This window comes from Parambassis ranga, chromosome 20 (assembly GCF_900634625.1).
Source record: "Parambassis ranga chromosome 20, fParRan2.1, whole genome shotgun sequence".
Taxonomy (NCBI): Eukaryota; Metazoa; Chordata; class Actinopteri; family Ambassidae; genus Parambassis; species Parambassis ranga.
The window spans coordinates 16,885,396-16,999,677 of NC_041040.1; the positions used below are offsets into that span (position 1 = coordinate 16,885,396).

Below are 114,282 nucleotides of genomic sequence, written 5' to 3' on the forward strand. Positions count from 1 at the left end.
ATTCTATTTACTGAATTTATTTTGATGTTGATGAATGTTGATTGAACAGCAGAATCTCACCTTCTCTATCTTGTCTTTGAGCCACTTAGAAGCTGGATCGATGCACTGTTTCCCCCTCTTCCCTGTAATCCTAGAAGCAGAAACACATCTTTATTCATCTTTATTTGGCTGATGTTTATTTTTTTAAACAAAAGACACAACATAGATGTGTTACACTGAGGATTCCTAATCAGCAAAGTCTTATTTCACACGTTCCCCTGTGCAGTCTTATTAGACCTAACACAAAGTACGATATTCTTTCACGCCCACAAAGGGCAAAATTAGGAGATGCTTACACTATTTACTAAGTAGATGTGAATGATGTTGTGCTTACAGGAAGGCGTGGACGTTGCAGCCCTCTCGTGGTTTCTGTTCAAAACACTCCTTGATTTTGAAAATCTTCCTGGTGCTGACGTTGCGACAGCAGGGTAGACGTACAACTGGAACAAAGGAGTCCACTGCACCAAGACCATAACACAAACACACTGTTATTATTCATTTCATGGCTGATTCTTTCAGCAATACAGACCTGGGAGCATTCCTTTAAATAACAGTTCTCTCCACTGCATTAACGTTATCATTGTGTCAAAACTCATTTTTATTTTTTTAATTACTTAAATTGTGAATTATGAGAACAAATAAATCAGCTCTATTGACACGTCTATTGAGATATCTTCTTCATATTGTGCAGACAACAAGTTTTCACTTTAAACATAACAGATATATATAATCAATGATATATATGCACCCATCAATATATTACTGTTACAGGAAGGCATAGACACTCTTCTCCATGTGGTATTCTGTTTGCAAAAGAAGATGACACTCAGAAGTTTAGTGTTACCTTGTGAAACTGAGAAGAACATAACCACAGCCAGGCTGAGCAGGAAAATCCAACTCCTGACAGAAAGACCGGTCCACATCTTCAGGCGCTGCACGGAAAACTGAAACCCTTCAACTCTGGACCTCAGCTGTAAAGGTTTATTCAGTTATTAAGAGCAGAACTTTTCTATGATGGGTGAGCAAAGGAAGGATGGTCTTTTATACTGTAGGTTCACACAGAAAGAGGAACTGTTGTAGTCTTGCACAACAGCTAAGATGGAAATAATCATGCTGCAGGAATGACGAGACAGGCAGACAACACAGACCACACACATCAGTCATGGCCATATACAGTATGTTCAGGATCTTTCCCTGATGGGAGTTCACTCTGTTACCTGACGTGCTGCGATTAGTTCACAGATGGTTATATTTCTGTTACTACAGTCATTATTACAGCAGTATTTTCATAACACTGATGATATAAAACTAACACGTATTCCTAATATGCAACGTCTGTAGTTTGATAACAGAAAAACGAAAATATGTAAATGACTACAGCAATATAGGGATGTACTAAACTAAGGAAAAGCTATGAGATGTAAGACCAGACTGCAAAAACTGCACATCCACAGCTGACAGTTTTACAAAATCATGCAGTGAGTGATGAATTATATCAATGGACAGGACTCAAGTTATTCTTAGCTCCATGTGTGAGAAACAGGAGGGGAATCACCTGAATCAGGCTAAGAGGCACACTAAGAATAGCCATCAGTGTCTGACCAACCCGAATATTTTTGGTGTTCACTGTTACTATAATAACTACAAGAAACAGTCAGTGGCATGAGGCATGCTTAACCACCATAAAAAGAGGAATTACTCACATACATGGAATGTGTGTGTGCATGGAAACGTGTCAAAGGAAGATTCAATATTTTCCACAACTTACAGTCTTGTGAATGGAGCTCACAGTGACAATAGACTTGACATATTTTGATTTTTGATTTATAGTGGAATACCACCTGTTTGTTTTTGTGGACTGCAATGTGTTATAGAACCACATAAAATCACGTTATTTAAACCCACATCTTGATAAAAGTTAGAGCCTATATTTAAGTCTATTCTACAAATCAATGTGAAATCCACTGTGTTAGGGAACAAAATCAGTCCCTTCTTAGGTTTAAAAAGGAGAACTTTTTGTGTATTTCTGTTTTTGTGTTTTTTTTCTGAAAATATCTGTTAAAAATGGATGGATGGATGAGCTTACTGTTGCACCTCATATTAAACACATTTTTTATCTTTAACTCTGTGGAAAGTCCCAGCTGGTCAGCAACGTGCAGCAGGATGGAAAAACATCCTTTAAAGGGCGGGGCAAGTGTGTAAACACACACATATTTATCAGTGGGTGTGGGTTTGAAGCTATCTTTTACAGATGAGTCCTCTCTGTCTGTTTTTTCTTTCTTACTATGGTAATACTATTCTTACTATGGTACTGTGTTAAGTTTTAATTTAAGCAGTCATAGCTGGGAGAGCTGTTTATATTTTATTTTATCTTTATTTTGCATGTTTTAATTAAAAAATATCACATTGAATATTTTGTTTTTAACCAGACAGGTTTGTAAAGTTCTTATACATCTCTGTTGTGAAACTGTAATCTGGCAAATTGTATGATGCACAGTACATATAATCATACTTAACAATGCATTAATACATTAATGTTTACTTATACTCCAAAATCAATGTATATTGGCTGATATTCTGAATAGAAGGCTCCTACACCTCCTCACGTCTTTGTTTTTCAAATCGACCGCGTCTCCTGTGTTCTCGCGAGATCTGGACAACAGCGCCCCCTTATTTGTGTGTGGAAAAGCAACGGGAGGTATGAGGAATACTCCGCGGCTAACGATAGCCAGGTACACAATTAGGGAAATATTTTGCTTTCGGTGGTCGCTGACTCTCCGGGGGTCTGCCAGAAGCTGCGGGGGGACATATTTTCTGCTAACTCGTTGGTTTCCCTGCACTTTCCCTCCTAGGTGAGCACAGGCAGCGACAGACTGCCGCTAATCCCGTGAAGTGGGAAGCGGCCTGCTTTTTGTAGCCGGCTTTCCGGTGCAGCTCAGGCGGATAGCACCGTCACCAGAGCCCGGTGCTTCCACTGGCTGGTTTTTCTTTACACCGTCAGGAGCTTTGGAGTTCAAACGTATGTTGATTTTATTACCCACGGCTTCTTTTTAACTCATTTCCTCTTCAATCGACGTGCAGCTGTCGGCGTCTGTCGCCAAAAAGGACCATTTAAAGCAGGGGCGGCCTGTTTTGTTTTCGAGCCGCCATGAATCTCTGCGAACAATAACACAACCATAACGAGCCTGCTGGGGCTGCACTGCCTACTGAAAGAGAGCCACGGATGTCCCGGGTGGGATAATTAATGCATCGTGTGATACCAGCTCAGGACCGACGTGAAAACCCGGGACCAGCATCTGTGCGGACTATGGAATTATCCCGGGAAACCGTTGCAAACCGTTGCCACGAAAGCCCCTGTTTGAATTCGGGCTCCGCTGCTGCTGCTGCTAGCTAACCAGCTGCAAGGGACGCTAACAGGCCAGCGGCGGAGGAAGGAGCGCCGCCTCGTTTATCGCCACTCACGCGTGGTATGGAAACGAACCGAACCGCTGTGGGTGAAGCGACATTTCTATGCATGGTCAGCCTGCCTGTGACTGCTTTTAACATCTCCGATCAACGGCTGCGTTGCTTTCCGAGCAGGGGCTTTACACTGAGGATGGATCGGCTGTGACTGGGGATGTGTAACCGGGAGTCCTCTGCACGCAGGCTGCTCTACATGTTGGATTTACCGGCGGGGAATTGAAGCCGTTCTCTCCATCTATGCTCTCTTCAAAGCCACCGTGTCAGACACAGTCGTTTTACCTCGCTGAACACGGAGGTGCGGGTCTGCTGCCTCCTCATTCGGTTGGTTTTTGTGCATTTCTGTGTGACTTTTTAACGTATTAATACACCTTTACTGGATCCCCGGGCCAGGCAGCTGAGATGAACCCGGTGAATGCGACCTCTCTCTACGTGTCCGCGAGCCGTTCGGTGCTGCAGTGCGATCCCCGAGACCCCCGGGCCCTTGCGGAGCTCTGCAAGCTGCTGCCGTTTTTCCGCCAGTCCCTGTCCTGCCTGGTGTGCGGTGAGTGTGTGTGGTTCTGCTCTTTATTTAATGAAACACCTGTTTGGATGTGTTTTCAGAGGTTTTCAGTAACGTGCCTTGTTTTCGCTGTGCAGAGGGAGCCAACCTTTAAATAGTGATGCATTCACGAACGGTCGGAAATATCAGATCTAGCTCTAAGAGTCCACCATCGTCTACTAGTAAACAAGTTTACGAGTTCATGTTGCTGCTACTACAGTTAACTGTGCTGTGTATGAAATATAAACATGAATATTGCGGCGACTCCTTATTGCTGGTACATGTCATGTACATTTAATGTATGTAATCAATAATAAGAGGCTGTAATACACGAGGAACGCCTTTACTTTGGATACTCGGATTGTTTTTAGGTCCAAACCTCTCTTCACACACATTAAGTTAAACAAATTGTGAGACTTTGCAAGGGTCCTTTTGCTTTTTGGTGATTTAAACAGTTAAACTATGTTTATGAAACCTAAAAATGTAAATTACGAGGTGCCATGAACGCATCATCATCCTCAGCAACACCCATCATGACACACCCCCCTGTGTGAGCTGTTCGGCAGCATCGGGGCGTTTCTCTGTTTATCGTGTTGAATAACAGTTCCTTCACATTCTGGATGTGAAGCACTTAATCTTTCGTCTTCCTCAAAACGTAAAATCTATGGTCAGAAAGGTAAAGCCAGGTAGATACTTGAGGAAAAAATCTTGTATACAGTATTTAAATATTTATGGATAATACAGTTCAAAATTGTCTTTCATTCTGGCAAGGAGCCATGTAGCTGGTCTGCTTGCAAGTAAACTTTTATTTATTTTAAATGTATATATAATGGATGGTTTTCACTGTTCATACATAATGCAGGGGTTTTCTTTTAGCCCTCCCGAGTGGACACACTGCTGCTGTGTTTCATGTCCAAATAGAGGAGAAACTGGTTGGCCTTTTTATGCTCTCAGAGAGTGGATGGATACATGGGTTATTTATAAATTGCTGGTGTATTTTTTTTATATTTTAGTGAGGGGTAAAGGTGATGTTTGTGTTGCTGTCAGAGGCATCATCATCCATCATCACGGTGTAAATAATACATAATGTTATCCACTCGCTGTATGCCGTTATGTGGGATTGATCTGCAGGCAGTGCGGAGCATGTAGCATTAGTTGTTTCTTATGAATGGACCTTCATCCTTTTTTCCTATCTGCAGCTGCACTCTCTAGCGGCCAGCGTTGCTAAGGAAGCCCCTCTCAAAGAGCAGCTGTCATTCAGTGTGGCAGCTTGCCAAGCACCGTTTAGGTTTCCAAATACACATCAGCTTAAGGCTGTCTAAACACGAAAAAAGGAACTTTGGGTCTGTAGATAAAGCCATGGGCCATAATTTAACAGATAAGAGGTTGACTTGCACACTCACTGTGGCATATTTGTTGGTTAGATAAGGATTTTATGGCCATGCCTGTGCGGATGTTAAACTGTGATGCTGTTTTGACATCCTGTGAATCCTGAATTAATCATTAGTGTGAACTGTTTTGCACTGTGATATGTGTGATTTATTGACGTATTCTATATTTGTTTTCTTCTCCTGATATGTTCAGGCAACCTGTTACAGGACCCGGTCGCTCCCACCAACTCATCATGTCAGCATTATGTCTGTCGAGGCTGTAAGGGTCAGAGGATGCAGCTGAGGCAGTCCTGTAGCTGGTGTAAGGACTATTCCCGCTTTGAGGAAAATAAGCAACTGTCTTTGCTCATCCACTGTTACAGGAAGCTCTGTGTCTATATCACCCAGTCCCCACTTGCTCCACACATAGCCAACGCTGCCAGTGACTCACCAGACCTACAGGCTATCCTCAATGAGGGCCTCACGTTAGCTGAGAGCGAGCCTGAGCCAGAGGACGTTTCAGGTTCAGCTGCACTGTCACAGACACCATCCACCTCAGAGGTGGTTCAGCCTGATGAAGCTCTACCTTTGAAGGAGCTAAAGAGGGAGGAGCCCAGCCCCATGAGCATTAATGGACTGCATGATTGTAACGGCCTTGTCAGTTCAGACTCTCTGCAGCCCATCACCATAGAAACAGGTGGAGGTGTTGCGAAGCAGGAGAGCTTTTCAGAGGAGATCCCGGTGTGTGTGAGCGTCACAGAGACCGGGGAAGCAGGCCTTTGTGACATCAGCGCCTTTGGTGATGAACTGAAACATGGTGGGGGCCCTTTATTGTTGAGTGTTGAGGAGGTGCTTAGGACTCTGGAGACAGACACTGACCCTGACCCCTCACCTGAGCACAACCCCCAGCCAGACTGCCACCCTTCTGCACCCCAGTCCAGCCTCAACGGGCCTCACTGTCCATCTGGCCCGGACTCCTCCTGCCTCATTCCTTCCCTTCCCAGCCCTCACCCCCTCCAGCCTCACCCACAGCCCTCCCTGCAACCTTGCCCTCACCCTTCTATGGTCATCCCCTTTGTACCTCCTCGGTGCTACCGCAAGCGCTCCCGCTCGGAAAGTGACAGCGAGAAGGTGCAACCCCTACCCATTTCCAGCCTGCTACGAGGGCCCCCAGTAGGTGCCAACTGCTCCCCCCTCCACCCTAACCCTGGTGCCACCACCAAACAGGAGCCTAAGTTCCCTGCAGCCACGCCTCACCCCCACCTTGCCCCGGTGCCTAATGGCGGCCCCCCAAAGGTGGGCAAGACGGTGCTGGTGTCCAATAAGGCGCTGAAAAAGACTGTTGAGCACCACGGGGTCTCCAAGAAGGCTTACACGAAGGCCAGGCAAGGGGCCCCTAAGCCCCGTGCACAGCCCCGTGACAGAGTACCCCCACACCCTCACGCACACCCCCTGGCACACCCACCCAGCCCCTCGAAGCCACTGTATAAAAAGCCTGTGGAAAAGAAGGGCTGCAAGTGTGGCCGCGCTACACAGAACCCCTCGGTATTGACCTGTAGGGGGCAGCGCTGCCCCTGCTACTCCAATCGCAAGGTGAGAGCAGCACTGGAGCTAAACCTGGACTTAATAGCACAAAGGATAATTTCATTATATTTAACACTTTGTTTGCATTTCTGTATAACTTGAAGTTGTCCTATAAACTTTTAATGGAGCTGTAGACATTTCTCTATCAAAGGTTTATCCACTGTGCTTAATTTAACCTCTTTGTAGGCACCCACCCATCCTATGAACGAGTGCATCATTTGTTATTATAAATAAACCTTGTTGTTATTATGGTCGTTTGTGTTTTCAGGCTTGTCTGGACTGTATCTGCCGTGGCTGCCAGAACTCCTATATGGCCAACGGAGAGAAGAAGCTGGAGGCCTTCGCCGTGCCAGAGAAAGCTTTGGAACAGACACGACTCACACTGGGCATCAACCTCACCAGTATCACTGCAGCAGCCCTCCGTAGCCCTGCGACTAGCTCCCCCGGCAGCACTCTTCTTAACGTCACCGCGGGTACTGGGGCGCCAGTCACAGCCACCTTCCTGTCGGGGGCGGGGCATGACAACCGGGGCTTTGACGATTCACTGGAGATGCGGTTTGACTGTTGAGGTCCTGCCCCTGTCGTCATGCACATTCCCCGCCCCGCTTACTGGGCGTCATCCATCGGGTCGTGTCGGGGACCTGCAGTGGTGGAGCCAGAACAAGGCAGCTACAGTGACAAGCGGTAGTGAGGGTTACCAGCAGAAGCTGAGGAGTCGCCCTCCGTCCAGTGCCCGAAACTGCACCATGCTTGTGGTCTTGCATATAGAGAAGAAGAAGAAGAAGAAAGGCGATGTAGCGTTACTGTATGTGCAGAGATTTCATTTCAGTGGGGATAGTTTTTTTTTCTTCTCTGCTAAGGGTAAATGTGTAGAGCATGTTGTGTAGCCAAGTCGGGAGTGCTGACCATGGTCACGCCTCTGTGTGTGTGTGTGTGTGTGTGTGTGTGTGTGTGTGTGTGTGTGTGTGTGTGTGCATGTGAGAGTGTGTGTGTATGAGGGTAGTAAGGGTTTGGTTTGGAGATGAACCTTATTAGCAGGACTGGAGACATCATCATCAGAGACTGGTGTAATTTATATAAATGAAAGAACTTTTTGTACATGGATCAGTTTCCATTTAAGAGGACATTTTATGATATATTTTATAAGTTACGGTAAAACCAATGGAAGCCAGTGCAGGGGCAGATCTGCTTTCAACCAGAACATTTTCACACTGGTAAAAGATGGTATTTTAGAAACTCTATAAAATAATATGAACCTAAACTCTCCGAAGAAATAAAGAAATAATAACTTTCTGATATAAGCTGAAGACCTGGGATGTGAATTTAACCACCACCCATATTTGATTTTGTTGAATGTTTATACACTACCAAACATTATCACAACATGTTGTACACATGTAAACATGTATTGAACTGGCCAAATGGTCCACTTTGGACGGGCTGGGAGATGACGCTTCTTTTCCTGGCTGGATGTTTGATGTCAGGAGTTACTCTGTTTATCATCTGTGTACTCTTGTGTTAAGCATTTTTTTTACACTGGCCACACACAGCTTCAAACCACCACTTCTCCGATCTGTTATTACTGGTGTTAAAACCTCTGGTTGACTGCAGGCCCGCCGCACTGTTTTTCACAAATACTTTGGTTTCTGGAAGCTACACACCTGCTGCTAAAGACTACAAATGACTCAAAGAAGGAGAGCATACCTGTTTTCCTCGTCCTTTGTTTTGTTTTCCCCCTGTTCTGTTCTTGTCAATGACTTGGGTTAACAACATTTGCAGTATTTATTGGACGTCTCCTAACATAGGTTACATGTTGGGCATCAGTTTTGCCAGCTCCGCCTGTTGTCGATCCGATCTGGACTGTTCTGTGTTGGTTAAGTTGCCGTCTTCTTAGTGTTAGTTTCTGGTGTCTCCAAACAGATTTTGTTCTCCCTCTGGGCATTTAAATACCTGTAATATAACTGTAACATATTTCCACAAAAAAGAAAGAAAATCAAAAACTTTACAAGTGTTGTGTGATTTTTGTTTGGATGCATCACTGATTTCAGCCTGGTTTGATCCTGACTGCAGTGCAGCAGTTTGGTACTAGAGGGCAGCGCAGGACTTGATGTTGTAGGATTTATTACACTCAACAAAAATATAAACGCAACACTTTTGTTTTTGCTCCCATGTTTCATGAGATGGACTTGAAGATCTAAACTTCATTCCAGATACACAATATTACCATTCCTCTCAAACATTGTTCACAAATCTGTCTAAATGTGTGATAGTGAGCACTTCTGCTTTGCTGAGATAATCCATCCCACCTCACAGGTGTGCCACATCAAGATGCTGATCTGACATCATGATTAGTGCACAGGTGTACCTTAAACTGCCCACAATAAAAGGCCACCCTGAAATGTGCAGTTTTGTCTCACAGCAAAATGCCACAGATGCCACAAGCATTGAGGGAGCGTGCAATTGGCATGCTGACAGCAGGAATGTCAACCAGATCTGTTGCTCGTGCATTGAATGTTCATTTCTCCACCATAAGCCGTCTCCAAAGGCGTTTCAGAGAATATGGCAGTACATCCAACCGGCCTCACAACCGCAGACCACGAGTAACCACACCAGCCCAGGACCTCCACATCCAGCAGGTTCACCTCCGAGATCGTCTGAGACCAGCCACTCAGACAGCTGCTGAAACAATTGGTTTGCATAACCAAACAATTTCTGCACAAACTGTCAGAAACCGTCTCAGGGAAGCTCAACTGCATGCTCGTCGTCCTCATCGGGGTCTTAACCTGACTCCAGATCGTCGCCGTAACAGACTTGAGTGGGCAAATGCTCACATTCGATGGCGTCTAGCACGTTGGAGAGGTGTTCTCTTCACGGATGAATCTCGGTTTACATTGTTCAGATGTGTGTGCAGATGGCAGACAGCGTGTGTGGCGTCGTGTGGGTGAGCGCTTTGCTGATGTCAATGTTGTGGATCGAGTGGCCCATGGTGGTGGTGGGGTCATGGTATGGGCAGGCATCTGTTATGGACGAAGAACACAGGTGCATTTTATTGATGGCATTTTGAATGCACAGAGATACCGGGATGAGATCCTGAGGCCCATTGTTGTGCCATACATCCATGAACATCACCTCATGTTTCAGCAAGATAATGCACGGCCCCATGTTGCAAGGATCTGTACACAATTCTTGGAAGCTGAAAATGTCCCAGTTCTTGCATGGCCAGCATACTCACCGGACATGTCACCCATTGAACATGTTTGGGATGTGCTTGACCAGCGTATACGACAGCGTGCACCAGTTCCCACTAATATCCAGCAACTTCACACAGCCATTGAAGAGGAGTGGACCAACATTCCACAGGCCACAATAGACAATCTGATAAACTCTATGCGAAGAAGATGTGTTGCACTGCATGAGGCAAATGGTGGTCACACCAGATACTGACTGGTTCTGAGTCCCCAGACCGCCAATAAAGCAGAAACAAAATGCACATTTCAGGGTGGCCTTTTATTGTGGGCAGTTTGAGGTACACCTGTGCACTAATCATGATGTCAGATCAGCATCTTGATGTGGCACACCTGTGAGGTGGGATGGATTATCTCAGCAAAGCAGAAGTGCTCACTATCACACATTTAGACAGATTTGTGAACAATGTTTGAGAGGAATGGTAATATTGTGTATCTGGAATGAAGTTTAGATCTTCAAGTCCTTCTCATGAAACATGGGAGCAAAAACAAAAGTGTTGCGTTTATATTTTTGTTGAGTGTATGTATCATCAGGAGTTATAACACACCTTGAAATATCCTGTTTTTCATGGCTTTACATGTGCTTTTATTACTTTTTGCAACCACACTTAAGTTTCAGGTTGACATCGAAATACCGTTTATTTGCCAGAATTTAAAGGTTTTAGAGCCAGAAGGGAATCGTGATCAGACTACAGCATGTTTTCTGGTTCTAAAACTTTTGTATTAACTAAATATAACTAAATATTTTTGTTTTATTTATGTTTTGTTGGTAATAACTACTGTTACAAACTTATGTAGAAGAATAGCTTTAAAAGCTGCACAGAACTCCTTGCCGTTGGCCTGCAGGGGGCGGTGCTGTCAATGCCTCTGATAGGTATGTGACTGTTTAATTTGCCTCAGTATTAAGTGTAGTCCAAATAACGTCCATATTCTGCACAAAAAAGGCAGAAGCTGCAGTTTTACAGTGAATTTATTTCACATATTTACACAAACACTTATTTACATTCACATTTTGTTATAATTTGTCTGATGAATGGATTTTGTTTGTTACACATCCTGATTGTAGTTGTATCCCTCAGGTGTTCCAACTCCAGCAGACAAAGACTGGCAGACTGTGGAGCCTAAGGTAATTCACATGAGACTGTTTTCTCCTATCACTTAAGTAAATTTAGTTTTTTTAAATATTTGCACATTCATCTTAAATTTAGCACAAGGTGCGTTTAAAGACGTTCTGCAGTGAATGTTGTGTTCATGTCATGTTGGAAAAGCCTTGTTTTTGTATTATTTGCTGCAGTGTTCACTACAACAGCTCAAACAACATGTGGGAAACAACAGGGCTGAAAGCAGCATTTTTCTGCTGTGTGGATGCAGACCTGAGCGATTGTTCTCAAAGTCTGAGAGTCACATCTGCAGTTGATCCAACATAACATGAATACCAACCGTTTGGGAGTGTTTAATGCACCACTTGGATAAAATGTTACAGTGGAGGAGCCAACATCTTGGAAGACTGACAGCAGAAGGAGAGACTGTGGTGCCGCCGCCAACAAAAGCACACCACAAAGTCTGATATGTAAGCAACAGTCTTCCAAAGTTACTGTTAAACTCATGAAATAATGAACTATTTCTTTTTAAAATATGGTTGACAACAGGAAGTGTGATGAAAAGGTGTCCACAATCAGTAATTGTCTTGTTTTTTTAAGTTTATGCTACTGCTGTCTGACAGCAGGAACATGAAGAGCTCCAGAATCCATGTTTAAAGGCTTGTTAGAAAAATAAAATACACAAATTATAGAACAATATTTACATCTTTGAAGCAAACATATATCCAGAGATTTACTTTAGAACATTTAGTTATCACTTATCTGGACTGAAATTACCAAGTTTTGTACAAAAAAAGTAGTGTTGTATCTGAAATTGTAAACTGCTAATCCTCATGTCTCCACTAGAGGGCAGAAATCGTGTGTGTTGTAGCCTACAATGTTTGAACAGCATAGAAAATGTCAATTTGAATGATCTAAAAGGATTTTTCATCCGAACTGAATGAAATGATAATTTGATGCTACATGCTATGCTACGTATAATAGCTGTCATTCAAACGTACACAGTTTAGCAAAGAATTGCTTCGTATATGTTGTGTTTAGGCACCCTACGAGGCTGATGAGGTCGAAAATGGCAGTTCCTCACACGGCCACTTGAGGATGGATACAAATGTGAGTCGGTCCTCAAAGACCTCTATACTAAAATGTCTGACTTTACAGCAGAAATTAAATTAGATTAGGGTTTATAGTGATGCAGAATTAAGGGGCGGGGCTACTCTTGAGTGACAGTTGGCTCGAGTCTAGGTCAGCTTGTAAGCCTATCCTGGAAGCAGCTGAGACACAACACAGTAGAGAAAATCAAATCAGGTATGTACATCTACACACTCGGATCGAACATCTGTTGAATTTCAATTGGTCACGCACATACACATCAGTCTCTCCTCTACATACAAAACCAGTGTTGTCAAACTTTGTGGAAAAAAAGGAAAGAATTCCACATGAGTCGCTGTCGCAGTCTTTCACTCTGCCCACCTGCTGAGCCTCTAGCTGATGAGAAAGGCCCCGAAGAAGCTGCTCTTCTCGTCCATGTCCACAGCAGAGGCGTTGGTCACGGTGACAAACAGGCGGTCGCCCGTGCTGAGCGGGAACAGCCCTCCCTGGTGGGCGGAGTGCAGCGAGAACTGGGAGCCGCGAGACCAGCAGGAGGTGCGGCTCGTCTTCATCAGCAGGATGGGAACCGGGTAGGAGCTCACCTGGTGGGGGAAAAGGAGGTGTTTAGTCAACCTTTGATGGTCAGCTGTATTTTTCTGATATCTGAGATGCTGTGACGGACACGGCACACACTCACTGTCTGGATTCACATTAGAGTGGAGACTCAGAGGCCACTAACACACTCTCCTGTGAGTCATCAGTCTGTGCTGTTCAGTGCAAACTAAAAACATAAGTTTGCTGAAAAGTTGTGCCAAGCAATTTTTCTTCTGACGCTGGAGCTTTGTTGTGTTGAATCCGTGCCAAAACAAAATCTTACTCAAGCCAAAGCAAAGTGGAAGAAAATGGAAGACCGGTCAAACCAAACACACAGACTGAAAGCGTCTCTCACCTTTTTATAGACGTACTGCAGCAGGGGTCTCCCCCTGTCCTCGGCCTCCTCTCCGTCCTCACCCTCCTCTTCCAGGGAGTGGGTGTGTCTGAAGTACGTCTGGGCGTAGACGTAGTAGAGACCGGCCTGAGGCACCACCAGCTCCCCGTCCACCAGCTGGACGTCCTGGAGAAAGGCCAGTCCCTTCTGCCCCTCCCACCATGAGATTTTCTGGCCTTGAACTCGTCGACCAGCAGAGACTGGAGCTGAGGCAAATAAATAGAAAACATTTCAAAATAAAGTCCAAAGTCAAATCAGGTTTTTTTTAAAATAGAGGATCAATTAGACTTCAGTTTCACCTCCACCGTCTCGCTCCGGTTTGGGCACAAAGCTGCCGGTGACGTGAGCTGCGACTTTAGGGCGAGGGGAACCCTTGTCCTCCATCACAAGAGAGGGCAGTACGCGGGAGACTTCATCTAACATGGAGGAAGACGGATGACATTAACGCACATTACTAGCTGTAAAGGTCCGTGTGTGTGTGTGTGTGTGTTTTCTTACCTCTCACTGCTGATGAAATCTGCCTCTGGTAACGCTGAGACAGAGACTGCAGAGAAAACAGCAAAAACACACTAATTCAGGAACTCATCAGTGACCCACAGACCCTGGAAATGTGCTGACATCAGGATCAGGGAGTTTGCTCCAGTGAATAAAAAGGAGCCTTCATGTTCAGGCTGGTAACAGATCCTCCCCTGAAAATCAACCCCTCTTCCCCTTCTACGTGTTTTACGTTCCTTTGTACAATTAAATGTTGACCACTGCCAAAATGATTTTGTAGACTTGGATTCAAGACGTTTAAGAGGGGCTCTGTAAGGCATCCACACACGGAGACGAGACTTTTCCCCCACACGATATCATCAGCTAATAACGGGTACAGGTAAAGTTGTGTAGCAGGAGTTTCAGCAGTGTTGTTGCAGTTCTGTTGGGTCGCCAGCAGAGGTTGCAGAGGTTAATGATTTTTCTGTCTGAAAATATTTTTACAGCTTCAGCAATAACTTGGGGGGCCAGTAAAAGAAAACATATGCATGAAGTGAATTTACCTGCATGCAGTCTGTGTGAGCACCATGACTCATGAGGTGTTCTAAGAGCGGAGGAAGGACTTTAACTACAGTCTCCCAGACAGTTCCATTAAACGCTACAGTAAATCTATCTGCATCAGGTCTCCCACTGGTGATACACAAGAAACTCAGATTGAGTCCGTCTGGTCAGATCTTTTTTGGCGGTTATTGCATGTTTAGAAGCAGATGAGTGGCTCATCAGCAGTAAGGTTTATCTGAGCTCTCTTTTATTTGGGTCTTGATGATCAATTTAGAAGTGATTCCAGGACTTTCTCCACCAGAACCACCTTGCAAACAATCACGTCCCCCTGGCAATGGATCCTAGTACCTGCGTGAAGCCTTAAAATACGCATGTCAAACTGTACATGTTGCTGTGGTTTACACAGCTGCAAACTGAATGATGTCACAATCAGCCTTAGCGTAAATCGTAGCCTGCTAACATGCTAAATTAAAAGTGAGCTTGACCAAACACTGAGTGTGCCTAGCCTTTTTATGTGAAAATACAGACAGCACTCTGTGGTCGGCGCTGGTATTGCAAGCCCTCTGCTGCCACCTAGTGTCAGCCCAGACTTATCAATGAAACCTGTAGCATCAGCTGCGATCCAGACAGGATCAGAAAGCCTCTTGCTACGACCACCAAGAGCCTCATGGGTGAGGTTAGCATTAAAGCTAGCAGCATGTCTGCATACGATATTCTTTTGTTTCTATACCTGCTTGGTAAATGCATTTGTACTAGTAACTGAAGTAGTAAAGGGTCATTTTTGTTAGTGGACCTGCAGCTATATATATTCACTGTGCATCCTGGGCACAAACCAAACACTGGGCCAAGCTGTGCCAGAAATTTGTTTTTATTCTGAACTAAATTTAAGCAACCAGCCAAGTCAAGAGAGAAGGGAACAAAAAACAAACAACACACACAAATAGCAGGGAAATGAAAATGAATGCATTTGGTGTGTGTGTGTGTGTGTGTGTGTGTGTGTGTGAGGGAGAGAGAGAGAGAGAGAGAGAGAGCGAGCATGCACAGGGCAGCAGGTGAATGCATTCCTGTGCTGATTAAACCACGCAGGATCACATCACATCTTCAGCTATGAAGGAGCTCATTGTGCGTCTGCAGACAGTGATCTGGATCATTTCAGCATGTTTCTGGTCACAGGAAGCCCGCATAATAATAATAATGATGATGATGATAATGATGACTTCAGCCAACCTCTAGCATTATTCTATATCCATCTCACGGAGAACAGATCTCCATGAAAACAAAATAATAATTTATATTATTAACATAATTAATCATTAATTGGAGCTTTAGCCTAAACAGCATGGATTTTATTTCACCAACAAAAAAATAAATGTTCCTCATCATGGGGGGGGGGGGGGGGGGGGGGGTGGTTACATAAGAGACACAATAATAAAAAATAACCATAAAACTTCGGTAACATTTTCTTTGTCGGCATTGTGTTAGCCTCTGCAGCTGAAGTGTAGGGGGATTAGTAATGTCTCCAACATCCAGTGGGTGGGGGAGTTTTGATGCAGAGCAGGCCAGGAAAAGTTAGTTCCTGATCTCTCAGCAGCAGCAGGCCCAACCAATTCAATTCTGATCAGCCAAAAAAAACTGTGCGTGCATTTGTCATTCAGACTTGAGTGGATACGTTCTGATGCTGTACCTTCTCAATGAGCAGGTGAAGCTGCTGAGTGACCTGCCAGCACGGGTCCCCCCGCACGGCCGTGATGCTCTGCAGGTCAGCGCCCGTCAGACAGGAAACACTGCTCCTGGCGAAGGTCTCCTTCATCTGTGCGAGAAGTGCATGAAGCAAACTCTTCAGTCTCCTCAGCAAACATTCCCAACAAAGGTAATTCATCTCCTGCACTCTTGTTGTTTGGATAATCATACACTTTTGGGAGAAAAATGTCAACACACTCTTGGCATGTGTCTGTTTAGATTTCTATTTCCCACATATTGCTGCTTCATGTTATCTGAGTTAATGATTGATTACTGTAAACACAGACTGAGAGTGGAACTGGACCCAATCCAGGTAAGCAAAGGACTCACACACACACACACACACACACACACACACACAGCTCTGTGAAACTCTTCCTGATAACCAGTGCATCATAAAGAATAGCTGCAGACACCTTTGCTTTTCTTTACTTCCTACTGAACAGTAATGTGTGTGTGTGTGTCTGTGTGTGTTTGCACTGAGTTGCATTGTGCAGAACTGATTGACTGTAACATGAAGCAGCTTACAGTGTGTGGCCTGCATTACTTTGTGCAACAACAACACACACACACAAAAACACATTAGTCTACTTGTGCTCTGGAGCGCAGCAGCAGATCAACATCACAAACTGTCAGCATCACATTTAAGATGTGTGATAACTACACTGATGACGTCAAAGTCAACATCAAGAGTAACCCTGGCGTGTCTGCTGCGCGCCCTCCTCGCGGTGCGCAACGCATGGCGATGCGTAAAAAGCCTCCGCGCGCGCGTCTCCACTCCTTCAAGGCCAAACTTTTTTTGACTTTTTTTTTTCCTTACCGAGTTTAAAGCCGTGGTGAAGTGCAGCACGGTGATGGTGACGACCACAGTCTGCAGCAGAACCGCCACCAGCAGCAAGACCCCGAGCTTCGGACCGGAGCCCGTCATAACGACAGACCGCCGTCCGGTATACCCCAGCAGCGTGTCCCGTCCCGTGGCCCAACTTCCAAGAAGAACAATGGCAGAGAGCTGACTCCTTAACTTCTACCCTCCGTCCCCTGCAAGCAGGGGGAGGAGGAGGAGGAGGAAGAGGGGGCGGGGCCGGCCTAAGAACAAGAGCTTTTTCACTCTTTGAATTTCTGCTGCAGATTATTGTTTCGTTCATGCGCTGAACAAACACAGATAGCCTTCTAGTTTATTGTGAGCTCATATCTGTGCTGCACATCTGTTTTCCACGCGTCACCGTGAGAAACAACTAACACCTCGGACACCAGCTCAGCCTCTAAAACCTGCTCACAGGACCTTTATTAAACTGATGTGGAGACATCATTGTTTCCCCTGCAGTGAATGGCTTTCTCAGGGAAAACATAAACCGGCTCCAGAGGTTCCATGTGCTCTCTGAGACCACATCATACACTTTTTAGAATAAAGGACATTCCTGCTGTGTCTTTATAAACTGCTTTATCCAGACTTACATACTGTGGTATAGGGACATTAGAGGACACACTGATACATGTGTTTCTATGGGCAGATATCTGACCTGTATGATTCTTGGAAGCTGGCTTCATGGAGCCTCGTCTTTATCAGGCTGCATAACCAAAGCATGACGTTCCTCATCACTCATCATGGCTGCATCCATACAGGAGGCCAAAGAATGCTACTTCATGTCCTTCTGCCCCGCTCGGTGCAGTATGCTTTAAAAACCGAGCCCTGCTTTGATATATTCTCTGAAACAATCAATCAAAAGAGACTGAATGTTCCTAGACCATGAATGTAATATGTGTACATATATTGAAGGTCCAAAATATATATGATCATACACATGTGCATTTATTAACCCTTTCATATATTCATATTTACATCTGGGTCACATATCTATGTTTCTGTGTCTATATATATATATAAAATGTATGGCAATTTCTCTCTGTATATAGATGGACATATGTTATATATTAGATTTCTGTACAGGGTGGGATCAGGAGTCTGTGCCAAAGCAGGGATTTTCAGATTATATTGCTCTTATTTAATCCAGCAGTTATGGAGCAAATTATAATGTCTGTGTAAAAACTGGCACCTTGGACCCCCAGGAAGTGGTCTACAGCAGCCATGATATCAAAATGATGATCCTTTTCTATCTGAGGTGGAGAATTTCACTTATATATGATGTCAGCGTGGTCGTCTTTACAAAGTATTAAAGGCTGAAGGATGAAGGGTTAATACAAAGGGAGCAGTCAAGCATGGCCGTCAGTTCTGTCCTGTTACTATCAATATGCTGCTGTGCATTGAGGCTGGCTGAGCCTATAAATGGATCCTCGTCCTGTTGGGTTGTTCCTGCATCTGCAACATCTGGCCTCAATCTGGCTTGTACGCCCGCCATCCCCCGGGAGGCTCGCTCCCTGCTTAGGTTACACTCCAACGCTATACGCCTCTGCAGGGCCTGCTGGGGGTAACAGAGTGAGCAGCAGAAAATGTTCAGAGCATCTCCAACTACAGGCTACAGAGCCAGATGTGAATAATCTGTCGCACGCCCACTTGGTTTCATCACCTACATTCAGTCATTCAGGAGATGCACCCGGTGGGGCGACACGTCTCACCCCAACAAGGAGGCATCTCTCACCCTGGAATAAATCTTTACCATGAGATCGAGCTTTAACTCCACATAATGTGTCTTTAGACCTCCCTTTGTGATGAATACAGGCTCTAACAGACAGCCTGAGTGTATTTCTGAATGGCAGCCAAGTTTTGATAGGGATACGAAGGGGAGAGCTGACCGACTCCCACGCGAAGTCAACTCCCTCCTGCCTCAGTCGCCTTCCAAACTCCCCTCAGCCTTCACTGCCTCTCTCACTCTCTTTGTCCAAAGTTCTTTCTTTCTTAAAAGTCTTTTCCTCCACTGTCTCACTCCATCAGATTTTTGTAAAATTCACCACCTTTAAAAAAAAATCCCTAATATGTAATTTGTGCAAACAGCCCATAGTCCTGCTTTACTGTTACATGACCCCCTTGGTGGTTTTATAACAATAGAAACTAGCTCTACTTTAATGACTGGGCTGTTCAAGGTTTACAAGCTGCACACAATAAATCAGAGTTAAAGGATGAAACAAATATCGCTTCGGCTGCGTTATGGGTTTCTAAAGGAAAATCTAAAGTCTTGTGTGTTACTGTGCTTTGTGGAAGTGTTGTCTGGCTGATGTGCAGCCTGTGAGAGCTGGACCGAGTAACTCTTTGGATCCTGTCACAGCCATGTGTTCCTGTGTTATTTTGGGTTTTTATTTTATTTTATTTTATTCTGGGTATAATTTCGTTTAATGGAGAACTTTTCCACATTTACAGTAAAACTCTGATTTAGGTCAGAGAAGGTCTGAATTTTACAAGTTAACATTATTGAATAAACCCTGTGTGGCTGAGATACAACCGGCTGGCTAATCCTGTCTTTTTTTTTTCAATAATTTTTTTTATTAAGCATTGCCACAGTGTCCATGTAAAGTGCATCAGAATACAGACAGTACATTGGCAACCGTGAGGTAAAAAATAACATGTACCATAATAATATATTTGGCATCTACAAGTTCACATTTTATAACAATCATTGAACCAAAACCCCTGGGACAGTGGACAAGACGGAGGGTGGTGGCCAGCCACAAATTTACCTGCACTATATGGAATTTAAAAATAAAAAAACAATGATACAGCAAAAGAAGAAGAAAGAAAAAAAACACCAGATTAGGTTCATATCAGTCAGGGGCAGTTGTTGGTGCTAATCCTATCTTGATCTCTCATTAATGTTATCAGTAGCAAAACACATTTGGAGCTAGCAGACCACGACCAGGTGTAGTGAGGTCTGATCCTGGTGCTGTGCTGCTAGCTTGATGTTATCACTTGCAAAATACAAGAGTGGATTTGCTTCTTTAACAAGTTAATATGATCCATGATATAATCCCATGCAGTATGGATTTTACCCAACAGTAAATGATGCAACAGTAGCACATGTGCATCATATCGATACCTTACTTCCTGTCTTAGCCCCTTGATGTTACGCTGTTGTTAGCTTGGAATGTGAAAATGACAAACCTAGATGACTTTCAGCCAGATCTGAAAGCTGGGAGTACGGTCATATTAGCCAGCATGCTTAGCTTAGCCAGCTCAGCTGCAGCAGAGGCTGGTTTGGAGGCACTGTAATGACAAAGAATGCAACTCAACAGTAATAAATGAGTTGAATCTACACATAAATGGACTCTAGTTTAAAAAATAAATGACCACCATCCCTGTCTCATGTAAAGCATAGATTATATTTCTTCACTAGTTTGCTGTATGTTTCCATCCCATTCAACCATTTTTTTTTATTTTAGATATTGTATTAATCCCAGAGGGAAAGGCACGCCACAGGCTAGGGTGAAGTGTCTTGCGCCAAGAACACACAACAGTGACTAGGGAGGAGTTGGGATCGAACCACCAACCTTCCGGTTACTAGACAACCCTGCTCTACCACTGCGCCACTGCTGTCCCCTGTACACTTTTCTTCGTTAACCACTGGCTCAGATCTGCTGGCAAACAAGTTCAGTCAATTTTGGACAGAGAGGAGTTGCTTCTCACCAGAATCCTCTGACTGTTAGGTTTGCAGGAAATGAGTGTGAGTCGATGAATCCTCCTCCTTTGTGATGAAAATAAATGTGTGTGAACTTCATTCTAAAGTTTGTGGAAACAGGTCATTGATATAAACATACATATTATTTATGAAAACAATAACTGTGAACCTTGACACATAAGCCTCTCTCTCTCTCTCTCCCTCTCTCTTTCTGAGTGGTTGCCAAGACAAACACCCTTCACACACAGACACACACATGCTGGTACACACTGTATTCATTTTATCTTTGGTATTAGAGCACAGAGCTGAACAATGTCACAGATTTCACACAATCACAGTGAGAGCAGGACAGCTGAAGCTGCCAATGGGCATTCTGGAAACCTGAGTACTGACCAATGAGCAAACAGGAAACTTTTGGGGACTTTCCAAAGATTCCAAACTTTTTTTTTTTTGCTCCACTGTTATTTTTTACATTGATGTGTGTACTGTTCTCACTCTCTTAATTTATGTAGGTGTATAGGCCTCCTCCTTTGCGATGTATGAAAGGTCGAGGCTGCTCTCTCACTGCATCATTTCATTTCAGGAATCAGGAGTTCTGAGGAAAGCGGGCGACCGAGGAGGTCGACACTCCCTAGAGAGAGTGAGACAGAGAGAGAGAGAGAGAGAGAGAGAGAGAGAGAGAGGAGGGCCCCCTTCACATACAGTACAATTACCCAGGTGTGTACACTGATAGTACCCATGTTGTGAGGCAACCTGTGAGGATGAAGGAGGCTTCACCAGTTAGGAGTTACATTTACGGTTATGTAAGTAAGTCTCCAGGAAATGACAGTAAATGCAGTGTGTGTGTGCAAAGCACTTACCTGCATGTGTTAAGTGTGTGTGTAGATTTACGTCCAGGTCAGTGTGTGCTTGTGTATAGTGTGTGTGTGTGTCACAGACAACATGACATGGCCAAAAGTATTTGGACACCCTGATGCATCGTTCATTTTAGCAGCCTTATTTTCTTAGTGTGGTCACAGGCCAAAGGAACATTAGAATCGTGGGGCAGGTAATACAAAGATGAGAGGAACAGTTGGAAGATCTCCAGACATGCTTTATTAGCATAAAGATGAAATTATAGAGCAAAAGCCAAATAATAATAATAATAATAATAAACCCAAGAAAGTGGAGGAACTTTAAACAAACTGAAGGCCTGCTGAAGGATCCATGGAGAGGACACAGTCTACAGAGAGACAGGGCTAAATACACACAAATCACACAGGAAAGTAACCAAAATAAAACAGGAACCAGGAACCCCAACCATAAGACAAACTCCTCTCTCATCATCCATGGACATGGAGTCAGTCATATCATGCCTCCGCTGGTCTGTTTGCTTTGCTCTTTGTTGTCTCAAAGGGTTGAAGCGAGTGTTGTTTCAAAGGTGGAAGTGAATGAACCTCCATAAGTTGGATATAATGCAACACATGGAGGTGTCCACATACTTTTGGCGACATACAGTGTGTCTGCACGCTGTGTCCTTGTGCAGTTTGAGGCCCACTTTGTGGTTTTCTATTCCTCCCTACCAATCTTTCTCTGTCCTCCCTCCCCCTGTCTCTCGCACTCTCTCTCTTTTTCTGCAGTCTCACCCTCCCTCGCTCACCCCCTCCCTCCACGTCATGCCAAATTGCCTTACACTCCCTGTTCTCTCTCTCTCTCTCTGCCTGTCAGGAAGAAATGAACAATATGACCTTTAGTCGCAGCGATAACATTCTCCCTCATGAATTCCCCGCCGCTCCGGCTTTCCTTTCACATTCTCACCAGTTTGTTTTTGCTCCCGGTGGCTCTGTTTTTCTTAGAAATGATCATTTCTGCACCTGGTGATTAACGAGCAGCACCAGGGGACTGAACATGCACTAAATATATGTTCACGCTGCAGCTCAGGGTTTCTCACTTCTGTTTGTATCTTCTCGTATGTGTCGCAGTCATACCTGTGGTGTTTTTTTAGATTAGTGTGAACACTGAAAAGCTGCAGGATCGACGGTGGGAATCACACCCAGAGGTTTCCCCACTCTTTTCCCTCTGTCGCTTTAAAGTAACCATCAAGTACAGCAGACGGAGCTGACTAAACAGATCTTTATTTATAGTTTGTCTGGAGTCTGACATCTCTGACATCAACATTGATGCCCTGGTCTGTGAGCCAGATCAGATTCAGAGAGACACCTGGATCTCCTGGTTTCTTGCAATACAGCATTATGGTTATGTGATGCTAGAGACCATTTCTCTAAAAACTGCGCCTGGCAGTACCAGGGAGAGGCCCAGATCTCCATCAGCTTCCCCCTATTCTTCTTCATGGGAATCCCAAGCTCCACTTGGGGGCTTCATTGTTTCCAAAGAGTACAAATGTGACCTTCCACATTATCAAAGCAGCCTATTGCAGCTCCTCCCAGGGGATCCCCGGCTGCTGATGTTTAGGTGAGTAAGTAGAAATTGTGAGTCATCATGCCAGACCCACTCCTCATTGTGAGGGTGAAGATCAGTTCTCTAAGTGACGTAGTCCATCAGGTTTTGTGACAGCATCAGAAGGAGATACCCAGACCTCCAGATCTCCAGCCACAAGAGCTGGTGGACCTTCTCTTCTCGCCCCATTATCATGTCTGATCACGTCCTCATTGTGACTGTGTGAACTTAAGAATGTTGTGGTTGCAGGAGGTGGAACTGTGACACTTCTGCAGCTCCTCCTGGGGGATCCCCAGCTGACAGATGGGAAATAGTACCCCAACAGGGGAAGTCAACCTTGTGACTCCTTGCATGGTAGACCTCCAAAGGAAGCCGTGCAAATCACAAGAACTGGGTTGTCCCAGTGCAGGGGGGGCAGCTGTGGGTAGTGACCAAAAGAACAAGATTGCAGATACAAGCAGCTTTCAGGGTGGCAGGACTCTCCCTTATAGACAGTCCTTCAGAATACAGTGGTTGCTCTTCTGCAATGAGAGGAGCCAGTTGAGGTGGTCTGGGCTCCCTTGGGCGCCTCCCTGGTGAGGCCTATAGGGTATGTCCAACCAGAAAGAGGTCCTGGAGCAGCCCAAAGACATGCTGAAGTGGTTATATACCTAGCCTTGGTATTCGCACAGAGGAACTGGAGGAAGTGGCTGGTGAAAGGGAAGTCTGGACTTCCCAGGCTGGACTTCAACCACAAACCAACCCTGGATAAGTGGAACATGTATGTATGGATGGATGGATGGATGGATGGATGGATGGATGGATGGATGGATGGCTGGATGGATGGATGGATGCCATCCTTTGAATCATAACCTCAGATTGTGAACCATTCAAGTGAACACTGAAGGCCAGAAGGACAAAAATCGTCCACAAAGGTTTGACCTCTCAAGCACCTCAAAATCCTTAAAAGACGGGTGCAGTCCCAGTCTGTAGTGTGCTTTAATAGTTGAGTTTTGACTTATTTAGGTTTGCATTAAGAACTTTAAAGGACTTGACCTGCGAGGGCAAAGTGCATGCTGGGATAAGCGCTCGGCTCCTCAGTGACTCCATGAAATTAAGTGGTTATGGAAAAAAACACTGCTTCAGTGAATACTCATGCAGAACTTGCATCGACTCGTGCAGCCTGTTTGGCAGCAGGCTGTAGTTTTGCCGGCTGGCTGTTGTTTCACTGAACCACACACACACACACACACACACACACACACATTTGGGTAATGAAGTCCTGATGGGCAATCGCACTCTAATCAAGTGTGCTTGATCTGAGTCGACAAACACTGAGCATGCCCGGAGGCACTCCAAATGCAGGTCTGAGGATGCTGGTTTGGCTGCTAATAACACACACACACAGACCTGTCTATCAAGAGCGGCAACTTTTCACTGCCACATGACCTAACAGGCATGTTACATTCTGTCACGCACACAGCCGATGCTTTCTGCTTCTCTGCAGGCTTTGACTTGAAGTGTGATTGCCAGAAGGATGAACCCAACGAGCAGAAAGTCAAAGGATTTCTCGGATATCCAGTGAGAGGTGAGCTGAGAGTAAAACCAGTTTTTCACGGGGATGACAGATGGAGGAGGTTTGGCACAGGCCTGTCGCTCTGGACGTGTTTTTATTACTCTGCAATAATCCAGGAGACATCTGATCAGGACATAACTCAAAGATACACTCAAGCTCTGAGATTAAAAAAAAAGTCCAACAAAGTCTTGATGTGTAAATCTATCACAGGAACGCCTTTAACTTTTACAATGTTCATAAAACCTTCAGATAAGTACAAGAAGAAAAGAACACGAATGAAACACAGATGATTCATGAGATGAATAATATCAACACATATTTTTAACGGCTGATTTACAGGATGGAGGCTCATGTCTAGAGGTGGATTTGGCGCCATCTCCTGTCAGGTTTTTTTATTGTGAAATTTGACACTGTCCTGCAAACGACTCCTACAAAAACAATAGGTTATTTAAAGTGATAATAAACACACAGTCACTGTGTGTCACTTTCTAGGTTCCCTGTATTTTTCCAGATAAAAGTGACACAATAAACCAAGAAACAGCACGTTAAACCTAGAACAAACAAATGGATTAAATCTGATTTGTAATGACTTTACTATGAAAAGATCTACAGTTTTAATAAGCACAACATCAAAATGTATAATTAAATAATAAATTAAATTAAATATAAAAATAAATAAATATAAATATAATATAAAAAATATTTAAAATTAGTTAATAAAACTACTGAAGAGCTAAACTGAAGTAACTTAACTTAGCTTAAATATAATTTTATTAAATTATATCTTTTACATATATAATTCTATTATATATTACTACATAATATATATTGCTACATAAAAATATATACAAAAAAACTAAAATTTTTATTTATTTATGCTATAATAACATGAAGCTATTTTTATCAAAAAGAGAAAAAATATTAACTCATTCATCCCTGTTTTAAACAAATAAACAGACACAATGTTGTAATGTAATTATGTCAAGTCAAAAAATAACAGGAGATAGACTACTAGTTCAAATGAGCTGTTTTTACAGACTTTATTATGGGGATTAATGTCAACAACAAAACATGATGTTTGGACAACCAGTGCATCACTGATGCACATTTAGTACATTAGATTCTTAATGGGTCTGTATGTGTAGATGAACCAGAGAGACGTAATATAATATTTTTTTTCTAATCATTTTTTTCAATCTAAAACACACACACAGTAAAACCAATGCCAAGGAATTTCATAGCTTTAACACAAGGACGAAAAAACCCCACATAAGATAATAACCGAAGGACCGACAATGAAAAACAACACACACCAAAAACTTAACTAAATCATCACGTCCAGTACCAGGTCTGGGTGGGATTTATGGGCCCTGCAGGAGTACATGTGAGCCTTTGTGTATTATCTTGGCTGAAACAACCTCTTGTATAACTCAACTTATATTAAAACCTTATTTATACAATATGAAACAATTTAATGCGTAATTTCACATCAGGAATTAAAATAACAGCGCTCGCTCAGAGCCCCGTTCTCTGACATGGTGTTTCTAACTCACACAAACCTGCATGTTAGGAATAAGCTGTCTGGACTCATTTCCCCTCACAGTGTCCTGATACTCAGTGTTACACTTTCATGAATAAGCTGAGGCGCTGCAATGACCACACTCAGTGTTTCTGCTGCCTTCTCCTTGGCTCGCCCTGTTTCGGGCCAAAAGCCAAAGACTGACGCTCGCTGCCGTCCGTTTTATTACATTCAGTCCGGGGCCAGCGGCGGTGTGGGAGGGAAACACGATAGTCCACTTGGGATCTCTTGTCTCGTTGTGATACAGTATGTCTCGCATTCATTTCACAGCCATCCTCATCACCGTCACATCAGTGCATTGGCCCTGCAGTACAGTGGTCGTTTGAGAGTGAACATGCAGAGAGAGTGAGACACGCTTTCGGACACCCAATATTGCACAATCCAGTGAGAATACACAGCTGTGAACTCTGGCATACTTTTACACACACACACACACACACACACACACACACACACACACACACAGAGTAGCTTGTCTTATGTGTGTAAGCAGACTGTTTCAGTGCATCATAAAAGCTTATTTCTCAGTGACTCTGAGCTTTAAAACCTGTCAGGCAGTATAATAAAGGCCCATCATTTCTAAGGGGTTTCAACTGAAACTTTTATCTCTGCTCTTCCTCCTCAAATCATCAGAAAGTTGTGATTCTTGCTGCAGGGTTGTGTCTGTGACAAATGTTACAACCTGTTATCACACTAAAGTAAATAACAGGCGGAATGCTTCTCGGAGTGAGTCACACCACAGTGTGTAGATCATGTGTGTGTGTGATGAAAATAAATGAAGCAGCATCTGTAGCTTAATATTCTCCGGCCTGCAGATTCGCATCAGTGAACCAGAACCAGTGTATACTTAGCGAGGCTTTAATGGACTCTCTCCAGACTACAGTGTGTTTTAACCTGATGTAGATGTAGTTCATTTCTGTAGAAGGGGGGGGCGCTGTTGATACTTGAAACTACTTTAATCCTCTAATAACACATGTGTCTTTACTAACTTAAAGGTAGACATTCAACTACTAATGTTATATCATCATCCGAAGCAGAAACAAGACCGGTGGAGATGATCCACCGCTCCACCAGTGAGAACAAGTAGAAACTAGCACTGAGTTGAGGTAAAGGCAGCAGCCGCCACTGTGAGCCGTACTGCACAGACCAACAGCACTGACTCTGACCCTACTTCTCGACGCTACGCTAGGTTATGTAGTGGTCCAAGCTGGTTAGCATGCCTACGTTTACACATGGACATCAAGTTAAATTGCCATTAAATTAGATTTTTTTTATTTATGTTTGTGTGACTAGATTTTCTTTTTTTTAAAACAAATAAATAAATAAAAGCGGAAAATAACGAGCCTTTTTGTATACTGCTAAATGATTGTTCTGTGCAAGCCTCTCTTTCTTTGGTCAGAATTATCAAGATGTTTTGGTTTTAGAGAGCTTAACTCCAGTGGTTTTACATTTTTAGAGGCTTTTTTTTTTAGAAGCAGCATCGACACTCTGCCCTCACACAGATCATGTTCTGGACCTTCAGCCTCCGTCTGCAGACTCAACGAGGAGCTCCAAAGTGCTCAGAACATCTTTGGTGTCACAGAGTGAAGAACGGTTCTGGAGCAGCCTACAGATTCTGGTCCAGCCAGCGGATGTAGTTGTTCATGCTCCTCTGTCCAACACTTGACATCATGGGCAGGAAGGCAAACACCATGCAGGCGTGGAAACCGTCCTCATAGTGGTCGCTGGTCACAGAGACACCGGCGTCCTGCAGGCGCCTGGCGTACATCAGCCCGTCATCTCTCAACACGTCAAACTCACAAGTCATCACGTATGCTTTAGGTGTCCTACCCAGAACCCCCTGCTCTGCAAGCAGCGGTGCCGCCCTCACGTCCAAAAGCCCCGGCACTTTCTTAACCACACCCGGTGACCCCGTTTTTTTAACAACCGGCTGGAAGTGCTTCCTGTGCTTAGCCGGCAGCAGAGCGGTCCAGTTCAGCTTGGAGCGGATCTCAGCGCTGAGGGAGGACTCTTCCAGACAGCTGTGGTTGTTCGCAAGGAGGACGGGCTCCAGGGAGGAGTCAGCTCCCAGATACTGCAGCCAGAAACGGGCCATGATGGGCCTGTAGAGGATGGGCACTGCCTGGTTCTGCTGGTAGGACGGGGTGTGGAAATCAAGCGCCTGCATCACGGGATAGATCAGCGCCTGGGCCTTAAACTTCACTCTCATAGTGTCCTCTAAGGCGAACTGCAGAGACAGGCGAGGTGAGAGGGGACACAGCATTCAAACAGTAAACAGGAACTTTAAAATTCTGGGACCCAACACTTGAACACTTGAGTGAACATGGATGTCACGTGTTTGTGTTACTACCTTCTGTGTCACAGCGGCAGCCAGGTTTGCCCCCGCGCTGTCTCCGGACACACACACCCTCTCTGGATCGATGCTGTAGCGCTCTAAAACCTGATCGGACAGGAAGGCTCGCGAAGCCGCTAAAGCATCATAGTACTGCTCAGGGAACACCGCCCACGGAGCAAGACGGTAACTATAGCAACAGAAAATGACTGGATGTCAACATGACTGTACACAAACACATAATCTGATCTTTGAGTGCAAATAGGGAAACAAAAAAGTCAGATATCAGGAGATTTATAACAACAATTGCTAACCCTTTTTTAAACAAATTTTTCTACTAAAGATTCATTTTTTAACCCTTTTTTTTTTTTTTTACACCATTTTCTTCTTAGCTTCCTGCCTTAAAAGCGCGACCGGCTCCGGTAGAGAACAGATTGAAGTACATGGTTACATGACGAACGCCCATTTAAAAAGTATTGTTATTATCCTGCTACAGTGGACCATTGTCTGCAGTATGATGTCTGCATACAGCTAAACTGTAACAGACAGAATGAAGAGTCAGCTGGAGCTCAGCTTTAGAAAGAGAGGAGAGTGAGGCACTGAGGAAGAGAGGTGAGGAAGATGAGAGAAGAGATACTGTAGCTGCATTAGAAACGTGTCAAAGAAAACAAATATATATCTCAGATAGATAAGTGAGGAGCGACAGGGCAAACAGGGAACTGAAGAGTGCTGTATGAACTTTGACTCTTCATTATGGATTTCTGACAGGCTGTCATGTTGGCTTGTTTGTCCATAATTTGAATGATTACTATCAGTACATTATTATTTTTTATATAACTGTTCATTATACAAGGTCCAAATGCAGTTCAGGATGACATGTGATTATTAAGCCCGTTCATATAAAAATGTACTGATTTGTACAGAAATATATGGACAGTGATTAAGAACAAACCAGTGTTGGTCTAGAGCCCTGGTCGGTGTTGAATAATCAAACAGAGGATCTGGAGGTCATACATTGCAATATTTGTGAAACTTACTCAACAGACACGATGACGGCATCCAGATCTTCTGCCATTTTCCGAAACAGGAGGTCATAAGAGCGCATCCCTGTAAAGCCGACAAACTCGAGTCAATGACATTGAAATCATATTCATACAAACTGAATACCCTGACATGTTTGTATTTATTTATTTTTTAGCCAACTCTTTATTTCCAGCTTCGACTATAGGTAAGTGGCTCATACTGCAGGGGCCTACCAGCCATCAACGCGGAAAACTATTCGTGTAATAGGCTAATAAGTTCACAGTGTGGATTAAGAAGAGTTTAACAACCTTAAAGCCGATTGCAGGACAAGCAGCTTTGTTCATGCACTCACGTCCACTGCAGAGAGCCCAGCCTCCACCATGGAAATAAATGACTCCTCTCTTCAGCTTCTTCCCTCCCTTCGGCTGAAACACCCGTGTGGGCACGCCTCCTAGCGTGGAGTCTGTCACATGCACGGCGGGGCAGGAGCGAGCCTCGATCACCTCCACCCAGGACACCACCTGGCTCAACAGGTGGATGCGGTGGCACACACCCAGGGCGTGAGCTATGTCACTCTGCAAATGCAAACAGGGTGGGGGTGGTACTGAATGGGTTTTACAGCTGGACATGTTTTCCTGTATGTTCATTGGACAGCTGGACATGAAGCGTATTCATGAAAAAACTAAGGCAGCAGTGCTGGAGGGAAAGGCGGCACAGCCCTGTACGCTGCATGAGATTATAAGATTTGTATGTGTGAGCAGCTTAGGTTGAAACCAGTATGTTGCAAAAGACTTCCACTCCCATGTGCAGTAGAACAGGTTGAAGGCCTTTCAGGAGGAGCGGGGTCAAAGGTCACTGTCATGCTATAGCACCAAAGTATGTGTCACCTGTAACTGTCAGACTTCCAACTACAGCCAAATGCAGTCTTATAATTTGTCTTTAAACTCTAAACTCTGACCTCTTTAGTATGAATGTATATCCAGTACAGGCTGTTCGTGCTGACATAATACATGTTTTATAGTTTTACATGTTTATATTTCAGATATCTGTCTCCGTTTGTTACATCAGCTGTCAGTGCATCACTCACCGCCTGCATGCAGCTCCGGAAGAGCGCGTCCAGCAGCATCAGCTTCCACGGCTCGCTCACCCCGCTCGGTAACGGCAGGTAGACGTAGTAAGCGACCGCCGAAAGCAGCACGGCTCCTGCCAAACGGAGCCTCATCGTGGCGGCGGCGGACTGTACCTGCCTGGAGGTTACTGTTTACACGGGTACACCCTCATCCGCGGAACCAGGCGGTCGGTGGCTGCGCCACAGATCGACGAAACGCGGAGGAATGACCCCGATTTCACAATAAAAGCCCACGATGTAGTTTGAATCGATTTTTAGACGACACCGGAAATGATTTGTGTTTTATTTTGAAATGTATATTTAGGAAGTAGTTTTAAGGCTTGTGTAACGTTGCTTTTCGAGGGAAATGTAGTCCTTTAAGTCTGTAATCATTAACTAACGTTGAGCAAAATAAAGCATTTATTTCATTAAAGCATATTTTGTATTTATTTATTTATATTTTTATTTTAAAACAGAAAATAATTTCTCATATATAACTTTCGGACACTAAAATTAGTCAATGTGTTTTATTAATTAAAAAAAGGCAAAATGTTTGCACATTCTATTCAGATAAAAGTGTGTTGAAGTATATTTTGTAGAAATAAACATACATACAAACTTAAAATATCAATCAATGAAATGATCAGAGAATTAATGTTAAATGTTTAAAGCAACATTTGATAATGTGGATACTTATATACTACTGATATAAATATTTTAAGCTTTAAATAAAAATGGTTAAAACAACAGCCTCTATTAGCTATTTTTTCCATAAATAATATTTTTAAAAACTCATCCCCTCCCTTCTCTGGTTCTAATAACAGTGGGCCATGTCTGCTGGTTATTAGATGTCTGCCCTCATGTTCACAGCTGTGTCCACTTGATTAACAAGCTGAGAGAGGGAGTTTTTAAAAGGTGTCAGTGTTACCTTGATTCACTGTTCTTTGACAGAGTTTGTGGTTTACTGTGGCTGTAGCCATGGTCTGTTTGCTAAGGTTAGTTTTTTTTAAGTGTTTTAAATGACATCAAGCAATTTGATAATAAAATGTGTTACTGAAGTGTGCTGTAACTTATATCTTGTCTAGATGGTTGGTGCTGTTCTTACTAGCTGTTGGAAGACATCAGGCAAATGGTAAACTTTCTTACATCGTTGCTAATTGAAGTGGTTGTATGCAGGGACTAAAATGTTTTCTCAACAGCTCAGCCCAGTGACTATCAACCTGATTCCAATGGCTATAGCACTGGAGGGGTACCTGCATGGGGCACTGGTAGTGAGGATACAACTGAAAATCAGGCAAGTGGCTACTACACGCTGTATTTGAATATCACACTTTTGCTGAAATAAGGGAACAAATGAGAACTCTGCCAGAATTTAATCTTGATCCATTTATCCTCCACAGCTACCAGTAGAGGAATCTGGGTATCCAGAGATCCCCCAGCAACCCAGCTATTCACTCCAGCAGCCTCAGGTGTTGAATCCTAACTACCCCCAGCAGGCTGTCATCCAGCCCCAGCCACCCCAGGTGCCCCAGCAGTCCGGCTGCCCACTTCCCCACACCGTAAATCCCATATCGCCCCAGTTCACCCATGTATCTTATCAGCCTCAGTGGCCTCAGATGGTGCGGTGGCCTCAGGTGACTCAGCATACTAGTAACCCAACTCGCCAGATGCAACAGTATAGTTATGTGCTCCAGCAACCCAGCTACCCACTGCATCAGCCCCAGGCCCCCCAGCAGACTGGGTTCTGGGCCCAGCAGCCCCAGGTGCCCCAGCAGCAACCTGGCTTGCGACCACTGCTGCCCCTGCAGCCCCAGCAGCAACCTGGCTTGCTGCCCCCGCGGCCCCAGCAGCCCCTTCAGCCCCAGGCGCCCCAGGAGCAACCTGGCTTGCTGCCCCAGCAGCCCCTTCAGCCCCAGGCGCCCCAGGAGCAACCTGGTTTGCTGCCCCTTCAGCCCCAGCCCCTGCAGCCCCAGCAGCAACCTGGCTTGTGGCCCCTGCAGCCCCAGGCGCCCCAGCAGCAACCTGGCTTCCGTCCCCTGCAGCCCCTGCAGCCTCAGCAGCCCCAGGCGCCCCAGCAGCAACCTGGCTTCCAGCCCCTGCTGCCCCTTCGGCCCCAGCTGGAACCTGGCTTGCAGCCCCAGGCACCCCTGCAGCCCCAGGCGCCCCTGCAGCCCCAGGCACCCCTGCAGCCCCAGGCACCCCTGCAGCCCCAACAGCAACCTGGCCTGCTGCCACTGCAGCCCCAGCAGCCCCAGCCCCAGCCGCAACTTGACTTCTGGCCCCTAAAGCCCCTGCAGCCTCAGCAGCCCCAGCAGCAACCTGGCTTGCGGCCCCTGCGGCCCTTGCAGCCTCAGCAGCCACAGCAGCAACCTGGCTTGCGGCCCCTGCAGCCTCAGCAGCCCCAACAGCAACCTGGCTTGCAGCCCCTGCAGCCTCAGCAGCCCCAACAGCAACCTGGCTTGCGGCCCCTGCAGCCTCAGCAGCAACCTGGCTTGCGGCCCCTGCAGCCTCAGCAGCAACCTGGCTTGCGGCCCCTGCAGCCCCTGCAGCCTCAGCAGCCCCAGCAGCCTCAGCAGCCCCAGCAGCAACCTGGCTTGCGGCCCCTGCAGCCTCAGCAGCCCCAGCTGCCCCTTAAGCCCCAGCTGCAACCTGGCCTGCTGCCCCTGCGGCCCCTTCAGCCTCAGCAGCAACCTGGCTTGCAGCCCCTGCAGCCTCAGCAGCCCCTGCAGCCCCTGCAGCCCCAGCAGCCTCAGCAGCCCCTGCAGCCCCTTCAGCCTCAGCAGCAACCTGGCTTGCCACCCCCGCAGCCACAGCAGCCCCAGGCACCCCTGCAGCCCCAACGGCAACCTGACTTCTGGCCCCTGCAGCCCCAGGCGCCCCAGCAGCAACCTGGCTTGCGGCCTCTAAAGCCCCTGCAGCCCTTGCGGCCCCTGCAGCCCTTGCGGCCCCTGCAGCCTCAGGCACCCCTGCAGCCCCTGCGGCCTCAGCAGCAACCTGGCTTCCGGCCCCTGCTGCCCCTTCGGCCCCAGCTGCAACCTGGCTTGCAGCCCCAGGCACCCCCGCAGCCCCAGGCGCCCCAGCAGCAACCTGGCTTGCGGCCCCTGCAGCCTCAGCAGCAACCTGGCTTCCGGCCCCCGCTGCCCCTTCAGCCCCAGCTGCAACCTGGCTTGCGGCCCCTGCAGCCCCTGCAGCAACCTGACTTCCGGCCCCCGCTGCCCCTTCAGCCCCAGCTGCAACCTGGCTTGCTGCCCCCGCAGCCCCAGCAGCCCCAGGCACCCCTGCAGCCCCAGGAGCAACCTGGCTTGCGGCCCCTGCAGCCTCAGCAGCCCCTGCAGCCTCAGCAGCCCCTTCAGCCCCAGCTGCAACCTGGCCTGCTGCCCCTGCGGCCCCTTCAGCCTCAGCAGCAACCTGGCTTGCTGCCCCCGCGGCCCCTGCTGCCCCAGCAGCAACCTGACTTCCGGCCCCCGCTGCCCCTTCAGCCCCAGCAGCAACCTGACTTCTGTCCCCCGCAGCCCTTGCGGCCCCTGCAGCCTCAGCAGCCCCTGCAGCCTCAGCAGCCCCTGCAGCCTCAGCAGCCCTTGCAGCCTCAGCAGCCCCAGCAGCCCCAGCAGCAACCTGGCTTGCGGCCCCCGTGGCCCCTGCCGCCCCAGCAGCAACCTGACTTCCGGCCCCTGCTGCCCCTTCAGCCCCAGCTGCAACCTGGCTTGCTGCCCCCGCAGCCGCAGCAGCCCCAGCAGCCCCAGCAGCAACCTGACTTCTGGCCCCTGCAGCCCCAGGCGCCCCAGCAGCAACCTGGCTTGTGGCCCCAGCAGCCCCTGCAGCCCTTGCGGCCCCAGCAGCCCCTGCAGCCCCTGCAGCCTCAGCAGCCCCAGCAGCCCCAGCAGCAACCTGGCTTGCGGCCCCTGCAGCCTCAGCAGCCTCAGCAGCCCCAGCAGCAACCTGGCTTGCGGCCCCTGCAGCTTCAGCAGCCTCAGCAGCCCCAGCAGCAACCTGGCTTGCGGCCCCTGCAGCCTCAGCAGCCCCAGCAGCAACCTGGCTTGCGGCCCCTGCAGCCTCAGCAGCCTCAGCAGCCCCAGCAGCAACCTGGCTTGCGGCCCCTGCAGCCTCAGCAGCCCCAGCAGCAACCTGGCTTGCGGCCCCTGCAGCCTCAGCAGCCCCAGCAGCAACCTGGCTTGCGGCCCCTGCAGCCTCAGCAGCCTCAGCAGCCCCAGCAGCAACCTGGCTTCCGGCCCCTGCTGCCCCTTCAGCCCCAGCTGCAACCTGGCTTGCTGCCCCCACAGCCACAGCAGCCTCAGCAGCCCCAGCAGCCCCAGCAGCAACCTGGCTTGCGGCCCCTGCAGCCTCAGCAGCCTCAGCAGCCCCAGCAGCAACCTGGCTTCCGGCCCCTGCTGCCCCTTCAGCCCCAGCTGCAACCTGGCTTGCTGCCCCCGCAGCCACAGCAGCCTCAGCAGCCTCAGCAGCCCCAGCAGCAACCTGGCTTGTGGCCCCTGCAGCCTCAGCAGCCCCAGCAGCAACCTGGCTTGCGGCCCCTGCAGCCTCAGCAGCCTCAGCAGCCCCAGCAGCAACCTGGCTTGCGGCCCCTGCAGCCTCAGCAGCCTCAGCAGCCCCAGCAGCAACCTGGCTTGCGGCCCCTGCAGCCTCAGCAGCCTCAGCATCCCCAGCAGCAACCTGGCTTGCGGCCCCTGCAGCCTCAGCAGCCTCAGCAGCCCCAGCAGCAACCTGGCTTGCGGCCCCTGCAGCCTCAGCAGCCTCAGCAGCCCCAGCAGCAACCTGGCTTGCGGCCCCTGCAGCCTCAGCAGCCTCAGCAGCCCCAGCAGCAACCTGGCTTCCGGCCCCTGCTGCCCCTTCAGCCCCAGCTGCAACCTGGCTTGCTGCCCCTGCAGCCACAGCAGCCCCAGCAGCCCCAGGCACCCCTGCAGCCCCAACGGCAACCTGGCCTGCAGCCCCAACGGCAACCTGGCCTGCAGCCCCAACGGCAACCTGGCCTGCTGCCCCTGCGGCCCCTTCAGCCCCAGCAGCAACCTGACTTCTGGCCCCTGCAGCCCCAGGCGCCCCAGCAGCAACCTGGCTTGTGGCCCCAGCAGCCCCTGCAGCCCTTGCGGCCCCAGCAGCCCCAGCAGCAACCTGGCTTGCGGCCCCAGCAGCAACCTGGCTTGCGGCCCCTGCAGCCTCAGCAGCCTCAGCAGCCCCAGCAGCAACCTGGCTTGCGGCCCCTGCAGCCCCAGCAGCCTCAGCAGCCCCAGCAGCAACCTGGCTTGCGGCCCCTGCAGCCTCAGCAGCCTCAGCAGCCCCAGCAGCAACCTGGCTTCCGGCCCCTGCTGCCCCTTCAGCCCCAGCTGCAACCTGGCTTGCTGCCCCCGCAGCCACAGCAGCCTCAGCAGCCCCAGCAGCCCCAGCAGCAACCTGGCTTGCGGCCCCTGCAGCCTCAGCAGCCTCAGCAGCCCCAGCAGCAACCTGGCTTCCGGCCCCTGCAGCCTCAGCAGCAACCTGGCTTCCGGCCCCTGCTGCCCCTTCAGCCCCAGCTGCAACCTGGCTTGCTGCCCCCGCAGCCACAGCAGCCTCAGCAGCCCCAGCAGCCCCAGCAGCAACCTGGCTTCCGGCCCCTGCTGCCTCTTCAGCCCCAGCTGCAACCTGGCTTGCTGCCCCCGCAGCCACAGCAGCCTCAGCAGCCCCAGCAGCCCCAGCAGCAACCTGGCTTGCGGCCCCTGCAGCCTCAGCAGCCTCAGCAGCCCCAGCAGCAACCTGGCTTGCGGCCCCTGCAGCCTCAGCAGCCCCAGCAGCAACCTGGCTTGCGGCCCCTGCAGCCTCAGCAGCCTCAGCAGCCCCAGCAGCAACCTGGCTTGCGGCCCCTGCAGCCTCAGCAGCCCCAGCAGCAACCTGGCTTGCGGCCCCTGCAGCCTCAGCAGCCCCAGCAGCAACCTGGCTTGCGGCCTCAGCAGCCTCAGCAGCCTCAGCAGCCTCAGCAGCCTCAGCAGCCCCAGCAGCAACCTGGCTTCCGGCCCCTGCTGCCACAGCAACCTCAGCAGCCCCAGCAGCCCCAGCAGCAACCTGGCTTGCGGCCCCTGCAGCCTCAGCAGCCCCAGCAGCAACCTGGCTTCCGGCCCCTGCAGCCTCAGCAGCCTCAGCAGCCCCAGCAGCAACCTGGCTTCCGGCCCCTGCAGCCACAGCAGCCTCAGCAGCCCCAGCAGCCCCAGCAGCAACCTGGCTTGCGGCCCCTGCAGCCTCAGCAGCCCCAGCAGCAACCTGGCTTGCGGCCCCTGCAGCCTCAGCAGCCTCAGCAGCCTCAGCAGCCTCAGCAGCCCCAGCAGCAACCTGGCTTGCGGCCCCTGCAGCCTCAGCAGCCTCAGCGGCCCCAGCAGCAACCTGGCTTCCGGCCCCTGCTGCCACAGCAGCCTCAGCAGCCCCAGCAGCAACCTGGCTTCCGGCCCCTGCTGCCACAGCAGCCTCAGCAGCCCCAGCAGCCCCAGCAGCAACCTGGCTTGCGGCCCCTGCAGCCTCAGCAGCCTCAGCAGCCCCAGCAGCAACCTGGCTTCCGGCCCCTGCAGCCTCAGCAGCCTCAGCAGCCCCAGCAGCAACCTGGCTTCCGGCCCCTGCAGCCACAGCAGCCTCAGCAGCCCCAGCAGCCCCAGCAGCAACCTGGCTTGCGGCCCCTGCAGCCTCAGCAGCCCCAGCAGCAACCTGGCTTCCGGCCCCAGCAGCCCCAGCAGCCTCAGCAGCAACCTGGCTCGCTGCCCCCGCAGCCCCAGCAGCCCCTTCGGCCCCTGCAGCCTCAGCAGCCCCAGCTGCAACCTGGCTTGCAGCCCCTTCGGCCCCTGCAGCCCCAGCAGCAACCTGGCTTGCGGCCCCTGCAGCCTCAGCAGCCTCAGCAGCCCCAGCAGCAACCTGGCTTGCGGCCCCTGCAGCCTCAGCAGCCTCAGCAGCCCCAGCAGCAACCTGGCTTGCGGCCCCTGCAGCCTGAGCAGCCTCAGCAGCCCCAGCAGCAACCTGGCTTCCGGCCCCTGCTGCCACAGCAGCCTCAGCAGCCCCAGCAGCCCCAGCAGCAACCTGGCTTCCGGCCCCTGCAGCCTCAGCAGCCTCAGCAGCCCCAGCAGCAACCTGGCTTCCGGCCCCTGCAGCCTCAGCAGCCTCAGCAGCCCCAGCAGCCCCAGCAGCAACCTGGCTTCCGGCCCCAGCAGCCCCAGCAGCCTCAGCAGCAACCTGGCTTGCTGCCCCCGCAGCCCCAGCAGCCCCTTCGGCCCCTGCAGCCTCAGCAGCCCCAGCTGCAACCTGGCTTGCAGCCCCTTCGGCCCCTGCAGCCCCAGCAGCAACCTGGCTTGCGGCCCCTGCAGCCTCAGCAGCCTCAGCAGCCCCAGCAGCAACCTGGCTTGCGGCCCCTGCAGCCTCAGCAGCCTCAGCAGCCCCAGCAGCAACCTGGCTTGCGGCCCCTGCAGCCTGAGCAGCCTCAGCAGCCCCAGCAGCCCCAGCAGCAACCTGGCTTGCGGCCCCTGCAGCCTCAGCAGCCTCAGCAGCCCCAGCAGCAACCTGGCTTGCGGCCCCTGCAGCCTGAGCAGCCTCAGCAGCCCCAGCAGCAACCTGGCTTCCGGCCCCTGCTGCCACAGCAGCCTCAGCAGCCCCAGCAGCCCCAGCAGCAACCTGGCTTCCGGCCCCTGCAGCCTCAGCAGCCTCAGCAGCCCCAGCAGCAACCTGGCTTCCGGCCCCTGCAGCCTCAGCAGCCTCAGCAGCCCCAGCAGCCCCAGCAGCAACCTGGCTTCCGGCCCCAGCAGCCCCAGCAGCCTCAGCAGCAACCTGGCTTGCTGCCCCCGCAGCCCCAGCAGCCCCTTCGGCCCCTGCAGCCTCAGCAGCCCCAGCTGCAACCTGGCTTGCAGCCCCTTCGGCCCCTGCAGCCTCAGCAGCCCCAGCAGCAACCCGGCTTCCGGCCCCTGCAGTCCCAGGCGCCCCAGCAGCCCAGCTACCCTCCGCAGTGGCCTCAGGCGCTCAAAGTGCCCCAGCAGCCTAGCTGCCCTCTCCAGAAGCCTCAAGTGCCCAGGTGGGCCCAGCCATCTGGCGTGAGACCTCAAAAGTTGTGGGCAAACTATTTGTCAAAGATGCCACACTACCAACCCTGGTGGCCACAGAAGCCTGAGAAGATCAGTCAGTGACCATAAGTTTTGGGAGCAGCCACACAGCAGGGGTATTTTTCCAGCTTTGCTCACGCCTCTCATACGTGTGTGTGTGTGTGTGTGTGTGTGCGTGTGTGCGTGTGTGCGCGCGTGCGCGCGTGCGCGCAACAAGCTGGATGTACTTCAAATTTGTATTACAATCATTTCAATTCATTCATACTTTTTTTTTCTTACTCTATTCTCCTCAGGTGCTGCACTGATTTCTGGCTGTCATCAACTGAATGTTTGACCTATGAAATAAAGTGTCATTCCAACTATTTTTGTGTTGTTTCCCCTCAGGTTTATTATGCTAGTTTTGCTATACTTTTATAGTGGATGCTTTATTTAAGGACAATGTTTGATCTCACTGCTTTGAGCTGCTCGGACTGCTCAAACTTTAAATGCCTTTCAAAACCAGACAAATGTAAACCAGACTAGGGTAAACCCCATGCGCCTTAGCTTATCGTGCCGAATGTAATGTTTTTGCATTGACGTAAAACAACGCTACCCCCTCTCCCCCAGACGGCACCTGTTTGCTCCAATCAGATACAAAGCCCCCTCATTTCAGCCAATAGGAGAACTACACTCAACCCTTCGAGAGCGGAAGCGGAAGTAGTTGCATAGCCGCTTTTCATTTGCTGTCAATTTATAAAGACCTCTTCTCGGCTTATAAAAGCCTGCAGGAACCGTTAGATTTAAATACCTACTGTATATCTACTCATCGAAGCTACATCATCCGTCTACCGTGCTACCATTTTTAAATTCAGGTAAGACTGGAAAGGTCCGCTTGGTAAACTCGTATGCTAATGCACTTTGCACTAGCAGCAGCCGGCTAGCAGGTTAGCGAGCTAACGCCAGCTAACAAGCTCACCCAATAGGCAAATTAATATTTTGTACTTGATAGATCGCAGTTCCTTTTTTACGTTTGTGAAAACTATGAGTGTTTTTGGCGTTTTGCTGCCAGCTGCTCAGTGTCTTCGTGCTCCTGTCTTCGCCGTAGTGGTCATAATGGGTGAGGTGGAGCTGTCCTGCCAGGCTTATGTGAAGATGTACCTGCACGCCTGTCTGTTTCCGCGGTGCAGCGTCAACGGGCTGCTGCTGTCGTCCAGCTCGCCAGGTGGCGCTGTTTGTGTGACGGACTGTGTGCCGCTGCTTCACTCCCATCTGCCCCTGGCTCCCATCACTCAGCTGGCCCTCACACAGGTACAGAGTGCGATGTCCCAAAATGAATGAGAATGAAATGAATGCAGGAACGATTAATAAGTATAATATGATTCATGATAAAGGATTGAGGCTAAATCTGTCCACACATTGAATCAGACCGTTACAGCCTCCTTTTGTCAGCCTGTGCTCCTCTTCCAGGTGGATGTGTGGTGTTCACAGACACAGCAGAGGATAGTAGGATACTATCAAGCAAACGCCTGCGCGTCAGATTGTAGGTGAGTTTTCAGACCTTATGACTTATGAATATCAGAGTTAAAATGCACAATACAGTCCTTTTTTTTAAAAAAATATTTTTATTGTCCACTCTACAGCCCTACCCCATGTGCACTGAAGATAGCTGATAAGATTGCAGAGCAGTTTGACAGTGCAGTTTTGTTAATGGTAAGAAGTTACTCACTGTTCTCTTCCTGCTGAAACAGCACAGCGCCTTGATAAGAGTGCTTTCTCTTGTTTGCTTCACAGCTGGACGGCAGTAAAATGTCTCCAGAGTACCGGGTTCCTCCCATCGTGGTGTACGAGCGCAAAGATTCAAGATGGATTCTCAAAGACAAACACACGTAAGAGCAGACACTTGTTTTATAAGATGGTCACTGTGTCAGATGATGACATCATACATCTCACAGCCAGCCGTGTTTCAGTAACAGCATGATGTCATTAAAAACGGATCATTCGATATAACAAATATACACGATACAGCGCGGCTCGTCCCCTGAGGGTTATAGCAAATGACTATATCGTCAATACTCGAGTATACAGTTAATTCAATTTTCATGCAGCTGCGTTTAGTAGCAGCATCGAACCCCATGTTTTTCCTCACTCTCTCTCATCTCCCCTCACAGAGAGATAGAACAAGCGCACCTACAAAACTGTGTTCCTAAAAACAACACATTTTGAAAATGATTCGCCCAGTGTAGGCTGTTTTTAGTGTCTCCCTCTCGAAGAGGACGAAATCCCTATTTGTGTTTTAGCTGACAAAACTAGCAGACAGCATGCAGTGTTCATACTGTGGTTTAATATTAATCAGCCTGTCATGGATGGACGGACTTATGTTGCAGCTAGCTAGTTAGCTAACGAGCCAGTGCACCAGCATCATGATTGAAGGACACAGCGAGCAGCATCCTGTCTCAGCCTGCATCAGACTACAGTCCTCTGTCCCAACACTCAGCGGTTTGTTGTCATGGGCCAAAAACTTGTGTGTTGTTTAAATAACTTGTATTAACAGTGAGAGCTCTCACTCCTTCGATTATTCACGCTACTACATACACACCAAACACGCAGTGATGTGGGCGCGAGTGAGACATCTGTCATCTAAAGATCTTTGGAGCACCGTGAGGATAGATGATAGAAAGTTTCTGGCTCTGATGCCGCAAAACTGAGCCACTTCCAAACTGCCTCTTTTAGAGGCGAGCTCTTCTCTGCTGGCTGCCATGTTGTTGGATACAGGTGGAGGAGGCTGAGCCCACTTTGAGCTACGGAGCACAGCAGGGTGTGTCTGCGGTGGAAGTTAAAATCAATCAATTTTTTTTATTACATGCATCGAACTGTTAATTCAAGGCCAAAGCAAAATATCGAGATATATATCAATTCAATTCAATTCAATTCAATTCAATTCAATTCAATTCAATTCAATTCAATTCAGTTCAGTTCAGTTCAGTTCAGTTCAGTTCAGTTCAGTTCAGTTTTATTTATATAGAGCATTTCACAATCAGAAATTGTCTCAAAGCGCTTCACAGAAACTCAGAGTGTGAGACCCAGAGCCTAAACCCCCTTAAGAGCACTGTGGCAAAACTCCCTTTAAGAGGAAGAAACCTTGAGCAGGACCCGTCAACTTAAGGAAGAACCAGTCCTGCTGCTAGTCGGCCGGGTAGAGGAGGAGAAGAGGGAGACAGGACAGAGAGAGAGAGAGAAACATGATAGAGTACAGAGCAAACATGACAGCAAGATGAAACAGTGATTATATTATAATGGATATCTATATATATCGTCAGTCCATAAGTAGTAATAGTAATTTGATAGTAATCAAAGCAAAGATGAGCAGCAGGGGCTGATGAAGTCGATGAGCAGGTCTGGAGACCTGCAAAGAGAGGGAGCGAGAGCGAGGCACAAAACTACGAGGAAGACAGTAAACACAGATTATGAGACGATATTACCAGTGTGAGCCAGACTAAGGAGAGCAGAGGAGAGGTCAGAGGGTAAGAGGGAACTGCTCAGTGGGTCGTGTTTGTGCCCCCCGACAGCGTAGGCCTAGAGCAGCATAGCTGTGCTAAAAGTTAAGATTTTATCGGCCTATGACACCTGTTCTACCTGTGGCTGAGGCGACTGTAACTATACCTACCAGCCCTACACACTATGTTTAAGGCTAACTATACGCCTTACTGAACAGAAAAGTTTTAAGTCTAGTCTTAAAGGTGGAGGCAGTGTCTGCCTCTCGGACCCAGATTGGTAACTGGTTCTATAGTAGCGGTGCCTGATAGCTGAAAGTGGAAAAAGTGGAACTACAAGTAAACCTGCACTCAGAGATCTGAGTGTCCTATTAGGAACATATGGTACAATCAGGTCCTGCAGATACAATGGAGCAAGTCCATGAAGAGCCTTGTAGGTTAGAAGAAGGATCTTGAAGTGTATTCTTGAGTCCACTGGGAGCCAGTGAAGAGACGCTAGAACAGGAGATCGTGTATCGTGAGATGGCCTAAAAATATTGGGATATTAGTAAAAGGCCATATCGCCCAGCCCTAGTTCAGACCGTCTTGGGGTCTGAAAAGTGAGTAAAAATAGTATAAGAGAGAGAGAGAAGGGAAGCCTCAGATCCACATGTGGACCAAGAAGGAAACTTGTGTCTGAAAAGTTATGAATAACAAAAAACAAATAGTTCTGAGGCTGTTAATGGAACACTGTAATAGCAACAATGTAATGCCCAGTTTCTGGGTGCTTTCCACGTGTCCAGATATTTTCATTTTTCCAGCTATATACCAGAGTTTCACTCTGTTTTGGTCATGTGACTGCCTGTCACACATGAGTCAGCCTGCTAGCTGTGCTGAGCAGTGATCTCATCTTTAGTTGTTCAGTCTTTGTCGTGCACAGCTGTTCCCATCAAAAACACTTTAAGCAAATCATGTGTATAGAAACACTGCTGCTGTTCACTTTCTGATGTTGTTGCTAAAATGTCCCAATTATTTATGAAATTGTTTGGATTAATATTATAGTTTTAGACTTGGATTCTTTTTTCTTTGAAAACAGAATCAGATGTAATTTGACATGTGACACATATTTACACTGCCTGGTCCTGTAATGACCTGTGACCTCTTCCTGTTTTCCTGTCCAGGATAATGCTCAGACAGTGGGAGGAGACTCGGGCGATAGCCGGCCAGATGTTGGAGTCCGGCGATCACCTGCAGCTGGTGGATTTTGACAGTCACTTGGACGACATTAGAAAGGACTGGACCAATCAGAAACTCAACACCAAGATAGTGGAGCTCACCTCACCGGCCAATGGGAACATCTAGACTGAGAAGTAGCATCGGCTTCACTTTAACGTTTAACACAAACACTCAACAGACTTTAAGAAGATGTTTATTTTCTGACTGAACAAGGACGTACAATAACATGCATAAATAACAAAATATTTACATCTTGACAGACCTCTCTTGTCTTCCACCTTGTCTCCTATAAGTGTGCCTTGTGGTCCAGCCCAACACCCACACATACTGAAATGAACACTTTAACTTTACACCTACAAGGATTCAGTGCTGTTTATTTCTGCTCCCTTTGTCTTGTGAGTATGTTTGAAAGTTTGGAGTTCACATGAACACGATAAAATGTCAAAGTAAGATTAATGTGATCAATTGTACAAGTCAAGAATTAAGAAAAAAAATCCAGGAAAACGTGTGATTTATTTCCCCTCATTTAGCACCTGTTTAAACTCATTTGTGCCATTGACCATCATTCACAGCACACTGAACACAAACAAACATGTTGAGGTCCAGCTGCCGGCAGGACTTCAGGTTACAGCATGTCCAAAATCATCATGTTAAAAACCACTTTACACTACGCTCCAGCCCAGTGCAGGAATATTCCGTTTCTGCTGCATTTTACCTGTTAACACGACTACTAACCACATTTTGTAAAATATCTGCCAGAAACATAACAGATTAAAACATATTGCTACTCTACTCTCGTACTGAACTACTGTAGGTTATCATGCTGCTTTTTATGGTTAAAGTGGTACGTGAAGGGCAAAGTCTATATAGTGCTTTACTACATATACATACATCTGTTATCCTTTGCTATTAACATCTGTTTACAGCCTCTGTAGCAGATTTCCACTGCAGTAACTCTGGGACGGTGTGAAGGTGCAGGATTGTTTCCATCTCCTCTAGTTCTGCTGTTCATTGTCTTATTGTTAGGTTGCCATATTTGTTTCACCCCTTGTTGTCTTTGACTTAAACCACCAAGATGCTGAGCTCAAGCAATCAAGTGGAGAAAAAGTATGCAGTGCAGGACTGAAACCTGCAGGGTGGGGGCACCAAACATCAGGCTCACCTTTGGTTAAACTTAAACATTTAACCTAGCCATAGCCAAGGCTTTGATTATTGACTGACTAGTTACCTGACCTGCTCTCACACATCCCCACATGGCTGAAAACTCCAGTTATGACCACTTAAAAGATGATTACATTGGAATGAATTACAGCATAAACATTTTCTATACATTTCTGTCTTTCTAAGCTTTTTGTTGGGCTCACAGACCACCTGTCAGAAACCTCTGGATGGCCCTGGTCATGTCACATTTTGAGAGATAAAAAAATAAGTCTCTTAAGTGCTGAGTTGATGTAGTGTTTCTGGTACACTCACTGATCTCTACATAAGATCTTCATTTTAAAGGTACAAACAGTCTGATACTAAAGTTAACGTTTGATTTCTGGTCATAAATGGGTTCAGACTAACAGCCTGTAAGGTTGGTTGATGCCTGTTTTGTGCGATCTGTCTTGAGCTAGGTAACATGGACGAGCTGCAGGCCCTTATTTTGAAAATCTTGAATTTCCTGTGATGCAGCCTCTCCTGTCTGTGGGTGGATGTGTCTCGTATTTTGGAAAAAAAGAGGCTGGTCAAAGTGCTTGGACGGTCTCACAGGCGGTCACCTCAGAGATGGGCACAGAGACCAGGTTCAAGGTGATTTCTCCCTGCGGAGACTGGCTGGCCAACGACTGCAGGATGGCGATGGACTCCAGCAGGGACTGAGCGTTCTGGACCTGCTGCTCCGCCCATGGAAAAGAAATCTGCAGAGGAAGGTATTTCATCATGAGTAACAGCTGATAAAGATCTGAACCGGTGTTGTAGTTTACTGCGTGTGATGCTGCTGTTTGTAGGAGAAGGACACATTTGTTGTTGGAGCAGGATACTTTTCTAAAATCAGACTCGGTGTGTACCTGGACAATGATGAGCTTCCTGGACGGGTCCTCTGTGTTGTTTAACTCTTCTCCAAAACACAGAGTGACGCCGCACTGAGGAGGCTCGCCGCCGTTCGAACGGAAGTGATCCAGCTCTGATAAGGAGAGAAGGGTTAAACATGCAAATGTTGTCACATCATCAGTTTCTCTGTGCGTGGCTTTCTGAAAATGACGTGGCATCAATTTAATATCCCTAAATCCCATCACATCATGGTGTAATGACTGCTGTGTCTCAGGGAGACGGCTAATGTTTCAGCACCTCCAGACTTCCAGATTAAATCAAATCAGAGCCAGTATACTGTTTACAGTTCTACAGTTCTGCCTCTCTGGCAGGCTGGGAGCCCAGGCTGCTGCTGTGAGGACTACAGCCTCAGTGTATGTGGTGCCTGCTCTGCCAGGTGATGTTTGAAACCCACATGTTCAGAATGAGAGGATAACTGTGTCTTCCAGACTCACGTTGCATGAACATGTCTTTACTGAAGAGCAACACCGGCTCTGCGTTCCTCTCCATCTTGTGCAGGCCCGGTGTGTTCGTGTGTGGCCCCGTCCAGAAGACACGCCCCTGACAGAACCTCTTCCCATAAACCCCCTGCCGCGTGGCGTACAGCACCACGCCCTTCTCCATGTACTGCAGCAGCGTGAGCAGGGCCTGCCGCTCCGAACCGGCCGGCAGCGTGGATGGCGGCTCCGGCAGCGGGATGCGAGGGAACCTGCCCTTCAGGGCCGCCGGCGTCGGCGGGACCAGCGAGGAGGACAGGTACATTATCCGCACGTCCGTGCCCTGGATGTGACGTCTGAGGACCTCCTGGCCCAAATAATGGACGGCCACACTGAAGGAGTCCTGAGCTGTGGAGGCAGAAGAAGAGGGGCTGTGGTAAACTCTGTAAACAGCAGCAGCTCTAGGACTGCTCAGCTCGTCTTCCTTCGTTACCTTCTTCAGGAGCGGAGACGCTCTCTTCAATCCGCACGTCCAACCTGAGCTCGTCGTCCACTGCACAGGAAGACAAAGACCTGTGTCAGCTGTTTGTTAGGCTGGCTGATGTGTAAAAAGCAGATAATACAGGGGCAAAGAGCTGAGCCTGAAATCAGGTTATACAGGAAGCTGCATGCTTTATCTCTCATCTATTAGCTTCCTGTGTGTTTCAGTCAGTGGTGTACTCCCTTTGAGATAAACTCACCGCCCGGGTGTATGATGGTGCTGAACGGAGCGGGTGCTTCTGTCTGGATGGTGACCTCGTGCTGCGGCAGAGCGTCCTGGAGACACTGAGAGGGGTCAGAGAGGACCTTTAGCTGTCTGATCGTGTCAGTTTTAACCCTTAGGTGTCATTATGTTTTGTCCATTTTTTTCTCAAAAATGAAACCCCTACATCAAGAAATGCATGGTTATAATTTGTTATAGCGATGATATTAAAACATATAGTATTATAATAGGAGTTAATGGGACCTAAGGGGAAAATGCTGCTGCTACACAAAAACTAACAATGCACCAAACTCAATATTTTGGCTAATCTTTGACATATCCATGACAATTTTTTTTTTTAAATAAATTTTAGCATCATGCAATCAAAGGGTTAATTTTATTTAAAGGGTTAAATTCCTCAAAATGATTTCATGTTTGGTAGTTTTGAGCAGAGCTGAAGTAGTTTTTATAGCAGTTTTTTGGAAGTGGACATTTTTGTCCCTAATGACACCTGAGGGTTACATTCATGTTCCCTTACATGCGCCTGTATGCTAGCATTGTATGCTAATAGGCCATTTATTTACGTTTGGAAAGTTTTACAAAGCTTTACAGTCATTTTTTTGATATGCTAAAATTAGCATGTGGCTAAATCTGCTAACATGATGTATGAGAGTTTGACCCCGAGGAGCCAGAGACTTGCTGAATTGTGAGTAGCCACTGCCGAGCGGTTCGACCTGGGAGTGAACGCTGACTGAATCTCACCAGCTGAGACGTGACCTCCTCTGTCTTTATCTGTTTTTCCGGGCTGACGTCGTCGCTGTCTGACTCACTGCTGCTGCTGCTCTCCCTCCTCCTCCTCCTCTTCTTGGGCCTCCTGCTGGTTTTTTCTTTGCATTTCTTCTCGGGGATCAACACACCTAGAAAACACACAGACAGAAAAATAATAAAGACTCCAGGACAAACACGGGCAGCGCTGCTTCTCTTGACCTGCTTGGTAAAATGACATTGGCGGAACGTTTTCTGACCTGAGTCAGGAGATAACAGGGCTCAGGACCCGGAGCTGAAATCTGCTTTGTCTGACACTATATGTGGTCTGCTACTGATCAGCCTGTGAGGCTACACATGTAGGGAAAGCTCTGGGACCTGACAGCAGCTATGAGGAAGGACATCATGTTTTATGTGTGTGCAGCATTTGAGCTGAAAGTCTTAATAATGGATCCATTAGGAATCATTGTTTCAGATCAAGTGTTTCTATTAACATTAGACAAATACACATGTTGGACTTTGTATTTATGCTGTGGTCACCGAGCCATTCATCTGTAGCTGATAAGCAGCAGACGGTGGATTTATTGTGGCCATTTCAGTTTATTTGTAAATGAAGTTTCCATTTTTGAGGAAGCTGAACCTGGATTAAAGTTCAAACTGAGTTCAGGAGATGATTCGAACACATGGGTGGTAATAAATCCAGCAAAGACTCCATGACTGGAGCAGGAAAGCAGGAGGAGAGCAGAGGTCAGGCTGGGAGGCTCCGAGGAGCCGTCACGTAATGTGGAGGGTTAATAGCTGCCTTACACAATAAAATATTTATTTATGGCTTTAGCAGAGCAGAGGACTGAATCTGACATACAAGCGGGTCAGGAGATAAAACCCGAGACTGTGCACAGATTACAAACTTATTTATGTTCCTTGAATGCATCATTAAAACTTTGAAGCTTTCTCTCTTTAAAAATAAATCCCCAAAAATAAAGTGTTTGCAGAAAAATGATTCTGCAAAAAACAAAAAATTCTGCATTCATGTACGCAACTAAGAAGCCATGACTGACTCACATGTGACCAGCAGTGACATCACAAAAATTCAGTGAGTGTTTGGCTGAGCTACAGGCTTTGTACTGTTTAGACTGCATGTAAAGTGTGTTACACTGCAGATATTCTGAGTTCAGAAACTGATTATTTAGAATAAATCTGAACTTCTAGGCCACATCTGTCAGATGCTCTACAAAGCAGATTCAGGTTAGTTTTGCTGACGCCAAAGTCCCATTATTTCCATGTCCCTGTCCGGGCGTCCCCTGTCTCACCTTGCTCACTGATGGGGACCAGCCGGTAGACCTTGTACGGCTCTGAGATGTCCAGCTGGGCTCGGTCGTTCACCTCTTTGAACTCGGGACTCTTGTTGAGAGCGCAGCGTAGGCGGGTCTTCCAGCAGGCCGGGTTGTCCTGTCCCTTGTCCGTCAGCTTCCCTTTGAACTCGGCCCAGGCCTGCAGTGAGGACAGTGTTTGTGTCAGAAGTGCTTTGTTTTGTTTTTTATTTAAGGACAAAACATTTTTCTCCAGACCTTGAAGATGGCGGCATCCTCATCTTTGCGGAAGTCCTGTTTCCCCGCATGCTTCCAGGGGATTCGGAACATGGTTTTGGCCTCATCGTCCCACACCAGTCCCGGGTATTTTCCACTGCTGACCTGAGACGCACAACAACAGAAAGAGCTTAAATTGTAACAGAAACATGTTTATAGCACACACATGTACATATATGTCAGCTCTCAGCATTCCAGTCTGATCTGTACCTGCATCTTTAGATGTTTGTTTGTAATACAACACATCTTGTACAAATAAATCACAAATTCAATTTTAAAACTTTTATTTTTGTAGTTAAATTTGACTTCCGGGTTCTCTGTCCCAGACTGTGTTAGTTCTAACTGTCTGTGGAGCCCAGTTTTGATCTCTCCCACTCTTTCCCTTTCGTTCTCCCACCCCTCTCCTACATCACACACACACACACACACACACACACACACACACACACACACACACCTGCTCCACGATCCAGGAGCGCAGTCTGCGCGTGGAGCGCATTCTCCCTGCTGCCATGACTCTCGCCTCAAAAAGCTGAAACCTGCCGAGAGACAAACACCGACACACAAACACCGACACACAAACAACAACACACACACACACACAATTAAATACATGCCACAACACCTCCTCTTAAAAACACATTTCTACACATGTTCAACAGCACTCAGTAAAAGTAAGTTAAAAAAAATCATTCATTTTAATTTGTATAAACGCAGACAGATAATCAAGCCTCGTGTTTTCCTGTTCGGAGACATTAAACTAACACACACACACACACACTGTGTTCTAAAAAATCTTCTCTGGTGTGAGTCTGGTTGAGGAATAATAAGAAGGAGAAGCAAACATCCGCTGCCTCCCGTTATATATATGGTTATATCCAAAATAGCAGCTAAGGTGTTAGATGAAGGAAGTAGCTCTAAGTTTCGTTTACCTCGGTTGTGTTTCCTGCGCGCTGCCCGCGGACTGAAGTGTCTGCGGCTCTCCGGCTCTGCGCCCCGCTCTCAGCAGACGCTCCTTTTACCAGAAATCACGTGACTTCTCAGAACACCGCGGTCAGCTGACCGCCAGGGGGCGACAGCGGACACAGAGACACTACCCCGAACTTTTTAATTCAAAATTAAACACACAAATAACACCAGCAGTTTGCATTTCTTAATAAAAACACATGATGTAAATGTATTATTTTATAGTTTTAAATTACTTATTCACCCATTAAAAGCATTTTAGTCTCAGTGAGAGGAGAGGAAATGTAGATTTATTGCTCTTTATCTGTAGTTCTGCTTTTTATGTTTCAGCTACATTGAATGTGAAAACAGACACTAACTAATCCACTATATACTCTTATTGTAACAAATTTAGGATTTGTGACATGATTTGTTTATGTAAACATTATAGTTACGGTTATTTTTATGCCTTATTTCTGACATATACACCCACTAATTATCCACAGTATCAAATAAATATTTTCTGATGTAACATTTTGTCATCCTTAAACTTGTAGCTGAGTGTCTTACAGAATACTTTCAGTAATATGTGTCAGTAAAGCAAACCATCAATAAATCCACAGCTGTTTTTACAAAATATTAATTTATTCATTGAGCTGATTTCAACCCCTGAAACAAGTCTTATTCGTTTATATAATTGTGTCAGATTTTCCAACATTGTTGTGACACAGTTTTGATTCAAATGAAAGAGAGAAATCATCAAGATTCTTGTAGGATTCACACCACAGATCGCTTTCCTTAAACTTTACAGTCTGAATCTCAGATTTAAAGGCACATCAGACCGTACAGTCATCGACATAATGACACCGTGAGAACTAGAGAAAAACAATAATAAATGTTTCCGAGCAGGAGTCATCCCAGCAGCTTCACAAATGTTGTGGTTGGGCTCTAAAAGCTGATCGTTGATGCATCTGGTTTCCATTCATTTGTTTCGTGGAACTTTTTCTCCAAGAGGAACCTCCATCAGTTTCTGTGATGGACAAAAAGAACATTTTTACAGTAGAAGCTTGACGTGCCTCTGTTCTGTGGAGGAAACACAGCTGTGTCCTGGGCGGTGTGTGTGATCCCTGCAGGGAGTGTAACTATGAAGTCTGCGCTCCCTGTCAGATTTGCATGAACACGTTGTGTGCCTTACCTTGAGCAGGCGAGCGTTGTAAGCGTTGTCGTCCTCGGCTTCTCCTCGCTGTGCGTCCACCTGGTATCTCTCACAGGCCCGGGTCAGCTCAGCGCCGTCATAAAGCACAGCCGGGTCCAGAGAGTGAGCGTTTATCAGACTCACCAGGTACTCTTTGTAGTGTTTCCTGCACACAGACATGAAACAGTGTTAGTCCATAAAACAGGCGGCTCGCTGTACTGATCAATAATATATAGCAGCAAGAAGAGAAGCTGTACAGACATGTCATTCAATTCCTCAACAAACGTGTAGCTCTGACCGTTTATTGTCTTCCTTAGAAATAGTAAAATCTTTAGCACATTATTTATCTGGCTTTAAAATCAGCTAACTGTTAATGCTCTGGAAGTGACACAGTGTCATCCACAGTCTGCCCATCAGATGTTAACAGACTGTCAGTGTGTGATCACTCACTCGCAGAGTCCAGCCTGTCCCGGCTGCGTCTTCATACCACACGGTGCGTCCACCTGCTGACCTGCTTCATCCTTCTGCTCCATCACACCACAAGCGTCTGCCCCCAAACACCACAGGAGGGAAACCATATTTTTAACAGGAAGTGATGAGAGCAGATCTGATTCATGTGGTGTTCCAGGTTTCAGGACAGTGGAGAATGGATGACTTATTTTATTAAAGGTTTTCTATACAAAAAAAGTTTTACCGGTCTGAGTGCCGATGGAAGGATCAGTGTTGAACTCCACATTGAACCTCTGAGGACACAAAGACCAGAAAACACACTTTAAATGTTTGTGATTACATTGATGTTACACTGACACTGACACTTTTCGTCTTGTTTTTGTCTTTTGTCTACAAACACATCAGAATCACATGGAAACAAAACCCGAATCCCCTGACCTGCAGCAGCGCCTGCAGTCTTGGTGGCTCCCAGTCTCTGAGATAGAAGAGGCAGTCTCGAGGGTGATGAGCGTGCAGGCCGTTGATGTTGCACTTAATCGTCTTACACACAGTCTGCAGTCAAGGGGAATTGTTGACATGTAAAGGAAAGTGTCTTTGTTTAGTCTTTAGGCTGGTCTAGCAGTGACCCCCTGTGCTTTGATGGTAGGATCTGACCTCACCTTGTGGTAGGGGTTGTTGCAGCCGCTACAGAACTGATACCTGCACTGGGAGCAGCTGAAGTGCATGCAGCCACCTTTGGCCAGCGCGTACTGGAAACGACAGTGAGGACAGGCTGCGAGAGGACACAGTACGTACATGTGTTCTGTTAACCCGGCTCAGGGAAGAGAGATTTAGATGTTTTTCAAGGCCTCGCTGGAGTCGGCACTGATGGAGAAGCTCTCCCACTGAAATTCCAGCCTTGAAGAATCTTGGTTTATCTGCCTCCCCTGCTTTGTGCCAGTGAAATGCAACACTCCCTGATGCCAAGGGTGACTATAAATCCTCTGAGCCCCTAAAACCTTGGAAATACCTAATTGACACTGTTCACAGCTGTAAATTTAAAACAACAAATACAGGTAGGACTTTTGTCTTTCCAGTGGTCATTAAACGCATCATGGCGTTTTTTTCCAAAATAAAGCATTTGCACTAAGAATAAAACGTTCTGCCCTATGTGCCACAAGGAAGCTGTGATCGACTCACATGTACTGTGCTGTACATAAATACTGGTGCAGTGTAGTGAGAGTGACCACAAAGTGAAATGAAAGTTGTGGTTGTGGTTGTAGGCGAGACTCACTGATGCCGTTGTCTCTCAGATAGCCGGCCAGGCCCTGCCTCTGGTACTCCGGGTCGTTCTCTCGCTTCCACAGCTGGAACTGCTCGCAGGTCACATCCTGGTGCTGAGGCTCCCACTGACATCAGAGAGAGAGAGAGAGAGAGATTGGAGATTGGAGATTGGAGAGTCGCCAGCGTTTCAAGGCTGAGAGTATGATAAAGCTGGGCGACTCCTACATGGGACAGAGGGCTGTAAGGCGGTTTGTACTCACAGCTTTCTTGCACTGAGCACAAAAACTTCTGCGGCAGGACAGGCAAGTGACCTTCAGCTGGTCTCCTTCATTGATAAAGCCGGATGTACACTGAGAAAACATTTTTAGGGAATGTTACTATCTGATTTTTTTATAGCTTCAGTCACCATCAAAAACAGAGCTTAGTATGAAGTATGAACAGCTTGTCATGCAAATTACAGATGGAAGAAGAAATCAGATTGTGACAGCTGATCAGAGGACAATGAAGTGGAGCCATTATTATTTTCTGTCAGGAGGAACTTACGTGACAGCACCACAGGAACTTGGGGTCTTTCATGAGAGCGTGCTCGGTCAGCTTTTTGTGAAACAATTCGTAAACATCGGGCTCCAGACAGTCGCGCAGCTGGAAAAACAAAGCATGACATTTTACTGTCAAAGGAAGGACTGTGGCACATCGCCCTTCCCAGTCCACAGGTTGTAGTTCTGACCAGGAAACTGAGTTATATTTTACTGTATGAACAGGCCAATCAGAACCTTTGTGACGCTCTTTCTCTCTCAGCTCACCTGGATGTCCAGAGTGGAGAAGTAGCTGTCCAGTTGTTCAGGGTCATTGATGTCAGGCTCGCCGCAGACAGGACACACCATGTCCCTGATGTGTTTGTCTCTCACGGCGATAGTGAAGTGCTGCCCGAAACAGTCGTGGCACACAGAGCACTGACAGGACGTCAGTGACTGCATCTGCAGCACGGAGAGGAGGAGGAGAAGAAGAAAGCTGGTGTGAATACATCAACAAACTGCTTCCTGCCAGGATCGACCTGTTAGCGTCTGAGCGGCTCACCTTGCTGCGGGGCAGGATGCAGAAGCAGCAGGGGCACTCATTGTTGAGGAGACGCCTGATAAAATCTTTGTCATGTGACTCCTTCACAGCTTGCACCACATCCTCCAGAGAGTATGTGACACCTGGCTCCTGGAGCAGCGACAGGACCAGCTCACAGCGCCCCCAGCTGGGCAGGTCGTACAGCGCCAACAGACGCCTGCACATCCTCTAAAACAGGGAGCGGAGGTAGAAACAAAAACAAACACACACCCAAACATAATTCCCCTGATGTTCTTGATGTCACGCCTTCATCAGCACAGTAAAGCCCGCAGGTGATTTACAGCCTGACCCGACCTAACCTGTTTGTCCGGGTTCTTGGGATCGATTGGCGGCTCAGGCTGGTCGGTCCAAATGTGTTGGTGGAAAGCCTCCAGGAGAGGGCGCTGAAGCAGAGACAGAGCCCCCTTCACCTCCCCTCCGCTCTGCCGCAGGGCCTCCTCACACTGAGCCACATCCCGGAAACCCAGAGAGTGCAGCTCCCTCATCTGCACATGATGAAAAGCAGAGCTTAATGTCTGCTGCCTGTGTGTCAGCATCTCAAAATTGTCATTTGTTAGCTCAAGAAATCAAGAGAAACTGTAAAAAAAGAAAATGAAAAATGCATGTATCATGTTCAGTTGTTCCTACCTTGACCTGTCGGTCTCTCAGCAGCTGCTTCACAGCTCTGTCCGTGTCTCCCCCCGCTGCCAGCCAGGCCAGCTTGGCCTCGGCCCGGGACAGCTTCACGCCTTCACCCATGCCGTTCAGAGCGCTCTGCTCCGGCTCTGCTCCGTCTCTCTCCACCACCGGCTGCATCCCAGTGTTCCCTGTTTTGATGCTGAGCTGGACAGAGGCGGCCATGGCGCAGATTTCGTCTAGCAGGTGTGGCAGCTCTGACTTCAGCCAGTCACAGGGGTTAACGTTGCTGCCGCTGCACATGTGCAGGGCGGCGTACACCTCTTCTGGGCTGACGCCTTGTTTTTCTGCTTCCTGGGGATTTAAAAAAAACGTCATAGCATCAACTCCTTGTGGTATTCTTTAAAAGTTTGATAGAATTGAAACATTTTTAGTCCTACTCTGATCTGGTGAATGAGCGTGAGTCCGTCTTCCTTCATGGTGTTCTGCCTCTTCAGCTCCAGGTTGGTTCTGGGTTTTGGTTGGGGCCTCGGATTCGCTTGAGGTTGATCTTTAATGCTGGACGGTGTCTGCTGGAGAGACTGAGGCAGAGAAACTCCGGCAGAGTCTTTGCATGACAGGTTGCACATCTCACACACTGTAGAGGGTTTAGTGTTGACAAAGGTGCAGAATTGGCAGGTCCACTGTGAGGAGGAGAGAGCAGAGATGAAGGACAGGCTCATATGAGGAGACAGAGTACTCACTCACTCACAGAGACACCAACCTTTGATTCTGAGTTGGGCACCGCCAGGGCAGTGGGAGGGCGGGTGGCCAAACGAGGGCGCTCACACACCACACAGAGGATGCTGCTGCCTTGATTTACAACCGTGCAGCTCTTACACTGCCACTCTGAGGGACCAAACACACACATTCAAACCACACATTCATTCTGATGCAAAATCTAATCAACAGTTCTTTATCGTCACCTGTGTTTGGCGATGAGGGGACAGACAGGGGGCTGTCCTGACTGGTGGATGCAGCGGTGGCAAGTCGAGGACGTTCACAGGTTGCACAGAGAACGGCTCGCATCTCATTCACAGTAGTACAATGAGCGCAGTTCCATGGAGACAAAGACGGACTGAAATGTGAGCGGGACGGATTCATGTGAGAGGAAATACTCATTAACTGTGACACATGGTGAACACACTCGTCTTCCCACCTGGAGGTTTTGGCTGGTGTGACGGGCGTTCTGTTGTGTCCTTTGCGGTCGGGGTGGGAGTGGAACAGCCGGTCGCAGTTCAGGCACAGCCTCTGGATGCAGGTGGAGCACTGAGCGTGGACAGCAGCGATGCCACAGATGCTGCAGTTTTCTACACAACACACACACACAAAAAAACATTTCACACACAGAACTAAAAATCATTTGCTGATGTTTTGTGATGTTTAAATACCCTGTTTGGTTTTCTGAGGTTTGTCTCTTTTGTGATTGGCTCTGGAGGGGTGGCGGTGTACGAGGTCATCGCATGCGTCGCAGTACGACTGATTTTCACAAGACGGACATCGCACAGATGAAGCACCGCCACACAAACCACACACACTGGCTGCAGGAGAGCCTGGAGACATAAAGAAAGGACATACTGAGGAGACGGACTGTTGCTCTACAAATATTCTGACTGTGCCGATTCCACATTTTTGTGGGCACGCCTCTCTTCCTGCTTGGAAACATTCGGCTACACAACAAGCAGTTGACTGAGGCCGTGAGTCACAAAGTGCAGAAACATCAGCGATTACAGCATGTATGGGAGCCGCTCACCTGCTGACAGCGTCTGCAAGTTTTGTGTGACTTGTCCAGGCCCCGGAGCAGGTTTAGTAGGAGGGGACAAGGTCTGTGGTTTGTCTGCCTGCTGCTCCTCTCCAGGCGGGATGACCACAGAGTCAGTCACCAGTTTCTAAAGAAACCAGCATTAACAGTCAAAACGACACAAACTGGAGTCACCAGAAACAAGCGAACACTGGAAACTGTGTACCGCTATCATGCATATGAAGACTGTACGTGTTTGACAGAGGTTTCAGCGAGTGGAGATGTGCGTACACACCTGTGGGATGACAGATGGGATGACATCTTTTAGGAATTCTGGATGAGGATGGGTGCTCTAAATAAACACAGAGATTTAGGAAATGGAAAACAGTGAATATGCCTTCACAAAAAAACAACAGCTGCATATTAAGGACGGATACAAACCTTCAGGACCATGTCCACTTCTGTGCGTAAGGTCATGACCTCCAGCGTCACCGCCGCAACTTTCCCAGCATCTGGTTCACTGACTTCATCTGGAAAGCTGAGGCCGTCGATCTGCTGGTTGGTGTAACCAAAGAGAAAGAGGACTCTTCTGCCTCCCTGTGTTATTAACACGAGTTAATTAGTATGATCTGTAATTTGCACCAAAACGTCTTAAAACTCCAAAGCTACATACTCACCTTGATGGCATCCACAGTGGTTCTGAAGACCGGGTTGTTGTGCTTCACGCTCCTCCAGTATCTAGGCCTGCTGGGACAGATCAGGTTACATCCATATTTCTCCAGGATACTCAAGGCCTTGACCAGTATGTTCAAAGAATGCAAGACCTGAAACAGGAAATGGGGCCAAGTTACAGAGACTCCTCCCATTTTATCAACATTTTATTGACAGTTTTTTTGTCATTTGTTTTTCATTGTGTTAGCTCAGGCAAAAATGGACCAAAACTATCATCACACAGCATCATCAGCACTACAAGGTCCTCAGAGAGAGACGTCACCACCTCCTGTTTGTTGCGTCCTGCCGTGTTGTCCCTCAGCATGGCCTCTGCTGCGAAGTGGAGGTATTTCTCTGACAGAGGCAGAGAGATGCCGGCCATCGTCTGGACTTCAGTTTTCACATCCTGAGCCGAGCCCGAGGAGGAGAGCAGCGACTGGGCTCTCCTCCTCACCTCCTCCATCTGGACCGATGCAGGGCTGCTGTTCATCTCTGGAAACACACAAGTGAATAGATGTGAGAGGTGGACACGCTGAATAACACACAAACAGGAAAAACAGGAGTCAATATCCCCTGAATCCACTTAAAAATCTCCTCACTGGTGGGAGTACTCTGGAATCTGAGCGCACCCTACTGGACACTAGATGTCATGACACAATTTCTAAGTTAACACAAACATCTTTTCTAAATGTGTCACAGAGATCCAATACTTTAGTACGCATACTGTATGCTTTTTAATATGATAGGTGTGTGTGTAAACATTCATCAGAAATAGGAGGTTCACAGAGATTTGGGGACTTCACTAATTTAACTTTTATTCCGTCACATGACCACATGATGCTAATAAGGGAAAGTCCAGGATTACTCAGTCGTAAACAGCTGAGTATCAGCTCATGTCTGTCATGTCTGTCATGTCTGTTCAGTGAGCAGCCTAACAGCAGTCATTAGTCCCCTAAGTCCTAAAGTTTCAGCACACAGCAGCAATTCACGACAGTTGAAATCGAAACTTTAACACAGCTTTTAAACAACTAGCGTCATACCTGCTCTGTGAAGTCAGACGTATTCGCTGCTTGGGCCTTCTTTTACCGCTTAAATCTCCCTCCCGTCTCCCGGAGGAAAGTCTTCACGTCAGCATTCATGTAAATAATGAGTTTTAAACTGACAGCAGCGGCTAAAGTTTCACCTGCGCTCAGCTGGCACCGTCTGAAGCTAGCTGTGAACGCGGAAATACAGTTTAGCGTGTGAGAGTCCTGCTGCACTTCCGCTCCAGCTTTCAATTTCAAAATAAAAGCACAATGTTTACAGTTCATAATTAGCATTTTTGTCCTGAAACAATAAAATTTACAAATAAATATATAGAAACAGAGAAAAGTCATAATCCCACCTGTTGTCCATGCTGGGCGTTAAAAGACGTTTTAAATACATAATAATAAAATTTCAAATATTTTTAAATACTGTTTAGTTTTGATCCAAGGGCAAATTTGTTTGGAGATATCAACAAAAACACAAATATATAATATTATGTATGTAGTGTCCTCATATTTGAAATGTGAGAAGATTAGCTGTGAATACACAAAAACATTACTTTTAGTAAAGAATGGGCTGTAAATATAGTCACATAATGAATAATAAATATATTTACTAAACCAGTTTACTGTGTATACTATTCATTAATTCAATAACCTTTTACCTAAACATGTTGGCTGGATTGGCATTTACCCTCAATAGATTTCTGTTTACAGTCTGATCAGTAAAAATTCTGTTGATTTGAGTTTTGCTGCATCATTTCTATATATAATACACTCAACAAAAATATAAACGCAACACTTTTGTTTTTGCTCCCATGTTTCATGAGATGGACTTGAAGATCTAAACTTCATTCCAGATACACAATATTACCATTCCTCTCAAACATTGTTCACAAATCTGTCTAAATGTGTGATAGTGAGCACTTCTGCTTTGCTGAGATAATCCATCCCACCTCACAGGTGTGCCACATCAAGATGCTGATCTGACATCATGATTAGTGCACAGGTGTACCTCAAACTGCCCACAATAAAAGGCCACCCTGAAATGTGCATTTTGTTTCTGCTTTATTGGCGGTCTGGGGACTCAGAACCAGTCAGTATCTGGTGTGACCACCATTTGCCTCATGCAGTGCAACACATCTTCTTCGCATAGAGTTTATCAGATTGTCTATTGTGGCCTGTGGAATGTTGGTCCACTCCTCTTCAATGGCTGTGCGAAGTTGCTGGATATTAGTGGGAACTGGTGCACGCTGTCGTATACGCCGGTCAAGCACATCCCAAACATGTTCAATGGGTGACATGTCCGGTGAGTATGCTGGCCATGCAAGAACTGGGACATTTTCAGCTTCCAAGAATTGTGTACAGATCCTTGCAACATGGGGCCGTGCATTATCTTGCTGAAACATGAGGTGATGTTCATGGATGTATGGCACAACAATGGGCCTCAGGATCTCATCACGGTATCTCTGTGCATTCAAAATGCCATCAATAAAATGCACCTGTGTTCTTCGTCCATAACAGATGCCTGCCCATACCATGACCCCACCACCACCATGGGCCACTCGATCCACAACATTGACATCAGCAAAGCGCTCACCCACACGACGCCACACACGCTGTCTGCCATCTGCCCTGAACAATGTAAACCGAGATTCATCCGTGAAGAGAACACCTCTCCAACGTGCTAGACGCCATCGAATGTGAGCATTTGCCCACTCAAGTCTGTTACGGCGACGATCTGGAGTCAGGTTAAGACCCCGATGAGGACGACGAGCATGCAGTTGAGCTTCCCTGAGACGGTTTCTGACAGTTTGTGCAGAAATTGTTTGGTTATGCAAACCAATTGTTTCAGCAGCTGTCTGAGTGGCTGGTCTCAGACGATCTCGGAGGTGAACCTGCTGGATGTGGAGGTCCTGGGCTGGTGTGGTTACTCGTGGTCTGCGGTTGTGAGGCCGGTTGGATGTACTGCCATATTCTCTGAAACGCCTTTGGAGACGGCTTATGGTGGAGAAATGAACATTCAATGCACGAGCAACAGATCTGGTTGACATTCCTGCTGTCAGCATGCCAATTGCACGCTCCCTCAATGCTTGTGGCATCTGTGGCATTTTGCTGTGAGACAAAACTGCACATTTCAGGGTGGCCTTTTATTGTGGGCAGTTTGAGGTACACCTGTGCACTAATCATGATGTCAGATCAGCATCTTGATGTGGCACACCTGTGAGGTGGGATGGATTATCTCAGCAAAGCAGAAGTGCTCACTATCACACATTTAGACAGATTTGTGAACAATGTTTGAGAGGAATGGTAATATTGTGTATCTGGAATGAAGTTTAGATCTTCAAGTCCATCTCATGAAACATGGGAGCAAAAACAAAAGTGTTGCGTTTATATTTTTGTTGAGTGTATTTTAATGTTACGCGTTGAAAGTCTTCATTAAACTGAACAGGCCTGCCGTCAGACAGTGGGAGGCGCAAACGGCATCATCCGACCCCAAAACCGAAAGTGAACTGAATGAGGAAATAAAACAATCAGACGGGGTGAGACGTATTGTTCTCTGCTGCAGCCACCTGGGCCCACTTTTCACACATATTTATTTTATTCTGTTCATCGTAAACCTGAAAATCTGCTGAATCATGTCAAAGGCGTCGACTCTGAAAATCAGCAGCGCCAGCGCGGTGAAGGTGAGTGGATCCGCTGCGATCAGGCACAAAGCGACAGAAAACTTTGTTCCACTGTGAGTTTGAAACAGGCCGATTTTTGGATGTTTAGTGCAAATATGTTGGAAACAGTCAGTTAAGATTAAAACTGTCGGAGCAGCGGAAATCCCCCTCTGAGAGGAAAACGAAAGTAAATCCAGTTTATTGACGTGACTCAGCAGCTTTAAATCCTTTTCATTTGTCTGCAGGTGGAAAACTTCCGCCAGTCTCTGTACCATGAGGTCGGTTCAGACATTTTTTACACTTTTATGAGACTTTATACACGTCGTACAACTTCAAAAACCTCTTGTTTGTGTTTGCAGGCAGAGAATCTGTTCTCCAGCTACATCCCTGTGAAGATCATCCAGCTGGACGCTCTGCTCAGGGTGCAGTACTTCATTTAATGACCTTTGACCTCCTGGTCTCTGCTTAGTCTCACCCTGTGTGTGTGTGTGTGTTTCAGGATGATGCTCTCAGCATTACAGACATGTCTTCACTTCAGGCTTCGCTGGACATCCCCATACCCGACCCCCCAGCCCCAGAGGAAGAGGTGCTGACTCACGCTTCTCACAGATTACAGAACCTGATGAGATCTTATGAGATAACCATTTTTTTGACCCTCAGGAAATGGAGACTGACAAGAACGAAGATGATGAGAAGAAAAAGAAGAAAGGTGATGTGTGTTTGCTGTCTTTCAGGACAGGTAACATCAAAGCTTTGTCTGAACTCTGTCTCATCCTCAGCTCCAAAATGCGGCTTCATTAAGGGGAATGAGAAGATTATGGTGCTGCTAGAGAGGGTGAAACCGGAGATAGTGGCTCTGAGAGAGACCATCATTGTTGTAAGTGAACTGTACTGATCCAAATAATAAAGAATGATGAGGCTCTGGACTTACGCTCTGCTCTGCCGTGCAGGTGTCCTGCTGGATCCAGCACCTCATTCCAAAAATAGAAGATGGAAATGACTTCGGCGTCGCCATTCAGGTTCACGTCTTCTTCTTCTTTTCCCTTTGAATTGCACTAAAATGTGCTTAACAGTATTTTTTTCACCACAGGAGAAAATCTTGGAGAGAATCGCTGCAGTAAAGACCAAAGTTGACGGTTTTCAAACTAACATCAATAAGTAAGTTGTAGTGAACGTCTTTGAAGTGTGTTTCTGTGCGGATCATTTTCACCATCATCTCCGTTTACATCCTCAGATACTTCTCAGAGAGGGGGGATGCTGTAGCCAAAGCTTCCAAAGACACTCATGTGGTGAGTGATCCTTAACAGATTTAGGCTTACAGTAACATATATGTATTAAAAAATGACACTTGACTTTCTCCATCAGATGGACTACCGCTCGCTCGTCCATGAAAAGGATGAGGCCATCTATGCTGAGATCAGAGTCATTGTGCTGGACATCCGCGGCTTCTATGTAAGTCAGACTGATGTACTAATGTCACAAGTTTAAACATTTAGGCCATGATTTTAATTATCTAAGTAAATGAGCTCTTTTATGCCCTGTGATGGACTGGTGACCTGTCCAGGGTGCACCTAACCCATAGATGGCTGGGATAGGCTCCAGCCCCTATAACACAGTTCATCAATGTGTAAACAGCATTTTATAGCTGTAGCTGCTTAAAGAGCATCTTCAACTGTTTATACACAATCTGTCAAACTTTGACTCAAAATGTTGTGAACCAGGTGTTTCATCATTAAGTGTGTTGTACTTAAGTTAAAACTAAAAAACTAACCTGTCTCCTACCTTCAGGCTGAACTTTATGACATCATCAACAAAAATCTGGAGAAGGTAACTAATCCAAAGGGCGAGGAGAAGCCCTCCATGTACTGAAGCTGCAGGGAGGAGGAGGTGATGTTCAGGAGGTACCACTGGGACAAATTCTACAATCAACTCTCTCTGTTCAGTTATGAATCGTTCAAGTCTCACAATTTTTGCTTTTTATTAGTTCAATAAACATGGAGAATAACTGGCTTGTGGTTTTATCACTGTTGCTATGGTAACACTTAATATTTGCACTAAAGTTAAAATTGTACGAGGGTGAATGAATAAAAACTGTTTTGTATGAGTTTCTCAGATTTATTTATAACAAAAATTCTGTGTGCGACATCCAACTTTTCAGTTATTACAAAAATATTTTCATCCCACAAGATCAAGAGGGAAACCGATAACATAATAATTACATGTTAAACTCAGGAAACCTAACACAGGAAGGGCACATTTTTCACAAAGACCATCTTAGCATCCTCACACATCCGGTCCCTCTCCACCCGGGATGAGCTGCAAGGGAAAATATATTTAATAATCCAGTAAGATTAAAAAAAAGAAGTACGATACAGCAGAGAAACTTCCAGAATGAGTGCTGGCATACCATGGTGATGTTGTTGCCATTGAGAAGGATCTGATCCAGTTTGGTTATCCGTCTTCCCTCTGGTGTGATTTCACTGAAACACACATAAATACAGACATGTTAAATCAACACATTAGTCAGTAATAACCTTTAAAAACAGCGTGTTTCAAGCAAAAACAACATGCGCACTTACAATTCTGTCACATCCTCCAACACCATGTCTGTAAAACACTGAGTTAAGGACAACATCGACCATAACAAACAGTAAAATAATTCATTTCATGCAACAACGTTTTAAACAAAAGGATACTGACAAAGTCATCAAAACCCAGCAAGGTGCCAACTATTTCTTTGTCAGTTTTCATGACAATGTGAATTCGGGAACCAATACATTTGTCCACAAGCTCTGCAAAAGAAATCACAATGACATATTTTGTTAATTTATAGTCTGCTTTCAGTTCTCAGTTTCTTGTATTTTGTCCTTTTTACCTTCTTACACTTTAACAACTATTAGTAGTAACAACAACCATCTTTATAAAGAGGATATCGAGATAGATTATACAATCGTGTGACATTAGCTAGCTAACTGCAAGCATGCGGCTAACGCTAGCTAGCAAAACATCGCTAAAACTTGGATTTCTGTCTGTCTGTTGCTGCTCAAACTGGGACCGTCACGTCGCGCTTTATTTAATACATTTTAAGTACCTAACAAAGAAATTTAAAACATTTAAAATTCACAAACCAAGTGGAAGCAGCTGTGATGGGTTTGTAGCCGCCATGTTCAATCAAAAGAGTCTCCCAGCAGTCAGAACCAATCGACAGAAGATCGTCAGGTGCCAGACGAAAGCAATCTAACACTAATTAATCAATTCGAGAGCATTGAATTTACTGCGTGTTCATACATTCGAGACCGAATAGAAAATAAATATTATTGATCGAACTGAAAACATATTAGTAGAATGTGATAGATTCAAATTATTTTATTTCTTGCAGCTCCGCTCGAGTGCTGGCATCACATGACGTAATTCTTTGTGGTCTGTAACAAGATGTAGGTAATAAAGACAAGATAGTTCCTGATTTTCAGAAAAACTCGTTTAAACATCCCGTTTGTACGTCATATGCTAGTTAAAAACTAAGAGTCATGAATAACAATTTGACTTGACTGAATATAATCATCGGGTATAGAAACGGTATGTCTGTTATGTTTAAAAGATAGAATGCTAACGTTAGCTGTAAACGTTTAGCTAGTCGAACACGGAAGTGCGCAGAAGGGAGCGCTCTCGCTCCGGTCTGTCACCCGCTGGCGCAGTGGGACGAAGCGGAAGAGAAAACCATCTGGGCTGTAATTGGGGCTGTTGTGCTGCCTGCCTGTCTGTCAGTCACTCATCGATTTGGGGCTAAAGAATCGGCTCGGCTCGCTGTGTTTACATCCGACCCCCGACTTAGCAACAACGCCGGACTGCCAGTAAAGCAGGGGGGATGGACTCTCACGGCAGAGACGAAGCGAAGGGACCGGTGCTGCACATCGTGGTTGTTGGATTTCATCACAAAAAGGGCTGTCAGGTACGAGAACCCCCCATGGCTTCATGCTAACACTGGCTAACTGCTAAGTGGCTCTTGAAGTGACGTAAAGGCTCATTTCCACTATATCTCTGTATGTTGACTGTGAACAGCTGTGTTACTGCGTACTGACAGTATCTGCATTTCAACTGAAACATACAACAGTCATTATTATATTAAAAGCAACCCTGGTGCTATGATACCACCATTGTTGTTGTGTCTTGCAGTGAAGAGAGGTTGACATCAGCTGTTTGCTCTGGGCTCTCAGGGTTATGTAACATGTGCTCTGCTGCCAACTTGGACATCTTTCCAGTTCAGTGTATTTAACAGCAGCTCACAGTGTTTTCAGTGCAGACTGCAGCTTCATCTTCACCACATCATTAATAACTGATGACACAGATTTGAAGGAAAACGTGTCCTCTGCTGCAATCAAAATGATCATTTGAAAGAACAGCAGATTGTAATGGAGGCTGTGTGATGTTTGCTTAAATGAGGGATTCTTAAAAAGTGTTGACAGACATGCAGATAATGAAAGTGGCTGTTGGCTGTAGTCTTTGTGTAAAGATCGGATTCTTACATCTAAACTGATTTCCTCCCCTCTACACACATGTTCTCAAATGGTACATTCTTCCTGAAAACAAGTCCATTATTTAGTTTCTTTTTACTAAATCTAAGAGGTCACATGTTGGTTTTGGCGTCTGTGATACTGCTTGACAAAGATTAACTCATCACTCCCTGACATGCTGACCCTCCCCGCATGACAGAAGCAGCGTTTAAACACCTGCTAATTAGTGAAAGTGCAGAGCACAACATCTTCTAATGACCACCTCCTCCTCTCCGATATTCATTACATGTACTGGGTGAAGCGGCAGCCATTAAACCAAGCACTGAGCCTCCTCCTTGTTGTTGTTGCTGCTCTCCATCTGTTTTTCTGCCTGTGGCCCCGTTCAGCTGGACCCTGTGAGCAGCTGCTGTGTGCACGGCGACACAAAAAACCAAGTGTTTCTGATGTAAAGATGAGACTCAAGCACACAGCATTACAGTCTGCTTTGTGGCCTGTAATGGGCCTGCAGCCTCTGGTGCTGGTGGAGGTTATCCGATAGTGGTCAGTGATCTCCTGCTGGGCTTCAGAAGATTGGGTTCCTGGCTCTTTAATCCTGTCTGTCTGCTTCTCAAGCGGCCCTCCTCTTCTTTTATTCTACTGCTGCTGCCCATCTGCTTCTCTGGCAGCATGGGAAAGAAAGACAGTTCAGCATTCAGTGGTGCAGCAGACACGCACCTTAAAAATAACAGATTTATTATATTATACCTTTTAGCTACCTGTTTGAGGTGCAGATTTTTTATTTGTTTGAGAACAGAAAAAGTTTACAGTGAAAAATTGGCTTATAGACACTGTAAAATTGGAAATAATTAAATATTTATGGCATGTGGAGCTCCTATTTTCTCCACTGTTGGTAACGCCTGCGTAGGAAATTGTTGTACTGTACATACTAATTCAATTTTATTTGTAAAAATCCATTCATCTGTTTGCTGTTGAATGTGTTTCTACTGAGAGCATCACTTCTTCAGAGTGAGGAGCAGCTTTCCTGCCCTGAAGGATCCTCACAGAGTGCATCATCCTTGGCTGTGTGGCGTTCAGGGCCAGCAGGTTTAAGGTCAATCTTGTCGGAGGCTCTTGACTGTGGCTGCTAGCTGGAGGCTCGGGCTTTATGGCAGAACGAGCCATTCACTGACATTACCCTGAGATTAAATGTTTGACTGGTGGTTGTTTGTATCCCTGTTTATGATACATACAGCTCGTCAGGACACAGCTCGTCTTCCTGCAGTCTTTGCTTCTCATCATGGGTCTCCTCTCTTAATCCATCTCCAGGATCCTTCTGCTGCCTTAATGTTTCGTTGGCTCTATTTTTCAGCCCTCCAGTAATGCCAACAAAGTTGGCTTGAGACTTTTTAGTATGATTACCCAACAAATCCTCTTCATGCAGCCTCGAAGGCCACCCATGGTGTCTTGTAGTCCTGCTTCTGGCAGGTCTTTCTCTCATGCTCTTCCTCCATGTGACCCTGATGATTATCTTTTTAAATACAGTGTTACTGCTCCTCCTCCTGACTCAAAGTTTCCTTCAGTCTTTTGCTACATAACATATTGGCAGAAAACCCTAATAGGTCTGAAACATGGAGGGTAAATTGGTGCCTGAATGTCTGTTCCTTCTTTGGTTCCTCCTCAGGTTGAGTTCTCCTACCCGCCGTTATTGCCAGATGAGGGTCATGACAGCAACCTGCTGCCAGAGGAGTGGAAGTACCTCCCATTCCTGGCACTTCCTGATGGGGCACACAACTACCAGGAGGGTATGTCACACAAACATTCCTCTCTATAGCTTCAAATACAGTTTTTTGTTGGTGGATCTTATTGCTCTATTGCAATGGTTTGCTTTTAATATAAGTTCAAGCTTGTACTTGTGGTGACATGTGAGCCGGAGCTCCTCGGATCCTCATCTGACCGTAAAATCTGTGTCAGTTTTTTTGAAGCAGGTGCAATCAGATACAGAATCTAGGCTGTAAAGAGAGAGTACTGGGGGTGAGCTGTGTGTGTGTGTGTGGTGGCTGCTGCTGTCATGTGATGTCCCTGTGGTTCACCACACGCTGTCCTGCGAAAGCAGGAAATGAGACTTTCATCTGTGGTGACGACACGAAGAGGACAGTCTCTCATTTGCTGCCTCTTATAGGTCAACTATGCAGTTTCAGTAGTGAAATGCAGGTTTATAGATTGTAGTCCGTATGCTTTTAAATGAGCTGAGAGTGTTTGTGGCATTTTTTATGTCTGACTGCAGAAAAAGATTAATAAAATCACATTTCTGTCAATCAGTTAAAGTTCTCTGCTTGAGAAGATCCTTCAAACATATAAAGAATCTATTAGTAACGTTATTATTTCCCCTTCTAAAATGTTTTATAACCCCTTCATCGGACTCAAAGCAGCATTTATTGTTACAAGGCGTGTGAGTTGTAGTTGTGCATGTGCAGAACGACTGGTTTGGGCAGATCATCAACTGCCAATCAGAAGCGACCACACAGTTTTTGTTTTCAGCCTGCCAGTTTATCCAGTCATGCATCTGATCACTGTACAGTTTAGTGTTTGATGTTAATTCTGTCTTACACAAACACTGTGTTATCATAGCTCACCCTGTGATATATTAACATGACCGCTCTTCATGCAGACACTGTGTATTTTCACCTGCCGCCCCTCAGCGGAGACAAGAAGTGTGTGTATGGAGTGTCCTGCTATCGGCAGATAGAAGCAAAGGTCAGTACGGGTTATATTTCTGTTTATGATGAAGGCAAAGCAGACAGACATGAGCAAAAGTAAATGGACATCACATGCATGTTATTTAGCTGCAGTCTGATGGTTGGTTGCATTGTTGATTGATTGGCCATTATTATTCAGCTTGTGTATTCTCACACTTTACGGACCATCCAGTGGAAAAGTGTCCTAAAATGTTTCTCTGTCCAGACCAACAGAAACGGAACAATAATGATAATGAATATATTTTTGTGTAAATACTTAATGGGTTAGACAGGGAACCAGAGACAGGTGGCTTACTGTCCAAATGCGTATTTCCATATTGTGTATGTAGACATTTGTGCTTCTGTGTCTGTTTTTAAGAGAGGTTTAAAAAGAAAAAGAGGTTTAAAAAAAAAAGAAAAAAAGAAAAGTGCAGCATTGCCTTCCTCAGTACATGCATTTATCAAGTCAGTCTATACTCAGTCAGCCTCCATAGATACCATTGTCTTGCCATTGGTTGTCTGCACAGAGCAGTGAGCTCTGGCCCATCTAACACAGTTCAGTTGAAGTAAATCTTTGCCTTTGTAGATGTACGTCAGTTCTAGTTTTGTGATTAAAAAATCTGAATTCGAATCCATGTTCAGGCCCTGAAGGTGCGACAGGCTGACGTCACCCGGGAGACAGTTCAGAAGAGCGTCTGTGTCCTCAGTCGAGTGGTGAGTCAGTCAAAGGAGGATAACATAATAGAATAAGTTTCAATTTAAATCTCCAAATTCAATCAAGAGTTGAGAAACATGACCGTGACCTTAACAGGAATGAAAGGAGGGAAATCTGCTTTCTTTGCAGCCTCTCTACGGCCTGCTTCAAGCTAAACTCCAGCTCATCACACACGCCTACTTTGAAGAGAAAGACTTCTCACAGATCTCCATTCTTAAGGTGAGAAAAGTCCCGATGTCTTTCGCCATCCTGTCATCAGCTGTCCCTCTAACGCGTCTCCTCCACAGGAACTCTACGACCACATGAACGGCTCTCTGAGGGGCTCCTCCCTGGAGGGATCACAGGTTTATCTCGGTAAATATAACACATCTGGATGTCAGCACCGCGTTGTTCCTCGTCGGACCTGTGACCTAACTCTTTTTGATTTTCTCTCTGCAGGGTTATCACCGAGAGATCTAATACTGCACTTTCAACACAAGGTAGGATGTTTAAAGATCATTTTAAACAAATAATGCATTAAAGCATCAGCACTGTGTGAAATGTTTGTATCTTTTTCCACAGGTTGTCCTCCTCTTTAAGCTCATTCTGCTGGAGAAGAAGGTGAGACTTTGTCCTCTGTTATATTTGTTTGACAGTGGTGAAATATGATTCTACATATCATTTTTTCTGCTTTGCAGGTCTTGTTCTACGTGTCTCCTGTCAACAGACTAGTAGGAACTCTGATGACGGTTTTATCATTGTTTCCAGGTCAGTGGAGTGTAAAATCCCTGCAGTAAAACAGGCAGTCTAAAACAGAGAGAGCAGGAAGAAATGTCTGGCTTTAAAGTTTCCGATGGTCTGTGAATGCATCATGTGTGACACATTGTTTTACTGGAAAATCTCAGCTTAAATAATGAACAATAAACACAATTCTGCATTTCTCAGCGCAACTAGGAAGCCACACCTGACTCACTTGTGACCAGTGGTCACATGACCAACCTATCTGCAGCCAAAGATTTTAGCTGCAAATAAGTTACTAGGTTTTTCCACTAGTGCCGTAAAAATGTGTTGACAATGTTGACATCTGTGCAGGCATGATTGAGCACGGCCTGGTGGATTCGTCCCACTACAGACCAAAGAGCAGCGTGTCAGAGGACCTGAGTCTGGTGGAGAGTATCTCAGGAGCTGAGGAGTTCGTCTCCGTGTCCGTTACCGACCTCGCAAACTCAACTTTGGAGCAGGAGGGCGTGGAGACGGCCCAGCACGCCGCAGACTCTTCTCTGTCCTCTGGGAACAGCGCGGAGAGCGACAGCCATCTCCTCAAACCGCCCTCCCGCACCTCTCCGGAGTCCTCCGAGAGCGACTGGGAGACTTTGGACCCTAGCGTGTTGGAGGAAGCCGGGCCCAAAGAGGCAGCAGAGACGGGGGCGGAGCTGCCAGACGCCTTCGATTCCAAACCTGGGACGCCAATCACTGTGCAGCCACAGGCTGCCAGCGGTCAGGGGGGAGTCATCCAGGGCCTGGTGTCAGGTCTGGAGGAGGATCAGTATGGCATGCCACTCCCCATCTTCACCAAGGTGACCACAGCTGATGTCTGTGTGTCTGTGGTAAGATAAGCACCCGTCTGACGGCTGTAAAACACACTGACCTTTGTCTTCTGTTGTTGCCAGGGTTACCTGTGTCTGCCCTACATGGCCCTGCAGCAGCACCATCTCCTATCAGATGTGACAGTACGAGGCTTCGTTGCCGGGGCGACAAACATCCTATTCCGCCAGCAGAGGCACCTCAGCGACGCCATTGTTGAAGTTAGTATGAAGTATGTCTTACTGTTAATTTAATGGGAACACGTCTACATACAGAATGCTTCTGCAGGTGGAAGAAGCTCGTATCCAGATCCAGGACCCAGAGCTCAGAAAAAGCCTGAGCCTCACAACAGCAGATCTGCGCTTCGCCGACTACCTGGTGAAGCATGTGACGGAGAACCGCGACGACGTCTTCCTGGATGGGACGGGCTGGGAGGGTGGAGACGAGTGGATCAGAGCCCAGTTCACCCTCTACCTGCACTCCTTACTGTCCTCTACATTACAGCAAGGTAACAGATTCATACAATAATTGGTTTCTCCTCTGATCACTGGCTCCTCCTCTCAACTCTGTTTCCTGTTGCAGATAATGAGAGGCTGCTGGCTGATTACGGGGCTCCTTTCATCGCAGCGTGGAAGATCACCCACAACTACCGCGTGTGGTTCAGCAACAAGCATCCCGGCATGGCCGCCATCACCCCGGGGTAGGTGACAGGAGGAGGGGGGATGGCTTGAGACTTAAGCTGGATCCATACTCCACGAGAACAGAGAACTCGCTCCTCGCTGCCGACGTTACACCCACAAAATGACGTCATTTTTCTCTCGGAGCGCCTGTTCTGCATCTCTCTCGGACACATGGCCCGGGCAGAACTTTTTCTCTCAGTGCTGTGCGAGAACAATTCTGTCATTAATCAGAATTTTGTGGGCGTGATGAATGTGCTGAAGCACAACGATGATGGACAGTGTAGATCAGCAGCTGGCAAACAGCTCCTGGAAGGAGAAACACGGCCACAGAGAGAGCGTCCAAAAGGTGGCGATAAAAATTAACCCCAGTATTGATCACGGTGTTACAGCGCCTTGCGCACATTAAACACCGGGAGACGGGATGTATTATTGCAGACAGTCATCCACACGTTCACAGAACTAAACTCACACAGACCAGAGGTCTGCTACAGTCAGCTGCACTGATCTTCTATCTATTGTCATGCTGTGCGCCCTCTTCCCTGAACATTATCAGCTTGTTAGGCCAGGTAACCACGACTGTGCTCACAATTTGCAATACAACTGCACTGTCAACCCTTTGTGTGTGACGTGTGCTGTGTAGGAGGGCTGTATGCACACACACTTCTCTGGGAGTATGGCACCTCCGTGCCGAAACAAACTTTTTTTTTACTCTTACCATCCGGGGAGGGAGTTCTCTGTTCTCATGGAGTATGGAACAAGCTTCATGTAATCATCTTTGTACTGTATTTGTCTGTTGCAGTCACCCGTTCCAGGGCCAGTACAGTGTTGCTGATGTGAAACTACGACTCTCACAGTGAGTACTCTTCCACTCCTCTGCTTCGTTCTTCTGTCCGCCCACTGCAACGTGTGAGGCGTTAATAACAAATGAGACACAGTCCCCCTTTCCTTCTGTGACTCAGCTGATGCAGTTTAAAACATGTATGTTGCTGCCCTCTACTGGCGAGGAGAGGCTAACTCAAAATTAGGAAAGAGGTGGGAGACATTTGTTTGACTGATTATTATTATTATTATTATCTATTTGTAAAGTTTATTAATTTTAAAACACAGGAACAGGCCGAAAAAATGAAAACGTGAAAAGTTCTTTAAAAGTTCCTAGTGCCTCTTTTTAGACCTGATGAGCTGTGTTTGTGTATGGATATAGCAGCTCTGCGGATCGGAGGCTGCTCGGGTGGAGGGTAGGTGGGTGGGTTTGCGGTGGCAGCCAGGGTCTTATGTCAGCTGAGGTCATCAATTATGAGCAAGCTTCATTCTAAAAAATGTCTTCAGCCAACAGCTCCAGTTTCATTCCTGGAAGTGCGGATGAAAGGCGACTCCGTCCACAGCTGGAGCGCCTCTTCTAGTGTTACGCTGCTGATAAATGCCCCTGACACACACACACACACACAGAGTGGGGGGGGGGGGGGGGTCTCCATCCCTAACTTAGCTTTATGGTGCGAACACGGCCGATCTGCTTGGCTGTGATACTCAGCGCTCTCACTTTACCATCGGGTGTTGGGTGACATGGCTGCTGTGAAATTTGTGGTAATGCCACAGTAAACAAACATAGACAAACAAACAAACTGCACAGGGTGTAAGTGCACAGTGTCCAATCAGGAGACAGAACATTGCGAGGATTGGGTTTGGAGGGGGGGTCCAAGAGACTTTTTTGTGCGTCTTGGGGTGATAAATATGTGTGCCAATTTTCACAATCCTGTGTCAAACTGGCTAGAAGGGCTACGCGTTAGGGGGCGCTATAGAGCCATTTTCCCATGTGCGTTTCAAAAGTCAACAAATTTCAAAATTTTTCGGGCGAACCAATTTTTCCACCAAGTTTGGTGACTTTTGGGGCATGTTAAGGCCTCCAAAAATGTGCTCATTGAGTTGAAAAAAAAAAAGAAAAATAATAATCCCTAGGGTTTCAATAGGGCTCTTGCACCATTCGGTGCTCGGGCCCTAAAAAGAAACTCACTGTTAAAGTTGTTTCTGCACGAATGTTGATGACATCACCTTCCATTCTTAAAACTATTTATTGCTGCTGCTGCCTGCGCACGGCGGCCCGATGCACACGTACACACACACAAACATGCCACACATGCACTGACACGTGTGCGCACAACAGATGAGCACAGAGAGCTCGTGTTGTTTTGCTCACTGTTGCTCGTGACATGCTAGTTGAGAGACTGAACTCCATTGACTAAGCAAAGCTAAGCTAACGGTAATGTGCTATTTACATCCTGCTCTGTAAGCCTAGCGGTAGCTTTGCACATGATTGGACGCAGGTTGATGTCCCCCGTCACCTGCTGCTGCTGCTGTCTTCATCAGCACATCCTTCTAAGGAAGATAGTCATCATCATCAAGCATGACATGAAATACTGTCAAACATTAAACTCACGTTTATGTCACTGAAGCCCCGGCTCGGTTTTCCTCTTAGCACAGACGGTCCTTTTTGATGGGGTCGTTGAGGACTGGGGATGCTGGTGCGTGGGCCCGTCGCCCGATTGTAATCCAGCCTTTGGCCAGTCCATGCACTCTGCACTGGGGTCAGATTGGTCTTATGCTGCAGGCTGACTTGCCTGGTTATAGCTGGGTGTGATGTGATGGTGGTGTGTGAGGTGTGGATCAGAGGGGGTCGTAGCAGGCATATCCCAAGATGCATTGTGTGCCAAGAAAATACAGTGTACGAATGGCCAAGGAGTAAAGATGGTACCAAGTTATAAGGTGACAGAGACAGCACAACGTGACAGCCAGGGAGTCTTCCACTGACTAGACCGGTGTGATCTCTGCAGTCTGTGCCCTTTAGAGTGCTTCCTTTAAAGGGTTCGAGCCCTGCAGCTTTTCCTTCATTCTGCTTTGTGTGTCTGGTTGGATGCCTTCCCATTAGCGGTGCGAGTTTTGCAGCGTTGATGTGTCCTTTCAGGATACTCCTTATTGCTTTTTTTAACATGGAGGCATATGGGTGGGTTAACTCACCAGAGCCTCAATTGGTCAATCAGGGAACTACAGTTTTTGTTTTAATTGTCCACAATAAGGCCCCGTTCACACGGAGACGAAAACGTATCCGCTAAACTTTTGTATCATTTAGAGGTGCGAAAATGACAACTTTTGCACACAGGTCCCAGGGTGGATATGTTTGAAAACGCCGTTTCCATGTCCTGCATGTGGTGGACGCCCAAAATGCTACTTTTCTGAAACGATGACGACACAGCTCCACCTCCCCCTCAACCCCTATGCGCTCACTTCGACAACAACAAACTACGGAGCTTGTTTTAGATCCATGTTATTCTGTTTACATCCCACGAGTTTTGTGTGCGTGCCCTGTGTCTTCTTCTCTGTTTTTGGAGTGCTTCTGTGGTAGCGTTACAGCGCTACTTACAGGCCTGACATATGTACTACAGTGTTTTCAGTGGTTTGTGCAGATTCGTGTGGATGCACGCATTTCCTGAAACAATGCTGTTTTTACGGAAGCAAAAATAACTTTGTCTCCATGGCAACGGGGCCTAAGACTCTAGAAGAGCCAGGATACATTAACACAACAAAAGCATGATAAGTCAATTAAAGACACTTAATCTGTGAAACATGTAGGAGAACATTGAAAACGATAAATTAACATCAAATAAAGCCAGAGATGTAGTCATGCCAATAAGAGAACCTGTTAGGTTCTTGGCACATGGATCATGTGGGTGCCCTGACCCTGGAGTGTTGCCTTGTTGCCACTCATCAGTCTTGGACAGTAGGAATCTCTCCCTGTTTTCCTACATCAGTAAACACACAGCTATTTCCCTGCAACATGAGACAGGACGACAGGGGGGAAGCCGAGGTTAGTGGGGCAACAGCGACTTGTCAGGATGTTGGTTTGGAAAGTTAAAAAAAAATGTCCCACTCCAGATAAACACAAAAACACAGCTAGGCCCCATGCCTGACTTCCTTATGGGAGCACTGGCAGCGAACACAAGGCTGACCCTTTTCATGGTTCCCTCGTCATCATCATCATCCTCAGCGTCGCCGGACAAAGAGCAGCCGGCGGCAGAGAGATGTTCTCAGGAAATCGGGAGTCATGTGACACACACTGCACGCTGTCGGAGGATCGGTCTTTATTGTCAGAGCATAAGGAGCTGTTTATTTGGGTCAGCCAGTGATAAGAGAGAGTGTGCACAGACACACAAGCAGCAGGGGAGGTGTGTCACTGAATGTCACACTTATTTGACTCCTGAGAGCCAGTGACATAATAAATGCATGTTATCTATTGAAACCTGCAGCCGTAGAGGTAGATTATTGATCCTAGGAATAATCGCCCGGTGACCACGGCTGGTGATGTGGATTGGCTCGGCGCCCTGCGAGTGACGGCCGCCTGACTTGAGATGCCACAGAGCTGATGCTCCATCGAGTGGTGTCATGTTGGTGCCGTGTGTGTTGTGGAGGAATGACAGCAGCACGCGCACATCTCAGTTTCTCATTGGGGGTCAGGTTTCATATGCCAGACTGACATCCTGCAGGTCTCTTTTAGATTGACCCTGGATTACGGCAGGTTCGTTTCTTCGCTGACAGCTGTTGAAGAATCAGTAGGAAGTACAGGATGTTCAACCACCTCTTCTGGGTCGAGTAATTACACAAAACCAATAAGCAGGTGGCATGTCAGACTCTGACCAATCATTGCTTGCTGTGTGGACATTTGGATCAGTTAAAATTACCTGAAAGAAATATAAACTTTCTGTGAACTTCAAAACCTAATTGGATATTTGTAGGGAAGGTTCCACACACATCTCTGATATATGTTAGCTTTAGGCTAATATGGCTTTGTTTTGTTCAGGCTAGTAGTTCAGTGGCGTTCCTCAACACTTGTTTACCGATGAAAGTCATTAGAGGGTTGTGAGTGACAGACGTCTGCCCTCTGCAGCTGCCGACACGTTCCCCCGTTGCCTTGGTAACAGCGCTGCTGTTTACCCAGATTCCTGCTGAATGTCAGGTCAGCAGGGATCCTTGCGAAAGGCTGTGTGTTGGACTCGCACCAGGCTGCTGTTCCTGATCATCAGGTTCAACCACCTGCGACTGCTGCTCAGTCCTCCCTGCTGTTGTATAATCCCCCTCTTAACAGGTTGGCGCAACATTTAGCAGCAGCACTTTTTTGTGTATTTTGTTTCCTGGAAAGGAAGAACGTCTTCAATGTCACACCAGGGACAGAAAGGTGAAGGCAGGCGCAGCCGTTTGTGAGTTCTTTTGTTTTCTTTCTGCAGCTCGGTGCAGAACAGCGAGCGGGGTAAGAAGATCGGAAGCGCAATGATGACCACCAGCCGCAGCATGGTCCAGACCGGGAAGGCAGTGGGTGAGAAACATGTCCGGCTCAATGCAGCAACCTGCAACATCCTTAAAAGTAACATTCGTATGTTTTCTGCTCTCAGGTCAGTCAGTGGGCGGCGCGTTGACCAGCGCTAAGTCGGCCATGTCCTCCTGGTTCTCCACACTGGCCCAGCCTGCACCGATAGCCACCACGGCTTCTCCTGATCCCGCCACCGAGGCCAAACCGTGACCCAGCGACTCTGTTCCTACCCCCTTGATTGTGAATTCGGAGGGTCAGCGGAGTGAGACCTGGTTTGAGTCTGAACAGATTGGTCATGAATCCCTGATTGGAGATTCTTGGCCTTTTTTTTCTGTATCTGGCAGAACAGCCGTTACACTAACTGTACAGTCCACATCCACTGTGAGGCAGAGACTGCCGCTGCTTTCGATCAAAACCAGAAAACTCAGCAGGCCGTGTTACATCCCCACCGCCTGATTCTCTCTGCTGCGGTTCGTATCGCTGGATGCTTTCCTGTCAGACGCTGCAGATGGTGTCTTTGGGTTTTGCTGCATATTTATAATTTCTCTGAATATAACTGAATATTTTGCTGAGAAATTATGAAAAAAAATCAAACCTGTGTCATTTTTACTGAACAGCATGAGTTAATGCCTCTGTAGGAAACATTGTGGTTGTTTTGGTAATAGAAGTTGTAAATGCTAAAATTAAAGGCTAGGTGCTGCTGCTAACAACAGCACTCGTGTGAGGAAAAACAACATTTAAGTCAAAACATAATTGAAAACCGAAATAAAATATATGTTGGTAAGAAAAGCAAAACCCAAACTATTTATTTTTTGTAGCTTTAAATGTGAAGCTGGCTAAAAAAAACGGCGATACAACAAGCTAGCTAATGCTAGCTTTAGTTTAGCAAGTGAAAAATAGGGATATTATATTTACATTCATCTAATTTCCAGTATTTATTTTGAAGAGACAAAATCCTCAAAGATGATTATGTTGCTAAGGTAACTATTTGAACTGCCAATTAGCATTAACTAGCCAACTTTGTTAGCATTATCGTGCTGGCTAAATTATTTAGCTACTATGCTACCGTGTTAGCATTGGCAAATTTAAAATGTTACCTCGCTAGTACCTAAAAAGGCTGTCGTTAAAACAAGTGTTGGTAAATCTCTCCCTAAGCTCGACATAATGTTGTTGTTACCTGTGAGTTCACGTCCTCTTGATAAACGGGCTTCTCTCTCTCTCTCTTACTGAAATAACCACAATGTTGTTAGAGTACTCCCGGTAGAAACCTCATGCCTGACTCTGCGTGATGAAACCTCCTGCACCCAGCTGTGTATGTGACAGGGTGTTATTAACCCTCACCCAGGCCTTTTTGTACTTCGCTGTCAGTATATATTTATATATATATATATATACACATATATATATTTGGAGAAAAGTATTTAGTAAAACTGAAGATAGATAACTTATTCGTTGTGTAACCTGTTAAAAATATCCATGTTTTGTCATGACGACACTGGAACCACGCGGACCCACTGTGTGTGTGTGTGGACCTTACCTTACTCTGTGTAACTGTAAATTTGAGGTGCTTACAGGATCTGTTTCCCCTCCACACTACCAATAATACTCCACAGCTGTTTGATTACAAGTGGTCCAAGTGAGCATGCTCAGTCTTTTAAATGTTTGCTTTGTTTTTGTTTCCTCGCTCATGCTTTTAAATCTGTTTTTTTTTGATTGGTAAAATTATTTTTTTTTTAAATCCTCTGATGATATTTTTTTCATTTTGTATTTAAAATATATGAATGTATTGTGAATTCAGATTCACAAAAATATTTTCTTGACAGATGCTTTTAATGTATTGGAGAGAAAATAAATAAAAAAAGTGATAACATACTATATTGCTGTATTAAAATAATTAAAAAAACAATAGAGACTTTTTATTTTTAGTAGATGACAAAACAGGAGCAGGTGATTTCTTTGGGTTTGTATGTGGGGACTAATGTAGGTCAGCCAAACAAACAAATGGCTGGTAAATGTGTGTGTTTGTGTGGAGAGGCCTGTTGTTGTCGTCGTGGTGGTGATGGTGCCACATGGCTCCACAAAAACACAGCCATGCGCCATGCGCGGTCCAACAACTTGTCCAGCGACATCACGTGAACCTGGTGACCTCAGGGAGGGGGGGCGGCTTTTAACCTGAGGCAAGCATAAATTCACACCCACCGGTCCTGACTTGACACAGACGGGCTGATCCAAAAATAAAAAAGTGTCATGAGAGAAAAAAATGTCTTCAGTTTCAAAACAATCGAGACTAATTGCTCAACGGACTCCTGTTCGAGGACAAAGTTCAAGCAAGTTATCTCACCAACTTATGCTCCTTTATGAATATTAATATGCTCTTAACCCTTCAGGCGTCCCCCTACTACCCTGTTGTCAAAATTAAGATTTACTTTATTAATCCCTGTGGGGAACTCAAGTAAATTGTGTTGGGACAAGAATGTCCAATAAAACTGCTAAACAAACTTAAAAGATGCTTTTTTTCTGCATAAATATGTTAATCAGCCCTGCTCAAAACTACCAAACATGAAATCATTTTTTGAGGGAATTTAACCCTTTAAATGCCGGTTTGATTAGTTGATGTCACGGTTAAAACACCCAAAAAGTCCATAATGACACTTGAGGGTTAAATAAGGAGGGGGGCATGTTTTGGTATTGCTTTAGTAAAAAAAACAATCTGTGGATTAATTAGCTGACGATATTGATAATTTTAGGATGCAACCTCAAAGTGAGAATGTTACATAATGTACAGCAAGATCATTTAATAGTGATGGACTTAATTTCCCCGCTGAGGGACAAATTAAGGTTTTTTTAAATCTTAATCTGATAAATGTGGTGAGCCCTAAAAAATATCTTCCTGTTCTCATTATGTAAAAAAAACCATCTAAATTATTTTTGTGACACACTTGAAAATATAACTAATCACTTTAAAATGACTACATCTGCATGTTTGTGGAACTCCTTAAATTATAATGGAAAATGATGAGAGCAGCTTTTCTCTTCATGTGTCTACAGGTCAAAAGTATTTCCAGTCAGACAGCCATTGTGACAACATAGTAAGAAATAACTCATTTATAGTTGAATTTTTAATATATATATAAAAAAAAGTCAAATAATCCAAACATGGAGTCTTGTTTCAGGAACGTTTTTTGGTATGTTTTTTTTTAATAAATTAACGTTCATTCAAAATACAGTGCCAAAGGAATATGATGCAGCCAAACATGCTTAGTTACGGTTTGTCATGAAGCACCTGTGCTCATGTTTTCAAAGGTAGGAAGGAGGAGGAGGAAGACCTCCCCTCCCCTCCCTCCCTCCCTCCCTCCCTCCCTCCCTCCCCTCCTCTCCAACCCGCTGCTAGTGGTTGCCGGGGACGATTTTCCCATCAGCAACAGCCCAGGGCCAGCCCCTCTCTCTCTCTCTCTCTCCTCTCAACCAATCAAGCAGCAACATTCCTCAATATATTTCACTCAGGAAAAAAAAATGGATATCTACCCACAATCACACTACAGTAATGTCTGGTATTAAATAAAAAAAAGACTAATACAAAATAGACCTGGTTAATTTCCCCACACTATAACAGTTGCCTTTCAAACATATGAAAAATATATATTTTATTATATATATATATATTTCAGCAGCTTGGAAATAAAAAAAATGCATGAGCCAGAAACCTGTTTGTACTGCAAGTGGAGTTATGTGTGTGTGGAACCCAAAAGTGTCATGATCATGTGACTATGGATAGTGTGAGGTTGTAAACTGCTGGTTGTGTGGAAGACCTGTGTGCACAGACTTTGATGGACAGGCCGTGGAGGATACTGGAGCCAGGGTGGATGACGGAGGAGAGGTGATGGGGCGGCTGGACCTGCAGCCACCCTTTTTTTTTTTAACCATTGCCACCTCTTGCTCCCTCTCACACCTCCCCCGAACCACAGCCCCCCATTTCCTCTAGTCTGCAGGGCCTTTTTTTTTTAAAGAATACTCCACTAAAAATCAAAAATCCTGAACCTTAAGGCTATGAAAAGTTTGCTGGATTCTCATGAGATCGCACCATGAGTCTGAACGACAGAGGTTCTGACCAATTGGCATCCTGCGAAGGAACTAGCGGGGCAGCTAAAGGCGCTTTTAGACGAGGATGGCGACGTATCTGTGTAAGACGCTTCATCCGATCAAGCTGGCGATAGTATTTTCTAAAAGCGCTTTCTCCCCCTGGATGGTTCTGTAACAAACGTTAGCGCTTATGAGAACTTATAAAGGCTGGCATGATGCACTGATTTTCTGCGGAGTATTCCTTTATCAGTGATGAGAGAACACAGAGGAAGAGGAGGAGGAGAGGAGGGAAGAGAGAGAAGCCACATCTAAAGGGGGGTGGGGGGCTGGTGGATTTTGGTACAGTTGCCATTGTCATTTACGAGAAGGTTTACCATTTAAGTGCATCATCATCATCATCCTCACAAAATCAGTTGACGTTTAGATTATCACATTGTAGAAACAGTATGACCGACGTAGTAATATCTAAGAGATGTCACGACTGACAAAAGAAGAAGAAAGAAAACAGACATTTTTCAGATTACTAGTATGCTTGAGGGGCGTCTTTTTGCTCTTAGCTTCCTTTTGAGTTCAGAGATCCCTCCACGACACAGATAATGTCAAACCCTTTTCAGAAATGTGATATGCTTCCCCCCTCCCCTCACTCGTGTTCATCTCTCAGTATTACAGACTCCTGAGTGAGGGAGGGGAGGTTTGGAGCTATACGTGAGGGAGGGTCACCAGCTCCCCGTCCACCTCGAACTCCTCGGCTCCGTCGGGGGAGAAGAGGTAGGTTGGTGGTTTCCATGGGGACTCCTCTAAACAGGAGGGGTACAGCTTCCCCACTGCGCAGCGGAAGTCCTTGCCCAGGTCCCAGAGCACGCGTTCGGACACGGGCTGCCGCAGGTACCAGCGGTCCAGCTCCACGTCGTACTGGTAGATGGCGTACTTGGCGCGCTCGTTCATGTGGGTTTCCCTCATGAAAATGCACAGTGAGTTGAGCAGAACGACTGCCCGCACGCACGGGTCCGAGTACCGCTTGGCGGGGATGTTGGCGGCCAGGCGCCACTCATTCTTGTTGACATCATAGATCTCTACAGTGACGGAGGAGCCGTCGATGGTGCTGGTTGGCAGGCGGATGCCGGAGTTGCTGACCACGTGGAGGCCGCCAATGTAGAAAATGAGGTCACCGAAGGCGGCTGCGGACGCAAAGCAACGGCTAGTCTTGCGCATGGCCATCTCCACCCAGGTGTCGGCTCGGGGGAAGTAGCAGTACATCAGATCGTGGGTCATCACATAGATGCAGTCATGCGCCACCACCGAGGTGCTCCAGTTCCAGGCGAAGGGCAGGGGGCTCATCATGGTCCACTCGTCCTTCTCGCAGTCGTAGCGCTCCACAGTGCGCTTGTTCAGCTCTCCTCCCACGTTATCACCGCCGATTGCATAGATATAACCCTCACAGTAGACCAGTGAGGGCTTGATTCGGGCACACAGCATGGGGGTTTTGGGCACCCAGGTGTTCTGCTGGGCGTCGAACCAAAAGAAGCTATCCACTGAGCGGAAGAGTGCCTGGAACTTTCCACACTTGCCATGGTTGGTGATAGAGTTTTTGAGAGGGATCTGCCCACCGGCGATGAACACATCATTATCGGGAGTAACAAGGGTTCCCACCTTCTGCAGGTCTCCTGGTGGGTTGCAGAGCTTGTAGACTTTCTCTGCTTGAGGGCTGTAACACACTACCGTTGTGGGCATAGACATGGACATGACATAGCCTTTGCCCTGACACGTTTCCGACATTGCCTCCATGAAGATGAGCATCTCCTCTTTCGTCATGCCTAACCGTGGCTTGAAGAACTTAGGCATGGACTTGTAGAGGCCCTGCACCACCACAGACTTGTCGTTTGGGGGCAGACCCTGGAACCAGGCACGCTGCGTCACCTCCGACAGTGCGTCGATGCGGATTTGACTAAGCACGGAGGAGAGGTGCTGTGAACGTGCCTCCATGTTATACTCCAACCACAGCATCGCTGCCTCGCGTACTGTCTCCTCCTTCTCGACGTTGAGGTTGTCGCTGCTCAGTATGTCTATCAACAGCTCGTGGGAGAGCTGCAGGAAGGCCTCCTGTCGGTACACCATGGGGAACTTGTGCTCCACCATACGCTTGGCGCTCTGCTTCAGTTCGCTGCAGCTGAACAGGTCACCGATGCTCAGCATGCGGACACAGTTCTCAGCGTTTATCTTCTTCACCAGATAGTCTCTGCACTGCAACAGAACATCCTCCACCTGGACAGAGGACATGAGAACAGTCAAGAGACACAGCCACAGTACAATCCTTGGATCTGGTCTTTTCATGAAGATGGGATGACTTACCTGTAGGAAGCAGGCAGTCTCATAAAGTGGCTCCACTGTGCTGTCGCTGATGGCCAGGTTGCCTGTGTAGGCGTAAGTGATGATGATCTGCAGGGTGGCCGGGTCCACATTTCTCAGGTGGACGTGGGTCTGTTTGCTCTCACTGAGGCCACTCATGAACATAGCCCTGCAGGGAGAAAAAACAGCCTTTAGTCAACAGAGGCAAGATTTTACACTGATTAGGATTCACTAGTGCATCCAGGAAGATTTTATCAGTTGCTACTATAGGTATGTTTAGGTCAGCCATGTAACAACATCACCGTTTAGTTTCTGAAAACAGATCTGTAGTTGTAGAAACATCACTTTAGATATCTGTAGATTAGCTATTATCATGTATGACAATAACTGCAATAACTTGAAAATTAAAATTCCAACATTGTTGGCATCCTGAGTGTTTCTTTAACAGAAAATACAGTGTTACAGTGTCTTCTTAACCATGAAACGTATGGCTCACAGCGATGAAATCAAGCTTTCTTTATATGCTCCCTTCTTTAAAGGGTTTCCAGGAAGCCTGTGTGTATTAAAACTGGTTCTGTACTTTCCCCTTTATTCTAAACTTTTGTGATTTCATAAGAAACACATTCAACTTTACAAATCTCTGGTTTTACCTGTCGACAGTTTTACTGTCCTTAAGTCTCTTTTAAAATAAGTTACAGCCGCCTTAATGATAGTTGGCTACTGGCCAGAGTGGCTGGAAAAACAATCCGTTACCAACCAGATCCCGGTACCTGTAATAGGCTGTGCTTCTACAGCAGTCTGGTTATTTTACAGAAACATTCAGTGTAGAATCAAAAGTGGTCTGGAAGCACAGTTTTCTTATCGATTGCCTTTTCCCCCCAATATTAGCTGGCTGGTTGATAAAATTATGAAAATACAGCTAATTTATTTACAGATCAACATGAAATTATTTAATATCACAAAACAGTTGCACTGGAAAAGCTGGAATTTGTGATTTGTGGCATTTATGAGTCACCAGAGTACTTGATGCACCTGCATGGTGGACTCACTGAGCATGGTTTAAACCCCAGCTGGGCTCCCCAATACCAGCAGGCCACCTACTCTTCCACGCTGTTGTTTCAATCGCACAAGTATATATTAGTATTGTGACCCATTTATTTTACTATTTAACTTTTAATCTGACACATCTAGTTCTAAAAGAGTATAAACTGGCACTAAATCAAATATATGATTGGATCTGAGGATTGAAAACTTGTTGTATAGTTACGTTTTTGTTTTATTTCTGAACCTGGATGAAGTCACAAAATACTGGGTGTCACTATTTTCTGTGCTGTGCAAAAAATTTTAGAATAATCAATAATGAAAATAATAAGCTATCACCATAATGTTACTGCAAAAACAGCTCCGTCCTCCCGAAGAAGGTTTTTTTTTAGGGGGGTGTGCGTGTTGATCACAGAGGGAAGTAAACCTGCCAGGCTGCATTACGTAACCCTGCAGGCATACCCCTGCACCCCCTCCCCTGTCTCATTTTCCTCCCTTTCTTCCCCCTTTTTTCTCTCCATCTCTCACCAAGACCTACGTGACCAGACTTTCCCCTACAAACACAATCCCGCTCCACAGCCGCCCCCCTCCCCCCCATACACCTTCTATCCCACCCTTTCCCTGAAGCAAGGCATGCATGGAGAGGAGGAGGAGGTGGTGGTGGACAGAAAGGCAACAGACAGAAAAAGAAGCAAGCGGTAGCAGTTTGGAGGAAGCGCCGTGACACCTCTCAACCCTGAAGGGGAAATGCTTTGCATGTTCACACCAGATAACAAGTGCGTGGGAAACAGTGGAGAGAGCTGTGTGTGTGAGAGAGAGAGAAGGGAGGAATGAAGTTGTCGGGACGTTCTTGGAGTGCACGCAGCAAAAGAGGAAAGGGGGGGGGTGGCATGTTAAAATGCTGCATGAGCTCCTGTCATGTACAGATGGATTCTTCCCAGAGTCCAGGCTACTGCTCTGTCATATTCGCTGCAGTGCACGCACTTCATTATGCAATGTTGAGCGTACAAATGAGGCCTCCTGAGGGCCTTGAGGAATACGTCCGTGGAACCACGCATTAGACACTGCTTCATTTGTTCCATGTAGAAACATATCAGAAATGAAATAACTGGTGCAGAAGGGAAACTTGAGACAACACTATTCTCTGTGGATAGAGGTTAACACTTGCTCTACAATGTGCTGCATTATTCATTGTAACTGTAGGAGGTGAGCGCTTACAGACATAACTGTGCCACATAATGACAGCACCAATGGTCAGTGTGAGGCTGTTAAAAAAAAAAAAAAAAAAAGCAGAGCTCATCAACATGACAACCGTGTGGAACACTCACCTGAAATAGGAGCTACATGTGGCCAGCACCATCTTATGACACGGGAACTCCGTGTCCTCCACCAGAAGCACTACATCAGTCAGTAATTTCTGTTCGTAAAAGAACTTGAGCTGCTCCAATAAGGAGACAGCGTAGTCCGTGTTGACCGGCCTGCGCTCACTGAGATCCGACATGGTTGCATCCCATGAATCGCGCCCCAGTTTTGAAAAGTCACGCGGCCGGCAGAACCGGACTCAAACCAACCAGGAGAAAAACAAATTAAATCTTCTTGATGATTCAGGGGGGATAACCAGGGTACAAATCTTCCACACCTCCACTGGGCCCAAGTGGAGGTGTTTTTAATGCTACTGCTTCTTCTGCTAGAGGTGAGCTGAAAGCTGAACCGATCTGGGAAGTTTGTGGCAAGTCCAAGAGGAAAGGGGTCTGGGGTGAGGTGGTGTGGTGGTGAGGTACTTCCCCTCGTGGCTCTATCTGTTGTCTGAGGTCATGCAGTGAGGCACCAGGGGAACCGGAGGTAGAGAGACAGTGAGCACGACAACTGTCGCAACACTGCTACATCAGTACTTGTCTAGAAAACAAGGAAAAAGCAGTGGTGAGGTTAGGATAGATGGAAATGTGAATGAACACATCAACATGTTTCATAGGCTAAAACCTTTAAAGGATTTGTGATCACAAAGCAGATTTCTAACATGTTATATGCATGTGCATTACAACGGTCTGATTTTTCTTTTTGTTTGTAGCAGCTGGGAAAACACATTAACAAATGCTAATGATATTTTAAACTGAATCTTATCTTAAGTCTGATAAATTAGGCGGATGTGAATCCACATAAGATCAGATCTGCTGGATGCTCATACCAGCGACCAACCCCCCGACGCGACGTCTTGTCTGGTGTCATCTTCTTCGTTTCTGTTGCTAACACACCATGTGACAGCTGTCAACACGAGATTCACAATATCTTTAATTTCGTAAGTCCACAAGCATAGCAAGATCGGCTGGCTACCATTTTAGCACAACTAAGCTAATATTAACTCAGCTTAAAATCAGCTTTGGGAAAAACTGACATGAGACAGATACGAAGATGGATGATGAATAAGACGTCAGCTCAGTAGCAGCAGTAGCAAGGCGCGCATATATGTAAGCTTTCGAATAATATGTGCAGGTTATAGATTGATGTTCGCGAGCATGCACCATCGATCATCATCTGACACCTCCTTTACCAAACGTTAGGCCATCACCATATATCAACTTCCAAAAACACCATCCACGATAGCTAACCAGCTACACATCCAGACAGCGGCAGTCCGCCGAGGACATGTTTACCCGAACAGGCTGCACACTAACTGGTGGTTTTCCAAGTAAACACTGGTATTTAAGTGTTTATCGGTAACATTTCGGGCCCGGTCTGATGCTGGCTAGCTACGTTAGCACATTACCGTTAACCATCGCTGCACTTTCCACCATGTCCAAAACAAACCCTGTCTGCTATCTGAAACATGGCAAGGCAACAGCAGACAGGCGGGCCCGCAGCAAAACACAACTCGATGAGGTTAACAACATAACAGCAGCATTTACGCCCTAATGTCGTCCACCGCGTACACATTAAACGAGATGGGACAGAGTCATCTTTGATTTACTGTTCAATACACCTAATCAATTAGTGCCTATAAAGCGTTTTATCTAGCTAAAGTAGCGACACTCGCTTGATTGCCACCCGCGGAAAGTTAGCAACTTTAGCTTCTCTTCGATCCACAGTTCCGTGGCAGCATAACTGTTTGCTAATAAAGTATCCGGTCTGATGAGACATACTAGCTGTGGTTACAAAGTCAAACATCTACTATCGTCAACTCATAAGTGAAATTGTTACAAAACGACATGATAACAGCAACCGTCATGTTGCTAACAACCACACAGCTAGGCTAACTGCTAAAATAGCTAAATAAACGTAGGCTAGCTACCTGACTGAGCCACTTCTCACGTAAACCACACCAACAACCAAACTTCAAGAGTGCTTACAGTAACTGTAGGCAGGCTCCACACACTGAACCACGTCACGGTGGGTCTCCTGGTCAGCAGAAAGTGTCCAGTGAAGCCTTCAATCCGAACTGAGACACTGAAGAGCTGTGTGGAAGCGCTGAGCAGTGGACAACCTTTCAGCGCATCATAAGCGCCTCAAAAACCGGAGGCCAAATCAGGAGACTGCGCATGCTCCGGCACACAGAGGCCTGGGCTGGTGGAAAGAGAAGCAGCGACCTCTGCAGGACAGATCAAGTCAAGTCAAGTCAGCTTTATTGTCAACTCTGCTATATGTGCTGGACATACAGAGAATCGAAATTGCGTTACTCTTCACTCCGCAACATATAACATGTAACTAAAAACTAAAGATAAATATAAAGTGTAAAAAAATGTACCTACAATGAGGCACACACAAAATACAAGGCACATAATGAAGGCACAATGCAGTAAGAGTGCAAAAGATGTATAGTGCAAGTCAGTGCAGTTGGCATAATATAAACAGGAATGGTTTAACTTATAACAGCTTATTGAGACTGGTATGAGAGTGCAAAAGATGCAATGGTGCAAGACAGTGCGGTTGGCATAATGTAACAGTCCAGGAATAGTTTAAGTTATAGCAGCTTATATGAGACTGGTGTGACATGACAGGGTAAAAAGTGACTGGTGCACAGAGTTCCTTTGGTAAAGTGGCTGGTACAAAGAGTTCCTATCTTGGGTGGTGTCAGGGAAGGGGGAGAAAGTGGGGCACAGCAGGGAGAGAGTTCTGCCTCCTGACAGCCTGGTGGATGAAGCTGTCCCTCAGTCTGCTGGTCCTGGCCCGGAGGCTGCGCAGTCTCTTTCCTGATGGCAGCAGACTGAAGAAGCGGTGTGAAGGGTGGGTGGGGTCTCCTGTGATGCGGAGGGCCTTTCGGGTGAGGCGGCTGTCGTAGAGGTCTTGGAGGGAGGGGAGAGGGACGCCGGTGATCCTCTCAGCTGCTCTCACTATGCGATGAAGCGTCTTCCTGCAGGTGGCGGTGCAGGCTCCGTACCACACAGTGATGCAGCTGGACAGGATGCTCTCAACAGCCCCTCTGTAGAAGGTGCACAGGATGGAGGGAGGGGCTCTGGCTCTTTTGAGCTTGCGGAGGAAGTAGAGGCGCTGCTGTGCCTTCTTGCTCAGGGATGCAGTGTTGTTAGTCCAGGAGAGGTCCTCAGTGATGTGCACACCCAGGAACTTGGTGCTGCTCACCTGCTCCACAGCAGCACCGTCGATGGTCAGAGGGGTGTGCTGACTGTGTGCTCTCCTGTAGTCCACAACCATCTCCTTTGTCTTCTCCACATTCAGGGAGAGGTTGTGGTCTCTGCACCACCCGGCCAGAAGGTGCACCTCATTCCTGTAGTTTGTTTCATCTCCACCGGAGATGAGACCCACCACAGTTGTGTCGTCCGCAAACTTCACAAAGATGTTGGAGTTGTGTGTTGGCGTGCAGTCATGGGTCAGCAGAGTGAAGAGGAGGGGGCTCAGCACACATCCTTGGGGAGCCCCGGTGTTCATTATGATGGTGCTGGATGTGTTTCTGCCGACCCGCACTGTCTGAGGTCTCCCGCTGAGGAAGTCCAGCAGCCAGTTGCACAGCAAGGAGTTCAGCCCCAGCTGGTCCAGTTTGTTGATGAGCTGCTGTGGGATGATGGTGTTGAATGCTGAGCTGAAGTCTATGAACAGCATTCGAACGTATGAGTCTTTATTTTCCAGGTGGGTGAGAGCTGTGTGGAGTGCTGTGGAAACAGCATCACTGGTTGACCGGTTGGGCCGATATGCATGGAAACACTACAGCTGGAAGAATGGGACAGCCCCAATCATTCAATATTTATTGATATATTTATTCTTTCTGAAGTCTCTGAGGGCACGAAGGTTATGCCCACTGCACCTTTAGGCAAAAGAAATTGAAATGTAAACTTTTTTTTAAATGTTATAAATATATGTAATTTTATATCTATACATGAATTTATGTACAACAGCTACTACTACTACTACTACTAATAATAATAATAATGACATGAATCTATCTTAGTTTGCTTATTTTTTAAATACCTAACAACTATTTTAAAAAATAAAAATAGATTAAATGGACAAATGTAAAATAATGATGATAACCATAAGTTTTAATAGATCTTTTTATTATCTTATGTAAAATGTAGGAGGGTTGAATAGAGTATATTTTATCTGTCATACTTTTTTCCTGACAGTTTAAGTATATTTTTCCCACAGCCAGCCTGGATGCTGATTTGTCCACTTGCACCTGAACTCCTCAGTCCTGACAGAGCCACAGCTGCTTCCTATTTGACTAATGAGCAGAGTTGTTTGGGCTTTTGTTAGTAGGAGGTGATGTGGATGTGAAGCATTACTACTTCTGTTGGTTTAAAGAGAAACTGACTGTAAATGGGAAAAACAAAACTCCTAACTTTAATTTCCAGAAGCTGAAGAATGTTTGTATGGTTGTTTTCATCTCACTGATGTTTTATTTCTGAAAGGCTGAGCAAGAACGTGAAAGAAGATGGAAGGTAAAGAGTTAAACACTACATTTCTGTACACTGAATGTTATATTTGCTTGTTAATAGGTGTCAAACCCTGACTTTTTTGTCAGATGCAAACAAACAGACACATTCATTTGGGAGTGGACAGCAGAGAGGTTACCATCCCAGACCTTATTTTTATGTCCAGCCTCCATCTCAGCCTTATTACCTCTACCAGCACTGGCAGCTCAACAACCCATACAGTCACTATGGTGTGCCTGCAGGTAGGAAAGCATTCAAACCTGGTTTTGATACATTCATGTCCTTATTTCCTGATTTCTCACTGCGTGCTGCTTCAATCTGCAGGTTTTAATTTTGGCCGTCCTTGCATGCCCCCCTATCAGTACATGCAATACCCCGGCTTTGTTTTCCCACATGCTCCCATCTATCCAGTGGATTACAGGCGGATGTTTGAACCTCGTTTCCAGGCGCCCACCTGGGGCGACGTGCCTCGGCCGCAACAACAACAACAACAGCAGCAGCATCACACACAGCCACACGGGCGACCTGAGATGGCGTGTTCAGAGGCTCAGACTGACCCTAGCGACACCATAACCAAGCTCATTGAGTGCCTGGATAAATTCCGAGCCAGTGAGCTGCAGGGTGCTGACCGAGAGCTTGACTCTGGAGTTGCTTCTCAGTCCTCTGGGATTTTTTCTCCAGGAGAGGAGAAGAAGAGCGAAGAGCAGGGTCATGTTTTGCCTTCAGCGCCTCATGAAAGCCATTTGGAGTCCTCGGCTATGACCTTCAGCGACTCCACGGCGGCTGTGTACGATGGCGAGTCCAGCCAGAGGAGCTTGGACATGCTGAGCCCTCAAGTATGCTGGTCAGGAGGACTAGAGGAAGAGGATCTGCCTCTTGACAGCTCCTCAATCCACGAAGAGTGTCCTGAGCTTGAGCAGCCAGCAGTGGAGAATTACCTCCTGAAAGAAGAGGTCACAGATATTCAGACAGATGTCCCAGTGGCCGAAGCAAGTCATCCCAAATGTGAAGCTAAAGAGTCCACGCCATCACTCGCCCTTTCCTCCACTCAACCAGAGTGCAGTGATGAAGTCTCAAAGATGGAACATCCAGCAGCATCACTTGATGGAGCCAAAGCTGAAGTAAACTTCCGGATCCTCAGGCTGCCATTTGACAGCGTTTTATCACCTGAAGCCGCCTCCCTCTCCTCCTCCTACTACTACCTGCCTATGCAGGCGACACATGAGCGTATGAGTGTCCTCAGTCCATCTCTGGATGAGTTGTCCTCCAGAGATGAGATGTTCTCTACAGATCTGGATGACATGGAACTCTATCCCAAACATGTGTATGCAGACAAGAGGTTGGCAGAGGTGATCGCCTCATCCCCACCGGCTGCAGAAGAAGTAGAAGAAGTGTGGCTGCCGGGATTGAAGAGTTTTGTGTGCGCCTGCTGTGGAAAAAGTCTTTTGAAAGAGACGAGCAGGGGTAGAGTTCACAGCTCCAAGATGTACCGGGATGATGCTGGAGACTCGGAGGAGGAGGACAGGTATGGAAGAGGGTGCGAGCAGCCGGTCAGAGTTGTTGTGAGGAAGCATTCTGCACCGAGGAAGACTTGCCCTCTTCCACAGAGACGTCCAACGAAGCCATGGTATAAGAGAGGCCAGTACAAAGAGCAGTCGGATCCAGTGGAGCAAGAAGAAGGTCATGATGACTGTAAACAGGAGGCAGCTGAGGGCGAGGCCGCAGAGGTGGATGGGAGTGCCCTGCAGTGTAGGACATGTCAGGGTAGGTCTCTGCGAAGGACCTCTCTCTGTGTGGTTTTAGAAACAGACAGTGATTGTGTGAACTCTTCTGTAGACAGACTCCACAGAGAAGATCTGACCACGACGGACAGAAGCAGGAGGGCAGATGGTGATGTGATTCCCAGGAGGAGACAAGCAGCCCCTCTGCAGAGACAAGGTGAAGTATCATCATTAGTACGACGCCACAATGAAGTAGACTCTTGATCTTTCAGATACAAAATGTTATTACCTGAGAGTTTATCTTCCTTTGGAAAGTGTGGCTTTTGAATTCTTGAATTATGGACAAGGCTCAGACTGGATGTCAATTCTAAGTGAACGTTTGCGGCCAATTTTGCATGAATACCCTGAAGCCATCCTGTCAGATGGCATGTATCTTGTGGACAAAAACATTCCTGAGCTCACCGCGATCATCACCTCTGACGTCTGACTAATTTTAAGACGGTTCATCTGTGAGAGGAATAATCTTGACAAAATTAAATACATTTCTTGAAGGAGTTCTATTTTCATTACATTGTGGCGCCCCCCACTGGGGGCCGCGGGCCCTAGGTCAGGAACCACTGGACTAGACCATTCCTAACATCTCATTTCAAAGTTTTTTTTTTTATAAATATTTGATCACTGTGTTCTTCCAAAAACTCAAACTTCATCTTCAGTCTCTAGACCATGAAGGCATCATCTGCATGCTTTTATTTTGAAGGCACTACCATGTGGGCTCCCTGTTTGTTTGTCCCACTCCTGCCAAACAATCTGAGCTGGGTTCAGGGTTCAGAGCCCAGAGGTGTGTTTTGAAAACAAAGCATGGTCCCAGCTGAGCTCAGGTGGATCACTGGAGATCAGAGACTTGTAATGAATAACCGTCTGTTTCTCTTGCTTGGACTGAACAGAGACGAGCACCACTCAGTGGAAAGTGATGTACCAGAGACCCAGAGATGACCACAATGACAATGAGCCACCCCCACCAGCACACTGGGAGAGAGGTACGCCTGTGTGTTACTTTACACATGTATATAAATGAGACATTTGAAAAAAATTGCCCTTGTTCTCAGGCTCTACGATGAGAGAACCAAGATGTTAACGTCCCTCGACTGACATCGGAACAAAGTGTGTTGAACTGTAGGTCAAAGTCACAAAATCAAGCATCAGTCACTGCCCCTCTATGGTTTATGATTTTAAGACTCTTTCTGTCATCCTCAGGTCCCCCCAAAAGGTGTAAAAGGATAATGTGTTAAAAGATGTTTTGAGCACCAGGTGAAATGCACTGCACAGGAGGCTTCTTTCTGTTGGATTAAAAAAAAAGGAAAAAAAAGAATAAAGTTTATGCACCTTCTCATGATGAATGAATTTCACAAACAGGCAAATGGGCTGAAAGGTTGTGTGCCACTGTTTGGGGCCAGTCCAATAAAATGTTGTCATTATTTAAGCTTTTCAGTGAGTCTTTTGATTGTCTCACATTTAAGAATATAAGTTGGATTCATTTTCAACAGTGCTCTTCTACTTTTACGCTCTTCTACTTTTACACACTTCCATTGACATCTTGGAGCTCCAGAAAGTGGATGACAACATCATCATCATGAAATGGCAAACGCAGAGGTCCCTCTTCATCTTGTGGATGTTGTTGTGTGATATCTGATTAGATCAGATCTGGAGACATAGTAGAGGTCTAAAGGTCCCTGTCAGAAGCACTATATGTCAAATACTGTACAACCTGACTTTTAGTTTAGTATTACAAATGTACGTCTGTCGCTGTTGTTGTGACATCATTATTTCTCCTCCTCCAAAGATCTATGACTGAGTGCAGATGTGACTATGTTGTAAAAATGATCCGAGTCTTGTCTGATTATCTGACTTCTCAATAAAACCAAATAAAAAAATTTTCATTCAGACCAGAGTCTGTGTGTTACCATTAATTCTGTGGCATGTCAGAGAACGTGAACTAATCCTCTAACACCTTCCAGAGTCCACAGAATTCCTCTTTGATTTAAAACCACTGCTCGGTCAACAAAGTGCTCTGCTGGTGTATTCCTCACAGATAATGTGAGATAATGCTGCTGCAGGCGAACAAACGAGCGTCTAACCTCATAATTGGCTCTTCGGGGGTCAAAAGCTGAATCTTAATACCGGAGCCTGTGGATGTGTGCTTTGCATTTTAGAGCTGAGGAGGAAGGGAGCTGAAAGAAGATGCTAAAAGAAGACAGGAGGTGCCACTCTGAGCCTGAGTATTTCCTATCAGGGTAATGAGCTGCAGGTTGTTTCAGTGTGAAGTGGTTCATCTTACTTCTTCCATGTCTCTGACCCATTGCGTGCTCTCCCTCAGCTGGGCTAATGCAACTCTGATTGGACAACAGCATCACCTGGTATAGCATTAGACAAGCTACTTTGCATTGTGAGTCCACATTTTTGATCTCCAATTTAAAACAGAGAGGAGAGCTGTTGGTTTGTTCTTTTTGCATGTGTGTGCACCTTTCTCTGTTATCTTTGGCCCCTGTGTCACATGCCTCTTCTAACTTGTCTCTCTTTGTTCAGACATGGAGACAGCCACTTCTAGCTTGCAAGCTTCGTTCGGCCTGGGCCCTCCAGGTCCAGGCTCACCGCATGGTTCTCAGCAGTTCCGTCAGGGGCCTCATCATCAGCCGGTTCCAGGTCCCTCTGGTGCTGCACGCCCTGAGGAGCAGCCCCACAAACCGTTCTTCTACATACAGCCTTCGCAGCCATATGTGCCCATGCAGGGCATGCAGTGGCCTGTGGCTATGCCCATGCCTGTGTCCTACAACCCCTACTATGGCTACCCTGGGTTAGGTGAGTGGTAAAAGTTCATGTACCATTCTAAGGCCCCTTTATATTACATGTCTGCAATTCTAGGGTTTTTCCAGGTTTTTCAGATCTAGATGAGTTGGTGTATATTCTGGATTTCTTTAGTCTTAAGTGCTATGTAGCCCAATCCATTATATACCTACATTTATGGTCCCCAGATGACATATCCTCATGACTGTGATGATTACCTGCCAATAACTAGATGATTGGATTTTGTTGCTGTATCATCGTCTCATTTGATCAAATACGAAAAATTTAAGCCTGAATTTTAGGTGCTAAAACGTTAGCATTAGCATGCTATAAAGCCACACCAGAGCCATTCTGCTATCATGGTGTGGACTTTTTTAATGTAGGCTCTTTTTTTTAACTGGTACTGTTTTAAGCACACTCCTAATGCAGTGTTGGAAAATGGATAGAGGTGAGGCATTGCTCCTATTTTTAGTGATGATCAATTAACTAATTCTAAAACTTTATGCTGGCCATCTACTCTGGGATCCATTTGAGTTGGCTACAATTCAACTTGCATGCAAATAAGGATCTACTATTCTGTCACATCCTTTTTTTTGTTTAATGAAATGTACTTAACTATCCTGACCTTATTCTCAAGATGTTAATAAACAGCTCTTTTTACAGCATTTTTAATCCTAACTTTCTCTTGTCCTTTGTTAAAGGTTATGGCATGCCACTGATGCCACACTATCAGGCAAACCCATACATGGAGCCACCTGGTTTCATTGTCCCCCACACCCACCTCCATCTACAGGACTACAGGCGCATGCTCAACCCCCAGTATTATCAGACCATGGCCTACCACGCCCGCAGGTTCCGCTACCAACACAACTCCCCTTCCAGAGAAGTGACTACCACTGAGGTTCAAACTGAACCACTCATCGCAACTGAGAGGACCAGCACCCCGAGTTCTAATGACACTGAATCCTCCAGCCTTCTTCCAGATAGTAGCAGCAGTTGTTACACCCCCAGTGTCCCCACCAGTCAGCTGCTCTCACCAGCCTCAGCTGTACAGAAGGGAGATCACTCTCCAGAGCTACAGGACGTGGTGCCATCTTCCAGCACCAGGACGCCCTCAAATGGCAGTTATGTGATTCAAACAGAGGAGGTGAGGATTGAAGTGTCACACGGTTTTTCCCAGGACGTGGTCCAGTGTAGCTCGATTCTCCAAAGCCATGTCCTGCAGGACGAGACCCTGTGCCTCCCTGCAGACGAGTCAGAACAGCCCCTCCAGGTTTGTCCTGACATTCTGTTGGTTGGGGGTCCCAGCACTGGTGAAACGATCCCTGCTCTGGAGGAGTCCAGGAACCAGTCGGACACAGTGACAGCAGCCTCCAGTTTGGGGTCTCTAGAAGCAGCTTGTAGCAAAGCAATGGAGACAGCAAGTGAGAAAGATGTGAGTATGAGTCCTAAGAATCTTCACTTCAAAGTGGTCCAGCTGCCGTTTGACCCCAAATATCTGGATGAACTAAGGAAGATGGAGTCAACAGTTTGGTCAGTGGAAGAAACTTTGATTTCCTCCCCTGATTCACTGATCCCAAATGGCCTTGCAGAATCTCATGATGAAACACAGGCTGCTGTAGATGAAGCTTCAGTGGAGATGCTACTGGTGAGAGAGCAGGCTCCAACCAAAGAGAACGTTCCAGTGATTGAGATGCCTCCTCTGGCAAAAGATGAACTGGAGGACATGGTCCCTGCTGTTAAAAGTGAAGTGGATGAGATGGTGTCTGAAGCTAAGATCTGCACAATGGCAAATGATTTAGAGGTACCTCATATGATTAAACTGACTCACACAGCAGAGGTGTCTCCTCCTCCTAATTTGCTGGTGTTGGAAAGATCGCCTCTTAAGGCGGATGGAACCCAACACAGACGAGACATGACAGTACAGGATCATCAGGACACCTCCTTTGAGTCCTTACCTGCCTACCTTCCCTCAGCCAGCTGGTTAGCTGACTTTGATAATGTCTACTGTTGCAGCAATATGCCAGCAGCTCCCAAGAAACAGAATCAACCTCTCACTAATCATGGTTTAGACGTGCCTACCAGAAGAAGAAAACTAGACATGGAGTACAAAGAACAACCTCATGTCCGCAAACCAAAGGAGAGGTACAAACCCAAAGGCAAAGCAGACCGGCGAAGCCTCTCTGACCATGAGTGCTGCCTCAGCAGAAATTTCAATGAGAACATGTTTAACCCTTATGTCTCGAAGAGGGAACGTCTATGCTCCAGATGTCTGGCAAAACGCAGGATCTGCACATCTGCCAGTCCAGGACTTGACAGTTGGAGTTCAAAAAAAAAAGCCGCTCCTTTCCAGCAGTGGAACGACACCCTCTTAACGACATGTGAAGCCTGTAAATCTCACACCAAGGGGCACCTGATGAGAAAAGGTTCTAACCCCGATGTCCGTGGTCCTCATCATGGGCACGACACAGAAGGGGAATCCTCTGAGAACAGCTCATGTCGCGCAAAGTGGAGGGGGGGCAACGATCGTAGGAAGTTCACAGACCTCAAGAAACCACTGGTGCCCAAGCAGAACCAGGAGAAGTGTTCTACAGCGACATACCCTAAACTGAGGGAGAAGAACTATCCGTGTAACGAGCATCAGCCTGTTGCATGGGAGAGGCTGCGACACTGTCCCCATGGCAACACCATCCGGGAAATGGATGAGAACTGTGCCGTACCCATGGCCCTCCAGGACAAATGGAAAAATGTGGATCAGATGTACCCGACACACAGGTGGCAAACCGGTAAGCTGACAGTTTTAACCTCTCAAACACTGTCCTGCCACCACAGCATTTCTAATGTTTCTCTCTTCCAATAGAGAAGTCATGGAGGGATGCGGTGCCTGACGCAGACAGCTTCAAGAATGAAGCCAGATCGCAGTACTTTAACAAACACAAGAAGTCACAACCACAATCACAAGGTTAGAATTTGGTTTTTACTTATGACACCAAGGGTCCCAAATGCTGACGTTGGTGAAATTTTGAAATGGAGGAAAAGGTTTAATTGCTCCTGCTCTTCACTGTACTCATATATGAAATCATAACATATTGTCATTCTCTCCTCAGGAACGCGTAGAAAAGACACACGATGCTGATTTGCACAAGAGCACAACACAAGTACAAGAAAAAAAACACTTTTTTAAAAAGAATGTTCACCTAATTTAAATGTTTGTTCACTTAATTTATTTGTATATGATTAATCACATTGTTCACTATTTATTGTCATTCAAATAAACACAACTTTAAAATTTTCTCTCTGCAGTTAATTGTGGTTTAAGCTGCAGTAACAAATCTGTGCACTAGATGGAACCCTTTCTACAGTATCAAGAGTCTGAGTCACACACACACACTCACACACACACACACACACACACACACACACACTGCATGAATGATTAAAATACAGTATTCATTTTTTTGGGGTCAAATTTTAGTTTCAATCTACATCTAGAGCTTTGTAATTCATTTGAATTTCTGCTTGTTACAGAGGCTATATGCAACTTTGTTATCCAAGCAACTTAAGAAGAGACAAATTATTCAATTATACACTAAAAAAGCCTCCAAAACAAGAAGCAGCTGTCAGTTCTTTGGTTAAATTTCACACTCGGTATGGCTGTTTTCAGGTTTTATTTATTTCTTTATTCCTAAAATCACATCAGCTCCTGCTGGGGCCAATTGTTGGCACGGTAAACAATTGTTGAGCTTGTGAAATCCTAAATCTGGATTATGCTTTTCAATGTGGCTCAACCTAAAATAACATGTAAACACTGAAAACAATCATGAGTCTACAGAGACCATGCCAGTTAGCAATACAGACACCTGTTCATGCAGTTAGCCCAAACCATAGAGCTAACTGTATGCTCTATAAAGAGCCACATGTATTAGCATTTAGCTTGTAGCTGGGGAAATCAGGAAACTGTGTTTTTTTTTCATCAGTAGTTAAAAATGTGTTATTTTGTGTACACCCTGTTATTGACCACTAGTACACAGTGTCGGTCACGAGGGAGTAACAAAAAAGCACAGCTGTATTGAACAAATAATGATTCATGTTGGACCACACCATTAGAGTTAATGCAGTGTTCAGCAGGCCTTTAATGAAACCAGTTTCACTGACATCGTCTAAATGAAACATGTAATGACATGTGCAACAATAATAGCTTTCCTGGCTTGAGGGGCTGGTAAGTAATCAGATGTACAGGGTGTGTTTCTGACACTTCATTCATGTAAGAGAATTGTGTGAGTGTGTGTGTGTGTGTGTGTGTGTGTGTGTGTGTGGTGTAACAGGCCAACAGCTGCTTATTTTCCCTCTGACTGTTTTACTTTCTTCTCCTCTTCCTCTGAGAGATCTGCATATAAAAAAACACACACACAAAGAAAAGCCCACTTTGTGCGTCGTTTGAATCTGAAGTAACTTTTTTTCTTAAGTGATTTCTCGCAGGGAGCCGTGCTTCTTTGAAGCTAACAGTGTGTGCTGAGGGAAAGGCCTGATGTGATGAGGGAAGTTGCGGCGGCGGTGGTGGAGCGCGACACATGATTTCCCCTCAGAATGCTCAGGGCAGGCGATGGACTGCTCGGTTTGGACGGTCTCAGAGCTCATATCTCGCAGGCTCCTGCTTAACGCCATCGTTCCGTCTTCAAGACGGCCTGCATTATGGGGGAAATGTGAAAGGCTTCAATGTGATCGGCTCACAGGAGGATTTACAGTATGAGGTGGTGCTATAAAGTATGATATAAAGCTTGAGGAGGCTTGTATGGGTGGGCTTGTGCTCAGACACACGTCAGCTTCATTAGATGAAACTGAAAGCACGGTCTTATTTGGTGTGTTGTAAATCCCGTTTTGCAGATTTTTTAATCCCATTTTTGTGCTAAATTAAGCTTAATCTAGGCATGTCTCAACCCAAATTGCTACCTTTCGAAGCAAAGGAGTGAAGCCAATGTGCCATAGAGTGCAGTTCCTCCAAAAACCACTTGAGGCAAGCTCCAAAGGTGAGTCAGTCCCAAGCGGCAACCTTTGGGACTTGAAGCCCATGTGGAAGTACCAGAACTTGTAGTTCACGCTGCAACCACTGGGGGCTGGCTCAAAGTGAATCATTTCCCATAGACTGACTTAAAATTATGCATAATTATGGGTGTTATCCACTTGTGCTCCCCCTCTTTGTCCGTATTTGGAGTTTTGTCAGACTGCATCCCGGAGCCTCCCACCAGGCCCGGCCCAAGGCATAAGCAAACTATGCGGCAGCTTAGGGCCCCCAGTCGCTTATAGGGCCCCAAATAGCGCCTGTAACCTGGTAAAAAATCAGCAATTTCTCTCCTCCCCTGTATTTCTCATGCAAAATCGTTCTCATGATATTAAACACTCTTGTGAGTCTACTGTTGTATGTCATGTGGCTGCGCTGGGCCAATTACAACGTAGTCACGTGACCGCGCGAGCCAATTGACAAGTAATACTAGTCAAACCTCAAACCACCACCGGTAGGTGCAGACGGGATGTATGGAAAAGTTTGCTGCAGGTATGGTTCAAACTCGCGTAATATTGGCTGACAGTGCTTTTTATTAAATGTACTGAATGTTGACTTGTAGGAGCCTCCACCGCAATCGTACTATTGAGCGAAAGGAGCTTTGTGTTCAACTACGGAGTGGAATCGGTGAGTGTTTGTTTGTTCAAAGCTAACTTTAACATTAGCCGCTTCATTTGTTTTGCATTGACTTGTTAGCCACGAGCTATTGTAATGCTACTGCTAGCTTAGCTGGACCTATTGATTTGAATTGGCCGGTTAGCATGGGCTTTTAAGCTTTGTTTATCAAATAATGCAAACTTAAATGAAGTGTCCATAACTCCAATAATGTCCTGTTACTCTTTGAATGTTACATACAACTTGACCGAAACTTTATCAATGCAAATTGATTGAATTTGTTGTTGTTGTCCTATATTAGCACTGTGCTTTAGAGTATTGTTTTAATGCCTGTTTAATGTATGTTGATTAATATTGTATGTGATCTATTTTGACATTATATATCATATTTATTAATGTACATTAATGGATGTTATATTGATATTGAATTGGAAAATGTATTTAATGCAGCTAGTTATTATTACTGTTATTTGTGTGCACACTAAAGCTGGATCCATACTCCGCGAGACAAAGACATTTTTCCCCCGTGCAGCCGTTACGCCCACAAAATGACGTCATTTTTTGTCTCTGACCGCCCGCTGATCCGCACTTTTGTGCACAGGGTCCGGGCCGAACTTTGTCTTTCAAGGCTGTGCGGCAACCATGCTGTGATTGGTCAGAATTTATTGTGGGCGTGATGAAAGTGGAGAAGCACAAGAGCCTCTCCAGGTATATAGGTAGGTGTATAAACAGCACTGATTCAACAGATACCGGTTTTGCATGATGAGCAATAAAAGAAAGAAAGAAAGGCAAGTCAGGGTGATTTGTCACCAATAACTCCAGACAGCCATTCACACATACCAGATGGTGACTGTTATTACCATTCTATATACTCCTACATACCCGGGCATAACAGGCTCGTTAACAATGTCTGTATATCTTTGCTATTGTTACTTTTAATGTCACATCTTCACAGCTCATCACCGGACAGTTTGAAGTATCGCAGGCACATTGGAACACAGTAGATGTGCAAATGTGGTCATAAAGGCACAAACACTGAATCTTTGCTATTGTTACTTTTAATGTCGCATTTTCACAACTCATCGCCGGACATCTCACGCTGTTGCAGGCACCCTCTCTGTATAATGCCCTCTTGCCATGGCACAAGTCCTTGTGGTGTGTTAAAAAACTCAGTAAAGTCGGAGTATGGTACCTCAGTGCGGAAAAGACCTTTTTTTTGTATCTCTTACCACCCGTGGAGTGCGTTCTCCGCTCTTTGTCTCGCGGAGTATGGAACAGCCTTAACTGAAACCCTGGCCCTGTGTCTCATCCAGGCCAGGTTTTGATGGCGAGCTACTGATAAGGCCTAGAGCCTGAACTCAATTAATTCATCTCAACTCAAGATGGGAAAAGACTTTTCCACCTCAAGCCTGAGGAGTCTCCTAACTTCTGATACTAGCCTGGGCTATCAATAATAACTAGCATACTTGCTAAACACCAAAAGTCCATGATAAAATATATTTATTTTCTATTTTAAACAAAAAACATTGATTAATACAAATGATTTATTTTGTATTTTATTTATTCATGAGTTTAACCCTTTAGTTTTACAGTTTTCGTGTGTATACTTACCTTGAATAAGCGTGTCTGAGCAGCTTGTGTTAACGTCAGTGTATGCCTCCATGTGAGCTGGAGCTGTTAGAGATGCCTGTGAAGGCGGTGGGAGGTTAAGAGCATCCATCCTGCCTCTTTAACTGTTAGGAGTGATTCTGTCAAGCTGTCAAGTCGTTTTCCTGGAGAACAGCGGAGTGCGTGTCACACGGTTCAAGTGCTTTGCTCATCATCAACAGACGTCTCGGAGATGACTAAGTGGTTTCAGCACACGAGATTACTTTGAGGAGAGCTTCCTCAAGTGCTCTCTGCTCCTCTTACAGTTAAAATAAAATGGGACCTGGATAGATTTTTACAGCCTGTGTAAGTCTGTGGAAGTTAGTTAGTTAGTTATATAGCATTTTTTACTCAACAGATATCGCATGATAAATATCCTCCATGTATCTGTTTAATGTAAAACAGGTAAATTAAACCTTTTACTACCTAAATGTACATTTGGTGCAGTCAAATTATTCTCAACAATGGCAGCAAATAAGGTCTAATACACCTGCTACTCTTGGACAACAAAAGACACATGTTACCAGCTATATATATGTGTGTGTGTGTGTATGTATGTGTAGTTCATCACATCACACAAACACAGCCTGCACCCTGACACAGCCGTCTGGTCCGTGCAGCTCCTGAAGGACATGATGGATGTTTCTTTGAAGGATCCCTTCTGTCATCCAGACTCCCAATTAGGGGCCCGGCCACGGCTGGCCACTCCAATGTGAGAGGCAGGAGGGCAGCATCAGTCACTCAGCAGACCACACACTGACTTTTTGGCAGTTGAGTCCATCGGTCACCTGACGCAGCAACAAAAACGCTGCGCTCTGTCTGAGGAAGAAGCTCGGTCTGTGATACCCCCCCCTCAGCCTTGAAAATGAACATGTCACTCTGACTTGTGGGAGTTGTGTGGCACTGACAACGACAGGGGGTTATGGGGTTTGATTTCCACAGGGGGGACTCCCACATGCAGGTGTAGCACTCAATTAGGCAATATCACAGCCAAGGTCGAGCGGCGTTGTATTGGCAGCAGTGAGCTGCAGCTGCAGGAAATGTAGCTCAGCCAGCAGCCGTAGTCAAAACGCGACCTTGACTGTGATATTGCTTTTATGCAACGCTGGCTGCATTTACACAGGAGCTGCAGAGTGATGCCTGATGAGCTGTTTGTTTGGAGGAGTTTGCCCTGTTCTGCATGTGAAGACAGGTTATTTACCTTCCCTGGGATGAAATTGACTTCCACAACAGCACTGTTTTCTCTCGTCACAGTGTGTAGGCAAAAGTATGCGGACACATTCATATTACTGCCTGTAGTCTTCTTATTTAAGGCTTTACACAGGATGTTGGTGGATTAGGTTTGCTTCTGTGCGGTTCAGTCAACTTATTTTACATCAAACTGGAAAGATTTTTTAATGGAGCTTTCTTTAGAAAGACAAAGAGTGTTGCTGTAGTGATGCTAACTTTTCTCTCTGAGACTCGACTTCATCCTAGTGATGATCCAATATCTGGCACTGCGTCCTAGGTGTTCCTTCCATTATCTATTAACCTGCTTCATCCTGCAGTGCAGGGTCACAGGGGCTGGAGCCTATCCCAGCTAACTACGGGTGAGAGGCGGGGTACACCCTGGACAGGTCACCAGTCCAGGGTGTCCAGGGTCAGTCAAGTCAAGTCAATGTCCATTGCCGGTGTTTGGGCAGGAGCATGGAGGGCGGTTGGCAGCAAAGACCGGATGGTTTGATGTTTCCCTGGAGACCTGCGTGGAGTGTTGTTGTTTTCCTTAAGTTCATTACAGGGCAGTGAAACAACATCTCTGTTTATAGAGACTACACATTGATTTGTTGTCATTTGCTCTTGATTTGTGTCTGTTTTTTTGCAGTTGTAAGTTAAAACTTTGATTGTACTTAAATTATACCAAAATTATAGAAGAGGATTAGGGCCACTGAAAAAATAAAAAAATAGTCATGACAGAAATAAATTTATTCTGACTTTAATCTCAGAATTCTGAGATTATCGTTTTATTTTTTCAGTGGCCCTAATCCTCTTCTGTACAAATTAGCAGAGAGTTTAACAGAACATAAGACTGATCCAAATCTTGCAATGCAAGATGTTATCATATTTGGGGCTGCGACCTCATCTGAGCGACAGGTTCCATCATTTCAAAATCTCGTGGAGCATGTGAAAAGTACCGGTCATGCTTTTGCAGTATGTAAAAACATTCATAAGATGCTTCATGGTGTTTCCCAGCTGCCCATTTTTTAGCAGCACAGCATCAGATTCTCTGTTTCCACTGTGAAATTGAAATGAGGATTTAAAAACCACGCCTCGTTTCAGAAGATTATTATTTTCACAACAAGTGTTTATGGATAAGGTCAGACCCAAACGTCGGTGACGCTCGGCTGCTCTTGTAAATGTCAAAGGTTCGTGTTTTTCCCCCCTCTCTGGGATGATTCACACTATCGTGCCGCTCATAGCTCGAGGAGCCGTGACCTCAGATACAGCAGAGAGCATCAGAACAACAACAACTACACTGAAACATCCTGTCTGCCAGTAGACAAGCAGCACAAACAACCACCCGGCGAGACCTTGTCGGATATTGAGTCAGCGTACTGTGAAAAGGAATATGGTGTAAGGTCTCCGGGCATCGTGAGCGGTAATGGCTGAGCCCAAAGGGGGGGGGGGGGGGCAGAAGCTGCGAAGTTCAGGCGTGTCCACTTGTTAGCTGCATACAGAAACGAGTCCATCACAGAGACTGAGCCCGGGCGGCCCTCCGCTGCAGGCTCAGCATTTCTCCACCGCCGTGGTGACGGCAGATAGATCAGCCAGTGCCCTGCGGTCTCTGTTCCAGGGGCTTTTACACTTTAATGTCTTTCAATTGACAAACGACCTGTGTTTATGAATTGCACCTTGCAGGGTTTGCAGAGCTGCCGGTGGCATTGAGGCCCAGACTGAACCAGGGTTTACAGGAAGTCAAGCTGAAAGAGAAGCTGTTAACTACTACTTACTGTTTTACTCTATTTTTTTCTAACTGTAAAAAAACTTCTGGGCTAAGACTTCCGAAATAAACATTGTTTTCAAAATGAGATACTCTATAGAATTATATACGTGTGATAATATAAAAACCTAAATCCTCTTGATCTTAACCCCTTCATGTGTATAGGCACCCACCGGTAACCTGAAACCATCACACTAATAATTCTGGTTTTACAATATTTACCATGAGTGAGTTATATAAAGATTTCACCCCATACATTTGACAAAAAAGAACTAATCCCAAAACTGTTTTGGATATGGAGATCTATTGGGATTGTCTCCACTCTCAAGTGGCCACTCAAGGAACTGCAGTTTTTTGGAACTTAGGTTGAGATGTGGTTGCAATTTTAGGAACTATTTTTCTGCACAGTGAAGTGAGTGATTGTAATCCAGTCTGAAGCTCACATGTGTGTCAATTGTCCACTGGGCTCAAATCAAAACAGGATATTCATCATGTACAGTGAGAATCAGCTGCACACAGTGCAGTGCTCGCTGTACCTGTTTCCACACATTAAATGAATATTCAGCAGCAACGACTTAAGAGAAAATGATCTGCCCACGGATAAAGAGACATGTCGAGCTCCTGAATTGCCTTTCAGCTGCTCTGCTGTGGGAGTAATCATCCACGCCATTAACGTCACAATATTTACTTGTTGAAGCCATCGGCTCAGATTCACACACTGTGAATAGCTGAGCAGTGAGTTCCTGGGTTGAGCTCTTAGCAGCGCTTGCTACCACACCCAGAGGTAATCAGCATGGCATTTAGGGCTTTTCAGGCTAAACCTCTGCAGAGGGACAACCCCTGTGCGTGCTGGGCATTTTACCCAAACAAACACAGCGGGGGGAAATGCAAATGATGAGCGAATTCAGGAAGAAGGAGATTGCTAACACGTGTAGCTGGAGGCCCTCGGAGGGCTTGATGGAACGTCATGTTCCTCTGCAGCCCTAATTGCCAGTAACGCACACCAGATGTGGCTATCAGAGGCTGTTTGCAGAGGAAAGGATTACAGGACGGGAAGGGTTAGCAAACAATAACAGGCAGTGTGGAGGAATGAGCTAATGCTGGTTATGTAATATGGTGGGGAGAAATAAGGTGTGGCACTGCAGAGGAGAAACACAACATACAGTATACTGACTGAGAAGCTCCCTCTGCAGCTTTAGGTACAGACTATCTGAGAAACAACAAGAACTAAGTATGCAGCTGTAGGCAGACTGTAAAGTTGTGTTTTTTTAACCTGATCTAATGAATATAAACCAAACTCATCCAGTTAAATCATAGCAATGAGACAACAGCAATAGCTGGTTTATGATGTATTTTCATGCCCCCCCACCAGTGAGGGTTTGACCCACCATCCTGACCTCGTGACCCCCGTGTATGTTGCCTGGTAGACAGACTGGGATTGGCAGTGGTCATCATGAGCAGTCTCTACTTTTTCGATAGTGTATCATTTCCAAGAAGGGGCAGAAATTGTTACCATGGTAACTCAGGTTCAACCTATGTTTTTGTTGCTAAACTTTACCAAGTAGTTTTTTTGCCTTAGCCCTAAACCTAAGTGCTTTTTTCAGATATAAACCTACTTATAAAGTGGTTCTATATGTAAATTTACCCAAGTCCTTTCATGCAAATTTTAAAAGGAAAAGGAAGTGTTTTATGTGTAGATTTATTATTGTAAATCCTTCCTTTGATTTCATATATACCGTGTGATGCCAACTTCCTTGATGTTTTTGTCAGTTTTACACTTGTCTAGGTTTTTTTTTTTTGCCATTTTATGGGCATGTTGTTATTTTCCTTTTCAGTTCCTCTTTAGAAACGGGTCATGGTTTTCACATCATGTAAAGCCACAAAGATCCCCCACCTACAACAAACTTCCCGGCCATTTTCTTTGAATAAAATCCTGTCCCTTGCTAGCAGATTTTACATGCACCTATTCACACCAACCACAGGGGGGTGCTAGAAACAAAAAACACACTGTGTCAATCACATTTCAAAACTCAAACGTTTTTTCTTTATCCTTTTGTTTGAGTGAACGAGTGAATTTTTACTTCACTGAATATCTTGTAACACAATATCTAGTTCCCCAGATGGACAGTTGCTGTAAAGATAAGCCTATAAATCAAACTGCTTCTCACACTCATAAACCAGTCAGAGCTTCACACATTTACGCAGCCTTCATACCACCACAGTATCCTCTTGTAGCCGGGCTCTCTTTGTGCGTCTCCTGTGATAAGTGCTGTTACATTTTCTCCAAAGAAGGGAGAAACTGAAGCACAGATGGCATGAAAGTGTCGACCATGTGGTCTGCGAAGACAAACTTCTACTGTACTCTCCATTCTGAAGGATTCACGCTGCGAACAATCGTAAACGACACACGCTCGTTTTCTAATTAAATCTGTGGTGTGTGGTTTATCTCACAGATGCTTCTCTCAGCTGATGTGAAGCTCAAAGGTAACCTTAGTGAATTTCTATGCTTTTCCCCTTAAAATTAGCTTATCCCCTTAACTGTGATGAATAAACCTTAAGAGCGAAGAAAAACTTGATCCTCCCCCCCCTTCCCCTGCTTTTTCGGGAGCCTGTTAACACAAGATATGGAGTTCTTCCTACTTTCCTGCGGCAGGCTGAGATAATCCCTCATGGATAGGAAAATATCTGACCCAGCCACTGATTTCTAGGGAGACCCTGCTGCGCCTCTATCGTGGATTAGTGAAGATGAATTGAAATCAGAGGAGGTGGTGGAGGGGAGGAGATGGAGCCGAAGGGCACAGGCAGGTGTGAGAGTGCACACATTTGCTGTCATGGTTTGGTTCATCTCAAAATGCATAAAATTTCCCTTCAGGAGATCATCTGGTAACGAGGTCGTTAGACCTCTGGACTCAGCAGGGGGGCTCTGTCGAAAAAAACCTCTCTGCAGCAGGAGGAGCAGGCTGCAGTGTGCCTGGCTCCTTCTGTATACACAGATATATATTCATCCATTTCCACTTAGCATTAGAATTGAAGGTCAGCTTTCTGAAATAAGAAGCGGTCGGCCTGGAAATTCAATTTCTGTTTCATTTCCAGGCTGCGACAGAGACGTTAATACAGCCAGCCATACATTCAGAGGCCAATTCATTTTTATATATACGTTTTATACATACACGACGCTGCCGCTGTAACCACGGCCGACTCCTCCACTCACTGGACGTGCTGCCAACTAAATTAGTGAGAGATCATTGATCACCCACAGCCTGAGAAAGATGAGAGAATTAATTAGAGAGAGATCAGTGAGGAAAAATGTGAGAGTCTGCAGAGTGAGATACACTCCAGGTTTTTTCATGTAACATGAGCTGTTATCTGAACATTTCTTTCATTTTCTCCCATCCCATCTTTTTACAGCACCGTCTGTGTGCCGTGCTAAAGAAAAGGTTTGTTGTAGATTATGTCAAATTTATTGTTTCAGGTCTCTGAAGAGGAAGGTTTATTATCACTTTTCACCCCCTCACAGGGAATAATCACAGTTGAAATCCCTTTCTGTTTTTCAGTGAATTCTGTGCTTCACCCCAGTAACTTAAAGGCTTTAAAATATTTGATTTGTCCAGAAAAAAATAATTCATATGTTCCTTGAACTAACAGCATTTTATACTTCCTCTTGGGGCAGAGACTGCAGTTCCTCCACTGACCACTTGACGGTGGCTCTAATAGTAAATCAATCCCCATAGACCTCTAGCTTTATTGTCCAACAACATGTTTACAGCTTACCATAGAAATTTAATTGGTGGAATCCATTTTTATTATTTAGCAATTAAAGGTCCCTGACGTTGTTTTTGGCAAAAGATTTTAAAGTTCTTGACATGATTAAATTCAACCTGAACATTACCATAAGTGTAACTATCTACATCCCTAAATGGACAGTTGCTGTGTTTCCAATAGGGATGTCCAGATCGGATCGCGTGATCGGAAATCGGCCCCAATTACGTGGTTTCAGTCTTGATCGCAATCGGACGTTACCTCCCGATCAGGACTCAGGTGTATTAGGGCTACCAATGACTCTCTGGTGCATTGTCTAGGGGTCTCATTGTCGCTTTGGGTGTGAGAGGTCCTGGGTTCAAGACTCAGATGAGGTTTGTGGATGGATGAAGTATTTATAGTGTGTGGCAATGCGTTTCAGGCAGTCTGAAGTATTGTGCCTGTGTAAATGGGTAGTTGGTGCGGTGGCGAGAACGCCTCTTGGGACTCACACACACAGAGAGAGTTTTACTTATGCAAAAAGAAATGCAAACAGTAACAGGTAATAAGTTTGAAGAGGAGAGAAAAAAGTGCCCTGTGAAAGCACGAAGGCGCAGGACACACAAATGATCGCAATGAGTGACCTGCCATTCACCTTTGTAGAGAACCCTAAAAGTATTGGATCAGGACTCAGTATATATACTTAAAATCAAATGACTTTCATTATGAAGGTTTGCAGTGCTCAGAGAAAATCTGAGAACTGCAGCTTGATAATGCATAAGAAATCATTTATTCATCTTTTATTTTAATGTGAAAGAAGCTGTACATATCCCCGCTTTAAAGAGGTTCAAAGATACTAATTTGCACCTCAGTCAATTTGTCGCGGCGTGTTTGATCAGACCTCCGTTGCAGGACTCCCAGACTTTTCCTCCAAGCTTTTTCTTCAAAGGCTAAAAACTCTGCATGCTGTTCGATCTGCTGGTTTCAACTATACATCTGAGCAGTAATGCTAACTCTAGCATCTATCGGGCCACTATTAAAGGGATTTCAAATGCTAAAGAATAAGCAATAAGGGAACATGTTTCATCTGTAGAAATGTACAGAGTTCAGATTTTTATTTATGTGGGTAGTCTGTATTTCTGTATAGCACTTTTCAGGAACTGCAAAAGTTAATTTCACTGTAAAAATATGTATAGTTCTTTTGTCGTAAGACAATGTAACCAGCTCTACAATGCAAATGTTTACATTAGCATGCCTAAATGCTCTTTAAAGACACGCTAATGTGTTGTAATGTGGTAATCCATCCAAAAAGTGTTAAAGCACTTTGTTCTGGACTGAAGTGGTGGACCATTCAGCACGCCCTTGCCTATGAAAACATCCTTCACCACAGTCAGAGGTACCTAGAGTTGACCCCTACTGTCTTCACTTTTTGGCGATTTAAGTGCAGGAGCTGCAGTTTAAACTGATTGTTGTTGTTAAGCTGCAAGGAGCCGCGGCCCCGTCCTGACCTCTGTAAAGTGATTACTTTCATTCACAAACATCCATCCCCAAGAGGAGACTCCAAGAAAAGCGGGTCAGTCGGGACCTTTTTTTTTTCTACTTGGGATAAACTCAATCTCACGTCAGAGTGTATCCAATTATACAGCCTCGTCGGGCCTCATTCAGAATGAGGTCACCTTAACTCCTATCTCCTCCTTATCGAGCGGAGATTGGAAAAGGGGGATTTGATTGGACGATAGTGGTTTAGGCGGAAAGTGGTGGTTGGGGTATATCGGCTAAATTTTCATCAGCACCTGCGTCTATTTTTTTTTTTTTAGAGAAACAGCCAGCGGGGAAATAGAGCCTGTGGGGAGTGATGCCAGTTGGAGTGTGAAGAGAAATGCAGCGGTCAGGTGGTCAGTTGAGGGATGAGTCAGCAGATGTCTTATCACTTCTCAGCCAGGCTGTGTGTATGTGTGCCCACAGGTTTAAAGACTGAGAGAATGAATACTCACAGTGGATGAAATAACCTGAACACATAAAAATGTGTAACAACCGGATTTAAAAATACATCTGAACATATCAGTCTTAAATTCGATCCCACTCTAGCTGGATTGACTTTCCCCAGTCTGAACGGGGTCAAAGAGAGCCTGTCTGTGACACAGTGAAGTTCAAACAACCCCTTTCTCCTCTATACATCATGAACCTGGAAATAACACTTCATGCACCAGTCATGTTTATTAGTCAGGCCTCAGCGGCATATCTCCTTGCGCTCTGCTTCAAGGCTGATTAGTTCATTCCAGAGATACACAGTGAAAACCACAGCTCAACTCCCAATCCCTGATAACACAACATGAACACACACACACTGCAGCAGCTTAGATCATAAAACAAAAGAGGGCTTGGTGATTCACACAAGGTCAGCTGGTGCCCCTGGGTCCAGCTAAATGTACAGTAAATCACTCTGCATATGAGCTTCAGCCAAATGCTTAAAATGTAAATGTCCTCATCATGGTGGCTGAACCCGGTGCCAGGCCTGTGGGGTCCTATCAGTCTGAAGGCCCGGGCAGCACTGTGACGGAGTTGGCAGGGAGCAGATGGGGGACGGAGCGGATCCCTCTGATGAGCCGCTGAGAGAGGTTCACTGATTACACCAATTTAACGGATGAGCCTCGTTGCAGTCTTCAGGATTCATACAGTTTACCTCTGTGTCCTTTCAGCAGGTTGCTCTCTGCACATTGCTGACTTCAGTTGTTTTGATATATTAGCAGCACTTAAACATCATGTTAGCGATCCTGAGGTCATGACTGAAGCTACTGAACTACACAGATTTAGCATACCACTTCTTTCCCAATGAAATCTCACATTCAGCCGCCAACAATTCAGTTATGCTAATAGCAGCTAATTTAAGTACCACTAATTTAAATGAGCATACCTACATATTACTGGTATAAAATGTCTATAAACCTCACAACTTTTAACAGCTGTAATCCACAGTATATTGTCATCAGGGTCCTCTAAACCTAAAAAGCATCATAATCTTTATTTAGTAATAATATTTTCTTAGTGAGGGCATCATTAATTCCCACACATTAATAACAAACATGATGACATTGTTGGACAAAAGGTCATTATGACCCTTTCATGGTGAAACCAGTGGTCCAGGAAAAAACACACCACTCACATGTGACTTAGAAAGGTTTGACCCTGTAGATAAATACTGTGTTTGGATTGATTGTGTGTTTAGCTGAACCTCCGGGGCTCAGACTTGAAGCCCATTTGGAAGTGTCAGAACTTGTAGTTCACGCTGCAACCACTGGGGGCTGGCTGCAGAAGCGAGTCATCTCCCATAGACTCCCATGTTAAAATGGCCGACTTCACAGCAGAAATAAACATGTTTACAGCCTGGTACAAAAAACCACTCTGGTCTCAAATAATACGTTTTCTTCTAGTGTCAATTGTACGGGGGTGAATTTTTTTAGAACTCACTTGTTTTAATTATATCCGGACTTAAAATTATGCATAATTATGGGCGTTGCCACTTTGAGCGACAGGTGGTTGCCGTATCACAGCGCGAGTTTCCTGCTTCCACGATCGCCCGCCCCCTAAACTCCGCTCGTGCTCCCCCTCTTTGTCCATATTTGGAGTTTTGGCAGACGTGACGCTGTCTACATGGCGGCGGTCAGAGCGTCCCAGAGCCTCCCACCGAGCCTCAAAATGGCTCTTCAGAAACAAATGGGTGATGTCACGGAAGCTCTGTCCATAGTTTTTACTGTCAATAGTTGGAAATGAATCACTTTTGGAGCCATGCCCCAGAGGCCATGGGGGGAACTGCAGATTGCAGCATCATCAGCTTATCAGACTGGGAAAGTCCCACAATTCCAGCTTTAAACAGAAAGTTTGTCATTGAACTTTAAAGGTCATTTTGTTCCTTTGTGACAAGTTTTTCAACCATTTTTTTCTTTATGCTAAGCTAAGCTAGCCTGCTACTGGATGTAGTTTGAGCTTTAACAAAGCATTGACCTTCTCATCCATGGGCCTAGCTCACACATGGTTTAACAATGGGGAAAAGGAGAGCTCTTCTCGCTTCCACAGATCTGGCCAATCACAGAGAGGAAGTAGGTGTGAACATCTAAATGTGTTGGTCCCAGACAATACACACATCTGAAAGGTGGGAGTGGAGGACATCACCTTTACCTTTCAATATGCATTCAGGCTATAAGATGTGAGTTCAGGTTTTTCCAGTCAGAGTGAAAATGACTGATGTATCGCTGACATCCTGTCATCTTTCATTCCCAGACGTTCCATCCGAGTGGAAATGCTCTGAGAACAAACTCCTTTGAACGAGCAGCAGCAAGAGGATCTGACAAATTGTTCAACTTTTTTTTATTTTTTTCCATGAGTTGGTTGTCCTGGGAACAAGACGTGCACACTCTCTTTCCACTAGACATACATTACGCTTCCACTTGACATGTATTTAACATTACAAGAGTGAGAAGCAGGGGGGAGAGAGAGAGTTTTGTGGGAGCGAAGTCATGTGAGAGACTGACTTTTTCTTTTTTTGAGGATGCGGCTTGTCACTGCACATCACCCAGACAGCCCGAGCTGCAAGCACAAAAGGCAATTAGAAGCTCCCATGGAAGCACGGGAGACACAGTGTCTGTAATGGGAAGGAAGATGGAAGGAGGGTGGACGGGTGGGGGTTGTTGTTCTCGAGGATGTTGCTTCCTTTGAAGAGTCTGATCCCGGCAGCAGGAGAAGAATCACCTTTATTTACTCGTCTGAAACACTGGAAGCTTGAGGGGGAGTTTGTGGTATCGGTGCTTATGAAGACAATTACACAACAGTCACACACTCCAATTGTAAAGAAGAACATCACCCCCCCACCATCCCCACCACCACCACCACACACACACATCTCACCCCCTCCTGCAATTACTCCCCTCCGTGCCTGAAGTATAGCACCAGGTGGTTGATGCTCTGTGGTGTAAAAAGTCAACAGCAGCGGAAAAAAGAAAATTTCCACAGAAGTGTGCCGGCTTTTATCTCAGGCTCGGCCCCCGTTCGGAGTCTTTTAGCGGCTGACCTAATTTTCAGGAATGCGAGTGCTCTTGTATTTTTTATCGCAGGTTCATACGGGGCCCGACCTTATACACTGACGGGATGCACCACCACCACTCACAAGCACTTACATCAGAGGTGGCGTCTGATTGGTCAGAAATCCACTCCACATAAGAACTGTCAGAAGATATTTAAAAGGCAGGAACTAAATGTTAAACAACCACAGAAGAAGAAGGTGAATATTATACACAAAGGAAGAGACAAAAAGTTGCAGTTCCTCAAATGGCCACTTGGCGGTGGCTCCAAAAACACACCTACAGCCTGACGTCAAATCGTAGTTCAGGTGTTTGAAAGCGCCTCTTTCATTAGCAATAGCAAGATGGCAAATATCTAATACTGACATGCTAAGTGCTGCTTGCTAGCTCCTCCTCATTGGCCTGTTTCCTCTTTGATCTGATTGATTGACAGGGACTGACAGTCAGTGTTAAAAGTCCAAATTGTCTCATCTTATCAGATACAATATTGTATTGTCTGGACCCTTTCAACAAGAACCCCCAATGCATCAAAGAGTAGTTAAAACCCAAGTAGGCTCAGCAATATAAACCACACCTGCAGCTGTTACAGCGTGTCAGATCAGCTGTTGCAGCGTTATTGATCAGACGAGCAGTGAAGGTTGCATCCTGCCTGTCTGTGTGTTTATTTAGCCTATACAGTGAGGAGGAGAGCATGTCCTCTGAATGCCAATTAAGCCGGTGATGGTCAGATTATTGTCACGCCGCGCTGATGACTGGCAGGCCTGACAAGCCGGCTGAGCGGTGCATCATGTGGTTCCTTTAATTGCGATTCCTTTAGCTGATCGGGGCTGGTAT

The 114,282-nt window shown here is 46.1% G+C and overlaps 12 protein-coding genes across 14 annotated transcripts; 6 read left to right on the top strand and 6 right to left on the bottom strand.

Annotated features, from left to right (window-relative positions):
• The first annotated feature begins 2,713 nt into the window (after window positions 1-2,713).
• msl2b (MSL complex subunit 2b) lies at window positions 2,714-8,964 on the top strand. Its single transcript, XM_028432612.1, has 4 exons — window positions 2,714-3,796; window positions 3,892-4,042; window positions 5,624-7,002; window positions 7,262-8,964. The coding sequence occupies exons 2-4, from the start codon at window positions 3,901-3,903 to the stop codon at window positions 7,559-7,561; spliced, it is 1,821 nt and encodes a 606-aa protein (XP_028288413.1). The 5' UTR covers window positions 2,714-3,796; window positions 3,892-3,900; the 3' UTR covers window positions 7,562-8,964.
• A 1,015-nt stretch (window positions 8,965-9,979) lies between these two features.
• Window positions 9,980-17,218, bottom strand: tnfsf10 (TNF superfamily member 10). Of its 2 annotated transcripts, XM_028432614.1 has the most exons (7): window positions 17,011-17,218; window positions 16,135-16,260; window positions 13,914-13,959; window positions 13,715-13,831; window positions 13,377-13,621; window positions 12,809-13,029; window positions 9,980-10,010 (listed from the first exon to the last, which is right to left on the bottom strand). In XM_028432614.1, exons 1-6 carry the CDS (start codon window positions 17,116-17,118, stop codon window positions 12,820-12,822), a joined length of 852 nt encoding a protein of 283 aa, XP_028288415.1. In that variant the 5' UTR covers window positions 17,119-17,218; the 3' UTR covers window positions 9,980-10,010; window positions 12,809-12,819. The 2 variants fall into 2 exon arrangements, with proteins under 2 accessions (XP_028288415.1, XP_028288414.1); XM_028432613.1 differs by lacking the exon at window positions 9,980-10,010 and having other exon boundaries at window positions 11,191-13,029.
• Window positions 17,219-25,771: 8,553 nt separating this feature from the next.
• Window positions 25,772-31,010, bottom strand: LOC114452927 (neutral cholesterol ester hydrolase 1-like). The gene is made up of 5 exons (XM_028432454.1): window positions 30,768-31,010; window positions 30,033-30,255; window positions 29,695-29,764; window positions 28,676-28,847; window positions 25,772-28,552 (listed from the first exon to the last, which is right to left on the bottom strand). The coding sequence occupies exons 1-5, from the start codon at window positions 30,900-30,902 to the stop codon at window positions 27,932-27,934; spliced, it is 1,221 nt and encodes a 406-aa protein (XP_028288255.1). The 5' UTR covers window positions 30,903-31,010; the 3' UTR covers window positions 25,772-27,931.
• An 8,523-nt stretch (window positions 31,011-39,533) lies between these two features.
• Window positions 39,534-43,784, top strand: emc9 (ER membrane protein complex subunit 9). The gene is made up of 6 exons (XM_028432456.1): window positions 39,534-39,693; window positions 39,927-40,129; window positions 40,289-40,365; window positions 40,462-40,531; window positions 40,613-40,707; window positions 43,473-43,784. Exons 2-6 carry the CDS (start codon window positions 39,935-39,937, stop codon window positions 43,651-43,653), a joined length of 618 nt encoding a protein of 205 aa, XP_028288257.1. The 5' UTR covers window positions 39,534-39,693; window positions 39,927-39,934; the 3' UTR covers window positions 43,654-43,784.
• Window positions 43,785-44,351: 567 nt separating this feature from the next.
• irf9 (interferon regulatory factor 9) lies at window positions 44,352-50,178 on the bottom strand. Its single transcript, XM_028432453.1, has 10 exons — window positions 50,060-50,178; window positions 49,585-49,666; window positions 49,110-49,232; window positions 48,852-49,032; window positions 47,539-47,693; window positions 46,775-46,859; window positions 46,528-46,587; window positions 46,053-46,442; window positions 45,576-45,691; window positions 44,352-45,425 (listed from the first exon to the last, which is right to left on the bottom strand). The coding sequence occupies exons 2-10, from the start codon at window positions 49,639-49,641 to the stop codon at window positions 45,255-45,257; spliced, it is 1,338 nt and encodes a 445-aa protein (XP_028288254.1). The 5' UTR covers window positions 49,642-49,666; window positions 50,060-50,178; the 3' UTR covers window positions 44,352-45,254.
• A 518-nt stretch (window positions 50,179-50,696) lies between these two features.
• Window positions 50,697-58,462, bottom strand: LOC114453392 (E3 ubiquitin-protein ligase RNF31-like). Of its 2 annotated transcripts, XM_028433265.1 has the most exons (24): window positions 58,243-58,462; window positions 57,489-57,694; window positions 57,169-57,315; window positions 56,933-57,088; window positions 56,787-56,843; window positions 56,504-56,639; window positions 56,142-56,303; window positions 55,910-56,060; window positions 55,677-55,828; window positions 55,475-55,599; window positions 55,152-55,394; window positions 54,724-55,065; window positions 54,396-54,581; window positions 54,058-54,264; window positions 53,784-53,957; window positions 53,524-53,622; window positions 53,241-53,330; window positions 52,991-53,105; window positions 52,377-52,489; window positions 52,156-52,269; window positions 51,962-52,010; window positions 51,718-51,814; window positions 51,268-51,433; window positions 50,697-51,102 (listed from the first exon to the last, which is right to left on the bottom strand). In XM_028433265.1, the coding sequence occupies exons 2-24, from the start codon at window positions 57,690-57,692 to the stop codon at window positions 51,055-51,057; spliced, it is 3,333 nt and encodes a 1,110-aa protein (XP_028289066.1). In that variant the 5' UTR covers window positions 57,693-57,694; window positions 58,243-58,462; the 3' UTR covers window positions 50,697-51,054. The 2 variants fall into 2 exon arrangements, with proteins under 2 accessions (XP_028289066.1, XP_028289067.1); XM_028433266.1 differs by lacking the exons at window positions 50,697-51,102; window positions 51,268-51,433; window positions 51,718-51,814; window positions 51,962-52,010; window positions 52,377-52,489.
• A 2,242-nt stretch (window positions 58,463-60,704) lies between these two features.
• On the top strand, window positions 60,705-62,902 carry psme2 (proteasome activator subunit 2). The gene is made up of 11 exons (XM_028432579.1): window positions 60,705-60,914; window positions 61,139-61,171; window positions 61,253-61,315; window positions 61,393-61,479; window positions 61,554-61,602; window positions 61,673-61,770; window positions 61,844-61,912; window positions 61,984-62,051; window positions 62,128-62,182; window positions 62,259-62,345; window positions 62,682-62,902. Exons 1-11 carry the CDS (start codon window positions 60,867-60,869, stop codon window positions 62,760-62,762), a joined length of 738 nt encoding a protein of 245 aa, XP_028288380.1. The 5' UTR covers window positions 60,705-60,866; the 3' UTR covers window positions 62,763-62,902.
• Window positions 62,903-62,987: 85 nt separating this feature from the next.
• lsm5 (LSM5 homolog, U6 small nuclear RNA and mRNA degradation associated) lies at window positions 62,988-64,145 on the bottom strand. The gene is made up of 5 exons (XM_028432580.1): window positions 64,022-64,145; window positions 63,590-63,685; window positions 63,473-63,500; window positions 63,301-63,373; window positions 62,988-63,209 (listed from the first exon to the last, which is right to left on the bottom strand). The coding sequence occupies exons 1-5, from the start codon at window positions 64,056-64,058 to the stop codon at window positions 63,177-63,179; spliced, it is 267 nt and encodes an 88-aa protein (XP_028288381.1). The 5' UTR covers window positions 64,059-64,145; the 3' UTR covers window positions 62,988-63,176.
• A 254-nt stretch (window positions 64,146-64,399) lies between these two features.
• avl9 (AVL9 homolog (S. cerevisiase)) lies at window positions 64,400-77,385 on the top strand. Its single transcript, XM_028432578.1, has 16 exons — window positions 64,400-64,842; window positions 67,065-67,185; window positions 68,052-68,137; window positions 68,761-68,832; window positions 68,963-69,052; window positions 69,121-69,187; window positions 69,272-69,312; window positions 69,395-69,433; window positions 69,511-69,580; window positions 69,905-70,389; window positions 70,483-70,617; window positions 70,685-70,904; window positions 70,979-71,096; window positions 71,876-71,929; window positions 76,347-76,435; window positions 76,512-77,385. The coding sequence occupies exons 1-16, from the start codon at window positions 64,759-64,761 to the stop codon at window positions 76,637-76,639; spliced, it is 1,899 nt and encodes a 632-aa protein (XP_028288379.1). The 5' UTR covers window positions 64,400-64,758; the 3' UTR covers window positions 76,640-77,385.
• Window positions 77,386-80,336: 2,951 nt separating this feature from the next.
• Window positions 80,337-87,392, bottom strand: kbtbd2 (kelch repeat and BTB (POZ) domain containing 2). The gene is made up of 4 exons (XM_028433385.1): window positions 87,241-87,392; window positions 85,225-85,792; window positions 82,859-83,024; window positions 80,337-82,771 (listed from the first exon to the last, which is right to left on the bottom strand). Exons 2-4 carry the CDS (start codon window positions 85,395-85,397, stop codon window positions 81,209-81,211), a joined length of 1,902 nt encoding a protein of 633 aa, XP_028289186.1. The 5' UTR covers window positions 85,398-85,792; window positions 87,241-87,392; the 3' UTR covers window positions 80,337-81,208.
• A 2,214-nt stretch (window positions 87,393-89,606) lies between these two features.
• buc (bucky ball) lies at window positions 89,607-92,937 on the top strand. Its single transcript, XM_028433310.1, has 7 exons — window positions 89,607-89,781; window positions 89,865-90,017; window positions 90,100-91,539; window positions 91,612-91,713; window positions 92,441-92,533; window positions 92,603-92,669; window positions 92,751-92,937. The coding sequence occupies exons 1-6, from the start codon at window positions 89,775-89,777 to the stop codon at window positions 92,629-92,631; spliced, it is 1,824 nt and encodes a 607-aa protein (XP_028289111.1). The 5' UTR covers window positions 89,607-89,774; the 3' UTR covers window positions 92,632-92,669; window positions 92,751-92,937.
• A 1,041-nt stretch (window positions 92,938-93,978) lies between these two features.
• On the top strand, window positions 93,979-97,534 carry LOC114453405 (uncharacterized). Its single transcript, XM_028433284.1, has 5 exons — window positions 93,979-93,989; window positions 94,080-94,352; window positions 95,039-97,123; window positions 97,198-97,299; window positions 97,445-97,534. Exons 2-5 carry the CDS (start codon window positions 94,082-94,084, stop codon window positions 97,471-97,473), a joined length of 2,487 nt encoding a protein of 828 aa, XP_028289085.1. The 5' UTR covers window positions 93,979-93,989; window positions 94,080-94,081; the 3' UTR covers window positions 97,474-97,534.
• The last annotated feature ends 16,748 nt before the right edge of the window (window positions 97,535-114,282 follow it).

Coding starts and splice junctions, on each gene's coding strand:
- msl2b (XM_028432612.1), top strand. CDS start 3,901: ATGAACCCGGTGAATGCGACCTCTCTCTACGTGTCCGCGAGCCGTTCG. Junction 4,043..5,623: donor CCTGTCCTGCCTGGTGTGCG/GTGAGTGTGTGT, acceptor TGATATGTTCAG/GCAACCTGTTACAGGACCCG. Junction 7,003..7,261: donor CCTGCTACTCCAATCGCAAG/GTGAGAGCAGCA, acceptor TTGTGTTTTCAG/GCTTGTCTGGACTGTATCTG.
- tnfsf10 (XM_028432614.1), bottom strand. CDS start 17,118: ATGACGGGCTCCGGTCCGAAGCTCGGGGTCTTGCTGCTGGTGGCGGTT. Junction 13,832..13,913: donor GATTTCATCAGCAGTGAGAG/GTAAGAAAACAC, acceptor CCTCCATGTTAG/ATGAAGTCTCCCGCGTACTG. Junction 13,030..13,376: donor TGCAGTACGTCTATAAAAAG/GTGAGAGACGCT, acceptor TTCCCCCACCAG/GTGAGCTCCTACCCGGTTCC.
- LOC114452927 (XM_028432454.1), bottom strand. CDS start 30,902: ATGAGGCTCCGTTTGGCAGGAGCCGTGCTGCTTTCGGCGGTCGCTTAC. Junction 29,765..30,032: donor CTGGGCTCTCTGCAGTGGAC/GTGAGTGCATGA, acceptor TCGGCTTTACAG/GGATGCGCTCTTATGACCTC. Junction 28,848..29,694: donor GCCGTCATCGTGTCTGTTGA/GTAAGTTTCACA, acceptor CTGTTGCTATAG/TTACCGTCTTGCTCCGTGGG.
- emc9 (XM_028432456.1), top strand. CDS start 39,935: ATGGGTGAGGTGGAGCTGTCCTGCCAGGCTTATGTGAAGATGTACCTG. Junction 40,130..40,288: donor CTCAGCTGGCCCTCACACAG/GTACAGAGTGCG, acceptor CTCCTCTTCCAG/GTGGATGTGTGGTGTTCACA. Junction 40,532..40,612: donor ACAGTGCAGTTTTGTTAATG/GTAAGAAGTTAC, acceptor TTTGCTTCACAG/CTGGACGGCAGTAAAATGTC.
- irf9 (XM_028432453.1), bottom strand. CDS start 49,641: ATGGCAGCAGGGAGAATGCGCTCCACGCGCAGACTGCGCTCCTGGATC. Junction 49,233..49,584: donor GCTCCTGGATCGTGGAGCAG/GTGTGTGTGTGT, acceptor TGTGCGTCTCAG/GTCAGCAGTGGAAAATACCC. Junction 46,443..46,527: donor CGTCTCCGCTCCTGAAGAAG/GTAACGAAGGAA, acceptor CTGCCTCCACAG/CTCAGGACTCCTTCAGTGTG.
- LOC114453392 (XM_028433265.1), bottom strand. CDS start 57,692: ATGAACAGCAGCCCTGCATCGGTCCAGATGGAGGAGGTGAGGAGGAGA. Junction 51,434..51,717: donor GGACAGGCTGGACTCTGCGA/GTGAGTGATCAC, acceptor GTCTGTGTGCAG/GAAACACTACAAAGAGTACC. Junction 51,103..51,267: donor ACAACGCTCGCCTGCTCAAG/GTAAGGCACACA, acceptor TGTCCATCACAG/AAACTGATGGAGGTTCCTCT.
- psme2 (XM_028432579.1), top strand. CDS start 60,867: ATGTCAAAGGCGTCGACTCTGAAAATCAGCAGCGCCAGCGCGGTGAAG. Junction 61,316..61,392: donor AGCTGGACGCTCTGCTCAGG/GTGCAGTACTTC, acceptor TGTGTGTTTCAG/GATGATGCTCTCAGCATTAC. Junction 61,480..61,553: donor CCCCAGCCCCAGAGGAAGAG/GTGCTGACTCAC, acceptor TTTGACCCTCAG/GAAATGGAGACTGACAAGAA.
- lsm5 (XM_028432580.1), bottom strand. CDS start 64,058: ATGGCGGCTACAAACCCATCACAGCTGCTTCCACTTG. Junction 63,501..63,589: donor GGGTTTTGATGACTTTGTCA/GTATCCTTTTGT, acceptor AGTGTTTTACAG/ACATGGTGTTGGAGGATGTG. Junction 63,374..63,472: donor TTGGAGGATGTGACAGAATT/GTAAGTGCGCAT, acceptor TGTGTGTTTCAG/TGAAATCACACCAGAGGGAA.
- avl9 (XM_028432578.1), top strand. CDS start 64,759: ATGGACTCTCACGGCAGAGACGAAGCGAAGGGACCGGTGCTGCACATC. Junction 69,188..69,271: donor GGGATCACAGGTTTATCTCG/GTAAATATAACA, acceptor TTCTCTCTGCAG/GGTTATCACCGAGAGATCTA. Junction 69,434..69,510: donor TCATTCTGCTGGAGAAGAAG/GTGAGACTTTGT, acceptor TCTGCTTTGCAG/GTCTTGTTCTACGTGTCTCC.
- kbtbd2 (XM_028433385.1), bottom strand. CDS start 85,397: ATGTCGGATCTCAGTGAGCGCAGGCCGGTCAACACGGACTACGCTGTC. Junction 83,025..85,224: donor ACATGTAGCTCCTATTTCAG/GTGAGTGTTCCA, acceptor TTCTCCCTGCAG/GGCTATGTTCATGAGTGGCC. Junction 82,772..82,858: donor AGACTGCCTGCTTCCTACAG/GTAAGTCATCCC, acceptor TCCTCTGTCCAG/GTGGAGGATGTTCTGTTGCA.
- buc (XM_028433310.1), top strand. Junction 91,540..91,611: donor GCAGTGTAGGACATGTCAGG/GTAGGTCTCTGC, acceptor ACTCTTCTGTAG/ACAGACTCCACAGAGAAGAT. Junction 92,534..92,602: donor ACCAGCACACTGGGAGAGAG/GTACGCCTGTGT, acceptor CCTTGTTCTCAG/GCTCTACGATGAGAGAACCA.
- LOC114453405 (XM_028433284.1), top strand. CDS start 94,082: ATGGAGACAGCCACTTCTAGCTTGCAAGCTTCGTTCGGCCTGGGCCCT. Junction 94,353..95,038: donor CTATGGCTACCCTGGGTTAG/GTGAGTGGTAAA, acceptor CCTTTGTTAAAG/GTTATGGCATGCCACTGATG. Junction 97,124..97,197: donor GACACACAGGTGGCAAACCG/GTAAGCTGACAG, acceptor CTCTTCCAATAG/AGAAGTCATGGAGGGATGCG.